General features: G+C 39.7%; 2 protein-coding genes and 1 long non-coding RNA gene across 3 annotated transcripts; 1 reads left to right on the forward strand and 2 right to left on the reverse strand.

Moving 5' to 3' along the window:
* Nucleotides 1-856: 856 nt before the first annotated feature.
* On the reverse strand, nt 857-62,093 carry mbtd1 (mbt domain containing 1). Its single transcript, XM_072373769.1, has 17 exons — nt 61,917-62,093; nt 60,715-60,919; nt 60,503-60,636; nt 59,137-59,251; nt 58,968-59,050; nt 58,765-58,882; nt 44,202-44,336; nt 44,040-44,128; nt 43,585-43,819; nt 20,100-20,155; nt 11,828-11,932; nt 11,541-11,688; nt 11,326-11,408; nt 10,881-11,115; nt 4,395-4,466; nt 2,690-2,845; nt 857-2,303 (listed from the first exon to the last, which is right to left on the reverse strand). Exons 1-17 carry the CDS (start codon nt 61,935-61,937, stop codon nt 2,185-2,187), a joined length of 2,109 nt encoding a protein of 702 aa, XP_072229870.1. The 5' UTR covers nt 61,938-62,093; the 3' UTR covers nt 857-2,184.
* Nucleotides 62,094-62,407: 314 nt separating this feature from the next.
* tdrkh (tudor and KH domain containing) lies at nt 62,408-97,562 on the reverse strand. The gene is made up of 13 exons (XM_072373587.1): nt 97,478-97,562; nt 96,280-96,521; nt 96,051-96,142; nt 91,359-91,560; nt 89,145-89,284; nt 88,741-89,056; nt 88,458-88,624; nt 87,549-87,724; nt 86,607-86,671; nt 86,283-86,434; nt 86,086-86,196; nt 85,248-85,302; nt 62,408-62,987 (listed from the first exon to the last, which is right to left on the reverse strand). Exons 2-13 carry the CDS (start codon nt 96,407-96,409, stop codon nt 62,932-62,934), a joined length of 1,662 nt encoding a protein of 553 aa, XP_072229688.1. The 5' UTR covers nt 96,410-96,521; nt 97,478-97,562; the 3' UTR covers nt 62,408-62,931.
* Nucleotides 97,563-97,641: 79 nt separating this feature from the next.
* Nucleotides 97,642-101,465, forward strand: LOC140278553 (uncharacterized). The gene is made up of 3 exons (XR_011909203.1): nt 97,642-98,004; nt 99,288-99,444; nt 100,405-101,465. It is a non-coding gene; the product is annotated as an uncharacterized lncRNA (long non-coding RNA).
* Nucleotides 101,466-111,318: the final 9,853 nt, after the last annotated feature.

Here is a 111,318-nt window from a genome sequence, read left to right on the forward strand (position 1 = left end):
TAGATACGAATACAGCAGCGATGATCTAAAACGCCCTTCTGAATCATATCCACCTTTGACACTGCTTGAGTGATGCCTTCTCAACATGAGTATGATTGTATGGTGATGACACGGTGATCAGTTGTGCCATCTGATTATGATTAGAATTAAGTTCATCCCTGATAGCAGCTTTATCCAAAGTGTACAGGTCAAAGCATGTACTTTGAGGTTAGAATACTTGTCTGAATGTACCCTATCATACCAGTAAGGTTTTTTTTTTTGTTTGTTTTGTTTTTGCAACACATACCCTGCAATTAGCCACACTTTGCTAACTTGTTTCATATATTTCTATTAAATTAAAGTAACATTTTCTTTTATTTCAATAAAGAGTTTTCATTTCCACAGCTACATTATTACAGCTCAACATCACAGCACAAACTACAGTTTCTTTTTTAATACAGGAAACAAATGCATTTCTCCTGGACTCACCAATACTGCAGAATCCATGAAACAGAAGTACAGTTAGTGGTAGTTTGGCCTTATTCAATTTCTTCAATAGTTCCCTGAAGCTCCACCGTAAGTTTTTTTTAGCACTCAACACTGTCACTTTGTTGCAGTGTAGCTGTGTACTCTATAGATTAAGCTTATTTTGGCTATTGTACTCTTTAGTAACCTGACGGGAGGATTACTAGCTGGACCATGAAGGAAAGCTTCAGTGAAAGCTGTTTCAAAACAGGTTAAAAAAGAAACACAACAAAACAAAACAGTATTTGCAGAATCTAAATGGAATGTGAGAGAGTACTTTTGTGATATGTATATCTACAAAAGTATGTGTTACTGTTTAAAGCTGCAGCAAAAAGTGAAAAAGGTATGCATGTAAGTGAACCAAATGCAGCTTTAATGTTCAAAATAAACAATTTGTGGATTAAAGATTTAGTAAATCAACAAGTAAAATAACCATCAAATCATTTCATATTGCAGAGAAAGAATTTGGCTTAACAAAAAGAATCAGGCTAAACTTCTTTGCTGTCTTATCAAGAGAAATGTAGTTGTTTCCTGAACACAGAGTTGGGATAGCTGCTTGGACAAAGACATTTTCCTAACTTTTAAAATGATCAATCAACAAAACAACTGAACAATTAATCCACAATAAAGATAGTGTATTAGCAAAAGGTCATTTTGAGTAACTTTGTGAACTTATATTGTTATGTGTAAATCTCATTTTGGTTCTGTAATGATTGAATCGGGAATAAATGCAGCTGTGGAAACAAAATCTGTAATGCTGAGAAGCACTGTACTATACTGTAATAAGAGTCCTCTTGAAATCAGATTAAATTATATCTAAACTTTGTACTTCTATTACAATAGATCTCCATATACAATATGAATTTAATTACATAATGGAACAATGCACTTTACAATTCCAACACAGCCACAAAAAATCTAAATGCAAAAGAAGAGCATTAAGAAAAAGAAAAGAAAGGCCCCCAAATCATAACAAAATAAAATGAAAACTTCAAGTACTATTAAAGTAAAATTCACCTTGGTAATGTGTTCTAAAGAAAATAAAGAATATATACAGAACTTTGCTGCTCTCTCTACCAACTTAGGTTCTTTTTTCAGGACGTTCAGTGGCTTACTCTCTGACCTGAAAAACTGAAACAACAACAACAACAAAAAAACTCAAGACCTGGCTCAATAAATGGTCCTCACAGTTTCAACAGATCTCTATGTGTGGCCCAGATTATAGCAGAGGCAGGACAGGCTGATGTTGATAAGCAGAACCCTCCTCTCTTTGAACAAGGTTGCTTTTTTCATTCAGTTATCTCTTGTCTGGCACAAACTGTTGAGCAGAGAAAGCTGAAGATGGTAAAAAAGAGAATGCCCAAACATCTGTGGCTCAAGCCAGGATGCTTTCTAACCCTTTCATCATACAGGTTTTTTTGATTGTGTAAGTACACATAGCTAAAAGGTTAGAGAACTGCTCACAGGGACGTTCCCTTCAGGGTTTTTATTTTATTTTTTTTAAGAAGCATGACGTCAGCCTCCCCTCCTTCTCCACTGGCATGTCCTGTGCTGACTCAAGCTTGTTGTCTGCAGAAGAGGTTGGAGGCTAATTTGACTGCAAGTTCCCAATCTTTGATTGAAATTTCAAGGAGTGTGTCCTTGTCCTGGTTCCTCCTGCTTATCCTTGTCCTTGTGACATCAGGGCTCCTGTTTGATGTAGTAGCTGCCTGAGCCATTGCTCTCTTGGTCTGATGTGCCCTGTGAGAAGGTGAACTCATCCAACTCAGCTGTCTCCTCCTTCATTCTCAGGAGAGACTCTGTAAGAAAGGTGAGAGAAAAACAGCAGCTAATATGAGCCACTTGTGTTCTGACAATGAATAAAATACATGGGGAACCTTTGTCTTTGTCCTATGTGTTATGTTAAACCACCATGCATGACGAGTATCAAGATAACCTCTTTGGAAACATTTTTAATCAACTGAAAATGCTTTGAAATGAAGACAACAATACTTGGAATGCAAAAACTGGAATCCCTGTGAAAAGGACATTACAATTAAAGGCCATGTGAGAGACAATGAACGTGTTCAAAAAGGTTGGTTTAAACATCAGGACAAGCAGTGTCAGTAACCTGCAGTTTACCTGCAGTGAGCCATTATGTGTGGGAATCAGAAGACGGTCACTAGTTAAAAACGTGTGAGGTTACCTGATTTGTGGATTTGATGGAGATGGGTTCGTGGCCGGGGTCGAGTGGGCCCCTGGGCATGGTAAGGGGGTGGACTCTGTTCTTCATCCCCTGAGAAGCTGCTCCTCCTCCTGCCTGCCTGACTGAAGGGCCGTCGACCAACTGGAATCTTCCTCTCTAAACACCAAGCCAGACTCGGGTAAGCTACCAGGGGCTTATTACAAACTGGTTCAAATCATCTGAAGTGTGTTCTCAGTATTTGGGTTATGTATGAAGAAAGAAAGTTAAAAGGCTGGAGCTTAAGTTGAAACCGTTGATTTAACCTCAAACCGTTGCCACTTGCATTCATATACCCAAATGAATAAGCCCCTGGTAAGCTGTATACAGATGGCCACACTCAAATAAGCAAATGCACCATTAGCTACCAAGATGAAAGGTACAGCAACACTATCAATAGTAGATGAGTCTGTGGTTGTCAATATTCATATGAAAACATTTCAAAGCCAATTACATGAAAATTATTGAATTACTCTGCCAGAATGAGAAAAAAAAGGGGAAGTAACAAACTAACTTTTTGTGGGAAAAAACGCATAGCCTCAAGTAATTCCAATTTTTGAACAAAAGTGCTACATTCAAGAAATTCTGACGATAATAACTTTCTCCGCAGAAGATCATTGTCTATGTATTGTCTAAGCATAGACTTAGATTCACTGCACAGGCGTTGTGTCTTGAAATCACCTGAAAAGTGATTTTGTCACTGTGTATATAAAAATCAGGATTCTATTAGAGAAAAGGGACAGCCTAAAAACGCTTAAAGTGAGCGCAAGTTGACATGTAGTTTTAAAGGGCTGTTTCTCAATCACAATTTCTGATAAAAGAAATGGAAAAATTGAATGAATGGAACATTATTAGGGATTGTGCAATATTTAGAATCAGAAGACATTAATTCCGGATGTAATTTGCACATTGATATACACTTGAATGTGACCGTTTTTACAAAAAGATGGAACTTTGAAGCATGTGTGGAGCACCTCGAGCCATACAATTGTAGTAGAATATATATATGTAGTTTGATCCCCTACCGCATTATCTGGGTGTGTTAGTCCGGCCAGTTTCAGCTGAACTAATGTTTGCATAAAATATAAAAGTCTAGTTTTGCTTAGTCTCACAAGCTTAAAAAAAAAAAAAAATCAAATCAATTGTATAATTGTTCTTTTAATCAGATATTGCCTAAAACTGCCAAAATTAAAATGCTTAACAATTGGCAATAACAAAATTGTCACGCAAGTTCTGTTTGCATATTGATTACCAACCTCAAAATGAAAAGCCAATTACAATAGAAGCTATTTTATTGTTATCACGCTTACAAGTACAATAATAAATTTTTGTTAATATCTGAATTTTGTTGCATTATATGTACATACAATACAATACAATATATCTAAATCTTAGTAATTATTTAAAAATCCTATTAAAAGCTATATAAAGTGTTCAGAGTGAAAAATAAATCAAAACATCAATTACTCTTCTGCTCATAAATCTTTGTAATGTGTAGGTCCCATAAATGTGTTTCAGAGTCTGAATCTGTGATGGATTCAGGAAGCAGCAGAGTTTCCAGATAAGGTGTAGCCAAGTGAGGAGCAGAAGCAGAGGAAAAGGAGATGAAGGAATGAAGGAAGGAGCAAAAGGTAAGTAACAAAATAGTAGAGCAGGAGGGACAACTCACTTTTCTTGTGGCCTTTATATTGCTGGGCCTTTTTCTTCTGCTTGGGCACAGACTGGGACATTTCTCTGTTACCTGAAAAAACAACAACAACATAGGACATAAAACCACAAGACACTTATGAATAATAAGGACAAAGTAAAATGAACACATGGGATTACAAATTCAACATATGGATAGACACCGCTCCAGTGTATGGCATCTGTCTCTATGAGTGTGAGACCCTGTGCATGTGCATGTCAACAGATGCCGACCTGGATGGGTTAAAAGCGGAGGACAAATTTCATTTGTATGCATGTATGCATGACAACAAATCTGATCTTAATCTTAAAAAAATTGGACCTCTTACAACTCATATGATTGTCATCAACACTTATTCCAGCTTTATGATCAGTCCTAGTATAGTCATGTAATTATAAACAATGACTCTATGGTTTAGAGTGGTCAGACAGTCAAATACTGTAAGCATTTCACAATACACTGTTATTTAACATTACAAATCCAGTATAGCGTTCGATTGAAGCTCAAGCCACTTCAATAATACAGTCCAAATCAAGCCAATTGGAGTTTAATTAATTGTAATCATAATCCAATCAAATCCAATTAATTAAATTCAAAACTATTAAAATTCATACATACAGAGCCAATTCAAAAACAATTTTCTAGTTAAGGAAACCAACAGATTGAACCAAAACTTGTCTTCGGTCCAATCTCCCGTCCTGAGCATGCATGAGGCGACTGTGGAGAGGAACAACTCCCTTTTAATGGGAAGAAACCTCTGGCAGAACCAGGCTCAGGAAGGGTGGTCATCTGCCTCGACCAGCTGGGGTTTGAGAGGATCTGAAGAAGGATCCTGAAGGAGGGAGACAACAAACACCATTCAAAGGATACCTGCTGAGACAGGGAAACACAGGTTAATGACAATAATAATGCCAAATGTACATGTCATATGAGAAATTAAATGGGGAGAGGAGCAAAGTCAGGAAAGGTGTGGCATAAGAGGCCCCCCAGCAGTCTAGGCATATAGCAGCTTAACTATGGGATGTTTCAGTGTCAGCCATCCCTAACTATTAAGCCTAATCTGAAAGGAGAACAATTATCCTCTTTTTCCTTCAGTTCACACAGGTCCCAGGCACCTTAATGACATGTCTGTGAAATCATTTGGTTAAATTCCTCACGGAATTATGGCTGAGCTTTATTGCCCAAAACCCAGACCTCACGCCTAGTACGTTGAAGAACTGGGAAGCACCTTGGTGTGAGTGGGGAACAAATAATGCAGTCTCTTGAATGCTTTGTTTATTGGACAGGGGTCTAGACACACTCAAAGCCTCCCTGTTTTTGGCCTTTCGACCACAAGGAAGGCATTTACCCACTTAGTACGTCCTTTAATCATTTGGATTATGTCCATTTTTACCATTTAATTTAGTTCGTCTTTGAGACGGCTTTGCGAGGCATATAGGATGAGGCAGAGTGGACATAGCACTAATGTTATGGAGAGTTTGAGACAAAGAGTATACTTCCCAGGAAACGATCTGATGCATCGGAACATGTCGTCAAACTTCTCTCTAAAGCTAGTGCTTGGCTGTGCATTTACCTTGAGTGCTAACTTAACCACGTTCAAGTGTGGGCATTGTGGCAGGGCCAAAAGAAGGGGTGCATTCTTTGTGCATACAATGTTAAAGTCTAGCATGGCTATTTTTTCATTGTATCTGCAAATGAGCTTCCAGAAGCCATCCATAATGAGTCTCTGACTGCCATATCGTGAAATGGTAGGCTGGTGGGCTCAGCACTATATTTCCAAAAAACTTGTGGAATGTTTCAGCTAGTTTTATGTTGGCCTTTGGCCCGTGTCCAATTTGAATGTCTCCCTTTTCCTAATTCTATCTCTACAAATTCCTGTTCTCTGGTTGTGTTTGCTTCATGATAATGTCAATAAAAAGTTAATTTGGTGTCTGTTCCACTGTCTCTGCGACAGCATGCACTTTGTTAAACTTGTATTTTGTCTTTGTTGTGTTTGTAGAATGGACTTCTTACATTTGTTGCATTGGCATCCTTTTTCTAGACATCCCCCACATGCTCCATATTTCTTTGTTACATGCAGAAATTTTGCTGTCAGTCCCACTTAATGTTGCACATTCATGGTGTGTACACTTGTGTACTCACTTGGCTTGAGTGGTTTTTTGTTAACTGTTGGAGCAGACTCACTAGCTGATTAGCTCATCTTCAGCTGTTGTTGAGACAGCTTGTATTGTCCATGCTACATCAATTGCATGTCGTAACATTAAGTCTGGACCAGGACATGGCAGCTTCTCACTCACTTTCGGGGAGTATTTGCCAAAGACAACTGTCTCTAAACATTACATCACCGTTTTGGAAAATTTCACTCTTTTATAAGCAATTTCAGCAAACTTGAGATTTCCCCCTGTATTTTTGGTAGAATTTGTATTGCGCAAAAATTAGGTTTGCTTTGAGTTTACCATGCACTTCAAACTTGTTGGAGTGCTTTTCCATGACATTTCTTTCTTTCTTTCATCTGCCAAGTGTCCATGTGCTAAAGGCATAACTGCCCTTGTCAGTAATACAGAGTAGCAGATACCTGAACCTTTCTTCCTCCTCGCGTGGCCTCCATAAAGACAGCTACAAAGCCACAGCACTGTCGGCTTTATGGAAAAGCATACCACGCCACCATCTTCCTCATGCTGGAATATAAACAGAAGCTAAGGGTGGTTGCTCTATTTATGAGGGAGGTCAGACATTGGTCTGCCCAATCAGAGGCCATTGCTGTAGGACGCGCTGAGTGATGTGGACTGGGACATGTTCAAGGAGAGCTCCAGGGATGACGTCAGTCTGTTTACGTAAGTGGTTATGGACTTTATTGCTAAACTGATAGATGATATCATCCTCGCGGCAACTGTGAAGATCTTCCCAAATCAGAAACCGTGGGTTGATAGAAACATCTGCAAGGCTCTGAAGGCTTGAACCACTGCCTGCAATGAAGGACTCATCTCCGGTGATATGGTCCCATACAAAGCAGCGTCTTACGAGCTCCGGCGGAAGGTGAGAGGCTAAAAGGCTGTATAAAGACAAAGTGGAGGCTTCACTGAATCAATGGGACAGCAGGCATATGTGGCAGGGACTTCGGACTATCACAGACTAAACCGGCTGCTGCGGATCCTTCGTTAATGGAGGAGTTGAAGTCCTTCGTACGTTATGACACTGCTAGCCCGAATGAGCCCAGCAGCCAGCGAGTCCTTACATCCTCTATAGTCTGCGATAGTCCGAAGTCCCTGCCACATGCGTGTCTGTCTCAGAACACGAAATGAGGAGAGCTCTGAGGCGTGTGACCAACAGGAAGGCTGCTGGTCCTGATGGCATCCCTGGGCGTGTTCTGAAATCATGTGCAGAGCAGCTGGTCCCTGTGTTCACGTCCATCTTCAACCTGTCCCTGGCTCACTCCATTGTCCCTGCCTGCTTTAAGCGGTCCATCATCGTCCCTGTCCCAAAAAAGCTCAGCCCTGCCTGCAACAATGATTACCGCCCCGTAGCACTCACCTCGGTAGTAATAAAGGGCTTTGAAAGACTGATTAAAGACTTCATCTGCACTTCACTGTCCACCTCATTTTACCCCCTTCAGTCCGCCTACCGCCTGAATAGGAAGAGTGTATTGCCAGGGTGCCTGCCGCCCGAATAGGAGCACCGACGATGCTGTGATGTCCTCCATTCCACCCTCACCCACTTGGACAGCGGCAAAGGGAACTACGTGCGGCTGTTGTTTATTGATTACAGGTCCGCATTCAAGACCATAGTTCCCCACAGATTGGTCATTAAGCTTAGGGACCTGGGGTTAAACTCCTCACTGCTCATGGGTCCAGAGCTTCTTGACTGGTAGAACAAAGGTGGTGAGGATAGGAAGCCACACTTCCAGCCCACGCACCCTCAACATCAGCGCCCCCCAAGGCTGCATCCTGAGTCCTCTGCTCTACTCCCTCTACACTCATGACTGCAAAGCCACTCATCCTTCCTACATGATTGTTAAGTTTGCTGACGACACAGGGGTGGTAGGCCTGATCTCCAACAACTTTTTTAAATTCAATTAAATTCAATTTTATTTATATAGCGCCAGATTACAACAATTGTCATCTCAAGGCACTTAAGTAATATAGTCCAATTCAGTATTCTGTCCTGGCAGTTGTGTTCACTACAAAGCACTGACAGATAGGTAACGAAAATAAAATGAAGAATGGGACTTCCATGAAACTTTACTTGAACTGATTTCACTTCTTTTCAATCTCTCATTGTCATTCCATTCAGATTCGTAAAACTACAAGACATAAAAATACAGAAAGTTACTAAGTAACATAGATATTAAATTACATAATTATAATCCACTGTTTAAGATATAAAAGATTGATGACAAATTAAGATAACAGATTTAACAATCTCATACATTACATTACTTGGTTGCTAGGCAACCAGTTAGTGATAGACAAAGTCACGAGACATGTCATACTAACACGCAAGTATTTTTACTTTAAAACGAACATTTGTTAACTTATTATCTTTAGAAATGTTACGCTCACTGTTTCATAACTATCAGTATCTCATTCATTGAACACTTACGGATTTATATACTTCAAGGATCAGAGCGAGGAAACAACAAACAAACTCAACAAACTGACCAATAACTGACAGACAACGGCTAGTGAAGGGAACGGCAACAGCAAGGGAAAGGAACGCTAACGATAACGGCATACATGCAGTTTGAGAACTCGTTTTTGAAGGACTCCGTTGACACACCCACTGCGCTGCTTTCATAACATAACAACATAAAAAACAACCACACGTGAGTCAGAACACAGGGAGACGGCCATTCTGGAAGAGGTGGATGCACTATCGTCATGGTGCCTGGACCTGAACGTCTCCAAAACCAAGGAGATGATCGTGGACTTCAGGAGGGAGAAGCAGAGGAGCCATAACACCCCTCCCTGGATCTATGGGACCCCGGTAGATAGTCAGCAGCTACAGGTACCTCGGCGTCCACATTTCTAAGGACCTGACATGGACCACCCACATCTCCACCCTGGTGAAGAAGTCTAGGCAGCAACTGTATCACCTCAGACAGTTGAGGAAATCTAAAATCTCCACAGCGCTGCAGATTACTTTCTACACTGTGCAGTCGAGTCTGTGCTCAACGAGAGCGTCACCACCTGTTATGGCAGCTGTATGGCTCCGGACAGGAAAGCTCTTCATAGAGTTATCCGCTGTGCTGAGCGTACCACCAGGTCAGTATTGCCCACCATGCAGAAAATCTACACCAGACGGTGTACTGCCAGAGCCGGAAAATTTTCAAAGACAATTACAACCCTAACAATAAAGTCTTCCATTGGCTACCATCTGGCAAAAGACTCCGTTCCTGTATGGCCAAAACGGAGAGGCTGAGGAAAACCTTCAACCCCCCCCCCCCACCATCTAATGTTTTCTAGTTTATCTACATTAAATTGTCTAGATAAACAGAAATGCAGACTTGATTTTACTGGCGCTGCAGTTTTTAATGAACTTTTTTTTAATTCATGTTTTCACACTGAGGTGTGCTTAGTTTACCTCTCAAATAGAACATTCTGAGGATATCACAAAAACATGAGACCCTCATGAAGGCAACACCAGCATCATGCATAAACTACATTGGTGACCTGCAACGGGTCTGTCAGCATTACATTTGAATTAACACATACTTAACAAAACTCAACTAGCCAACTATAAAAGAATGTTCCTACGAAATAGCAGCGAGAATGCTGTTAAACTGAATGGGGATAGCTGACCATGCTAAAAAAGTTGAAAATAGTGAAAATTTAGCAGAAGTCAAGTGAGTAAAAGTTAAAATGGCTGCAGTGTAATATGTAGCAGAGTAGTGGAAGAGAGATGTCCTCACAGTTATAGGAATGTGTGTAAGGAGCTGCAGTTTAACAAGCTCACTCCCAGCAAAAGGAACATAAAATGGCCGAAGGGATACTATGACCTCCTGTGAGAAAACTATAAGAGCGAGGAAAATAATTTGAAGACCTTCATCACCAGAAGGGTTAGAGGAACACGGTAATGTAGTTTTTATTTCAATGGAGTGAAAGATTTTTTTTAAAACGGCAGCGAATTGAACACACTTGAAGCTGTCTGCTGTGTCAGACCAAACTTTTTCATTGGAGTTACTGAGAGAATTTGAAAGATTTCTCTCGCTTCAAGGCTCATAGTTGAAATTCTCTAAATGTGAGCTCTTTAGTAATTACATTGGCTAAAAGAGGACAACTTTTTCCTTTTTAAAATAGAATTTGTTTCTGTAAGTTGAAATAAATAAAGAGAAAGAGATACAGGAAAACAATAGGGAGAATGCTTAATCAGCATTGATTTGATTTGATTTGAAATCTCATTTTCAAAGCTGACAAATGCTTTTGCTTCAAAGATCCTCATAAAGGGAACTAAAATCTAATATATTCTTACCTTGTGAGGCTGGGGGTTGGAGCTGGTAGCCTGTTAGTTGACACCAACCTACAGGATAGAGGTCAGGTGATTCGCAATCAACCCACTGGTCATACTCCTCTTCCCAGCCGTCAAAGTGGATCCTCAGTAGCCGATGCACAATCCTCGTCACCGTGGCAACACACACAAGCCGTGGTTCCATCAAATCAACAGCTTCCAGCTTCATGCCTTGCTGGAAACCATGATTGGGAACCTCCTAGATGTCAAATGACCGGTCAGAGAAAAAACAAGTATTTACTTATGAATAAAGACACAACAAAAGTAACATAAGTTAAAGGGGAATGTATCCTCTGGCAAATACTGAACCATTTGTCATAGTAACCAATACAGACATTTTTAAAACAGTGAAGACCAAAAAACATCCAATCTTACAGACTAGTAAGAAGTGACAACACAAACAGCCTACCTTGTTAAAGAGCCTGACAGGGGCAGCTACTGAGCACGTTTCTTTGAGGTAGTCAAACCATTTAAATGGTAGTTTAGTGTACCCTGGGGAAAAGGAGTCGTTAAAACTGGACATAGGCAACCCCCAGCCAACAATTAACTTAAGTTCTGTAATCCTCTCGTGACTAACGCTTTGTTACATGTCACAGCAACATCAAATATTAAAGTGTACAGTACCTCTAGGAGGTGTGAGTTCAATGTTGTTGATTTCACAGAAGCCAACAGGGAAGATGGAGGGGGAGGTGCCATGGTAGCAAAACCAGTCTGATCCATCCATAGCCTCTGAGCCATCTATTCCAATCATGAGGTACCCATCTGCCAACACCTATAAAACAGAATATTTCAAGTTAGTCTGGAGCATTTTGAACAGATTTATATTCTTGCAAAATTCTTTATTCTGCATTTCCTTCAGGACACACCACATCTCATCATATACCATTAATATGGAGTGATCAGCACATTACCTTTCTTACAGTGGCTACACATATGGCTGACAGGTTGAGGGGATCAATTGCTTCCATTTTCATCCCATCTCTGAACCAATGCCCTGTTTGGTCCACATCTTTCACCTGAAATAGAAATGCAAGTTACAATTAGGTACATCAGTGCAGCTTTAAAATATGCCCTTTGATTAAAATCTTTTATATCTTGTGATATATGTTAAAAGGAGAGAGATTTTGTGTGTATGGGCGAGCGTGAGTCTGTCTTATATGAGCTGTACTGGAAAGTTAATGATTTGAACATGCATCTGCAACCTCTGTAATACAGTCAAACAAATTGCTGAAAAAAAAAATTAGGACTCTCCAGTGCACCTGTTTTCTTAGCTTTCAGGGGGACTGTACATCTGTCAGCCTTCAGGAAGAAAGACAGGGAGTTATTGAGGACTGTCCAAAAACAGTTAAAAAGGAAAGTGCAAGGAGATGTAAAGAAAAAAGCTGGAAAGAAGGCTCCAGCAAAGCAAAGTGAGATTTGTGTGGTCAGGGATGAAAAATATCACAGGCATTTATTATTATAACCTTTATTTAACCAGATAAAAACCCAGTGAGATCAAGACCTCTTTCAAAGGGTGAGCTGGCAAAGAAAGGCAAAAACGGTCAAAAACAGACAAACAACAATAACACCAGACAGTAAAAAAACCCAAAACATTTTAAATCTTAAAAAGCAAGAAAATAAGAAAAAAAATAAAGTGCAGAAGTTGTAGATACAGCAGCAATTTAAGAACATAAATGGTAAATGGACTTGTACTTGTATAGCGCTTTTCTATACAAGTATAGAAGCGCTATACAAGTACAAGTTCATTTACCATTCTAGTCTAACTGACCACTCAAAGCGCTTCACTACGTGCCGCATTCACCCCACTCACACACATTCATACAGCACGTCTTAAGATTCATAACTACGTGCTTTTTCTAATCATTCATACACATTGATACACTGGGAGGCAACGTGGGGTTCAGTGTCTTGCCCAAGGACTCTTCGACATGTGAAGTCAGGGAAGCCAGAGTTGAACCACCGACCTTCCGATTGGTGGGTGACTGCTCTTCCTCCTGAGTTACACTAGGCACTGTTTAAAAGATTTCCAGTCTTTTTTCTTTTTTTTTTTTTTTTTTTTTTTTTAATAAATAGAGCAGAATGCTTCCAGAGGAACAAGTTCTGCAATTTTAAGTTGTGATTGGCATTCCAAAAAGACAGGGCAGAGAACCTGAATGCTTTTTTTCCTGATTCAGTTCGGACTCGGGGAGCAGAAAGATGCAGAATGTCATTTGAGCGTAGTGCATAATGGCTTTCGGTTCTCCAAAGAAAAGTGCATAAAAAAGTGGGAACAAGGCCAGATACACCAGAGTCATCCAGTGTGTGTAGCGTCTTGTATCCAAGGAAGGCTTGCCAGCTTTTGTGTATAGTTCACAGTGGTGGGTGAGGTGGCTACAACCAGTGATGAACCTCAGAGCACTGTGATACATTGGAGTCAGGGAAAGGAGGCAGCTGGTTAATGCTGACATATAAACAACATCGCCATAGTCGAGTACAGGCAAGAAAGTGGCTGACATCAGAAACTTCTGAGTTCTGAGAGAAAAACAAGCTTTCTATCATAAAAACCAAGATTCACCCATAATTTTGATATCAAATTTTTTGACATGAAGTTTAAATGAAAGCTCCTCATCAATAATGAAACCCAGGTACTTCTAGCTGGTGACTAGTTCTAGAGTTTCACCCTAGGTAGTTCTGATTGAAGGTATATTCTCCAAGGGAACAGATGAATTTAAAAAAAAATATATATCAATTTAATTAATATGACAAATGGAAGCTTGGGTAGAACCAATGAGCTGAACTTATACTGAACTTGTTCCACCCCACCCCCCCACAACCCTGAGCTGGATTAAGCAGATATAGAAAATGGATGGATAACACCAAATCGCAACAAATGCCATCTCAAGGCACTTAAGAGACAGAGCCAATTACAAACATTCAACAATCTTATTCCAATTCATACGATGCCAATAAAAATAAATAAATTGCCTAGTTAAGGAAACCAACAGTCAGCAGCTGCCGCTTGATGATTGGCTGATGCTGATGCTTTGTGGTAAGACGTATTGTATCTTATCACTTACTGTTACCTTGATTGTGTTCTGTGTAATTTCTTGCTCCTCTTAAGACTATTAAAAATCACTTAATTTCTTCTTTTGAGTTACATATTTTTGCATAGTTAACTCTATCGCATACTTGTTCCATTCCAACACTCACTCCTACAGATCTTTGGTGTTTATTTTCATTTTTGTAGCGGTGTGTCTAGTTCCCTTGCTTAGCATGGCTACAAGTTCTGTCCCCCTATCTCCTTCTTTCACTTGCTCTGTGTGTCAGATGTTTAGTTACTCCTCTGTGTCCCTTAGCGATAATTACATGTAACAAATGTAGTCTTTTTGTAACCTTCCAGAAGGGCATTTGTGAGGTCAGACACCGATGTTGGACAAGAAGGTCTCTGCTCTATTCATCCCAAAGGTGTTGGAACAGGAAGGGGCCAACTGTTTCCACAAAGTTGGGCGCATTATATTGTCCAAAATCTCTTGGTATGCTGAAGCATGAAGAGTTTATTTTACTGGAACTAAGGGGCCAAGCCCAACTCCTGAAAAATAACTCCACACCATAATCCCCCCTCCACCAAACTTAACACTTGGCACAGTCAGACAAGCACCTTTCTCCCAGCAACCGTCAAACCCAAACTCGTCCATCAGACTGCCAGATTGAAAAGTGTGATTCGTCACCACCAGAGTCCAGTGGCGACATGCTTTACACCACTGCATCCAATGCTTTGCATTGCACTTGGTGATGTATGGCTTTGATGCAGCAGCTCGGCCATGGAAATCCGTTCTATGAGGCTCTCTACACCGTTCTTGAGCTAATCTGAAAGTCACGTGAAGTTTGGAGGTCAGTAGCAATCGACTCTGCAGAAAGTTGTCAACCTCAGCGCACTATGCGCCTCAGCATCCACTAACCCCGCTCTGTCATTTTAAGTGGCCTACCACTTCGTGGCTGTTCCCAATTGCTTCCACTTTGTTGTAATACTACTGACAGTTGACTGTGGAATATTTAGTAGCGAGGAAAGTTCAAAACTGGACTTGTTGCACAGGTGGCATCCTATCATGGACCACACTAGAATTCACTGAGCTCCTGAGAGCGATCCATTCTTTGAGAAATGTTTGTAGAAGCAGTCTGCATGCCTAGGTGCTTGGATTTCTAAATTTGTGGCCATAAAATAATTGGAATACCTGAAATTAAACATTTGGATGGGTGAGTGAATATGTTTGGCAATATAGTGTATCTTTAGAACCTTATTTGCATTTAGACATTTTCTGTCCAGTCTCTTCTAAACTATCAACTTGTATGTTAGACCCAATCCCAACCAGACTGCTCAAGGAGGTTTTCCCCTTAATTGACACTTCTGTATTGGATTTGATCAATCTGTCTTTGTTGATAGGATATGTACCTCAGACTTTTAAGGTTGCTGTAATTAAACCTTTACTTAAGAAAATCTATTCTCGATTCAGAAGTGTTCAGATAATTATCGACCTATATCCAATCTCCCTCTTTTGTCTAAAGTTTCAGTCTAAACTTTGTTATCATTTACGCGGATATAATCTGAACAGTTTCAGTCAGGATTCAGAGTGCATCATAGGACAGAAACAGCACTGGTGAAAGTTACCAATGATCTCCTGTTAGCTTCTGATAGCGGACTTGTTTCTGTGCTTGTCCTGTTGGATCTCAGTGCTGCATTTGATACGATCGATCACAGCATTCTGTTACAGAGACTTGAACATGTTATTGGGATTAAAGAATTGCATTACGCTGGTTTAAGACATATTTATCTGATAGACATGAGTAATATTTTACTGACTAATTCAGTTTGAACTTAATTTAATTAAGACGTTTGCAAATAATAGTGAATTTTTGCAAGTGCAGCCAAGTACCCAAGCGGCTATTTAAAAAAAAAAAAAAAAAGATTTTAAAAGGAAAAACGTTGCCATTTCAAGTGCAGCTTAGTATCAAAGGGCGTAGCCTTTAAGTAAAGTCTGTATAGTTGTGTTGGACTAACCCATGATAAGTAACATAAAACCAGTCAAGTAAAAGTGAGTGAGTCCATAGTCTGTATGAGAAGACTACAGGAATAAATAACTCCGCACCGCGTGTTATAAGTTGAATCTTTCTTAAGAGAGTTTGCGATGGGAGAGCGCAATAAGTAAATCCATCTTTGTTTTTTTCTTTGCTGCAGCGTTGTTGTTATGTTTGCTGTGCATGTATAAAGTGTGAAACAGCTGTTGATAATGTGTTGATGTTTCTGGTAACGATGGGTGTAATGTTTCACTGACTAGTTCAGATTGAGTTGAACTGGTGATGAAACAGCAAACATTGGAGACTTGTTTCCGTACTGTTGTTGCTGTAGTAGTGTTTCATTGACTAGTTACTCAGATTAACTTCACTGAAAATTGATTAGCTGCAGGAGGGAAAATATGGGGAATACTCGTTTTAAAGCTAACAGGGAGTTAAGTGGGAGTGCTAAAATCATGTTTCAAAAAACCCCAGATAATATTAAATACTTAGACAGATGAGAAAAGAAATTTAGTTTTGAGGGAGATTTGAACATTGTAACATTGCCCAATCCTAGAGAAGGGGAAGACAAAAGTAATGTACAAAGTAAATCTAGTTAAAAACACAAGGTTTAAAACTAGACATTAGTACAAGTTTGTGAATTAAGATTTAACAGCTCTCTGAAAGAGTTAAAGTTCAGAAGATCTCAGATAAACAAACAGAGCGTTTCAAATCTTTATTCCTTTACAGGAAAAACTGTCTGAGCAAAAGATGTTTTACAACCTGAGATTTTTATAATTTCCATAGCAAACCTGCCATTCTTAGGCAAAGCCCTTGAAAAAGTTGTATACCAAGCAGTTGTTATATGATCCTGCTTGAACCATGCAGGTAAGCCCAAATAAACACCTGTCCATTTTAATGAAATAAACTACTGTCACATGTGTAATCCAAAAATGAATGAACATTAGGTAGTACTTCTAAGGGCAATTAAATTGGAAATCAATTGCACTGAAATTTAAATGTCCAGCGAAGTTTATTTTTCAAACGTATCCACCTCTGCAGGTATGTGACTGAGCTGTTGGGTGGTGAGGCCTACGTCTCTTGCTCTGTAGTGCTGCCTGCTTTTCGCCATCTGGACCGTGTCATGGACATCACTGATGATGATCCAGCCTATGTGGTAAAGTTCAAGAATGCCTTCCAGAGGGACCTGGCAGCACGGCGGGCTGTTGCCAACGAGACATGGTTCAAGGTGGCCACAGCACTGGATCCACGTTTCAAGGATTTGAAATGTCTTCCAAGAGAAAAGAGGGAACAAGTAAAGACTATAAGGATAAGCTGGACTATTGAGTCCAATTTTATCAAATCAAATTCTATTTACATAGCACTTTTCACAAATAAGAAAGGCAACACAAAGTGCTTCCCAAAATAAACTAAATCTACCTGTCCATCTATGTATTCATTCATTCATTCAGGTGTGGATCAGTCTGGAGAACATGCTCCAAGCAGCAGAGCCTAGAAGAGCAGCTGCTCTCCAGCCCTCCACAGAGGATGATGAACCAGCTCAGAAGAAGAGGAGGAGCGCTCTTCTGTTGGGGTCCGACTCTGACTCAGAAGAAGATGGAATGGAGTCCGGAGAGCTGCAGCGCTACAGAGCAGAGCCCAGCATCAGTATTGAGGACTGTCCCCTGCAGTGGTGGTATGCTCACTCAGGAGCCTATGAAAAGCTGTCAGTCGTGGCACGCAAGTACCTGGCCTCCCCGGCAACCTCCGTACCTTGTGAGAGACTGTTTAGCCTCGCAGGCCACATAGTACAAAAGAAAAGGGCAGCCTTGCTCCCAGAAAATGTGACCAAGCTGGTCTGTCTCAGCGACTGGCTGAAGAAGAAGAAATAAAAAGCATGAGGTCAGCATAGCTGCCATGTCATCTGTACCCCAATTAGAAGTGATTGCTTGATGTTATTTCAGCACTTTATTTTGTGATGATGAACAATGTTATTTTTGATGTGCTAACAGCACTGTGATTGCTGGTTCTGTTTTATTTATTTTATATTATCTGAAGCAGAGGAAAAGCAACAAGTTCAGTGTCCAGTACTTCTATTGATCTGAAAAGTGTTGTTACTGTTTTTTGATGTGTTAACTTACAGCACTTTATATGGATCTGATGTTTTATTTTATTTTTATTTTCTAATTATTTGGAGATTGAAAAAAGGTCGAAACTAAAGGTTGCAGGCAGTGCTTGGGACTAGTCTCAAATACAGTGGCATGTAAATGGCTCGTACAGCATCTGTTCAAATCTGTTAAAAACAATAAATGATTTCATAAAGCTGCTTTTTTGTTATTTATCAATCTTTTGATTTGCTGCAATAATGTAATGAATTTAAATGGAAATACCTCAAGTTGAAGGCTTTTCTCAGCATGTTTTTTTTAGGTGAGATTAAAAACGATTAATTAGATCAATTAATTACAGATCATAATTAATTAATCTCTCTCTTTTCTTAATCTCTTGACAGCACTAGTTATGAGAAGAGTTGCAAGAATAAAGTTTCATGTGATTGGGGGAGGCTTCCTCCTATCTTTTGGTTCTCATAACACTGTGTCACAAGCAAAATTGTTTTTGACTGTCTGAACTCGTTTTCCCATAACATTGAATGGCTAGTAATGTTAGTTATACTATTCTGTGGCCAGTAAACATTAATAATATAAATAGCAATAGTACCATTTTGTGAGTCAGACAACTCTGAGCCAGCTTCCTGACAGCTTGTGCAGACATGTCTCTTTCTTGCAAGAAATAAATGTTTTGTGTTAATCGTATCCAGCGACTCCGAGCCTAATTTTGAGAGAATTTTTCTGACAGTTTATAATTTGACGCACATATAAAATAGGTTTTCTTGGACTGCTTTCTTTCACCTTCATAATATTGCTCAAATTAGAAACACCCTATGTAAGAATGATGCAGAAAAACTAGTTCATGCATTTGTTACTTCAAGATTGGACAACTGTAATTCTTTGTCATTGAGCTGTCCCAAAAAATTCTCTGAAAAGCCTCCAGCTGATCTAAAATGCTGCAGCCAGAGTTCTGATGAGATCTAACAGGAGAAATCATTTTTCTCCAGTTTTGGCTTCTCTTCATTGGCTCCCTCTTAAATTCAGAATAGAATTTAAAATTCTTCTCCTCACATATAAAGCTCTTCATGACCAAGCTCCATCATATCTTAAAGATCTCATTGTGAGATATTTTCCCCTTTGTTCTCGAACAGCAGGTTTACTTGAGGTTCCCAGAGTTTCTAAAAGTAGAATGGGAAGCAGAGCCTTCGGTTATCAGGCCCCTCTCTTGTAGAACCAGCTGCCAAGTATATATATATATTTTTTATAACCCAACCCTGACTTGTATTTCTCAACAACTTTGTCCCCAACTTGTTTTGAGAGCTCCCTGGTGTGATGCCTCTTGCTCAGTGGTGTTTCAGCCTCTGGGGCCTTTCAGAAAAGGTGTGTTTAGACTGACAGATCATGTGACACTTAGAATTTGCACACAAGTGGACTTCATTTCACTAATTATGTGACTTGAAGGTAATTGGTTGCACCAGATAATGATGAAGGCACCAGATTTGCTTGATAGCAAAGAGGGTGGATACATATGCACATGTCAATTTTCAATAATTTTTTTTTTTAATATATATTTTTTCACATTTCATTTCACCAACTTAAACTATTTTGTGCAGATCCATCATATAAAATAAGATTTAAAAACATTTAAATTACATGTTGGAACAAAATAGGTAAAAAGCCAAGGGAGGTGAATACTTTTGCAAGGCATTTGTATTATGTATACTTGTAGTATACTTGTAGTATGTACACTGGATCCAAGAGGTATATACTTGTTTTCTTCAAAGGACACGAAGGGGTAACAGTTACAGCACCACCAGACCATTAGGCCAGTGTTTCTCAATTTCCATGAATGTTTTCGATGTTTGCCTCCTCCACCACACCTGAGCTGCCAAAATAAACTTTGGCTTAAAGTCTGGTTCTCGCTGGTGTGATGTTAAATCTACATTTTGGATAACGAACAGGTCTATTACCACAACAAGTCAAATCAAAGATGCAGAACTTTTTTCTTTCTAGAAAAGTTTAGAAAGTAAAAACATGTATTTAGCTTTACCTTCTGGAAGAGCTGTGCAGGAGCATCAATCTGACCCTCAGTTTTCTTCGTGACATCTGAAAAGCAAATTGATATGTACAGTTGACTTCTTGTGCCTAAGGTAAGAGGTAAAGATGATACATCAGTTTATACTGTAACCTGAGGAGGGAAAAAAGTTTGATCACCATAACTTCATCCGAGCAGCGAAGCTGCGAAGGCACCCATTGTTATTGTAGCTTTTCTTATTATTGGGGGCCGAGCAGCGTCATGCCCAGACGCACAAAAAAGCCTATGGACACCATGGTGCAGGGTCCACAGGAAGTCGGCCATTTTGAGTGGAACATTTTTTCTCATTTCTACACCTCACATATGATCGAACTCCTCCAACAGATTTCATGCTACAGGCTTCAAACTTGGCCAGCTTACGCTTCAGTCATGGTGGACTAAAAGTTGTACAAAACTTTCTCAAACCTTAAAGGGCGTCGCGAAACCTCAAAGTTCTCTCGATTATGGAATTCCCACTAAAATGTTTCTAGCTATTCTGTCATTTCTGTTGCATACCTTGTAAATTTCATATAAAGAGGTTGATGGAAGTCTAATTTAGAGGACAACTTATTTATTAATTACTCCATTTATTACCCTTATTATTTCTGCAATCGAACTTTTGTCATCTTTTATTAACAGATGTATTAATTTAAATCTCGTTTCCCCTTTGATTTTTCTCCCCCTTTTCATCTTACATGTTTATAGTCTCTTCTTTTACATTTCTGTATGCAGTTCAGCATTATTATGCAAATGAGGAGGGCTGTGGTGCCATAGACAAAGATTTCGGTCAACCCATGCATGAGACAAGGGCTGGGCAATATGCAAATACAACATTCTACTTTTATCTCGATATAGTTATATATATATTATAGTATGTATAACTATATCATATAGTGATATAGTTTTATATATAATATATAAAATATAGTTAGTATACTAATAATTAACTGCAACAAAAGTTTAGAGTTTATTAGCCAAAGTTAAGGGACACCATGTAAACACTGAACTGTGCAAACATACTTGGAAACAAACTTTTTTTTTTTTCTTTTGAGACTTCTACTGCAAGAACTGGTGCACCAAGTCGCATTGGCCCGCATTTTAACGCTTTCTAATCGCAGGGATGGTACCTTTTCAGGTTATTAAACAAATTAGGCATGTTTCCTGTTTTGGCATTTACCATTGTATAATCTGTTAATTTTTAATTAATCCAAAACCCTTAAATATCACTTAAATGACACTGACACTGACATGGACCTTTGTCAACTACTTCGAGAGGTTGAAAAGATAATGAGAGTTCAGTTTCAGTCTCAGCCCGCTTCCGTAGCTCTGTTCGGCTTCAATCATATTTTCTTTCTTCTTTTTTTTTTGCATTTTAAGAAAAAAAAATTAAAACAAAACAAAAAAAAAAGTGGAACATTTAAATTCAGTGTTGCCAGACCAATTTCTTAATGCTAACTTTGTGGTTTGTCTAAACTTTTTTCATCAGAAGTCAACAGTCACGCAATAATTACACAGAAAGATGTGATTACTGAATTGTAAAATTATAATAAACATTTTTTCAAAATATGGTTTTAGTTATTCCTTCAGATTCAGAAACACAGGACTCAAATATTTGAAAAACTTTCAATTTTCCAGAAATACAAAAATTAGGGGTCTAGCAGTGTAGCTGCAGACACCTATTGTTTTAGCTGGTTTTCCTATTATTATTAGGGGTCTAGCAGCGTAGCTGCAGACACCTATTGTTTTAGCTGGTTTTCCTATTATTATTGATCTACTTTCCGCTGCAATTGAAGTCTATGGCAGCCCCATTAACGCAATGGTAAAAAGTTGTGAAATTTGGCCCATTAGCAAACTCAACAATTTTGGTGCCCAAATTCTAAACTCTCTAGCGCCACCAACATGTCAAAGTTTGAAGCACATGCAGCTAAATAACTTTTGACTCGTGTGTCCGAATTTCAAAAACAAGGTGTCGTTGGAATCCTTGGATCATGACGAGTCTGACATCTTGGATTTTGTTGAAAACTTTCAAAAGGATTCTTCGGTCACACATTTTGACCGATTCTCATGAAAATTGGCACAGAGTATCTTTGGACCAATCCGCACAAAAACTAGGAAGCGGATTTTTCAATTTCGACTTTGTTCACCCATTATAACCAATCAAAGTTGGCGGCGACAACGCCAAAATAGACGTGAGGCCATATCTCAGCAACCGGTTGGTCTTTTGACATCAAACGTGTAACACAGACTCAAGACTTGTTATCTAAGAGGCCCAAGAATTTTGGTGACGTTTAACCCATAGGGGGCGCTATATTTAGCAAAAATGCATTTTTTCTCATATCTTTTGATCCGTTTGTCCAAATTTCACAAATGAGGTACCGTTGGAATCCCTGGATATGTACGAGGTCAACACACCCTATGACGTCATTCGCGGCATCTTGGATTTTCCGCCATTTTGAATTATATCAAAAACCTTCAAAACGCATTACAGGTCACCCAGATTGTCTGATTTCCACGGGACTTGACATATAGAATCTTCAGACCAAGCCTCACAAGAGCTATCATGTGGAATTTTTTAATTCGCTTCCGTTTGCCCGTAGCAGCCAATCAAACTCAGCGCTGATGCGCCAAACAGGACGTGAGGCCATATCTCAAAAACCATTTGATCTTTTGACATCAAACTTATAACACAGACTCATGACCAAGTCTTTAAGAGGCCCAAGAAGTCTGCTGAACTTCCACCCAGAGGGGGCGCTATAAGTAGCAAAACTGCATTTTGCTCATAACTTTGGAGCCGTTGGTTCAAATTGGACAAATGAGGTACCGTTGGAATCCCTGGATGAAGACGAGTTCATCTCAAACACCAAACGTGGTCTATGGACTCATGATGCCTTCCTGAGAAGCCGCAGGCTTACCTGCTATTCTACTAGACCCCGCCATCGCTGCTTGCAACTATATCTGTTAATGTTTTCTTTGTTAAAATACTCATTAAATGTATAATTTGCTAAAGTATAATACATGCAACTGAAATTAACAAACAAAAACAATTCTGTCATCTTTGACATTGTAAAATAAAAAATAAAAAAAGAAATTAGAATACAATTATTCCATGCCTAACCAATACATTTGTTATTTAGGTTTCAGAACTAATAAGTACTTTAAGTACTATAAGAACTATAAGTACTCAACAGTTGTCTTCCTGAAAATTGTACGAGAGCATTTCTTTGCTTCCACAGCTTTTTATGATAAATGAAATAACGAAGACGTTAAGTGTCTCAAACTCTGCTTGCTTTTGAAATGTTATAATAAATTTGACTGACAAAAAGAAAAATAAGCTTCCTGAGAACTGAATCCTAAACCTTACTGGTAGAAAGAGAAAGACTGGACCTTTTACCGTCACTGAAAGTTAAAAGTCTGCTCTGAATTTCAATGTGGCCTTTGACCATTCAGTGAATATTTACTATAACTTTCAGATGAGAAGACTACCTCACGTGAAAAAGAAATCTCCTTTCGGTGTCTAGTAAAACATTGCAAAGTAACATGAATGTAAAACATTCAGTTTAACATTCATGTAACACTCGTAAAATCTGGGGAGGATTACACCACATGTAAATTACAACAACTTCATGGCAAGAGATCCAAATTCACCATACATCCAAATTCGCCATGCCATGCAGCATGTTTTCACAGTTTTCACTAAAGGCAATTTAATACCTCCACAGAGGCCTCTATCTGTGGAGACCAAGAGCGACCATTTCTTTTTCCCCCAAAGATGAGACATGTATTCCTCCAAAAAGCTAGACACACAGGTTCCGGAGATGATGCTACATGTTGATCATAAGTTCACAAACACATCCTGTTTCACAATGACAGTTTCTGAGATAACCAAGTGGTATAGTGACCTTTTGGCAATACTGCTATGAAATTCTGCTGTGATTACACGCGTACAGTTTGGTGCCTATTGGACCTAGTACATGTAGTTGCAACAGTTTTGTTTTTCATGCCAAATCATTAAATTCTCTCCAAGCCTGCACATTTGAAGGAAAGATGAAAACTAAAATCCTTCAGAATTCAACATACTTTGAACATAACAATTGTGATATTGATCCCATTAAATCTCGAAATGACTTTGTTAAATCACCTTTCGAAAGTAATTCAAAACTGTTGACTGGCCTTTGTAAATTGTAGCACTATTTAACCATTTTTCCCTGCCTATGCAGAAGACTCCAAAAAACTTTAAACTTTTTTAAAATCATAATGAAACCTTAAAAAAAAAGCATAATAATAATCATAATAACAATACTAACTAAAATTTCAAAATTAGCACCATTAACCAGTCCTCACAATGAATGTTAGATCAGTCAGTCATCACAATACGGTAATGATGAGAGACTGTGTGTGCATATGTATCTGTAGGACATAAAAAAAAAATATATATATATTTTTTAAAATAACAATAATTACACCATTGTTAAATACTGTTAGATTTTGTTTGTCATTTGTTGATTACCTTCTGTACATATATCTCAGTTGTTTTCAGTTGTGCTGTCTCAAATACTCATCATTGTTTCTGCAACTTTTGCTGTCTACTAAGTACTGAATTCTCTTGTTTTTCTTTTTGTGTTATTTAGTTATGTGGGTGGATAGTTGTGTTTTGTATGTGTGGGCATGTTATTTCAGATATTGTAGCTGAGCACATCTAGTGTTGAGGCAGGAGGTGGTGGGCCTAGAGCAGGGTTTTTCAACTCTGGTCCTCGGGACCCACTGCCTAACATGTTTTCTATGTTTCCGTCCTCCACCACACCTGATTGAAATGATCAGCTCATCATCAAGCTCTGCAGTGGCCTGATAAGGAGCCATTCATTTGAATTAGGTGTGTTGGAGGAGGGAAACGTCGAAAACATGCAGGGCAGTGGGTCCTGAGGACCAGGGCTGAAAAAACACTGGCCTCGAGTGAAGCCTGTGGCAGCGACCTCATTCTGTACCTGCCTCTAAAAGGTAGCCGCCTGTCTGTTGCAGCCTGATTTAGACACATTAATGTAAGAAGAAAGTGATGTAGAAACTGTGGCATATAAAAGAAATACCGCCAGAATGTAGAGATTATAATTCAGTGCCTGGGAGGACTAGCCTGATATGAAAAAATTTGATTGGCCTCATCTGAATATTTTCTGAATCCTTAAAACTTTTGTATTTGGGTCCAGATGAATACTTTATCAGATTAAATATGTTTATCACAAAATGCGTATTATATAAAAGTATGAAATATTACTGTGGGTAGACGCACTGTCTGATCTGCAACCAAACTTGAAACATTTTACAAGAACTGTCAAGAAAACTTATTTGACATAAAAAACATTTTTTTTTGTTCATAAGTCACACTTACTTTGTCCAATCATAACTAAAATGCATTAATTGCCTCATGAACGTCTACTTCACGTGGGCCCAACACTCGCTGGGAGGAAAGTCGAGGTCGGTTACAGTGTGAGCTGGGTGACAGGCGAAGGTGGGGACCTGGGTGTACCAATCCCCAGCGATGCAAACTGGCTCTAGGAACAAATATGATGGTCTGGCAGGGCAGCTACCTTTTTTTAAATTACATTATTATTTTTTTAATATATATATATATATATATATATATATATATATATATATATATATATATATATATATATATATATATATTTATTATGGCATGCCGTTCAGGAAATTAATCTTTGAATATATGGAATGAAACTTTGAATATATTGAATGAACCTTGAATATATGGAATGAAACCTTGAATATATGGAATGAAACTCTGAATATATTGAATGAACCTTGAATATATTGAATGAAACTCTGAATATATTGAATGAACCTTGAATATATTGAATGAAACTCTGAATATATTGAATGAACCTTGAATATATTGAATGAACCTTTGAATATATTGAATGAAACTTGACTGACGTCAGACTTCACGGAAGTGCCTGCGGCCATCTTGTCTAAGGTGTGGATACTGTGGCGAAAAGCGAATGACAATGAGTCAGTCCGCTCGGAATTTCTTAGGAGGAATATTAAAGTATGAGGACATAATTAACACACTGGCGAATGCATGTGCGGGTCAAAATCCTCCCGATAACCCTGCCCGTTCTTCTAACGAAGAAGTCGTGGCAGACTTACGACAACAGGCCAGGCAGCTGTTTATCAGGCCAACCTCAGCATGCCTTCAACCTCTCAGGACTACCCCCAAAACAGTCCCTGTGTGCAATCTCCACCCGTAAACAAGAAAGGGCCCAAGAAACAAGATGTTGGAATAGCTAGGCTTTATTTAAAACAACACGAGGGCCCTGATGTAATATAGACAATACCTCACTGCAGCCATGGTGAGCCCTGGTAACACAGCTTCTCCTTAAAAAAACAAAAGCAGAACTACTAACAGAACAGTCTGTTGTGTGTATAGGTCTGTATGTACGTCTGTGTAGTTAGCTTGATAAAGTTTTCAGTTGATTTAATAAAGGTGAAACACAGTGAATGGCCGTGCGTAATGACACTGCGCTCTGACGCGGCACTGGAGAAGCTGCTGCGGCTACAGGGATTTCGTGAACTGAAAGAGAAGCTCTTAATATATTGTTTAGATACAATAAGAATCACCCACATTCATAGACCAATGTAGGCTGAATATTTAGTTTAGTATTGAACGTATTTGATGATCCGCGACACAGCTTTGTTCACGTTACTCACAGCAGATTGCGGACAGACAAATGCATCGTGCCCAAAGTGGACATTGTGTCACAGATCATCATATACGTTCATCACTTAACTAAATATTCAGCCTGCATTGCCGTTTTGGGGCACTCCTGAGAGGTTGAAGGCATGCTGAGGTTGGCCTGATAAACAGCTGCCTGGCCTGTTGTCGTAAGTCTGCCACGACTTCTTCGTTAGAAGAACGGGCAGGGTTATCGGGAGGATTTTGGCCCGTACATGCATTCGCCAGTGTGTTAATGATGTCCTCATACTTTAATATTCCTCCTACGAAATTCCGAGCGGACTGACTCATTGTCATTCGCTTTTCGCCACAGTATCCACACCTTAGACAAGATGGCCGCAGGCACTTCCGTGAAGTCTGACGTCAGTCAAGTTTCATTCAATATATTCAAAGGTTCATTCAATATATTCAAGGTTCATTCAATATATTCAGAGTTTCATTCAATATATTCAGTTTCATTCAATATATTCAAGGTTCATTCAATATATTCAGAGTTGCATTCAATATATTCAAGGTTCATTCAATATATTCAGAGTTTCATTCAATATATTCAAGGTTCATTCAATATATTCAGAGTTTCATTCAATATATTCAAGGTTCATTCAATATATTCAGAGTTTCATTCCATATATTCAAGGTTCATTCAATATATTCAGAGTTTCATTCAATATTTTCAAGGTTCATTCAATATATTCAGAGTTTCATTCCATATATTCAAGGTTTCATTCCATATATTCAAAGATTAATTTCCTGAACGGCATGCCATAATATATATATATATATATGTGTATTTAAAAAATATTTCTTTCTGCGCTGGTATATGTGGCCAAAATAACTCAAGATTAATACAAAAGGCTTAATTTGGAATACAAAATACATGCTATCAAATGACGTTGGACTGCTAGGTTGTGTGAAATGACGTGTTTCACCTCTAGTGAGGGGCCCTTCTGGAGGAGGATCTCCCTTCTGCCTACCAACGGGGACTCAGGGTGTCGAAGAATCATCCTAACTTGGGAGTCAAATGTTTTCTTTTTGTCTTTTTCAGTTAGCACATGTTGTCCAGATGTTCAGGTCTGTGCAGTTTTAAGTTGTCTGGAGGCTAAAAAATGTAACACGGGATTAGACCATTTAAATGTCATACAATAATATAAAACTGGTGTCACTTAATGTAACGGGATAAATAATCCAGTTAAGAGGAGCAAGGTCCTGGCTAAATTGAAAAAAGAAAAGGCTCAAGTATTATTTTTGCAGGAAACTCACCTGCCTCAACAAGAAAGTTCAAACGCTTTGGTTTTAGGAATACATTTTATAGTAGCTACAGATCCAGCTAGAAGAGCAGAGTGGCTATCCTTATCACAAATGCAGTTAAATTTGAATGTCTTAAACAAGTTAAGGACAATGAAGGGAGATTTGTGTTAATTAAAGGAAAGCTAGAAAACAATGGTGACAATGATCAACGTCTACGCCTCCCCAGATAGTATTAAATATTTTAGTACAATAGTTTGACACTATTGCTATGGAAAGTGAAGGCATTTTGATAAATTTTTGATTTTGATTGTACAATCAATTGTAAAATCGGGGTGGCAGATATATCAGATCATAGTGGGATCAGCTTGACAATACACCTAAATAATAGGAAAATAAATACTGCATGGAGGCTAAATGTGGGCATCTTGAACAATAGGGCAAATGTGGAACAGATAAAAGAAGAAATAAAAAGGTATATAGAAGAAAACAATAACGGGGAAGTGAACCCTGCGATTCTATGGCATGGTATGAAGGCAGTCATTTGGGGAAATGAATCGCCTTGACAGCATCACAAAAAAAGGCTTGGCTCGCTATATATAAACACAAAGTGGAAAAACTACAAGAACTGGAAAAGAAACATAAGAACACAGAAAATCCGTCTATTACAACAAATAAAAAAAAGTATGGCAAGAGATAAATGAGATACTCAGGAAAGATATAGAAAAGAGGGCAAGATTTGTAAAGCAGACATACTATGAATCAGGCCCAAAAGCGACAAGGCTCTTTGGTAGACAGCTGCGGAAACAGCAGGCCATCAACACAATTCATAAAATAATGAACCCTCAAACCAAGCAACTATCACACGAACCAGATCAAATTTAAAGAATATTTGAAGAATACTACAAGAAACTCTATTCTAAACCTTTATCAGCTGATGAAGAAACAATAAGAAGTTTTCTTGACACTCTAGACCTGCCATCTGTTGGTGAGACACAGAATGACACTATTACGTCACAATACACAGTTATGGAGCTAGAAGCTGCTAGACTAGCAAATCTCCAGGTAGCGATGGGTACCCTTCGGAATGGCACAAGGCCTTTCAGAAGGAGCTAACACCTTTGCTTCTGTCCTGTTTTGACTGGACCCTTAATGAGGCCCCTCCATCGTGGAAGGAAGCAATTATTACAGTTCTACCTAAAGACGTCAAAGATGGGGTGGTTGGTGGCTTAGTGGGTTAAACAGACGTCCCATATACAGAGGCTAGTCCTCGATGTGTTGGCCCCTGTTCGAGTCCCGAACCGGATGGCCATTTTGCTGCATGTCATTCCCTCTCTCTGCCCTGTTTCCTGTCTCTCTCCACTGTACTATCAATAAAGGCACTGAAAAGCCCAAAAAAAAATACTTTTAAAAAAAAAGAAAGAAAAGAAGGCAAAGATAAAGAAGACTGCAAAAACTATACACCGATTTCACTTTTGAATGTAGACTACAAATTATTTACATCAATTATTTGCAAAAGACTTGAGGCCCACATACCAGATGTGATTGATGAAGATCAAACTGGTTTTATTAAAGGTCGCCAAACATACGATAATATTAGAAGAACCCTCCATATTCTAGACAACGCCCAAAAAAGTGGTACAAGTACAATTCTGGTTAGTTTGGATGCCAAAAAGGCATTTGATAGTGTTAGTTGGTTATTCTTATATGAGGTACTAAAGAGATTTGGCTTCAATAAAAAGGTAATCCAATGTACTAAAACTATGTCTCAAGAGGCCACAACTAAGATTAGAGTAAATGGGAGCCTGTCCAACTCTATTCAGCTGGAGAGGGGGTAAAGGCAAGGTTGTTGTCCGTCTCCCACTCTTTTTGTTTTGTATGTCGAGCCTTTAGCGCAGGCGATAAGGCTGAGTTGGGACCTGCAGGGTGTCACTGCAGGGTGTCACTGTAGGGGGGAACTGAACATATCATTGGCCTTTTTGCAGATGATGTCATTATTTTTCTTGAACAACCAGATGTGTTTCCCACACCCAATGTCTCTTCTGGAAAAGTATGAATACTATTCAGGGTATAAACTGAATATATCAAAAGCACAAATTTGTTAAATTATTCTCCATTCTGACAAATAAGAGATGGATATAATTTGAAATGGAACTCTAAAACAATGAAGTATCTTGGGTGTAACTAAGTAAAACACTTCATGACACGTTTGAAAACAATTATAGTGAAATTGAAAAAAAAAAAAAAAAAAAACATCCAAAAAGATATTGAAAGGTGGTCTATCCTACCATTAGACTTCAGTGCTAGGGATGGATTTGCCTAACCTTACAGAAAATTTTTATGCAGGTCAACTTAAACATCTGGCCTGTTGGTGTAGACCTGACTAGGAGTCTAAATGGAAAGGGAAGTACAGGGCTTTCAAACCCAGATACTGGTGGGGGACAAACATCTGATAGATACTTTGAGACGTGCTATGAACCCAATAGTAGCATTCACATTTGAAATATGGAGCACTGTAGTAAGAAAATACAAACTTAAGAAGGATATAAGCACTCTGAGGTGGTTTGCGTATAATTTAAAGTTTAAGCCAGGGACGTATGATCCAACATTCAAAGAATGGGCACAAAATGACGCAAAAGTAATATGTACAGTATCAGAAGGCGGCCAATTTCTAAGTTTCCAAGATCTAAAGACAAAGTATAGCCTTGAAAACAAAGACTTCTTTAGATACTTGCAGTTCAGAGATTATTTCACAAAAGAGATAAGGTCAAATGAAACTATAAATAAAGTGATTGGTGTTATTATCGATTCATACAAACAGAAGGGGTCTTGGCCCATTTCTGCTTTCTATCAAGCTTTGGGTGAGAGCAGGAAGGAATCAACACTTTATATAAAAGAGAAATGGGAAGCAGAACTAAAAATCCAAATGCAAGAGAAGTAGTGGTACCACATGTGTGAGACAATGTACATCAACAAAATCATTAATGTGGAGGGAGTTCTACTGGAAAAACCTAACTCGCTATTTTATAACACCAAAGATAAAATCTAGGCAACTCGCTATACGACAAGCCTGCTGGAGATTATGTGGGAGTGTGGAGGCAGATCATCCACACTTCTTCTGGAATTGTATTAAAATGAGGATATACTGGCAAAATGTTAACTCAGTTGTAAAAAAAAATGTCTTGGGATATGAAATCGTAAATACCAGTGATGTATCTAGGTAATATTGAGAAGGTTGTGATGAAAGAAGATTTGTACTTGACCAAAATATTACTCGCAGCAAGTAAGAAAGTGGTCACAAGAAACTGGCTCAATGTGAACACTCCAAAACAGGAGCAGTGGTTGGAAATTGTCCAAGAAATCCTTGTTATGGAAAAACTGACATACCTGTTGAGACTCAAAGAAAATGTATTTGAAAAAAACTGGGAAAAATGGAACATATATATGAGACATGTGGACTGAATAATAGTATCTCCAGACAGTTTGTAAGTGTAAGTTTGTAAACTTGTACCCTGTTTGTTGTTTTGGTTTTGCCTACATATATGTGAAAACTCAATAAAAATTTAAGTTATAATAAATTAAAAAATTTTTTTTTTAAAAACAGTCCTGTAAATAACTCTTTATTAAGCCTCTAACGAAGTAAGATTTTGGAGAAAAATTTGGGGGTAAGAAATTGATGGCAATAGGTGTTAGTAAAGTTGAGAGCTTATATATATACAAAAATTTTTTTCTTTAAGCAGTGATTCAAAATCTCCCCTTTCAGTTACTATTTATGGCTTAGAATCTAGATTTAACATCTGCTGAATAGACGATGGTGTAATTAAAATCAGCAATATTCAGAGACCCCGATGATATAAGGATTTGTGCAATGTACAGTCTGGGAGCTAGAGAGCAAAATGCGTTGGATGGGTTCATTGGTTTAAAGTAATCTTAAATCATGCTCAAGATTATCAATTGGGTTGAGGTCTGGGCTTTGACTACTAAGCCATTCCAATAATCCCCTTAAATCCCTCAAGTCTTGCTTTAGCAGTATGGTATCATTGTCTTGCTGGAAGTTGAACCACTGTCTAAAATCTCTGGAAAACTGAAACAAATTTTCCTTCATTTTTTTTCTCTAAGCAATATCCATCAATCCTACAATTCTTAACTGCTTCCCAGTCCCTGCCAGTGAACAATATCCCCACAGCATGATGCTGCCACCACCATCATAGTGTTCTGGGGGTGATGAGAGGTGTTGGGTTTGCATTAGACGTAGAATTTTTCTTGAATGTCCAAAAGGTTTAGACAGCCTAACAGTGGATCTCCAGTATCTCCTTTCTACACATACTTAATCAGTCAGCGAATCAGTGGATTTCTATAATAACATTATGGGCAGCATCCTATCAAAGTCAGGACTATCCATTTCTGCTGCTCAGAGCCCTGGTTCATCAGCAAGCTGCGGAGACTGAAAGTAGCTGGACATGGCTTTGAATGGCAGTACAAAACATCTGGACTCACTGTTCAAACTAGTCTATCTGGACCATCAAAGGGCCTACTCCAAGTCGCTCAAGGAGGCATTATCCCAATTCTCCTCCTACATCATCCAAAAAAAGTCCTGGCAATTCCAAGCAGCTTCTCACAATCCATCCATCCAAACTTCAGACTTCCCACTCACAGGGATCTCAAAGCTGCTATGCTCTTTCCCAGAGATGTCATATCAGGAGGTCGATGACATTATCCAGAGGATGAAACCCTTCACTTGTCCCCTTGACCCTTTTTCTATAGCTTTGATGAAAGCACACTAAGTCCCCTGATCATCCCAACAATAAACCAGTCACTTGATTCGAGTCGCTACTTTCCACTTGCTTTAAAAATTGCTATGATCAGACCACTTATCTCCATTAATCCTGAAATCCCAGCAAACTTCAGGCCCATATCCAATCTCCCATTCCTCTCCAAGGTCCTCCAAGGTAGTTGGTTGCTGTCCACCTTGACGACCACCTCAACCACCACCTTTGTTAAATTTCACTCTGGTTTCCGTTCCATCCACAGAACAAAAACAGCCCTGATCGCCAAAGACCTGCTAAAAGTAGCTGTTTTAGGCTCACCTTCACTCCTCATCCACCTTGACTTGTCTGCATCATTCACAACACTATTGACCCCCACACAAGTGAGAATTTCAAGACGGCGCAAGTGTGTGTGGCCTGCCGTATGTCGCTCCCAATGCTGTGTGCATTTGTGCCATTTGTGTTACTTAACTCTTAATGTTAACTCTCTGCTGGTGTACAAACACCAGTCACTTCTAGATCTTAGATTTTAAGCAAAAGATTTAGCAAAGTCAAATTATGATGGACATAAAACTCCCATTCCTATCGGGAATCCCAGCTCACCTGTGCCCCACCCCAGCTCCACCTCCTCTGCATAATGGGACCTGCTGCCGGGCAGCAGTCGGCTGGTGAGGCTGAAGGCCTGTCTGGCGCAGTTTGCTTCGGCTCCAAAGAGTTTGGAACTGTGCCTTGCCTCTCTAGCTCACGGTGTTCGACCAAGCTGCACCTCCCTACGGACGCTTGTGTGATACCTGTCGTCAGCCAAGACCAGATGTTTCTGTCCCGCGGACGCTGCTCTCCTCATCCGACCTGGCGCAGAGTGAATCCCCGCAATCTACAGCCTGTATGTCGGGCTCCCGGGACAGCCAATATCATGGACCTGCCAATTCCTGCCAGGATTGGCCTGGTAAATGCTAGATCACTAGCGAACAAAACATTCATCTTAAAGGATTTCTTCACATCCTGAGGACTGGATTTTCTCTGTGTGACTGAGACGTGGTTGAGTGTTGGCAAGTCCAGTGCTTTCACAGAACTTTCACCCCACGATTGCTGCTACTTTAGCTCCCCGTGGACGTCATGCTGAGGAGGAGGAATTAAGAGTCGTTTTAAGTGTCAGCAGCTTTCACGATCAGCCTTGTTCACCAGCTTTGAGCTGAGTTAATTTGAGCTCGGTCGCCCTCACATGGTGCTGTGGTCCATAGGACTCCCAAATACAATAATTACTTAAACCACTTATCAGATTTCCCGGCTGAAATCATGCCTAAATATGACCATGACCATTGTCGGCGATTTCAATGTTCACGTGTGTTGTCCTGATAAGCAGATGGTTAAGGACTTCCTGGACCTCATTGACTCTTTTAATCATGTGCAGTCTGTGTCTGGACCCACGAAAAAACATGGGCACACACTTGATGTCATTTTATCACATGGTTTGCCTGTTTTCAACCTTGAGATTTTTGGTGCAGTTTTTTCTGACCACATGCCTGTTTTATTTGAGGTTGCTCTTGACTGTAACACAGTTAAATCTGGCGCTGTTGCTGCTCGTCGCTGTCGCATCATTAAACCTTCCACTGCTGTTCATTTCTCAGCTGCTTTTAATCAGAACTGTGTTTTCCCAGAGTCTGTGTGCAGTACAGAGGAGCTTAGCTCGTGGATTCATTCCACTTGCCACACTGTGGCTCCATAAAAAAGCCAGGCAGCCTAAAACTAAACTTGAACCCTGGCTAAGGCTAAGTTCACACTGCAGGTCTTAATGCACAATTCCGATTTACTGCTCAAATCCGATTTTTTCTTTTGGCTCTTAAATGTGGCCTGTCTATGGATTGCTGTGTGAACAGCTCACATTTCTGAAGTGACCCGCATGCGCAGTTGATCTTTCATGACATCACGCCCATTGACCATGGCAACGGCAACCGGTACAGCAGTACTGTATGGCTTAATGCTCTCACGCACACATGCCACACATGGTATTTCTCACACTGAAAACAAAAAGTATAACACAAATTTCTCTGGTGCGCCGCTATTGCTACGTAAATGACAGAAAACAAGCACGTCTCACATGAGTCTGAGCAGACCAACACGAACAACAACACTAATAACAATCTAAGTTATAGAGCCCTGCTAAAAATAGTGTGTGGCGACAGCCAGCAAATCTGTGAGATCACAAAGGAGGAGAAGAGGAACAAAATTCAGAGGTTAATGATGGCTCTATGCAGACCAATAACCGCAACATCCGCACAGAGAAGTATTTGATGTTGCGTCGGAGCCAGGAGTGGTGGGATCAGGTTGTGGCTGGTCACACGGAGCAGGAATTCTTCCAGAACTGTAGAGAGTTGAGGAATACCTTTCATCACATTCGTCCGCCCCTCCCCCCGAGACATTCAAGAGGAGACACATCATTCAGGAGATCCATCTCCTTGAGAAAGCGAGTGGGAGTGGGGCTACATTGGGTAGCAACGGGGGCGGGTTACCCCACCTTGGCCAACAAAGTCCTCCGTTTGCGCTATTGTGCATGACTTCTGCAAAGCTGTGCACCAGGTCCTCATGCCTGACTATATTAAACTACCCCAGGGAGACAATCTCTAGGAGGTGCTGCAAGGCTTCTTCAGGCAGAGGTGGGGTTTCCCCCAGTGTGCTGGGGCGATTGACTGGAGCAGTGCAGCGCGGGTCAGAATGATGTCAAAGTCGCATTAAATGCAACTTGGCTGTTCAAACTGCGGTCACATTGAAGGGAAAAAAAATTAAAAATCAGATACGTATCCGATTCAGTACCACATTTTAAAGTGGCCGATTTGAAAATGTCAAATTCAATGCGACTTGCGGTGTTCACACTGCCAAAAGCAAATCGGATATGGGTCACATATGAGGGGAAAAAAAATAATCAAAATTCAGGTCACTTGTAACTGCAGTGTAACTGTAGCGTTAATGACACAACTCATACTGTCAGACACAAGTGCATTGGAGCTGAGTGCAAGTGGAAGAAGGACAAACTGCAGGTGTTTTTTTCAAACTCTAAGAGACTGTTGGAGTCATTATCAGCCAACACTGAAAGATGCTAAATGAAAACATTTCTCTGACATTGTCTTGTCAAACTGTCACAAGCCTGTTTAAGACCATAAACTCGGTTCTTAATGCCCCGCAGACTGTCTGTATGGAGCCCTCCATTACTTTCTTTTATTAGAGCCAGGGGTGGAGTGGGACACAATTCTGACTGCACCGGCCCACAACGCGCCCATAAGTGGCCCAATCCATCCCCTCAACCTCCCACATATCAACTACACAAACAACATGTAAGGACTTAAGTCAAATATGACTAAGAACTCAGCTCAAATGTTATGCTATGTAATTCGCATCAATATGTCCTGTCAACTCACCTGCATTACTAGTTGACGCCTGGTTGTTTCGGAATAAATCCGAAATTTTTGACCATTTTGATGCACTCTCCTCCAGCATCCGCTTCTTCTTCATTCTGGCCTTTTCGGTCCCTCTTTTCTCCTCTTTCCCTCCATCAGGTGTAACTCAGAGCAAAACAAACACGCAAATCTGATTCCTCTTCGACTGTAAGAAAATTTGCTACTTCAACCTTGCCAGCTTTCTCTCTCCGACAGCCGCTCATGCATCTCCCTACGTTCATTGGATAAATGCAGAGCGATAAGCAGGACCCATTTCCCATTTTACATCAATTTATGAACAAAAAAAAAAAAAAATAATCAAATCGCTGGCCAATTTATATTTGTGGTCATGAAAGTTATGTAACGTCAGAATAAAAAGAATTAGATCAAGATAGGAGGCTAAACAAAAATCAGTTGACTGGATTAATGACAGTGAGTTTGACACTCCAGCAACCATGAGTGAGATGTAGAAAAGTGTTTTTTTTTATATATGACTACTTTCTGGAGATCTTGGAGATTTTCATGTGAACATGCTTGATTGATAGCAGTTTTAACTCAACGGGCCACTCATTAACTTTACTTTTGCAGGCTGGTTCTCTTGAGCTCAATGGCCAGCAGGTTGACCGGGAAATCTCCTGCCCGTCCCAGTGGCCACTCCGCCCCTGACTAGAGCTCTTATCTCACCTCCTGCCTACGACCCCTCAATCTCTGTTCCCTGCTCTGCTGTTTTTAACCAGTTTGAGCCAGTCAGTGCAGTTACATGCGGGCAATCGGATCGGATTAATGGCTAAATTACAATAAGATTGAGTTACTCAGCTCATGTAACAAGTTTAATCCGAGATAACTCAATCCGATCGCCCACTTAACGTGCATGGAGATGACAGTGGATAGGATCGAGCGTTATGCGCATGCTCGAGATTTTTTCCCGCGATCATCACCTGGAAGTCAAAAGGAGACGATATTACTGTTGTTGTTGCTGCCGTCAGAAAGAAACAAACAACGCGATGGAGAATGCGCCGTTGTGCATCGCGTTTGTGCCATAACCATGTTCATCACAAATGTAGAGGAACATAGCTTCATCTCGCTCTTCGTTCGCCATCTTTCTCGAATGTCTGAGTTTGTTGTTGTTGGTGGTGGTGGTGAAGACGTCAACCGGAAGTGGCTCTATTAGTAATAGTTTAAATGGGTACAGCGCCACATATCTACTGTGGTATTGCATGCTTTGTGTCAGTGATTCAATTCATTCACCGCCAGGTAACAAAGGATATAATTACCCTTGCTCAGATAAGGAGCATAATCCAACTATAGCTATAATCGAGTTAATTTCATGTAAACCCACTGAGTGACTCTACCCTTTTTACAGGAGATTGTTGGTCGTTTTAAAACCTCAGGTTCTCCAGATGATGCTGTCCCTCCTCGACTATTTAAAGAGGTTTTCCCCACTATAGGGCCATCTTTCACTACTGTCATAAATAGCAGTCTGTCCTCAGGTGTAGTTACTGAAAATGGTATGCATGCGTAGTTCAACCACTGATTAAAACATCTGTGGCCGTATTCACAACGCTTTTTATCGTACTGCTAGGAGTGCTGCAAACTCGCGCTAAAACCATTACGTAGGAGTTTTTCCTTAAAAGTAATTCACAAAACCGCTGAGACCTACTCATACAAAGGATAAATCACTAAGAGTTAACTAAGAGTGACGACGACATTGCTATGGATTACGTTGATTCTCGTGCACGACTGAGAAGCGCTCAGTACAGTGATTGGTTGTTTGAGAGCATGCAGTCTCGGCGAAACACAAACGAGCCCACTAAATCAACGAAAAACGAGGAAATAGCCTAGGCTACAAATTAACTCCTATCAAATAGTTATGGACAGTGCAGTTAGCAGAATACACGCATGATGACAAGTTTGTGCAGACTATGATAATGTCGTTATGCACGTTAAAGAGAGAGAGAAAGCAAACAATTGAATATCAGCTGTTCAGGTCCATTCTGTTCCACACGGCCGAATTCAGCATCATGGTCATCGCCATAATCATCATCATGGTCATCTTCATCCTCATCATCATCATCTGGCTGTGGATTGTTCCTCTGCTTGCAAAGGTTGTGGAGAAGTGCACATACAGTGATGACTGTACTTGCCCTCTCTGGGCTGAGGCGTATTTCGCCGTGCAGGACATGAAAATGACGTTTCATCTGACAAATTTCTCTCTCCACAACACTTCGTGTATTTTTGTGTGCTCCAACATATATGGGCAGGGATGCTTCGAATATTCGGTAACCGAATATATTCGACCAAATATTGCAAAAAAAGCCACATTTGGTATTCAATAGAATGAGTGAAAAACCAGGCAGAATATATATATATATGTATATTTTAACTTTATAGCAAGCCCGAATAGACTATTAGCAGTGCGCTTTAATGACACAAGCAAACAACGTGCAGTGACGTGGCAAACATAAAAAACGATGTCAGCAGTGTGGAGATATTTTAAAGTGTCAGAGACAGAGCATGTGAACGGAGCTGAGCGGTAAGAATAGGCTTAATTCAATTCAGTTCAATTCAGTTTTATTTATATAGCGCCAAATTACAACAATTGTCATCTCAAGGCACTTAAGTAATATAGTCCAATTCAAGCCAATTGGAATTCAATTCATTGTAATCATAATCTAATGAAATCCAATTAATTAATTTCAAAATAATCCAATGAATTCATATAGAGCCAATTCAAAAAACAAACTCACTCCATGCTCCGACTATATTTTGCACGTTCAGCTCCTTGCTCGCAACCCACTCAGCTCCGTTCACATGCTGTGGTCGGAGAGTGAGAAAATAATTGCGTTTTGCAACAAGTGTTTAACCAAAGTATCTAGAGGGGGTTCCTCAGCAAGCACACACTTACTAGGATTTACCTGAGCCTTCAGTTTACATTATTAGCCTACTTTAACTAAGTAGACTTGTGCCAAAAGGACAATAATTCATTTGTTGTGGGTTATCCACTTTTATGCACTTTAGTTTTTTTTGGGAAAGCACTTCTAAAGTAGGTTTTGTTTTAAGGTCTACAGAGTAGATATTTCTGAACTCAGTTATATAAGGCTAATATAAATGTGAAACTACTAATATTATATTACTAATATTCAAATGTCAGAATATTAAATAAACATTTACTTTATTTGAAAATCATGTCTAAAAAAGTATTTTAATTTATGCAATATTTAAAAAGAATAAATAAAAAGAAAAACCACCACATTCGGTATTCGGACAAACGTTTGATTTTTATTCGGCTTCAGCTACAAATTGTCTATTCGGTGCATCCCTAATAAGGAGGTAAACAGTAAACTATAATAAATATGGATTCAAATAAAATAGAAGGTGATAACGAGCCAATGCAATGTTTTTACGCATTGGGATTAGCGTAATCTACGTAATCACTTACATGTTATATTTCAACTGCGCTCCCGGTTGTGGATTGAGATAGGGTATCAAGAGCCACGTCTTGCAGGAATAGCCACTGTCACCAAGCAAGTGATATCCAACTGGTACATGCTGCCTCTCAAAAAGCTGCCTCAGACCACTCTCCATTAAAATACGCAAATCATGGATAGATCCAGGCCACTTTGCAACAACATCGAGAATGTTAAAATTTGCATGTTGATGGAGTGGACTTTCTTTCGATTGTCAAACACGTCTTCATCTACTGATGGTGCAATTATTTTCATATGCATCCCGTCAATAGCACCGACCACACCAGGCATACCTGCAATTGCCATAAATTTGGCTTGGATCCTGTGTAGTTGCTGATTGTCCAAAGGAAACTGGATAAACTGCTGTATGATATGTGGTTTAGAGAGCGTGTTGATGGTTTGGTTTATAGCACTGCTGACAGATGGTTACGATATTCCTAAATCGTAGGCATTGCAAAGTTGCATTTTTCCTTTTGCTAAATATCGTAGTGTTGCCAAACATTTTGTCTCCAGACTGATCAGGTTATTTCTGTTAGTCGGGGACGTTATTGCTTCACGCACTAATTCTACCACAAGTTTAATACCCTCACTATTTAGACAATATCTATCTCAACAATTCTCCAAAACATTTTGTCTCGCTGCAGCCATTTTCTGATTCTTTGTAAATAGGTTTTACCGAGTTACGAGTCATCTCGAGGACTTTTAAACTCTCCTAGAGTAAGACGCTACTTAGAGGCCTAAAATCCTTTGTGAATTGCTCTTAGTGAAAAAAAATTAGGAGTCCTAAATTTAAGACTGACACACCCATTATTTTTAGGAGTTTCTCCTAAATTGGCCAGTTAGGAGATACTTTTAGCCCTTAGATCCTTTGTGAATACGGCCACTGGTCTAGATCATGCAGTTCTTGTCAATTTCAGGCCAATCTCCAAACTACCTTTTATTTAAAAAATCCTCAAAAAGGTAGTCCACTGTCAACTAATGGCCTTTCTCGAAGAGCATAGCATTCTAAAGGTTTTCCAATCTGGTTTTAAAATTTTGCACAGCACCGAATCAACACTTTTAAGTGTTTTTAATGACATCTTTTTTAGCTACAAACTCTGGTGACTGTGTTGTTCTTGTGCTTTAGATTTAACTGTTGCTTTCAACACAGTGGACCATGACATTTTAATATCATGTTTGGAGCAGTGGGTGGGCATCGGGGTGTTAACACTGGAGTGATACAGATACTTGGAATACAGGTACTTCGCAGATTGTACTTTCTGTGTCAGCCTTGGTAACTCTATCCTCCTCGGCTCCTCTCACATGTGGTGTCCCACAGGGCTTAGTTCTAGGCCCCCTCTCTTCTCTCTACTTGCTTTCGCTTGGCTCCATACTTAGGAAGTATGGCAATTTCATTCCACTGTTGCGGATGCGGATGACTGACAGATTTATGTGCCTCTTAAAAAGAACGACACACACTCTTTTACAATCCTACTGAAGTGTCTTAATGACATAAAGGCCTTAATGGCTCTGAACTTTTTAAACTTTATTGCTAAAAAGACAAAAGTGGAAGTTTTTGTAAAGAATTGAAAATGGTCATTTGTTGAATTTGCAGCTTTAGGAGATCATATTAACTGACCTCAAAAGCTATTTCAGTCAAAAACATCTTAAAAGGTCAAGATACATTTTAACATAGGACCCCTTATTTGACAGCAGCTTCACAACTCTTGCATCCACTGAACTTATGAGTTTTTGGAGAGTTTCTGCTTGAATTTCTTTGCAGGATGTCAAAATACCCTTCCAGAGCTGCTGTTTGGATGTGAACTGCCTCCCACCCTCATAAGTCTTTTGCTTGAGGATGCTCCAAAGGTCCTCAATCGGGTTGAGGTCAGGGAGGATGGGGGCCACACCATGAGTTTCTCTCCTCTTGCACCCATAGCAGCCAATGATACAGAGGTATTCCTTGCAGCATGAAGATTATTTTGGTACGGAAAGCACGGTTCTTCTTTTTGTACCATGGAATAAAGTGGTCAGTCAGAAACTACCCCAAAGGATCCTACCTCTCCCCATAATTCCAGCCCAAAACATGACTCCACCACCTCCTTGCTGACATCGCAGCCTTGTTCAGACATGGTGACTGTCCACCAACCCTCCACTACTCCATCCATCTGGACCATCCAGGGTTGCACAGCATTCATCAGTGAACAAGACTGTTTGAAAATTCTTCATATATTTCTGGGCCCACTGCAGCCCTTTCTGCTTGTGAATATTGGTTAGGGGTGGCCGAATAGAAAGTTTATGCAAAACTGTAAACCTGGAGGATCCTGCGCCTTGATGGTCACGGGACTCCAGAGACACCAGCAGCTTCAAATACCTGTTTGCTGCTTTAAAATGGCATTTTAGCAGCTGCTCTCTTAATCCAATGTATTCATCTGGCAGAAACCTTCCTCATTGTGCCTTTATCTGCACAAACCCGTGTGTGCTCTGAATCAGCCACAAATCTCTTAACAGTACAATGATCATGCTAAACTTTTCGTGAAATATCGAAAGTTTTCATACCTTTCCAAGGCATTCAACTATTTCACGTTTCTCAGCAGCAGAAAGATCCTTTTTCTTTCCCATATTGCTTGAAAATGGTGGCCTATTTAATAATGTGGAACGTAATGTGGCAAACTAATTATCATAGGTGTCCGATATTGATTTCAGTGATCCAAAGAGCCCTGAGACACAATACCATCCACAAGTACAGTGTTAATGGAAAACAAAAAAATTCAATCTTTATGACGCTTTAATACAATTTTCATAATAATTTGGAACCCGGCGTACATAAGGGTATCTTTGAAGATTTTTTTGTTTGTTTGTTTTACAAGGGTAATATAAAATGCTTTTCAGTGTCCTTTTTACTACAATCTAGGGCTGGGCAATAAAGCAATCACCAAATTACATCTCGATTAAAATGACGTCAATCTCAGTGACCTTTTCGGTCGACCTATCTATAGAGCCAGTTTTATTAACACTCCAGTCCACTAGTTGGCAGTAATATACCTCTGAGCTGACTGGTAGCCACCAAGAAAAGCCAAAAGGAAAACAAAACATACAATGAGCAAGCAGTGGACTGAGGAAGGAAACTGTAGCTGAAGAGAGGGTTGAGGCTGAAACTGAACTCCCGTTATGTTCCCCGAATGCCGAAGTAGTTGATAACAATTTTTTTTTTTTTTTTAAAAAGGTCCCACTAAGTCCATAATATGGTTTGGATTCAGCAAAAATGATGAATTACAGATTTGAAAATGTCGTCATCAGTTAGTCAACGCCAAAACAGGAAACAACTAATTTGTTTAATCACTTGAAAAGTCACCCCAGCAACTACACAGAAAGCACGAGATTTGGTGTAGCAATTCTTGCAGTGCAAGCTTCAAACAGAAATCCATTCAAAATTAAGCAAAGCAATTACAACCATAGTTCCGTATTTCCGAGCAAAACATATGATTTAAATGTACAAAAGTCTTGTAATTCACATTTTTATCTAGAACTTGAGATTACATTTATAGATTTAGGTTTTACAGTAATAGTTTTTAATTAAAAGGGAAAAAAAACTTGAATTGTTTATAAGTATGTTAGCGTAGTTGAGTGTTTCAATAGCATCACTTAACTTTGGTTAATAAATTCTGTTGTTTAACTGTATATATTTATTTGTTGTGGTCATTATTAGTTCACTATATTGGAATCAAGATCAATCAATATAGAAAATATTATCAAAATATGTTTTTCCATATCACCCAGCCCTACAAAAATCCTCAGGATTTGGAAACAGAATTTAGATAAACTCACCTGATCGTTTGAAGCGGTGCCCTATACTTCGTGACCAGCCTATACTGTGGATGAGGGGGCTGTACATGTGGCACCAGAAGTCATCTGAGCTGTCTTGGTTTTCCTCATAGACCAGCTTGAGGCGACCACCAATCACTTGCTCCACCAGTGCCACCCGTGTCCGGCACAGGTAGTTCTTGTCTACCACCTCTACACGCATCAACTTCTTAAAGGGGAACTGCATGTTCTCATGTACCTAAAGTAAAAAGTGATACGTGTGAAATGGAATACCACGCTTTCCAAAGCAACTTACACTCAGGAAGGCAGGTAGTGTCTTGCCTAAGGACCCCTACTGGAGGTAGTATCTTTCAGACAGGAGGGTCAGGATTTGAACCCTAGTCACCCACATGAAAGGTGCAAATCTTACCACTACACTATCACTAAACACTACATGAAAGTAGTTCATTGTTTCTCACCTTGGCATTGAAGTCAGGTGGCAGTGTTTTTGCTCCAGTGAGACGCTTCACAAGAAAAGCTTTCCAGTTTGAGTATTTCTGCTGTATGCCTGAAAGAGAGACCACAGATATAAATACAGTTACGACAAACTTCCAAGAAGCAAATTTTGTTATCACACTCACTTTTTGGAGGTACAAGAGGTTTGCCATTGGAAGCACACCATCCCACTGGGTGCACCTCAGGGGCACAAAGATTACACCAGTAATCCTTACTGGTATCACTGTCAAAGCCCTCATACCGCAGGAGTGCCTTGAACCCTGGAAAGCATAAAAAAAATGTTTTTAAAAACACTGCTCAGGTGACTGCTCACTGCTGTTCATGCAATTGCCCAATGAAAGAACACCAAGATAAATTATGTAATTCCTCTTTTGTCTGATCCAACCTTTTGAAAGATACTAAAAGTAAAATGTTACTTTGTTTGCCTTAATTTGTTTACATTTTGGAAATGTAAATATACCAAAATTACATACATACATACAAACAGATACACACATATACACACACACATGTATACTGTATGCAGTGTATATATATATATATATATATATATATATATATACATACATACACATACATATACACACACACACACACAAACACATGCATATATACATGGTAAACAGTGTCAGAACACTAAGAAAGTAAGTCAAAGATAATGTTTTTATTTTTTAGAGGCACTAAGCTATATCAAAGCACGAACCATATTTTGTGTTATTTGCAACTTCCAACGATTTACCATAAAGCATCCTCATGATATGAAAAAGATGTTGGCTGTACATTTGATGATGAATCATAGGAAAACATTATTTCCAAAAGCAGAAAATTTGTCAGGGAAGTAAAGGGTAAAATTTATACAATATAAAATAACCAATAAGTATTACTATACCCTTTTCAGATTACATAAAATGGGTTGAATCAAAGAAAAAATAAGCTGGAAAAATAATATGCTGGAAAAATAAGACAGAAAGAGGCAATGTGTATGCAGTATAAAAATGTTTAAAAGCTTTTCCTTTTTGGACAGATGTTTTGGACTGTATGTGCCAGGTGTGATTTATCCAGATCAACAAGACTATGTCTCCTTGGGGACAGCATTGTTCTACCACAGTTGAATACATTTGTAAATAGTATTGATAAAGTATTGATAGTTGGTTTTGTGACTTGTGCCAGACTAAGTAAGTTTTGGAAAGAGATATATCCAATGACAAAATGACAGCATAACTTGATATGAACCGGATAGTGTGTATTGGACAAGACTTGGCAAGTGCAAATTACCCAGTAACCTATTGCACAAATGGTGTTATATACTTCACCCCATATTACTTCAAACTGCCCTGTTCTGTCTGGATGTTTTGTGTACTTAATTCAATAAAAACTCTGAATTATAGAAAATAAAAAACCGCTGTGTGTAAATAGTCCATCTATTTTCTATACCGTCAATCCGTTAAGTGGGTAGCGGGTGGGCTGGAGCCTATCCCAGCAGTCATCGGGCAAAAGGCGGGTACACCCTGGACAGGTCGCCAGTCCATCACAGGGTCACACAGAGACAAACGAGACACACTCATTCCTAAGGACAATTTAGAGTCACCAATTAACCTGACATGCATGTTTTTGGATGGTGGGAGGAAGCCAGAGTACCTGGAGAGAACCCACGCATACACAGGGAGAACATGCAAACTCCACACAGAAAGGCCCCAGGCAGGGATCGAACCTGGAACCCTCTTGCTGTGAGGTGACAGTGCTAACCACCACACCACCGTGCAGAGCCTGTGTGTAAACAGTATTGTATATAAATATACAATATATGTAGTATGAATGTCTTTAGAACCCATGAATGTATTTCCCAATAATAACACTTAATTTTTTTTTTTTAAATAAATAAAGCTTACAAGAAAAGCTCTATAAAGTTTATAAAAAACTATATAAAGCTCTTCTTGGTAAACTTGGCTTCCTCAAAAAAGGGAGTAAGGCTTTCAACTGGTTTCCTTGCATAAATAACGGCTATGAATGAAAGCCTTACAGATATTACAAATTGCAGGCTTTGGGTCATCCTAACCCAAACTGAATAACTTCCACACGAACATGCTTTTGAGCGACTTACATGACCAGTTTTCAGACAGATAGACAATAGTCAAACTGAAAAATTTGAAAAATAACAGTAACTGTTTTTCAAATTTTGTCACTAAAACAGCCAAAGCAAACTATTAGTTTCCGCTGACCTTCAGATTACAATTTTTACAGAATAGTTCGTTCTTCATTGAACTCTGCCCAGGTGGTTACTCCTTCATTGGCCAACCTCGGACATCTAGTTAAGGTCTTGCTATGCTCTCTGGGAGTTGGTTAGGCAAATGTCCGTCACTTTTCATCGTTTGAACTACAGCTGCTTAAAGTCGAGAATAAAAAAACCTTTTCACTGTGCTGTGGTTATATCGTCCGCCTGACCCAAACCGTCTGTTTTTAAAGGAAACCATGAAGCTGGTCAATCAGCATGTAGTTGGTGATTTTAATATAGATGTTGATGACTACTCTGACCTCTTTGCTCAGTTTTTAAATCAATGTCATGGATTCTTTTAATTTTACTGAAGGTTAAAGGTAACACACAGGACCTTGCTTTTACTTGAGGTTTAAATATTGACTGTATTTAGTCTTTGGACATTTTTATTTCTGAACATCACTGTATTATTTTTAACTTTTTTTTTTTTTTGTGCCACTCTCTCCTGTTTGCCATAAGGTCAGTTCTCGCTGCTGGTGTGTTTAAAGTCTGTTCTGTTAAAACAAGACTAATTGCTGTTTTAAAGTAATTCCCATGGGTAAATGACAGTATTCACTTTCTAAAACATTCTTGTAAGAAAGTTGAGCGCTTATGGAGAAAAACTGGCTTGGATGTTCATTTGCTCCACCTAAAGGATCTTTTAGTTTCTTTTAACAATACAGTTAAAGATGCGAGGGCTGCATATTTCTCAAACCTGGTTTCCAAGAGGAGAGATAATCCTACGGTGCTATTCAAAACCGTTAGTGATATTGTTACTCCTACTCCTCCTGCTGTCCCAATTATCTCTAATGAGGATTGGGAAAAAAATGTTCCCATTGAAAAAGTCTATTCTGAGAAGCAATATTTCTCCCTCAGCTTCTTCGAAGTCTGTTCCCAGTCGAGCTCGGCCTGCAACTCTGTTTTTTACCCAGCTCTTTATCTGAGCTGGTCAGATTAATTGATTCAGTGAAAGCATTATTCTGTTCTCTTGATATGTTAGCTACATTCCTTTTCAAAGATGTCTTTCATATGTGCTCACTATAATGAACTATTCCCTGGTGTCTGATCAAGTCCCTGTTTATTTCAAGAATGCTGTAATCCACTCACTCTTAAAAACAACTAAGCTTGATCCTTCTCTTTTTAGCAGCTACAGACCCATTTCAAAATGACCATTTATTGCTAAGTTTTTAGAAAAATTTGTGGCTAAGCAACTTACAGCCACTTTAGGATAAAACAGCATTCTCGATCATTCTCAGTCTGCTAACAAAATGTTCAAAATATCTAATTTCACTCAATTGCTAACTCAGCTGCACTGGCTTCCCATCCACTACAGAGTACATTACAAAATGTCAGTACATCCCAACATGTAACCTGTCTGTTTATCTGTGTGGTATCATTAGCTTGTCTCCAATTATAAATTAACACAGCAAGTTCTTCAGTTTACACTACTCACATTGCCTCGTATTTTACCGGACGCTTTTGTCCAAAGCGGCTTACACTTGTAGGAAGTCAGACTTGCCTAAGGACCTCTACTGGTGGTAGTACCTTTCATGCAGGGGATTTGAAGGATGTCGACACTTACAATACCGTTGCTCCTCACTGCGCTCTGTTTGCTAAATTTAGGTAACATTAGTAGAATTCTTTACAGGACCCAAGACTCCAGCGCAGTCTGTCCAATGCAATTTACTGTAAGGACAGTTTGCAATGTACTGTCATATCATCTTAATCTGTGACCAAACAGTATACTTTGCTGCTACTGAAGCTTAATCTCTCAAGAACTATTCTCTCACCGTTGCTGGCTATTACTGGCCACCATCTGCCCCTGTCTGTGCCTTGCCTGCTCTAACAAACTCATTGCTGCATGCACTTCCTCTGAAATTTTGTTATTCTGTGATTTAAACTGGAATATGCTCAACCCTCCCTCTTCTGTACAGCTCTCCCTGATTGCACAGGCTCCTGCCAGATTACTAAATCTATAGAAAATGGAACACTAATTGATGTCATTCTCACCAAACACACAAACAAAGTAAACATCTGTAGTTTTTTGCCAAAGCCTTAGTTACCACTGCAGTATTGCTCGTGTTCGCAATGGTACAAACAATATCAAACTTTGGTCTGGCGCTCCAGAACAAAGATTCAGATACAGGGTAAACAATGGAGGACCAGCTGCTGAGGATGTACTGTATTTTCCCCGAGTATAAGTTTTTTTTCATAGTTTGGCTGGTCCTGTGACTTATAGTCTGGTGCGACAAAATATTTATAATTTAACATGTTTTTAAATGTAAAATTCATAGTGACTGACATGAACCAAGGAGTAAACATTGCTATCTACAGCCGCGAGAGGACACTCTAGGCTTGTGACAACTATGTGCTAACAAAGAAAGCTAATCACGGGCTGAAAGCAATATGGACAGAGCTGGATGAACGAGTTCACAGGTGGGTGCTTGAACAACGTACTGCCAGGAGAGGCTTGTTAAAAGGCAGTTACATTTCCACGCCGTTACTTGCCAAGGAGATGAATATAAATTACTTTGCATGCGGGCCTTTTTAGGATTACCGCTTCATGCAATGCACCAGCCTCTATCAGAGCCAGGAGACTTCCAAGCCAAGGTCGACAGTTTCTGTGAGAAGCAGGTAACTGCAACGATTATATTATCAACATGGACGAGATCTGATCTTGGATTTTGGGAAAAAAATTGCTAAATAGGTTCGACTTATATATGTTTTTTTCCTCTTCATGACGCATTTTTTGACTGATGCGACTTATACTTCGGAGCTACTAATAGTCCGGAAAATAAAGTCATAGCAATAGGTGTGGCTCAGTGGTTAGAGTGGGTCGTCCAGTAATCGGAAGGTTGGTGGTTCAAATTCCCACTCGCCACTCAAAAAAAGCTGGTGAACCTGGAGGGGCAGTCCACCTGCCAGAGGTCCCCTTGAGCAAGGTACCATACCGTCATGCTCTCCGGGCACTGTGATTGGTTGCCCACTACTCCACTGTATGGCATCTGTCTCTATGAGTGTGTGACCGTGTGTGTCCAACAGTTGCCAACCTGGATGGGTTAAAAGGACAGGGTAAACAATGGAGGAGCAGCTGCTGATGATATACTGTATTTAAGTATAAGTCACACTTTTTTTCATTTCATGCATGACAAGAAATCTGATCTCTAGCTTTCTTAAGGTGGGAGATGCAGTCTCACATACTGAGCTGTCCCACTGCACAACAAGAAAACTTCAGGAGTTTAGAAAATAAAGAAACTTTTTCGAGAAATAGAGGTAAAATTAGAGAAGTTGCATTCCTAGATGTTAAATGTTACATCTTATTTTAATGGATTCCGCTGTAATAGTAAGAGGATGTGTATGTCATGAAAGGCCCATATAACTTTTCCACTTAATATCTGTTAGAGTTTTTAGTTGTTATCTCATGATATACCCTGTGTTACAATTATATTCCTGTGCTTTAATTGCACTCATATGCTATACCATAAAAATCCTATGTGCCAGGTATGGATCATATGCTGCATTAGTTCCAATCATGTGATGATGAAATGTGTGTGCGTATGAACAAAGGGAAATGCTTAAGGACAGAGTCTTCCAGTGGTCAACTGAGTTTAACTGAGTTCAAACTACAACACACAATGCCTGATTCAAACTAGTTTGTAGATGTATCTCTTTGAATGATTATCGTCAAAGTCTCACACTCTGAATTTGCAGATGTGTCTCCATGTCTAAACATTAGAGTCACACGCTCTGAACTTTCTATGCAACCTGTTCAAGGAGGTTTTCCCCTTAATTGACACTTCCATATTGGATTTGATCAATTGGTCTTTGTTGATAGGATATGTACCTCAGACTTTTAAGGTTGCTGTAATTAAACCTTTACTTAAAAAACCTACTCTTGATTCAGAAGTGTTGGCTAATTATCGACCTATATCCAATCTCCATTTTTTGTCTAAAGTTCTTGAAAAAATAGTTGCCGTTCAACTTTGTGATCATTTACATAGAAATAATCTGTTTGAAGAGTTTCAGTCAGGATTCAGAGTGCATCATAGCACAGAAACAGCACTGGTGAAAGTTACCAATGATCTCCTGTTAGCTTCTGATAGCGGACTTGTTTCTGTGCTTGTCCTGTTGGATCTCAGTGCTGCATTTGATACGATTGATCACAGCATTCTGTTACAGAGACTTGAACATGTTATTGGGATTAAAGGAACTGCATTAGGCTGGTTTAAGTCATATTTGTCTGATAGATTCCAGTTTGTTCTTGTAAATGAAGAATCTTCCTCACACGTTGGAGTAAGTCATGGAGTTCCTCAGGGTTCTGTGCTTGGACCGATTCTTTTTACTTTATACATGCTTCCATTAGTTAACATTATCAGACAGCATGGCATAAATTTCCATTGTTATGCTGATGATACTCAGCTGTACTTATCTATGAAACCAGATGAAACCAACAGGTTGGTCAGACTACAAGCCTGTCTCAAAGACATAAAGACCTGGATGACTCAGAACTGTCTGCTTTTAAATTCAGACAAAACTGAAGTTGTTCTCTTTGGACCTGAGCGCTTCAGGGAGAAATTGTCTAGTTATATAGTTACTCTAGATGGTATTTCCTTGGCTTCTAGTTCTACAGTGAGGAACCTTGGAGTTATTTTTGACCAGAATTTATAATTTGACGCACATGTAAAACTGGTTTCTAGGACTGCCTTCTTTCACCTTCGTAATATTGCTAAAATCAGGAACATCCTGTCTCAGGGTGATGCAGAGAAACTAGTTCATGCATTTGTTACTTCAAGACTGGACTACTGTAATTCCTTATTATTGGGCTGTCCCACATATTCTCTGAAAAGCCTCCAGCTGATCCAAAATGCTGCAGCCAGAGTTCTGATGAGAACTAACAGGAGAGATCATGTTTCTCCAGTTTTAGCTTCTCTTCATTGGCTCCCTGTTAAATTCAGAATAGAATTTAAGATTCTTCTCCTCACATATAAAGTTCTTAATGACCGAGCTCCATCATATCTTAAAGATTTAATTGTAAGGTATTTTCCTAATAGAGCACTTCGTTCCCAAACTGCAGGTTTACTTGTTGTTCCCAGAGTTTCTAAAAGTAGAATGGGAGGTAGAGCCTTCAGTTATCAGGCCCCTCTCGTGGAATAAGCTGCCAGTAAATGTCCGGGAAGCAGACACCCTTTCCACTTTTAAGATTAGGCTTAAAACTTTCCTTTTCGATAAAGCTTATAGTTAGGGATGGCTCAGGTAATCCTGAAACATCCCATAGTTAAGCTGCTATAGGCTTAGACTGCTGGGGGACCTCATCTGTCACACCTTTCCTCACTTTGCTCTCTTTTTCCCCCTGTTTAATTTCACAATTGATTTTATGTACATGTGACATTATTGTGGTTATTAACGTATGTTTCCCTGTTCCAACAGATATCCTTTGAATGGCGTTATGGTGTTTTTACCCCCTCTTTTCCCTCTTTTCTGTCTTCTCAAACCCCAGCTGGTCGAGGCGGATGGCCACCCTTCCTGAGTCTGGTTCTGCCAGAGGTTTCTTCCTGTTAAAAGGGAGTCGTTCCTTTCCACAGTCGCCATAGGCACGCTCAGGACGGGAGATTGGACTGAAGACAAGTTTCGGTGCAATCTGTTGGTTTCCTTAGCTAGGATATTAATTTTTTGAATTGGCTCTATATAAATTAATTGGATTATGATTACAATGAATTGAATTGGACTGTATTACTTAAGTGCCTTGAGATGACAATTGTTGTAATCTAGCGCTATATAAATAAAATTGAATTGAATTGAACCTTTTGTTTTGTAAAGCTCTTCCCCATTTCTTATCTTTGAATAAAACCAGGCTGCTGCAGGGAGGGAGTCGGAGATTGCTGGAGGTTGCTTAGACACATACACCTGTGGCTGAAGCAGCGACGGCTCCCCCCTTTTGCAAAAGTTGAACTAGATATTGATCTCTTGTGTGGTTCTTTCTGTTTAAGGTGGGACTTTGTTAATAAGGAAAAAAAAAACATCAATATCTTATTATTCCCGATTGATTTAATTTCAGTCGTTATTGTTACTAATCCTTACATAACTTAACTCCTACCATATTGTCTCTCTTAAGATGTAAACAAGCTGGTGAAGGGTAAACAAGGGACTAGACTAGCAGGCAATGGTACAAAATTTTCAAAAGAGAGTTAACTCCCATATTAAAGGCCTCTTTCAATGAGACAAAGAGCAGGCAAAATCCCTTCTTCGAGGAAGCAGGCTAAAATCACTGTAATCCCCAAAAAGGAAAAAACAAAGAAGTCTGTGAAAATTATAGTCCAATTTCAATATTGAATTGCGAATACAAAATCTACACATCCATCATCAATAGACCAAGAATAAAACCAGGAATAAAATACACCATAAAGGGGGGATGGCTTTACAAAATCTTCAAGAATACTACTCTGTCGCTTAAATTCAACCCCTGATATACTGGTGTGACTCAAGTTAAAGTGCAAAATAGAAAGCAACTGAGAAAGGAACGGAAGGATGCCACATCCAAAGTATGATTTCAAATAAGGACTTATACAAGGTAAGCACAAACTTACTTGACCGAATAACTAAGTTCACATTAGAAATCTGGTACACAGTGGTCAAAAAATGGTAAACGACCCTCCATTAAAACCAGGGATCCTAGATAACAAATTTAAACAATGGACAAACATAGAAATAACAACATGACCAACATTACTCGACAGAGGAACAATCAAAAGCTTCCAAAAGTTAAAAGAAGAACTTGGTTTGGAGAACCAGGATCTATTTTGATATCTGCAAGTCAAATATTGCAGATAGTCTGGTCTAAAGGAATCCTCCGGGTTAACTTTAATACTGAACAAAGCCTATAAAAATAACACAGACAATGTTATCAGCCGGATATTGTCGAGGATATATCTGACCTTAGAAGACACACATTTGTAAGGATTAAAAAAAAAAAAATCTAACTATGTTGAAAAATAGACTACATGGACTGCTTACAAATTACAAATCCCTTCACGGAGATGCCTGCGGAGTAAGAATGGCTTTCGTTGCAAAGACAGTCTGTTGAGGGACCTTGGTGCTGTTTCATGTTTCTCTTTCTGTTTTTTGTTTTGTTCTGATTTGCCCAGCTCTGTTGTTTCAAGCGCTTACTAACTTTTAAAAGAAATATTAGCGAATCTGGGAAACGCTGCCCTTAACAGTTCACTCTCCTTTGACATCAACATCAATAGATTATTCTCCATAGTCAAATAGAGAATCGGCTTCCTGTATGGCAACAAATCCTCCTTCACTCATTCCGCAAAACACTCTCTGGTGAAAATGAAAATCCTTCCCATTCTAGATTATGGTGATATGAATCTTATGAATCTACAGGAGTGCCTCCAAAAACCTCAAAAAACAAGATGTCATCTATCATAGGGCAATCGGGTGTTGTTACTGGGCTCCCTTTCAACACTCATTGCAATCTGTACTCAATTGTTAACTGGCCATCAATCCATTCCTGCAGGTTGTTGCATTGGTACCAGGTAATTGACAAAACCATCACTGACAAAACCCCTATACACCTTTCCTACTACTCAACATTTCCAATGTTGATTTGCTCTTGGGATTTCCATGTTGAATGTAATATATTTATTCTGCGAGTATGGTCATGATGGTTTTAATTGTTTTTTTTTGCCCTTTTTCTTCTTATCTGTATTAGAATAGAAAGAAAATAGAAATAGAAAAATTCTTCAAATTAGTAGAGTAGCTAAAAAAAAAAAAATATTTACAATGATTTCATATTAAACAGCAACAATAATAATCAATGACGAAATAAATAAAATAAATATAAGAAGAACATGTCAGCAGTCACTGTTAAAAAGCCTTATGGCTGTGGGGACAAAGGACCTCCTGAACCTCTCAGTCCTGCAGTGAGATGAGCCTCTCACTGCAGCTGCTCCTCTGACCTGCCAGGATGCTGTGGAGAGGATGTCTATTATTATCCAAAACAGAATATAATTTCCTCCTCATCTGTTACTCCAAAGTACTGGTCCAGTCTTCTGTCTACAACAGAACTGGCCGTTTTTTTTTTTTTAAAACCAGTTTGTCCAGGCGCCTACAGTTTTTGTCTGTAGCGCAACTCCCTCAGCAGACAATAGCAAAGAATAGTGCACTCTGAATGATAGTTTCATAAAACATGCATATCATAGCACTACAGACATTGAAGGACCTGAGCAGTCTCAGGAAGAAGAGACAGCTCTGGCCCCGCCTGTACACTGCTTCTATGTTGGCGGACCACTCCAGTTTATTATCCAGGTCTGAACAGACTCCATATCCCCTCCATCAATGCAGACTAACTGGTATGGAGTTTTAGATCTCCTGAAGTCTACCACCAGCTCTTTGGTTTTGGTAGTGTTCGGGAGCAAAAGGTTATTTTTGGTCCAGCCATAGAAGGACTCCACAAGGTCCCTGTACTCCTTCTCCTGTCTACCGCACACACATGCCACAGCAGCCGTATCATCAGAATTCTTCTGTATGTGGCAGGACTCTGAGTTGTACCTGAAGTCTGATGTGTACAGGGTGAAAAGAAAAGGAGCCAAAACAGTACCCTGAGGAGCCCCAGTACTGCATGCTCGTGTTCCAGAAACACATCTCCTCATCCTGACATACTGTGGTCTGGCAGTCATGTAGTCTATAATCCACAATGTCAGGGAGGGGGCCAAACCCATACCTAGAATCTTGTCTTTCAGTATGGGAGGCCGTATGGTGTTGACCATGAGTCTCACATATGAACCCGGCACATCCAGATAAGCATATGCCTGATGCAGCATGTACAGAATCGCGTCTTCCACTCCTATGTGTTTCTGGTAGGCAAACTGGAGAGGGACAAGATCCTCAGCAACCTGCAATCTCATGCGACGAACAAGGAATCTCTCCAAGGTCTTCATGATATAAGATGCAAAAGCCACCGGTCTATAGTCACAGGCCACAGGTTGCCCTAATTTGGGCACCAGTATGAGTCGAGAAGTTGACCCTCCTGTCCATGTCAATGTCCATTTCTTCTTCCTCCAGCAGTACAGCCCAGTCTGTGACATCAAAGCAGTCTCTCAATGCATCACGGGCCTCTGGTGACCACTTCCTGAAAGATCTGGTAGTAACAGGAAGTCTTTGTAAACAAGGTCCGAATGTGGGTTGTAGATAGACCACGCTGTGATCAGATCTGCCAAGTGGTGGAAGAGACACTGCCCTGTAAGCCTCCTTCACATTAGCATAAACCAGATGTAATGTCTTTTCTCCACGTGTTGGACAGTCCACATACTGTACAAAGCCAGTCAGGCAGGAGGATAGAGAGATGTGGTTGAAATCCCCTGTGATTGCAATGAATGCCTCAGGATGCTGGGTCTGTATCCTAGCAACGGTATCATCTCTGATTAAAAAACAGCTGATTAAGAAACAGCCTTTCCGCTTACCGCTCGTACTCCGGTCATGATCCGCTTGTACGGCTGTGAAACCGGGTATGTCCACACACACGCACACACACGAGTCTGGTGTGTTGTCATTCAGCCAGGACTCAGACAGACAGATTAACCTGCTCTCCTTATACAGCCGTTGGTTAGGCACAAGCGCTACTAGCTCATCACACTTGTTAGGTAGCGAGTTAGCGTTTCCCATAATCACAGAGGGCTGAGAAGGCTTGTACCTCCCCTCTTTGCCTTTCGTTTTGCTCCAGCTCTGCATCCACGGTACAGCTTTTTTAGCTCAGTCAGAATTGGATGTTTAATTCTAAGATCAATCCTTGACGGTGCGAACAGTTCTTCTCTTGTGTACACTGCTCTAGTACTGGTAGCAGTGCACATTGTCAAATAATAATAAATAAAACGAAATGTAAGTAAAAAGGAGATCACTAAAAAATGTTTAGATAAAAAATAAAAAAATACATATAAATATGTAAACGACGAACAAAATTGAGAGCCACACAGACTTGCTGCCGATAAGGCTGGTGCATAGCAACCGCGAGAGACTTTATGAGTTAAAATTTTTTTTATGTTGTTTGTATAATTTGCTCTTTTCTGCCGCCTCTTGGTCAGGACATCACTGCAATTGAGAATAGGTTCTTAACCAACTAGTTTTCAAAAAGTATAGTTTATGAGCCGGAAATACCTGATAAACACAGGGAGAGGGGTGAGAACATAAATACACAGCTCCATTTTCCCATGCCAGCAAGTAGTTGTTTACTGCTACTAAGGTTTGAAATATTGTAAACTGAAACTATTACAGGGTCTGAAATTCAGTACGGAATGCAGCACAGAGTGTATGAAGAATAAAGAGAAACACTGCAAGACGGACTGACTTCTGTCCTGGAAAGCATATTTATAGCTAGCTAGCAGACAAGTAATTTTGTGCACCACAACTGCCATTATACCGAGAACTGCATGTCCACCATGGGAATGTGCACAGCTTAATAAACGGAATCTCCTGGTCATTGTCACTCATTGCAATGATTTATGAGGCGTATTATAGGTCAAAATAAATGCACCATTCTTTGTTGGTTTCATTATGGATAAATGTTATCAGGAGTCTGTAGTTTATAAACATATAGAGCAATTCCAATGAGAGAAACATTCTTTACGTGCTTCATCTGGACATTTCTAAAGTTTTTCTGGCACAGCATTTAACACACTCACTATGCCAGGCACATATCTAAGTGTTAAACCAAAATAATACAAAAATAGAAATAGAATAGAAAAATAATAATACACCCGCCTTCCTGATTGTCATATTGATTTTTTTTCTTCAATTCTGATATTGCATTATGTTGAACATAATGCTGTTTGAGTGGAAATGCTGGCCTGCTGTTCCTGCGCCAGATCTTACAGCAGTTTTATTTTAGAATATTTTACAGGTGACCACTGACTACAAAAGTTGTGTGGCAGAGTGCATGTTCCACTGTTAAAATGGATTTGATATCTATTACAACCTAAAAACTACAGACATTAACTTAAGCAACCAAGATACAGTAAAATTAGCTAAGATTTCATGTTAATGAAGTATATGCCCCCACATTATACATTTCCCCATGCGCACTGCAGATATGTAAACAACAATTAGTTAAATAAACTACAACTATTCAAAGAGAATAGCTCAAAAAAGATAACTAAAAAATATGTCATTTTAAATCTAAATCAGCGTGCAAACTTAAACAGAAGTTAAGCCAACAAAACAGAAATCATGAAAAATAAGACTTTTTCAAGGCACACTGTTAGGATGTTCAAATACATGTTTAAGTCTAACAAGCAGCGCAACACTAAATTCAATCTGAGTACAAGTTACAATTCTAAGTGTCATTGAACATTGTATTGGCACACTATAAAACATGTTTCTCATGATGAGAAATTCTGAAGTTATAGTGATAGTGTGTTCATGATATACAGCTGATCTGTGACAGAAGGCCACGCACGATTTTTCACTTAGTAGTTGAAGAAAAAGTGAGTTTCTCTCCACAGCTCACCTCTCTGGAGGTTAGAAACATCAAGTAAGCATTAGAGTCCAAGCCAAGTTTTCACCAAATTCTGATTAGATTTCCGAGCAGACCATAGTTTCTTCATCATCTACAATTTGTTATTGTATTGTAACTGTTTGATATTTTCCTCTTCCAGGTTTTGCAAGAAATGGGGCCACGAGGCCCAAGCTTCTGGCCCTGTTTCTTGCTCTTTCATAAGTCTCTCTCAAATATACCTTTTTAAGGAATGATGCATCTTCATTGTGCACTGAGTGATGTGATAAAAGTACAGAGGCAGAATAGGGGGTCGAAGTTTATCTGCCAGTAAGGTCAATTGTAACAGAGGTGAAATGGGTAAGCCTCGTTGCTCACGCATTCCAAGCCGGCATCTCGGAACATGTGACTCTAACCAACAGAGCTCTTGTAACTCACCTGAATCCACAACATCAGCTTAATAAAAGGACACAGCGATGTAGGGCTGAGCTTCCTCTGTTTGGCATGTGTGAATTACTAAAGGGAACAGCGGTGGATTAACAAGGAAGTCTTTTTTTTTTTTTTTTTTCAAACTGATAAGGCACAACCGAAGTGGGAAAAAGGCTTTCACACACTGTAATTGAGAACCGCCATCTGAAGCAATGATTTGCCACTGTTGTGGGCCTGCAACTTGAAAATATAACTAAGCGTGAGCTAAGTTTAAGAGAGGAGAGGAAAAGTGGTAACAATTTATAACACTCTATATAGTTAAGAGAAATGCTTAAGTTGGAGAAATGCAACAAACAAAATGTGATCTGAAGTATGTATTGGACAGCAAATAGACCTGCAGCTGAGATCACAGATGATACCCCACCTGTGAAGCAGGTATGGGGAATATTCCCCCTATTTTGACAACTGAATATCAGGCCCTATATAAGAGTTGATTTGTCATTTTTTGTTGTAGGCATACCTGCTAGCTTTATAATTTCTGCTATCCAGTACACCTTAGTGGAGAGGTTGGTATCAGAGTTGGGCACTTCAATCCTCACTCCTTCTTCTATGTCTCCCCAGGATGTCCCCATAGGGGCCTGATCCACAAAGGAAGCACTGACGTTATTCAACCATAAGAGCATAAAATAACTAGTCACCATCTGAAGTCCAGCTTTTACTTACATGCTTAAAACAGCTGACAGGAGCTCCAACCGTGTTATTGCTACAGATATACCTTCCCCAGTCAAAGCTCTCTGTGGAGACGACTAATAGAAACGAGAGAGTGTAGAGCTGGAGAAAATCTGAAATCTGTTAGACCATTCAATTTCATGACTGATTTTTGATTACTCACTGGCTTTTAACTTGGCCTGGTTCTGTTGACTTGCCTGGTACTGGGCGTAAGCCGCCAACTTTGCCATCAGAGGCTGTTTTTGTAAGACTTTTGCCTTTTTTGTTGGAGGTTTGCCCTTGTAAGAATCAAAGCAGAAATCATTATTTGTGCAATCAGATACTGATCTTACATAAACTGGTATACTAAGATAAGCTATCTACATATCTATATCTCTAACTATTTATCTATGTAGATATATATATCTATGTAGTTACAGTGGTGTGAAAAAGCGTTTCCTCCCCTTCCTGATTTCCTATTTTTTGTATGTTTGACAGACCTAAATGTTTCATATCATCAAACAAATGCAGTTTCTAAATGAAGGTGTTTATTATTAAGGGGGAAAAAATACAAACCTTCATGGCCCAGTGTGAAAAAGTGACCCTCCATTGTAGTATATAAAGTAAAGGTAACTACATTGCTATAACCAAATACTATAAACAGGGTAAAGAAAGCACTTAAAGTGCTACACTTGATTGCAGTTGTTGCTGCTAAGGGTGGCCCAACCAGTTATTAGGTTTAGGGGGTCAATCACTTTTTCACACAAGGCCATGTTGGTTTGGATTTTTTTTCCCTTTAATAATAAACACCTTCATTTACAAAACTGGATTTTGTGTTTAATTGTGTCATCTTTGTCTAATATTTAATTAGTTTGATCTGAAGCATTTAAGTGTGACAAACGTACAAAAAATAAAAAAAAAAGGGTACAAACCCTTTCCCACCACTGTATATATAGATATATACACATATCTACCGTAAATTCCGGACTATAAGACACTACTTTTTTCCCAGGCTTTGAGCACCGTGGCTTATAATACGGTGCGGCTAATATGTTTTTTTTTCTTTCTTTTTTTTTTTCATGCCACCAAAAACATTTTGCCTCGTAACATTAGATCAATAAAATTAACGAATAGTAGTGGTCCAATGAAATTGTATGATTAAAAAAATAAATAAATAAATAAAACATCGGTGTTACAGGCACTGTTCGGGAAAAAAACATTTAATTAAAAGTTTAAAAATCCATGTAACAACATCATAACCACATTTCTGTATAAATATCTCATATTACAATGTGGACACCCAGGGCTTATAATCCGGTGCGGCCTATACATGAACAAAATGGATTTTCTTTTTAAACTTAAGAGGGTGCCGCTTATATTCAGGTGCGCCCGATAGCCCAGAATTTACGGCATATATATGTATTCTGCATACATACGTGTGTGTGTGTGTGTGTGTGTGTGTGTGTGTGTGTGTGTGTGTGTGTGTGTGTGTGTGTGTGTGTGTGTGTGTGTGTGTGTGTGTGTGTGTGTGTGTGTGTAGGCGTGCGCACCTGGAGTCTTGCCAAGATGCTCGCTTTCTTAGAATTTGAGGAATAACTTCTGGAACAAGATACACTGCAGAAGCGTTTAGTTTTGGAGTAAAAAGCATCTCGTACTCCGACCATTCCACACATCTCACAGGTGGCTGTGAAAACCAAACAGTTCTCACTAACAAAATTAAATCTCAGTGGTACATACAAATAAACACATTTCCATTACTGACCCATTCCAGCTTTGCCATCAGGGTAAGTGTAGACCTGACCATTGTTCTTGATGATGGGCAGGCTGGCAGGAATGGAGGGCACCACCTCATCCTCACTGTCCTCCGAGCTGGAGCTGCTAGTTGACTCCTCACTGCAGCTGTCATAGCCATCAAACATCCCAAACGAGTCTCTCCTCTTCCGCTCTGAACGTGGGGTGCGTTCAGCCTTCACAAGACAACAAAATAGAGGCTGAATGCATGTTAAAAGTTATGTTCAACCGCTAGTCCAAAGATCAAACATTTATGATCATATTCATTTCTACTACGCAGAAACTCTCGGTAAAAAAAATGTTGTTCTCACAAACATTAGTTGCATAATGTTTGATTTATTAATGACTAATAAAATAATAAATCATTCTCACTTGATGGGCATTCGGTCTGGAACACTTTCAAACAACGACTTCCACTTTCCAGTTCAGGATTCTATATTTTAAATTATTCTCAATTTTAAAATATCTTCTCTCCATTTGGTCATCTGCTTTGTTATTTTGGACCTGAAATGTTGGCTGTTAAACCTATAAGAAATTCTTAATTAAATTGTTTTACATAAATTTAATTTAACCACAGCTATGGTCGTGAATATCAGCGTCGTTTTGCTCTGTAGATATAAAGTATCCGAAGAGTGTTAAAATATTCCGTTCACAGTCGGTTTACTTCCTCTTCTCATAATCACAGGTGAAATTTGAAATGGTTGCGCTAGCATTTAGAGTGTAACGAATGAAAGTTCCAAGAGGAAAATAATGCAGACATTCGAGGCAGATAATTAATATACACGATAGCAAAATGGACTAAAAAATAAAAGTAAGTCAGAGATGGTCTTATTTGAAATAGCTAGACCTGCTGTGCGTGCTAACTAGCACTAGCACAATGAGCGAGGGGAACCCTGTTTTTCCTGTCTTCACAAAAGAAACAAAAGCAGTGGGGATTTTCACATACGTATTAAATAAGCATATATTCATCTTAAGTTAACACAGATGTTTGCTTGTTGTACTTCTTTTACTGTTTTTTTGTTTGTTTTTGTTTTTTAGAGCTTTTGGAAAAATTAACACTGGCTAAAGCACAACCTCGCGACCGAAAGCAGTTAACAACAAAGGAGCAGCGCTAGCTTAAAAATCCTCTGGAGCCGGAGGCTCGCGGCCCGAAATTGTTTTAAACTCACTCACCAAATCTCTTGTGTCTTCCATCAGCTCTTCATATAGATGACGTTTCAGCTGGCACAGTTTTCCAATGCAAATAAAACTCCCACACTGGGGATTAGTTTAGCTACGACACACTGGAGTCCAAAATAACACTGCCAAGCAGGATATCAACAAATTACTTCAGAGCTTTTGCGCATGAGCATGCGTAACCTACTTTCGTGTGATTGGTCAATCACGAATGGGCTCATAGACTGATATAAAAGCAAAACGGAGGACTGCTGAATAAATGAATGAAATTCCTCTTCAGTTCATGAGGAAGAGGAACAAATTTTTCAGTAAAAGCGGTGTAGCTTTGTAGTCAATTTCATATTCTGACATTTCGCTCTTCATTATTTATAATATTTTTGTCTTTAAATATGCATTATCAATATGGAAAAAATAAAGAGTAAAAGACAAACTATTTTACTTGTGAAATAAAAACAAATTCTTTATTGCAAATACAGAGCAATCCTACATACAACTAAAAAAACATTTTATGGCCTAAGCTTATGATACATTAAATGCCATATTTCCATACTAAACACAACTGAATAATCGCATTCAATTATACCATTTGTTTTTAATTCTTACATTCAAAACAATCAACTTAGTCTCATCAATTTAAACAAAGATACAATTACAGAGACAAAATGAGAAACATTAGCAACCAACGATATTCCCTCTGTTACCACTGACATATCAGTTTTGTCACGGTTTTACAATAACACTCTCTTTCTTGAACATAAACTATAGTAGCATTACAATTCAGCCAAGCAGCACAAGAGAACAGCATAAAGAGTGTGAAAAAAAGTGAACATGGCTGTAAAGAGTGTAGCAGATAAGAGCCCACAATTAGGATTTATGCATATGAAAACTATTCAGCTCATGTGGTGCAATGGTTAGTCCTTGCACATAAGAGGAGGCAAGATTTTTTGCAAAACACAACTGTGATAGATTCATTTTGTCGCACTTGTGACAGGAAATACCTCTGTTGGCTTTCTCAGAGTGGCTCATCCTCTATGACATCATCGATGCTTCCTGAGATTGAGGCAACCTCTGGGGTACAAAAAATAAACATTCATGTTAGCAATCATACTAGCAGCTGGAACTATGACACTTTCAATCCACCACAGCACAAAAGCTTGACAGACAATCTAAAGTTTTCTTCACACAAGAGAAAGTAGCATTAAAGGCTTTAATCTTATTAAAGTAATAATATTTCAGTCATTTGCACGTTGATAACTTTTCTGTTAATGTTCCTTAACCTTCATTAGGATATACCCATCTCTGCACTTTATCTTTCTGTACTTTCCTCTATGCATGCACTCTATCTCTACTCTGTCACCTCTGACAGAGTCTGACTAGTGGGTTCCTTCTATGTAGTTTGTTAGCTTTTTATATAGCTTGTTATATCTTCATTTGTAAGTCGCTTTGGATAAAGGCGTCTGCTAAATGCATAAACCTAACCATAAACCTAAACCTATGAAAGTGACAGAGCATGAGCAATATTTTCTGTAAATGTAGAGCAGTGGCTTAAAGGCTTTTTTCATACTTTACTGACAATGATGTGTCACCAGTAACTAATAATATAGAACCAAGCACGCAGTTTTTGTGTACAACAAACAAGCAGTGAATGAATGCAGCAAAACAACACTTTCCTACATATTTCAGCTTACCGAATTCTCAGTGTTATGTTTATGAGAGTTAAATTGCACTACAGCAGCAGCATAGCTGTTATCAACTCTAGAAAACCATGCTGTTTATTTGAGCACTCTGTCTCTGTATTGTCAGTGGGTTGTAAGAAGATCAGAATCAGAAACAGTTTTATTGCCAAGTAGGTTTACACATACAAGGAATTTGTTGTGGTGTGCTGGTGCTTTGTTTTCTGGATAATTAAATAAAAACAATAAATAAGAACAGAAAGTAAAAAGTGAAACAATGGAACAAGTATGTACAGGTATTGTGTAGACAGACATAAATGTATTGTGTAGAGGGTTGTGGGGGTGAGGGGTCAGTGTTAGTGGGGGTCAGCTGCAATCTTGCCTGCACGCCTCAGGGTCCTGGAAGAGTACAAATCCTGGAGACTTGTGAGTTTGAGGTAGGTGAGGATGGACTCGATGGCAGAGTAGAAGTGCACCATCATCGCCTTTGGCAGGTTGAATTTCTTCAACTGCCTCAGGAACTACATCCTCTGCTGGGTTTTTTTGATGAGGGAGCTGATGTTCAGCACCTAATCATCACCCAGGACCACCAGGATCACCTGAAGTGGGAGCTGATGTTCAGCTCCCACTTCAGGTGATGATGGAACGCAGGAAGCAGAAGGACTCCACAATGTTTACTGGGGATTCACATAGGGTGATGGGGGCAGGTGGGGTTACGTTCTTCCTAAAATCTACAACCATCTCCACTGTCTTGACAGTGGTGAGCAGTAGGTTGTTCTTCTTGCACCAGAGGGGTGTTCCACGAACGTAGCTAAAGAAAGCCAGGCTGTATCGGGAAAGCCTTGCTTAGACTAACACCATCTCCCAATTAAGCCTCAAGTCGTTCAACAAAGACATTTCAGCTGCATCTAATCGAGGCTGATTCATGCATAGTGAGGCTTACAAAGCTTGCGTGAGTGCCCGAGGAACGTAAGAAGCCCTGACTAGTGAATGGTGGAAAAAAGAGATGTGAGACAAGGAGAGCAAGACAAGAGCTGTAATTTTCTCAGCAGCTGAACAAAAAGCTGCTGAGAAAATTATGAGAAAATTAATGCTGATGGAGCTGTATGATGGTTAAAAGTGTGATCACCAGGAAAGGTAATACAGCTGCGATAAATAGTATGAGATGTACTGCACAAATATACCAGCCCTGCTCAGTTTATTAATAACCCAATAATCAACACGCATCCTCATACTTTGTGACTGTATTATCGTGAGTGTGTGACCCACATATTAATTCTTCACTGTTACATCTCAACATGAACAATCTTAACAGCCAAAAGTGTACCTGGCAGCAGGCGAAAGTAAAGTACAAGAACATATTTCAGAGTAGCCTTTAAAGAAATGTGTTTGTCCAAAAAAAAGTGTTGAGCTGTAAATATGTTGCACTGTAGCTACCAAAAAAAAGCCAGAGGCCTCTGCCACTGGTGGGGGTCCTCTACCTGAAAATCTCACACCAGCAGAGGAACTTGCTCTAACCAGCAATCGAGGGCAATCACTGGTAGAAGTAATAGAGGGATGGGACCTCCTCGGGATATGTTCACAAGAGTGTATGGGATCAGTGTGTAGAAGGTATTGATCACTTTCCCTCAAATTGTCAGCCTTTTAATGATAATGATGGTGAGCCTATATCTGTCAGTGGTGGGACACACCATCTGCCTGCTTCATCCCCAGACCACAGAGGACATCCCTAAACCATGTGTGAGTAGTTGTATTCAATTTAATTTTCTTTCGATGGAAATACTAATCATCTCATGCATCCTGTGATCGCCTACTTCAACAACTGCAGTGTTTCTCTGTTTGCAGTTTGATGGCCCCAGCACATCTCGGGCATTCAATGATGAAACAGTCTGTAGACACATAAATGCCTCAGGTAGACTATTTATTATTAAAAATGGGAAACGGTTTGGATGTGTCTGCAGTCTACACATTCTATACCAATAGGCCTAATTATCACCAATACACTTTACTGTAGGTTGCAACAGAAACACAATTCCAGCAGCAAAGAGTGAAGTAAGTAACTCTTCACATTACTATCACTACCTACACACTTCGTTGCTCACAGGCACGTTCACAGTGGGGTGCCATGACCCCACTGTGAACAAGGAAATATGTGTCCCTGTATAGGTCCCTCACTGTGTCAGGAGAAACTCTGAGTCCTTTCAGGCACTGGAACCTGCTCTGTCCCAAAGCAGGACACCATTGAACTCTCCTGCAGAATAAAATAAATGTTGGCTGGATATATGTGTGTTAAGACTTGGATATTTAATGCAATATGTGCCTTATATGGCTATCTACAATAAAGTAGGACGAGCACTTTAAATTCCTTAAGATGACCTCTACACCTGACCTCATTAGATTACCAAAATTATGCCCATGCTATATACATCTTACTTGAAAAGTACGCTCCTTCGGGTAAGTAAAATTCTTGCGCCTTGAGCAAACCTGTGCCAGTGAGGATGCTCGGAAGATCCTAGAATCATGAACTGATCCCGGCCATTAATCCACAATGTTGGAACTTAAATTACCTCCATCACAGATCATCTGTATGAATGGAGGATAGGAGTCAATGATGAGGTGCTTGGTTTGACAGGGCATTAATGTAACAACGCTCAACATTAATCAAACGGGTTGATGTGGTGTTTTTCGAAATGAAATCCAGTTCAGAGTCTATGGACAATTATCCCCAATATGTACCTGTACATTTAGGCTATGGAAAAAATTTTCATTTACGTAGTCAGCCTCCACTACATAGTCCAGCAGGGGCCTGGATGCGTACATGGGTACAGTCTAGTGCACAGATAACATTGGGGAAGCCTGACGGAGTTGATGAACTTAACGCAAATACGTCAGCCATTAGGTTGTTTTACATTACCGGCCATTGTGGAGCAGCAGCCTGAAAGGACCTGTCCCCCATTTTTCTGAGTCTGGGTGTAGGTCGGGTATTTGTGAAATGTGGGACGGAGATGTAAGAAGGTATCAATTAGTTTAAATGAATATCATGTTCTCTTTCATTTAATTTCATGTTCAGTACTTGTATAGTTGTATTTCTTTAGTTGCACTGGCACTGACTGATTGATTCATTGATTTTTCGAGACAGTAAAAGTGATGATATGATCACAATTTTTTTTTTGTTTGTTTTTTAAACAAGACCTGAGTTGCAGGAGCGTGGAATTCTAACAGGTGGAACTTTCTTTCAGGAGTCTGTTTCACCCGGTCGGACATTCTTTGAGACGCTGCTGAGCTAAGCTTGAATATAAGCCTGCCCAGGAGCAGGCTAGTTCAGCGGCACAAACTACCATGGTAACTCAGCGGGCATTCAAATAAGCTACATTGGTGGAACGGAACTCTCTCTTACATGAGCCAGACTTATCGAGATCAGCGAGGCTATCATTTTATCCAGGTTCGTGGAACACCCCTCAGGTTTCCAGATAATCAGTCTCCCACCTGTAGGCAGACTTGTCGATACCAGAGAGGAGTCTGATGAGGGTTGTGTCATCTGCAAACTTCAAGAACTTGACAGACCAGTTTCATGTGTTGCATCCTGTCGGACAGGAAGTATGTGATTCACCTGCAGGTGCAGTCAGGTACACTCAGCTGGCAGAGCTTGTTCTGAAGAAGACCCGGACTGATGTTGTTGAAGGCAGAGCTGAAATCATAAACAGGATCCTGGCGTGGGTTCCTGCAGAGTCAAGATGCTGTGGAGGGCCAAGTTGATGGCGTCGTCTACAGATCTGTTGGCTCTGTTGGCAAACTGCAGGGGTCCAGGAGTGGATCTGTGATGGATTTGAGGTGTGATAGGACAAGGCGTTCAAAGGACTTCATGACAACAGAGGTCAGGGCAACAGGTCTGTAGTCATTAAGTCCTGTGATCCTTGGGTTTTTTAGGGATGGGGATAATGGTGGAGGTCTTGAAGAAGGCTGGCATGTGGCAAGTCTCCAGTGAGCTGTTGAAAATAGGCGCATTCCCACTGTCGAAACCTTCTGCAGTTCCTGTTAACCTTCTCAGGAATAGGGACGTTTTTTTTGCGCATTTGGACATACAGGAACTAGGGACCATGGCCCTCAGTTCCTATAACCATTTTAGCTCCTTCTTCGAGGCAGGGTCTGGGTTCCATAGGAACACATGTAGGTGATGTAGGTGTTTGGTGGTTGGTGGCTAAGCCACTCGTCTGAAATGTTTACTCATACGACGCAGACACAACTGGCGCATGTCTAGTCTGCGGGGCTCTGCTCTCCTTCTTTCCTTCATGAAACAAAGAAGTATCACCTGCTGCTCAACTCTTCATCTCCTGACTCTCATTGTGCGCTCTTCCAGCCTCGATCTTAGACACCTGATGTGATCATCCGTGATTAATATTACCATCATGCAGATCATTAACACGGTGGCCTCCTCGCTCTCCATATTAGCTTCTTGGTAGTGTCGTTTTCTTCTCCCCTTACTTTTCGAGGGTTTTGTTTGGTTGTTGAGTGTGACACTAAAGTATAACACATCACTATTGCATCACATCAGTCCCTGTCAAGGTCCCTGACTCATGTGCGAATGCAAAATGAAACAGTTCCCCTGGGGAAGGGCAGTTCATAGAACGAAATTTGAGGTGGACAGTTCTTAGAACTGCATTCTTAGAACGTCTCTGTCCGAATGCGGCTATTGTCTGTGAACACTGGAGACAGCTGATCAGCACAGTGCTTCAAGGTGGATGGGGAGAGTCAGGTCCTGCTGCCTTGTTGTGCCATGTTCCTGGGATGTGGCTGGTGAGAGGTGTCATGGAGGATAGTGTCAGGTCTACTCCATTGTCTTTCAAAGCGACAGTAGAACTCATTAAGCTGGTTGGCCAGTCGCAGGTTGTTTGTGGAGAGGGGGGCTGTAGGTCTATAGTTCGTTATCGGTCTGAGCCCTCTCTGGACAGAAGCAAAGTCGTTAGCTGATAAATGGTTTTGTAGCTTCTCAGAGTGCTGTAGTTTAGCATCTCTTATCGCCTTGCTAAAGTTGTACTTACTCTTTGAACTTGTCCCTGTCCCCACTCCTGAGACTAAGACTTTTGTGAGCTCATACAGCTTAAGTACTTTTAACTTACTGTTTACTGCCACAATAATTCTCATAAAGCTAACAAACGTGGAGCATTGTTCTGAGCAAAACAGAAGTGGATAGGAGCAAGAGCAAATACTGATATATGGTCAGACAGAGTAAAAGCTTCAACTAAAGTATCAAAACACTTCTCTTTCATTCATTTACAAGAACTGTGCTGTATTTACTGCATTACTGAACAGCTGATCATATGTTAAATAAACTCACCACTACTGTGCTTCTGTATTTTAGTCTCTTTTTTTCTAAGAGACAGTAAAAGTGGTTATATGATAATCACAATTTTTTTTTGTTGTTTTTTTATACAAGACCTGAGTTGCGGGAGCGTGGAATTCTAACAGGTGGAACTTTCTTTCAGGAGTCTGTTTCACCCGGTCGGACATTCTTTGAGACGCAGCTGAGCTAAGCTTGAATATGCACCAGATAATTTCAGCTGTCACCAGATTAACTGAAAGCAATATGAAAGGGGCCTAAGTGTAAAAATACAAAGTCTCTTAGGTTTCACTGAAACTTTAAAAGTGACATATTGCTTCATAAAGACTGCATTCATGAGTTTACAATCATTACTTGCTCCATGTCATCTGGCCAAAAAGTGCCACTATCAAATCCCACATAATCAAAGACTGCATGGTGCAAAGACTTTGCTTGGAGAACTTTGAATATGGCAACAAATCTGGTAGATTCTTACCCATTCACTTAAAAATAAACAATCATTCAACACACAATATTTTAGAATATCAACAGCTCAAGTCGATAATAAGTAAGATGACTGTCCGACAAGAAACAAAAGGACAATTGACCTGCTGTATGTTAATGTGCAGAAGTCATACAGAGTCACATCCTTCTCACCACTAGGGAAATCTGACCACAACCTGGTTCAAAGGCAGTCTGCAACAACTTGCTCCATTAGGAGTAGGGCTGTAGCGATACACTAAGCTCACGATACGATACACGGCATTCAGCCAACGATTCAATAAGATTTAAATGGAAAATTCAAATTCAAATGGAAACAAACAAACATGTCACAACCGTAACCAAGATGCCAGAAAGATTAGACTTTGAACATCTTTATTATATTTAATCCTGACTCCCCAGGAGATCAGTATATTTCCTTTGCATGCTCACCTGTTCGTTCCACACGGTCTACTCCTAAAATCGAACAATTGTTCATGTCTGAATCTTACCACAAAGTCACCTCAGTTAAGGTTATTGTGTTTTGATTTCAAATGAAGGATGGATTGAGCAGAGTCTGAAGTCTTTAAGGCTGAATAAACTTCTTTAGGAAACCTACTTTTTAAACTCAGGCCTTGTTTGCTGGTTAACAGCTTAACTACAATCGGACATTAAATCGGGTTCAGGTCCAATATTTTGGAATGTTGCAATATCAACATTATTTTTTGTAAATCAGGAATATGTGTGAACTGGCTTATTGAAGCTTTGAAGAGCAGAGTTTAATGTTATCCACTTTCACCTTTGACTTATCACACTAAACATGTTTGTACAGTGCAGCATTACATTGCACCGCTTCAGAGTAACTCATCAGAAAGTTGGCTTATTTTCTAGAGTTCCTGGTTGGACAATTGCATTGCACCCCTAAAAGGCTTTGTGGAAAGATAGCTCTCGACTACATTGCAGCGTGCGCGCTGCAGTCTTTTGCTGCTGAGAAAATTTACTCCACATTTGAGTTAACAGCTCACCAGTAACAGCAAATGCAGGACATCTTACACATCTAACTATTTGTTACACAAATCTAATGTAAATGTTTAACTGGAAATTAATGAGATCTCAAACAGAAAGATGGAATCAAACATTCGTAGTTCTCAGGGTGACAGCTGAGAACCTGACCCTGCTAAAGAAGTGACCTACCATTATCTCCAGATAAGTTTTTCTAAGCCTGTAGTTGCTAAATCACTTGGGTGTACCCTGTTCTCATGAGAACATACTGACTTTGTCACTAAACTGCAAATTCATGCAGGTGATGGTGATCATTTTCCAGCGGTGGAAATTTTTTCTAAGTTTATTAAATGCTGACTTTAATTTAATCATCTTATTACAGAGAAATATTTGTCTCTTGACACTTCTGAACACTTTGGAGGTAACTCGGTGTTCACGTGCTGCATAAGTTTTGTTGCTTTAGGAACATGTTGGACTCCGTTTGAACATGGTTTTCATGATGTTAGGAGGTTTTTAAACCTTTTTTTTTTCTTTTTTTTTTAGCTTAAATAATTATTAATATCAACTCTAAACAACCCAAGTAGAAGTAGCCTATGTGGAGTAGGCTGAAAAATCTGTCTGGTTTAGTATCAGATGAAGTTTCCTTGAAATATTATGATTTCTGTAGGGTGAAATGATCGCATTGTTCTGTCAGATCAGTATTACTATGTTCGTTCCTTATCTCATATGAAGTAATATCTCATAATTAGCTGGATGTTAAAAAATTCAAACGAAAAAGAAAAGTAGGCGTACTCTCAGTGTTTTATTCAACTGAATGTTTCTATATTGTTTGGTATGTTTACAAAAGTTCTTTCCCTCCTGTGGTTGTCTTGTCTCTTAGACCATGGGATGCCTGCAGGTCCACAGGGCTATATCATTTATGTAAATTAAAAATAGGACTGGGGCTAAGATTGAGCCCTGTGGGACACCTTTTAAAATAGACAGGGGTTGTGACGAGATGCAGTCATATTTCACAAATTGGGAGCGTCCCGTGAGATAGCTATCGAACCAGGCTAACGAACTGTTTGAAACACAGATGGAGTTTAGATGAACTAGAAGTTGTTTGTGAACTATGTTGTCAAAAGCCTTAGCCAGGGACTTCCGGTCGGCTTGATGGAGTAGGCAGCAGGCGACATATTAACACTTATTAATTAGGTTTAAGCCTCCAAAAAAAACAAAAAAAAGGGCGTTACCTCAATTTCAACCACCTTGAAACAAAACTCCTGATATGAGGAAGAACTCGCGCAGAGGGAAACACCAAGGACATCACGTACAGAAAACGATAATTCCATTCACACGAGGCTGCGCAAAAATGGCCGACAGCGCAGCGATGAATACACCTGCGAAAACACCTGATACCACGCTTTCCCTGCGGATGCTTCGAGAGGAGCTACAGACATCCAGAGAAGCAGTGTTGGCTCAGATAAAAGCTGAGATCGCGACATCATTTAAAAGAAATTAAGATAGACATTGTTGCTCTCCGCGAAGAGGCAAAAGCTGACATACGAGCCATAAGAGACAAACTCTCCAGTTAGTTAGCAAGACTCGCTCGTCTTAACTGCGCTGGAGAAGTCACAACAACTAGTCAGTAACGAATGTCAGGATCTAGAGAATAGAAGCAGGAGAGAAAATCTACGACTGGTCGGTATTACAGAGGGAGCCGAAGGAGGCAACCTGATCAGGTTCCTTGCGGATTTCTTCACCGCTGTGCTCGGAGCCGACAGCTTCAGCTCCCTGGTGGTTATAGACCGGGCACATCGCACACTTGCCCCTCGGCCGACCAGCGGAGAGAGACCGTGGGCCATTCGCGTCCGCCTCCACTATTACGTGAATAAGCAGAAGATACTGGATGTGAGCAAAACTAAAGGGCGACTGAAATACAAGGGAGACCAGGTGTACATCTTTCCAGACATGAGCCCGGAGGTCAGCAAACAACATGCCGCCTTCAATTCAGTGAAGAGGAAACTCCGGGAGGCCAACGTCATGTACAGCCTGTTCTACCGAGCCAGGCTCGCCATCAATGTGGACGGCATTAGACACTCCTTTGTTTCCCCGAAAGCTGCTGAGGATTTCTACGACTAGAAGATCGCCAAAGTGGACTGACCCCCATGAACGCGAGTAATAGTAGTGATTTGAGCTTGATATCCTGCGTTTTAAATTTTGGGGTATCAATAACTACTGTGGATGACTTAGGACTTATGTGGAAATAGTCGATATAACAGGTTTTGCATTTGATTTCTTCCCTTTTATTTATCTCTCTCACCAACACTGTGCATCCCTCTGTGTCAGTTCTCTGCTAAGGCTTTGGATGTGTACATTCTTAAAACCTATAATATAATCTTAAGGAGATAGACAACCATGGACACAAGTTATTTGGTCATTATAGTATTTAAGAGATGAATGAATCACTTAATTTACAGATCCACTTTTGTTGCTATTGTTATTTGCTACTCTTTTGTGTGAAGTATAAGTGTGAAGAGTTTGGAGGTTTAAAACGTAAATGGAGCTTAGAGACCAAGTCTGTTGCTTTTGCTTTGTTTTTCTACTCTTTTCTTGATACCCTTTTCTCCCTCTTTTGAGGGGTGTTAAATGGCCTTTGGATTTTGATAGGCTATTTTTTCCCCCCACCACTTGTTTGGGAAGGGTCGGGGGGAGGGGGGGTAATATTCAAAGTGTTAGAAGTTATGACATATACGTCTTGTGGTTTTTCGTTTGTCTGCTTTTGTCCTTTTCTGTTTTTTTTCCTTTCCTCTGTATGGATGCAGGACCATCCCCATTGCTATCATTATCTTTTTCAGAGTAGACCATGGATAGGAACCCAGAGAGATCCTTCATGAACGATGAGGAAGGTGTGGTGAAATTTATTACCTGGAACTGCAAAGAGTTGAATGGAGCTGTGAAGCGTGGTAATGTACTAGCTCATCTGCAGATATTGGGGGCCAATGTAGCCTTCTTACAAGAAACGCATCTCAAAATAACACAAACAATTGCATAAGAATTAGGTGGGACATGTGTTTCATTCTAGCTTGAAAGACCATCGAACAAGCAACACTCCTTGTCTAAATCAGCGAAACTCAAGGCAAGGCAAGTTTATTTGTATAGCACAATTCAACAACAAGGTGATTCAAAGTGCTTTACAGAGACATTAAAACAGAAGAAATAAAAAGCATGATTTAAAATTTAAACAAAAGAAAGAAATAAGAATAGATAAAATCAGAAAGAAATTATATATATGAAAGATAAAATCAATAGTTAAAACATGATTCCGTTTTGAAACTCAAGCTTATTCAAATGCAGCTGAAAATAGATGTGTCTTCAACCTGGACTTAAATACACAGTATTTCAGCTGATCTGAGGCTTTCTGGGAGTTTGTTCCAGACATGTGGAGCATAGAAGCTGAATGCAGCTTCTCCATGTCTGGTTTTGACTCTGGGAACTGATAAAAAACCGGATCCAGATGACCTGAGGGGTCTGGAAGGTTCATAGTGGGTCAGCAGGTCACTGATGTATTTTGGTCCTTGACCATTCAGAGCTTTATAGACCAGCATCAGAACTTTAAAGTCTATCCTCTGATGGACAGGCAGCCAATGTAAAGACTTCAGAGCTGGACTGATGTGCTCCACTTTTTTGGTCTTAGTGAGGACTCGAGCAGCTGAGTTCTGGATGAGCTGCAGTTGTCTAACTGACTTTTTAGGCAGACCTGTAAAGATGCTGTTACATTAATCAAGCCTACTAAAGATGAATGCATGGACTAGTTTTTCCAGGTCCTGCTGAGACATCAGATCTTTTAGCCTTGATATATTCTTAAGGTGATAGTAGGCTGACTTTGTTATTGCCTTAATGTGTTTGTCCAAATTTAGGTCTGAGTCCATCACTACACCCAGATTTCTGGCCTGGTTGGTAGTTTTTAGATTTATAGATTGAAGCTCTGTGGTGACTTTCAATCGTTTATCTTTGGCTCCAAAGACAATTACCTCAGTTTTGTTTTTGTTTAGCTGGAGGAAATTGTGGCACATCCAGTCATTAATCTCCTCAATGCATTTTCCAAGGGCCTGTACAGGCCCTCGGTCTCCTGGTGACATTGTTATATACATCTGTGTGTCATCTGCATAGCTATGGTAGTTTATTTGGTTGTTTGTTATAATCTGTTCCAGTGGGAGCATGTAGATGTTTAACAGAAGAGGTCCCAGGATGGAACCTTGGGGAACTCCACATGTGATTCTTGTCTGCTCAGATGTAAAGTTACCTATTGACACAAAGTACTCCCTGTTCTCCAAGTATGTTTTAAACCAGTTTAGTATAGTTCCGGAAAGACCAGCCCAGTTCTCCAGTCGTTTGAGTAATATATTGTGGTCAACTGTATCAAAGGCAGCACTGAGATCCAGTAAAACTAAGACTGACATTTTTCCACTGTCTGTATTCAGACATATGTCATTAAACACTTTGGTCAGAGCAGTCTCAGTGCTGTGGTGCTGTCTAAAGCCTGACTGGAAGGTATCATAGCAGTTATTTTGTGTTAAAAAGTAATTAAGCTGTTGAAAAACATCTTTTTCAATGATCTTACTTAAAAATGGGAGATTTGAGATGGGCCTGTAGTTGTTAATTTGCGTCTTGTCAGGATTGTCCTTTTTCAGCAGAGGTTTAATTACAGCTGTTTTTAGTGGCTCTGGAAACACACCTGACGTTAAGGACAAGTTCACAATCAGTAATAGGTCTGACTCCAAAGTCTTTGAGACCCTTTTGAAAAAACCTGTTGGCAGGATGTCTAAACAGCAAGAGGAGGACTTGGTGGACACAGTACATATGCTGAACCTGCTGCTGATGTACCAACTGCTTGTCTAATATTTTGGACTTTGTCTATGAAGAATTTGGCAAAGTCATTACAGGCCATGGTGGAATGAAGTTCAGTTGCCACTGACACAGGAGGGTTTGTTAGCCTGTCAACTGTAGCAAATAAGGCCCGAGCATTATGACTGTTTTTGGTGATGATGTCAGAGAAGTAGGATTTCCTTGCATTCCTCAGTTGTAAATTATAAGAGTGAAGTTTCTCTTTATAGATGTCATAGTGAACCTGGAGATTTGTTTTTCTCCATCTGCGCTCAGCTTTCCGACACTCTCTTTTCCCATTTTTCACCAGTGTGGAATTTCGCCATGGAGACTTCTTCCTTCCAGAGATAACCTTCACCTTAATGGGAGCAATAGTATCCATAACATTTAACATTTTAGTATTGAAACTACTGACAAGCTCACTGACTGAACCCCTGGACAGGGCAGGTGTTAAAGAGAAGACCTGGTTAAAGATCTCACTACTGTTTTCAGTTATACACCGTTTTGAGATCACTGCTGTTGAGACATTTGTATGCACTGAAATCATACTCTCAAAGAAAACACAGGAATGGTCAGATAGGCCCACATCAGACACAGTAATCTTTGAAATGCTTAGACCCTTAGAGATCACTAAGTCTAGAGTGTGCCCCCTGTTGTGTGTGGGCTCTGTTACATGCTGAGTCAGCCCAAAGTTTTCCAGAGTGTTACTCAGGTCTTTAGTCCCTTTGTCCTGAGGGTTGTCCATATGGATGTTAAAATCACCAACAATAATTATACAGTCAAAATCAACACATAAAGTCTGTTAATGTAATAGAGATAAGGAGATATATGAACCAGAACAAACGAAAATATTGATATTTCTCTCAGCCACATAAATCCGTCTCCAGGATTGACTACTTCTTCATAGACTCTAAACTACTTTCAGCAGTAAAATAGATAATTATGAAGCCATTGTTTTATCAGACCATGCCCCACTAAGATTGCAACTTAACTTTCCCTGTAGACATTCAACCAAAACATGGCGTATGGATAACGGTTTACTAACTAACGAAACCTATGTGGAGTTTATCAGATCCCAGATAGCCCTATATATGCAAACCAACGAGACTCCAGAGGTCTCTAAAAGTATTTTATGGGAGGCCCTAAAGGCATATATTCGAGTACAGATTATTTCCTACTCCGCTCAGTTAGTTAAAAACACAAAATCAGGGAAGAAAAAATATAACAGAACAAATTGTTGAATTGGATAAACAATATGTAGTGTCTCCTACTCCTGACCTGCTTGATAAGAGGACAAGTCTGCAAACTGAGTTCAATCTCCTATCCACAGCTGAGACAACCAAATTAATAAATCGTTCCAGGCATAAATACTATGAGCATGGGGAGAAGATAGGGAGGCAACTGGCTCATCAGATAAGGATATCTGAGGCATCCAGGTTTATAAATTAAATTTGCACCGGTTCTGGAAGTACAACAAAAGACCAACCAGAAATAAATCAGGAATTCAAACAATTTTATTCTAAACTATGTACAACAGAAACAGCAGCTAATTCTGGAACTATACAAGAGTTCTTTGATGACTTGAACACTCCTTCCATATGTCAGGAGAATAGGGATTTGTTAGAGGAACCTATAACTCTGGAGGAGGTTACCTTAGCAATTTGCAAAACTTGAAAGCATCAGGCCCGGATGGGTATTCACCTGAATTTTATGAAAGACTTTTGCTATAGAGGTAGCACCTCTTCTTTTGAAAGTTTTTAATGAGTCATCTGAAATAGGGTTTCTTCCAACAACATTTTAACAGGCAACAATTACTCTAATACATAAAAAGGGAAAAGACCCACTGGATGCAGCACCTTACAGACCGGTGAGTCTATTGAATATAGACACCAAAATTCTAGCTAAAATTTTGGCAATTAGACTAGAAAATGTACTCCCAACAATAATTCACAACGATCAAAAAGGTTTTATCAAAAATAGACAAATGACCCGTAACATCCGCAGGTTATTTAATATAGGATTTATACATCCAACTCCAACTCACTCTCTGAAATATCATTATCATTATCACTGGACACGGAAAAGGCCTTTGAGAGGGTCGAGTGGGATTACCTCTTCTCGGTCCTGTCAAGGTTTGGTTTTGGCTCAAAGTATATTTCATGGATCAAGCCCCTTTATGCAATCCCTGCAATAATCTAAATTTTGAACAAATTTGGACAAATATCAGGATATAAAATGAATATGAGCAAAAGTATATTATTTCCAATAAAGGCCATAAACGACCAACAACTCTTAGACGAATTGCCCTTTAGGATCTCAGAGTTTAAATATTTACGTATTAACATTACCAGAACTTTTGCAGATCTATACAAGGAGAATTTTAAAAAATTACTAGACATTATAACGGAAGACCTGCAGAGATGGTCCCATTTTCCCATTACATTAGCAGGCCGGATCAACATAATTAAAATGACCATGCTCCCAAAATTTCCTTTTTTATATCAGTGCATTCCAATTTATATCAAAAAGGGTTTTTATCAAAACATAGATAGAATAATCATAGAATTCATTTGGAACAGGAAAAACCTAGATTAAGGATGATCTTCCTACAGAGACCAAAATCAGTAAGAGGTATGGGGTTACCAAACTTTAAACTTTGTTATTGGGCGAGTAACATTAAAATGATGACCTACTGGCTGCAAAAAAGCCTCCGCTATGGTTAAGCATACAAAATGCCTGTTGTTATTCCTGTTCTCTTCCGACCATGTTGCTCTCAGCTTTGCCCACTGTAGATCCTGACTCACAAACTAATCCGGTTGTCTCCCATTCACTCAAGATTGGGTCCCAAATTCGAAAATGTTATGATTGGCAGTCTTGTTCGCTTCAAAGCCCTCTTATAGAAAACTACGCCTTCGCACCTTCATTTACTAATACGGTATTTAAGGATTGGTGAGAAAAAGGAATTCATTCCTTCCTAGATATATTCATAGATCAAGTCTTTCCAACATTTGAACAGTTACAGAACAAATACAATATTCCGAGGTCACAGTTTTATAAATATTTACAGATAAAGGAGTTTTGTTATTCAGATTAATCAATCATACCCAAATTCTCCCAACCAATCCTCAATGGATTTGATACTTATGCAGGATCATGATAAAAAGGGAGGAATATCAAAAATATACGAAAATCTGCCAAACCTGTCAGATAAACCTACTATGGATTATCTGAGTTTGGCCTGGCAGGACGACCTAGGCAGGGGGATCACAGAAGAACAATGGCAGACGGCTTTAGCACAGACTCATAGGTCTTCAATATGTGCAAGACATGGTCTCCTGCGATTTAAAATAATGCACCGTTTACACTGGTCAAAACAAAAGCTTCATAGAATATTTCCCTCAGTGGATCCTTCCTGTGACCGATGTGGACTCGGACCTGCAACACTGGGTCAATGTTCTGGAGTTGCCCAAAACTATCACATTACTGGGACATTATTTAAAACACTCTAGGAAATATTTTACATAGACCTATTAATAAAGACCCATTGGTGGCGGTTATATAGGAATTATTGATTCAAGTATGACGGAAAGCAATATGGAACATAGTATGGTCTCGTTTGTTAGTCTACTTGCATGAAGATTGATACTACTTAATTGGAAACAAAAGACAGTCCCAACTTATTAAAATCTTATGACAGACATTATGAGACATTTAGAGCTGGAGAAAATCAGATTCTTAATGAAAAATCTAGAAAGAAAGTTCCATAGAATTTGGCAGCCGTTTATTGATTATTTTAACCACAATACAATAGTCTGATGGCAAGTTTTAGAGGTGCTCTTAACCCTCAATAGAAGGAAAGGACTTTCATTTATTTATATTTTATTCATTTATTTGTTATTCCTGTTTGTTTGTTTTTTAAATGTATATGTTTGTATGCACATACGTATAATCTTGTCTTTTAAGTTGGTCTCCCACATCTGTCTATTTCTCTGAGATATACAAGTTAATAGAACTTAAATTTCTTTCATATATAAATGTGTATGTGTAAATGTGTATGATGTCTGTATGACTGTTATGGCTTATGTTCAAAAATTAATAAAGAGAGTTGAAGGAAAAAAAAAAGCCTTAGCCAGGTTGATGAAGATGGCTACACAGTGATGCTATGAGTCCAGAGCACTGATGATGTAATTCAGAACTTTGAGAGTTGCAGTCTCACAGCTGTGGCCTGCACGAAACCCAGATTGAAAAACAGATAAAATGTTGTTCGTGTTTAGGAAACACCAGCTGTTTACAGACCAGCCTCTCCAGAACTTGTGCTATGCATGGTAGAATAGAGATAGGACGATAGCAGTTGGGGTCAGTTTGATCTCCCCCTTTAAATAAGGGGCGTACTGACGTCATCCTCCAGGCAGATGGTAGTTCAGCCGTGTGTATGGATAAGTTGCAAAGGAGGGCAATGGGTTCTGCAATGGGAGCTGCAACTTTAAGAAAAAAAGGGGTCCAGGCCATCCGGTCCAAGTGGTTTTTTAGGTTCAAGCTTGCTCAGGAATTCAAAGACCTCCCTCACAGAGACATCCTGCAGAGAGAATCTATGGGCGGGGACTCTGTCAGGAGTGTTCAGGGGAGAGAGGTTGAGGGCGGGGTCATGAGAAGTTATGGCAATAGGTGAATTGGAAATTTGAACAAAATGCTGGTTGAAAAGGTCAACCATACGTTTGTTATCAGAGACAATGTTTCCGTCCCAGATGAGAGAAGAAGGTAGTTTGGATGGTGCAGCTTTACCCTCCATGTCATTAACTGTCTTCCATAACTTTCATGGGTTAGTGCCACATAGTCTTGAAAGTAGTCAATTTCAAGACCTACTCAGTCTCTTAATCTTGTGCTGACTTATGGCATTGAGAATGAACATTTAACAGTATTTCCTCATAACCCTGTCTTATGTGACCTTTTTATATAATTTTGAGTTTACATTACTTGACTACACAGCATCTTAGAAGAAATTTATTTATAGTAGATAAATAAAGCGTGTTGTAACCAACTTTATTTTATTTTTATTTAACCTTTATTTTGACAGGGAGGGTCCATTGAGAGCTCTCTTTTTCAAGGACGCCATGTAGCAAACAAAAACAAAAATTTGACAGTAATACCATACAGTGAATACGACAAGATAAAAACAAAATAAAAATATAGAGACATGATGGGAAACAGACTAATTAAAACAGAAACAGGTCTGAACACCCAATACTGTGGTATGAAGTTTACTTTTATAAGCACTAAGTGAGATGAGTCAATTTTCAGTGAATCCTGTAATTTATTCCATCGGTATGGGGCATAAAAGGAGAAGGCTGTTTTACCTAATTCTGTATTTGTGCAAGGAAGGTGGAGTCTGATATGGGACTGAGAGCGGGTGAGGAGACCTGTATTGCAGAGGTTAAAAGTGAAGTCAGATATGGAGGTAGTGTTCTAAGTAGTGTTTTATAAATGAATATTAGACAGTTCTGTTCTCTGCGGGCGGTGAGGGATGGCCAACCTACTTTGCTGTATAAAGTGCAGTGATGTGTTGAATATGGATACCCGGTGATAAAACGTAAGACACTATGGAAAATGGCATCTAGTGTTTTCAGTATTGAGGCTGAAACATGCATATAAATTACATCACTGAAATCAAGAACAGACATTACAGAGGCATGTGCAATGGTCTTCTTGTTAAAAGTTGAAAGGCAAGACTTGTTTCTATAAAAAAAAAAAAAAAAACAATTCTAGGCCTGAGTTTCTTGATGAGATGATCAACATGAGTACAAAAAGAGAGCTTGGAGTCCAGCCAAATGACCAAGTATTTGTAAGTAATGACAGTTTCAATGAGTTGTCCATGTAAGGTGTCAATGCTAAGACATGAGTTATTTTCGTTGGACCTTGTGAACAACAAACGTTTAGTCTTTCCAGAGTTCGATACAAGTTTATGTGCAATAAGAGACAATTGGAAATGGTTGAAGGCAGATTGTAAGTTATCAGCAGCTGATTTAAAATAGTATCATCAGCATAATAATGAATGTTGCAGGTTAGGAGGGGACAATGTTATTAACGTAAAGAGAAAATTGTGGAACACCCTTGTGCAATACAAGAGAGTTGGATCTAACTCCGTCTCCAGAAACTACTTGCGTTCTCCCAGTGAGATAGTTGGAGAACCAGTTGAGAGAGGGGCTGTCGAGGCCAATGGACGAGAGCTTGTATACTAGAATGTTGTGGTCCACAGTGTCGAAGGCTTTTGACAGGTCAATGAAAAGAGCTGCACAGTGCTGGTGAGAGTTCAATCCATTTCTGATGTTATTAACATCATGTGCAGTAGCTGTAGTAGTATTATGACCCAGTCTGAAACCTGACTTCTGATTGAAGAATGCTGTTTGATTCCAAGAAGGCCCGCAGTTGAAGATTTACAAGGTGTTCTAAAATTTTGGCCAAACAACATAGCTTTGATATTGGTCGAAAATTATCTAAGGTATTGGTATCACCGCCTTTAAATAAATGAACAACCTGAGCAGTTTTCCACACAGGTGGGATTTTACCCAATGAGAATGTCAGATTAAAAATTAATGTAAGGGGAGCAACAATTGAGCGAGCACTCAGGTGCAGGAGATATGGGTCAAGGTCATCTTCGCCTTTGGACTTCTTAGGGTCAAGGTGACTAAGTGCTTTCAGTACCTCAGGTTGGCTTAGAGGTCTCAACTCCTGGGGAATTGGATGTATTTCTGACTACTGGATCTGGAGCGGAAACAACTGGGACCATGTTATCATCAAACAAGTGACCAGAGGTAATGAAGTCGTGGTTAAAGGCATTGCACATATCCGATTTATTTGAGATGCAAGTATTACCATTAATTATTTGTGAGGGGAGAGAAGAGCTAAGTGTAGATTTTAGAGGGTTAGGCTTAATGGCTTCATTTGAATCTGACACTTTTCCAGAGAGCCAAGACTCAGTGACGACTAGGATGTCTAGGTCTGAGTCGGTAATTAGTACATTAATAAAATCAAGTTTAGGCAATAGACTCCTTATGTTTAGATGAAGAAACTTTATCCCATTACATGACTTTCTTGTAATGGGCTAAAGCTTCTGGTCATGTAATGACATGAGTTCACTGAGCTGGGGTGGATGTAATACCGCAGCAGAGCTAGGGACTGGAGGGGTGATGGCTGAAGTTATAAAATGAGAAGAAAGTCTAATTGGAATCAAGTTGAATATGGGTTTCTGTAATTAGTAGATGGAGCAAATGACCTGTTACTATTACAGGGATGTTGTTGGGTGTAGTGATGCTACTGCACAGGTAGGGGGAGCTATACTTTTAAAAAAAATACATCCCATTATCCTTTTTTTCTGTGCCATCTGCTAATACAATAGAGGGCAGCTACCTAATCTTTACTCCTACACAACATGATGATCTTGTTGACTGAGTTACAGATTCAATAAGTACAACATTGGACAATGTTGCCCCTTTGAAAAAGAAGGTACCGTATTTTGCGCACTATAAGGCTCACCTGATTATAAAGCGCACCCTCAATTATGGGGTCTATTTCTGTACTTAACTCATACATAAGACGCACCTGATTACAAGGCGTACATATTATGTAATGTTCTCTGATTGGTTTATGGCTGCCAGCACACGTAGGGTATGTATTACGTCCCTCTGTCAACGGGAAATGGTCCGACGGTCAAGGACAACAGCGGCCGTTTTTACACTTATGAACTGCACATCGGTCTGCATCACCCATCTCAGACTGAAGAATAGGCACACATGGGCAACAGCATTAATGATGACACGATTCAATCGCTAAGTACGAGCTCGATACAATCTTCACCCCATTCAGAGTGAATGGCTGGGATCCGCCTAACCCTGGATTCACACTGAACGCAAAGCGAGCGACGGAAGTGGCCAGTTGCCATTCATTTCCAATGTACAAGAGCGAAGAGGCGCGGCAAAAGTGAATGTGGAGGTGAGCGTCGTGAAGGGAGAGCAGTGAGTGATGCGGAGGGGGCTTAATGGCCCAATGAATGTTCGGTGCTCCCCGAGGTAAATTCAAAATGGCGGTATCCGTGACAGAGTTTGGAATCCAGTGCACACATAAGTGCACCGGATTATATGGCACACGGCCGATTTTTGTGAAAATTTAAGGCTTTTAGGTGCGCCTTATAGTGCGGAAAATACGGTAATTAGTAAAAGAAGGCTGGCTCTTTAGTTGAATTCAAAGCTGTGTGCTCTGAAGCTCTAAACCATTAACATGTATTTCAGAACCCATCCCAACCAAATAGTTCAAGAAGTTTTTCCCTTAAACACTTTTAATTGAATTTGATCAATTAATCCGTGCTGACAGGCTATGTACCACCAATCTTTAAGGTTGCTGCAATTAAACATAGTCTTTAAAAAAAATCTACTCTTGATCCAAGACTGATGGATATATATATATATATATATATATATATATATCCAATTCAAATCTCCCTTTATGTCTGCAGTTCTTGAAAAATTGTTGCAGCCTAACGTTGTGATGATGTTCACAGAAACAATCTGTTTAAGGAGTTTCAGTCAGGGTTCAAAGCATATCCTAGCACAGAAACAGCACTTTTTAGGTTCTGATGGTGGACTTGTGTATATTCTAAACTTGGAGTGTTATTTTTTTTTATACCAAGATCTGTCCTTTGACTCGCATATAAAAACAGGACTGCCCTCTTTCACCTTCAAAATATTGTCAAAATTAGGAACATCCAGTCTCAGAGTGATGCAGAAAAACTAGTGCATGCATTTTTTACTTCAAGATTGAACAACTGTGATCCTTTATTTTTGGGCTGTCCCAAAAATTCTTCTTCTCACATATAAAGCTCTTTACTGACCGAGCTCCATCATATCTTAAAGATCTCATGGTTCTATATTTTCCTATCAGAGCACTTTGGTCTCGACTTCAGACTTACTTGTGGTTTTTGAGTTTCTAAAAGTAAAATGGTAGGCAGAACCTTCAGTTATCAGGCCCCTAACTACTTTTAAGATTAGGATTAAAACATTGGTTATGCTGCTGTGGGCCTAGACTGCTGCGTGGCCTCCCATGATGCACCTTTTATCATTTTTCTCTTTACTCTCCATGTGCATATGACATTATTGTTCCGTAACTTGTCATATACTTATTGCCCCCTCTGTCCTATCCTCTCAACCCTCATCTGGTCAAGTCAGCCACGCTTCCTGAGTCTGATTCTGCTGGAGGTTTCTTCCAGTTAAAAGGAATCTTTTTTCTTTTCACCTCACCCTCATACATGCTGACAACTGGTGATTTGCATTTGGGGATCTGTTGGTTTCCTTGGCTAGACACATTTTTTGAATAGCCAATATATGAACTGGACTAATTTGGATTTGATTTTTTTTTTTATTTGATTGGACAACAATTAATTTGATTATTATTGGCTTGAATTGCAATGTATCTTTGAAGTGCCTTAAGATGACATTTGTTGTGATCTGACGCTATATAAATAAGATCACTTGATGTTGAAGCAACACCTCTGCAGAGTGTGGGTTAATATAATAGTCAGTGCGGTTACATGCGCGCCATCGGATCAGATTAATGGCTAATTTACAATAAGATTGACTTATTCAGTTCATGTAGACACCTTTATCTGACAAGAAATCGAATCAGATCGGGTTACTTGCGATCGAATTAAGACCCTGAGATAACTCGATCCAAATGCCCACTGAACGTGCATGTAGACGACAGTGGATCGGATAGAGCGCAATATATCCAAGGATAATTACCCCCTGCTCAGATAAGGAGCATAACCCAACTATAGCTATAATAGAGTTAATCTCATCATGTAGACCCGCTGAGTGTCCTGCTTTCCCTCACATGACTCTAGTTTGTATATTCCGATTCTTAAAAAGGCGACGGAGCACAGATCCATGTCCATGTAACCACTGACTGACCAACTTTATGGTAGATCTGATTGTCTTAACTCACCTGATAAACTGATGCATGAGAGACTAAGCTCTGATGACGCTCCTATTACATCATCCTGCAAAAACACAAAATAAAACCAATCAACAATATTTTTAATGGTTCGGTCAAGGATTAAATTATCACAGGAAGCCTGTGTATCGCTTAGGATCTATATGATGTCATCAGTTTGATCAAACAACACCATATTCAAGTATTCAAGTACTAGCTTTTTCAACTACATTTTAACTGGTAAAGGGTCATTATTAGGGACATCTGTCTTCAAATTTTAGATTTTTTCTGAGAAAAACTATTTATGAAGTATGAAATAAGTTAAACTGGTCTACAGAGCCAAGAAAAGTCTTTGTGAACAAAACTTTTACACATAAGAAAACAGATATTTCGTTGTTCCTGTGTTTTTCTAGTTTGTCTTTGTGGAAATGTGGAAATGTACAAATCTAGTCTTAATATATTTTTACTCGTCATACCAAGTGTTTTCTCCAGTCAGAAAGATTACACAAATTGTAGGTGCAGATGAACAAAGTGAGATCCAACTGAAATCTAAAAGATAAACTAGTGAGTGGAGCTTGAGTTAAGATTTGTCTATCAAACTAAAATCTGCACTTCTAAAAGCCCCAATGGTGGGATTTAATTTGACTACACAGTTCTTGCATATTTGGTTCCTATATCATTGTGTGTAAGATCTCATGTCAGTGAAGATGTGGCTGTTTTCACTTGGACAACAATAGCTTCCATAATCATCTACATTTCTACAAAGAAAACCGTCATCACAACCTACTGTACTATGATAAAACTGGTGACATTTAAAAAAAAAAAAAAAAACTCCAACTCAGTGACTCACCAGCATCTTTTGAAGACTGCCAAGTTTGTCTTGCTCAGTCCTCCCATTCAACACTTCCTGAAAGCCGACCGCATGACCCAACCTTATGAGCTCCTCACCGATATCCACAAACTATAGTGGACAAATTTGTGGGTTTTATGCAACAATATTTGTGTACAAACACAGACATGTAGATAAATAAGAAAAATCTTTCTTACCTTTCCCTCATTGCTGTCGTAAAGCTTGACACAGGGCCATGAGGAGATATCAGAGTGGGAGTAACTGCAGAGTTTGGCCTGCAGGGGCCTCCAAGAGGCACAGTATGTCAGACGTTCAAACTCATCCAGGGCATCCTCAGTCCACATCTCTCCTGAAATGACAGAAAGACAGGTCAAATCAAAACATAAATACTGGAAAAGAGGCTAAATTAAAGGCTAATCAACTAAGATGTCACAGTAACAGAGGAAAATGTTTGAAACCTTAACCTTATTCTCAGTCAGGTGTTTGTGTGATGAAAATGATCAAGATGACAAAGCCTTTACCTTTTGGACTCACTCCAGCTAAGTTGCACTCAATAGCTTGGAATGGTAAGCTGAGGAAGTCACTCCTGAAATTTTAATGCAGCAGCTGTTAATACTTAGCTTTGTTGTTTTCAAACTCAAACTATATTCAAAAAAATTCACCCTGTCGTGGGATTATAGCATGGCAGAGAGCCTAATTCACTGTTTTGAAACATCTATTTATGCAACCATCCATTCATCTTCTAACACTTATTTGTTATCGGGTTGTGGGGGCAATAATGTAAGCAGACGTTCATTGACCTACTGCTCCCCAGGTCTTCCAGAGAAACACAAAGATATTTCCAAGCCAGCCAAGATATATTCTGTCTAGTGGGTTCTTGATCTGCTCCGAAGCCTCTTTCAAGTATGACATGTCTGAAATGCCTTTCCTGGAAGCAATTCAGAAGTAATCCTGACCAGATACTACTTCAATTGGCTCCTCTGAATGACTAGGAGCAGCGGTGCTACTCTGAGCCCCTTGCAAATGATTCAGCTCCACACTCTACCCATAAGGGTCATTTAAGCCACTTGTATTTACAATCTCATTCTTTTGGTCGACATGAACTCAAACTGCATTGTCTTTTACCCAAATGCATTCAGAATGTTTCTTATGTTTTTAACCTAACAATCAAGTGCTTTCTGCCATGCCATTTCAATATCCTGTCTATGTGAGCTTGTGCTGCCCGTCTATGTTTTTTTTTCCCCTGCAGATTGATAAGAAGGGCTAACTAAAGGAGCAGGTGTATTCTTAACTTGTTTTAGATGCTTTGCTTTGCTTTCTCCTACATGTTAGTCGGACCTCTGGTTGCAGCTCATCACCATATAGTTTTACAAATGCCATTTATATATGCTATATGTGATTAAAGAAAAAGCAGCAGATGTCTGACAATGACAGTGTTTTCCCTCCATTGTGACATGCCTTACCTCATGCAGCGGAGGCTGTCCCTGGGGAGCTCCCCATTGTCACCAAAGTCTTCATAATAAAGATCTACTAGTCCAGAGGCAAGGACTCCCAGCACCCTAGCCCTGTTCCACATGCCATGGTCTCGGTACGGAGCTGCCACAATATCTCCTACTACAATGGTCTCAACCCGCTGATCCTATAGACCCACAACATCAGCTGTAAATCACCCATTTTCAACGCAGGGGAGAGTGTTGCTGAAATAGAAGAACTGTTGATGGAGTCAAATATAATCTTTTTATGTGTGTGATGTGATAGGAGTGCAAATCTGACAAAATTTTAATGAACAATGTAGCTACTATTAAGGGGCCTTAATTTCCTCTGTGAGTCTACTATAGTGAGCAGCTGTTGTGGAGTCAGACTACAATAAGTACAATATCTCCCTGTGTTGGTTATATTGGCATACAGCAGTTCTCAGCAGTTCTCACATCAATATATCTTTGAACCACACAGTCCTAAAACCACAGGCAGAGGAGGAGGAGTGGCAGCAATCTTCAAATCAGGATTAATCAGCCATAGACCCAAGAGTAGTTTTAGCTTGGTTTTGTTGACAGGCTATGTACCACAGGTTTTTAAGGTTAGTATAATTAAACCTATATCTAAAAAAGAGAATAAAAAAAAGACTCTTGCTTGCTTATTATGGACTTATGTCAAAATTCCATTTTCTATCAACAGTTCTTGAAAAATTGTTGTAGCTCAACTTCAAGATAATTCACATGAAAATAATCTGATGAGTTTCAGGATTATTGATTTATAAACTGATTTATTACTGAATAGAATTGAATCTAAACCTCACTTTTCTCCTGCCACTCAGTACTGTCATAGACACTCTAGTGCAACACAAGCACTAAAGCATCAGGAAATGTTCTTACTGTGGTGTTTCCACTGGTGTAGAAGGAGTTCATTTCTTCTATTAGCTTGTCCAGCTGAAGTGAACGAACTCCTAAAATTTGGATCCAGAAGTGATTTGGATTTTCTGATGCAGAAACATAAACCTCCAAATGTTCATCAGGCTGGAAGCTCAGGTCTGGGCTGGGAACTGGGACACACAAAAGAAGACAATAATAATCTTTGTGTTAAATGACTGGGCTAAAAAATACCTCACAGGAAACCTGCAGTTTGTCTTAAACATGCTATTTACTAAAAGTGACTAACTTTCAAACTTGCAAACTTCAGAGGGTGAGCCTGTCGAAAGACTCTTCTCCTCCGCCTTGCCTTCCATGACTTTCAGTTCTTCCATCTTGTCAAAAATACTGTGCAGTGTGCTAGTGGTTACATTAGCATGGATAAGTCCATTCATCTCTGTCTGAAAGATGGGACCATTGTTGTTAAGCCCTAGTGATGATCTAGTCTCCACGCAGTCTGGCCTTTGACCCACAACAGTATGACCACGTTTCTGGCGAAGCGCTGATGACTCTGAAATCTTTGTCCTAACCATCAAGTCCTCTCTGACTTTTTCTAAAATCATCCCCTGCAAACACATCACAAAAGTAGAAGTCACACTTAATCTGAGAAGGAAAGCGTCACAGAGATAATCTGTACGAGACAGCCTACTTCACCTTGGCCTGCTTTACTTCCCATCTGGCCCCTGTAATAGTCACTTTGCCTTTTGCTTCCAGGCTCTGCGTCTTTTCTTTGCAACAGGCCACTTTGGCTCCTGTGGTCCTGATGATCAGCTTCAAACTCTCACCACCTCGGCCTGCAACAACACATGCACACACACATCCATACACACAGAAGTATGGATAAATGTCCTCCTTCATAAACTATTTATGAGACATTAAATGACATAAAACTGATGCTGTCTGTTTTTGTTCAAAGACAGTCCAACATAAAGTACTGTTCATTTGTAAGTCGCTTTGGATAAAAGTGTCTGCTAAATGCATAAACATACCGTGTCCTTCTCCATTGTTGTCCAGAACCAGTTAGAAACGCACTGATTAGCTACATTGTTCAAGTGTGTCATGTGTTCATATACTACCATGAACAATTACCCTAATTTGACTCAATCGGACATGCACTGTTCTATTAGCAGAAAGACACGCTTGAAATATAAAATCCTATTAATGTGTGTAAAAAAAAAGAAAGAAAAAAAAAAGTCCACAGCTAATTATATGAGAAAAAATATCAGCGATTTAAGATGAACTTCAATTAAAGAAGTTCATTTATGAAACACATGTTGGGGAGACTTTCAAACTTACCAGTAACCTTAAAATAACACTAAGAAATAAATGAATGGATTGCACTTCTATAGCACTTTTTCTTGTATATCTGACCATTCAAAGCGCTTTCACACTACATGCCACATTCACCCACACATACAGCACGCTACAGAGTGCTTTGTTCTGAGCATCGGTAGGCAAATAGAGTTTCAGTGTCTTGCCCGAGGACACTTCAACACGTGGCCCAGTGAAGCCACGAGTTGAACCACGACCTCTGGAGTGGTAGGAGACTGCTCTTCCTCCTGAGCTACAGCCGCCTCAACAATGGGAAGAAAAAAAAAAAAAAGAAAAGAAAAAAAATGTACGACCGGACAACAATTACAACACAGTTTTGTTTTGCTTTGTATTAGAAAAAAACAAACAAACTTTTTTTTAATAAATTAAAAGTTCAGCCAACATCTTTTCCAGACAGATGTATTTCCAATAGTGTTTTTCAACAAGTGAAATACAGTACAAACTCTTCCAGGTAAAGCTAGCAAAGCTAGCCTGCAAATAGTTTGCCACGACTATGCTTTTGTCATTTGAGAGTGCAGCACCCTACAAACATTTTTTTTAACCAATGTGTGAAACATTTTGCGCTTCATGTAAATTATAGCACTGCATTATGAACGAAAGTGATAGCAAAGAAACATGCATTAGCGGTTTTGTTTGCGTGTTTGTGTACATGCATGAGTCACAGGGTTATTATTAATCTTAAAAAGATAGTATAATTATATTGAATTTTTATGGAATAGTATATTTATATGAAATTCGCATCTCTATGCTAAATAAATAGGAAGACAAAGGGGGATAGTGACAAGCAACAAATGGCTCAAAATTGAAATCAAACCCTGGGCCTACCGCAGAATGGACTTTTTTCAGTCAACGGCTTATCCAGTTATCTTGTCTGTTGCAACAGGTTTTGCGCAGCATAAAGCTGTATTACATTTACTAAGGACAGACAACAAGTTATTGTTGTTGTCAACCCCTTGGTAACTTTCTCCAGAGAAGATTAAAATAAGTACATTCAAATCCAAACCCTCCAGCAGCCCAACGAATGACCAAACAGATCACACAATACATTCCTTGTTCAACATGTATAAGAAAAAAAAACAAAGTTATCCTACAACTTTAGCTTGATATCTGTTAAAAAGTCTACATCTTGCTTTATGCTTTGATATCAAAATCAAATCTCAACATCAGTTACATAGTACACTTGAGAAAAAGGATTTTACACAAAAATATGATTTTGTTTGCCTGTGCACAGCTGTTACTTAGTATTTCCAAAATTCTTACAAAATGTTGTAACATTGTAATGTAATCACTAGTCAAATATTTTTGGTATATTTCGATTTGGTGTGTGATCTGAGCTCTCACTGTATAATCCGTTTTAAAGATATAACTTAAAAGAAGAAAAGGAGTTGCTGTAGTGTGTGTCATTTTGACAAAAGCATGGCCCAGACAGTTCATTAAGACCTTATACAATTTTGTGACCTTGTGATTAAAAAAACAATATATGCTTCTTTTAAAAGCAAAAAGGTCCTGAAGAAAAGGGTTTATCAATCAGTATACCTATAATGCGTCCAAAAGAGGTCTGAGGAACCTCCAAAATCTCAGACACTGGTTCACAGTCGGTGACCAGGTTCTCCAAGACACAACGGGCCATCAGGACTTGCTCCTTTGAGCCCTGCAGCAGGAAACAAATGGCCGCCTTAGATCCAGGCTCCCCTGAATCAGACAAAACCCTCACATGAGCTCCAGACTTCTGGGTCACCTAAACCAAAGAGACACAGACTTTCTGTTTGTTGGGAGACTCAAGACTAACTGGATTTATCAACAAGTGCCATGATTCACACTGTCATCAACTTAATGCACTCAACTATGTTGGAAAAACACTGCAAAAGTGCAAAATGAAACTGCAGAAAAATATGATGCACAAAACCATATAGACAACATCAGATGTCTATGATGATAAAATCAGACTGAATTCTAAAATGCAAAAAATAGAATTTAGTTAAAAATATAAAAATAAAAGAATTTTTACAAAAAAAAATTTAAAAAAAAGCACAGGAGATTCTATGTAAAAATCAAATATCACATGTCCCCTGCATCACAAGTCAATAGAATTTCCAAAACTGTCTTAAAAGCAACTGAACAGGAACTTAGACCCTGAAATTATATGTCTGATGTGCTACCATGTAAGCTACTCAGGCTCATAAGGAACTGGGTCACGGGGGCAAATGTCTAAAAAGAGATTCCCAGACCTCTCTCTTTAGCTGCCTCCACTAGGTCCCCTGAATGGACACAGTCAGCTGAGAGAGATAATCTCTCTACAAGGTCCTGGTTCTGCCGAGAGGCCTCCTCCCAGTTAGAAATGTTCAAAACATCTCCCCCAGTGAGATGTTGGAGAAGCCTCCTGAAAAGACACTCAAACCATGTCAGCTGGCTCCTTTTGATGTGGTGGAGCAGTAACTTTACTCAGAGCACCTCCCTGATAACTGAGCTTTTCACCCTATCATTAAGGCCAGATTCATACATACAACTTTTAGTTGTATGTATGAACAGTTTTGCTTCTTACTGACTTTGAACAGGGTGACATCCCACTTTGCCAAACTGAGTTCTAGGTCTACTGTTTTGCGAGTTGTAATTCAACTTTTTCCAAACGGCAGTGGAAGAACCAGCCAGTCAATTTAACAGACTTATCCTCCTCCGTCTGATCTTGTGACTGATTATTGCAACAACTGCAAATGCCAGGCCCACCCATCGTAAAACGGTGATGCATCCAGCTGCTTTACACAAAAGTTTGACCAATGGAACCGACAAGTTTAACAGTACATATTTATACTGTTGAGGACTTATTAAAAGCAGTTTAGTTAATATGTCTGTTTACTACAGCAGCTTCAAGTTGGTTGATTCAGAATTATTTTTGAAACTTTGTTATAAATGAGAGTAGCTAAATGGTTGAAACTGGCAGCAGGTTGCTCCGCATGATTTTGCTATTAGGCTCAAGTGGCTGCATACAGCTGCAACAGGTAGCTGGTGCTTCACAGTGCAACAACACTGCAGCAGTAATGTGTTCATCTGTGTAGTGTTAAGTTATAACATTAGTGTCCGTGCTTCATATTAGATGCTTCAATTAGGTTCCTTAGTTCTATTTCAGACTAACATGAGAATAAGTCTACCTCTCAAGTAAAAATATTTGGTCATTTTTAGCTTATTTCGAGTCCAAGTTTTTTTTAACTTTAAAGCCTTTCAAAACTTTCTCTACTATCTTGCATGGCACTGAAAAATATGAGACATGCATTACATTGCATTTTTGATTTCCCATATTGATGTCATACATATTTCATACAGATCCATCAAAATGTAAATCTGAAAAAGTAAACTGTATTTCAGATAAACGGGTCAGTTTATTTTTTCTTCGCCACATATCAATACCAAAGCTGTCAATTAATTCAAATATTTAATAGTGCTTAATCACATAGTTAAATTGTGATTTATCGCAAAATAATCACTTTTAATATAAGTTTTTAAATAAGTTTTAAATACTCTAATCAACAAAGGAGCAGACAAATATGCTCTCTGTATGAAAATGTAGATTATATTCATACCTGCAACAATCCAAAACAAATTGTCCTGACAAATACTGTCTAGAACATTCTTCAGTATTCCAAAAGAAATATGTTAAAAGTTTATCATTGCAAACTCAAGCTCAACAAGAACAACAGAATGGCATATTGACCTGAATTCTTTCACGTGTAGCATTCACTGTAACCTTGTCACAAGAAGAGTTGTCCTTTGCATACTACTCAACTCCTGGTTTGCCTTTGGCATCAGCCACATTTAATAATATTTAAGACTCTCCGTACTCCAGTGATAATGCAATTCACATCAACAGTAACAGATAACTTTGGTTTTGTCAGGAGAACCAATAAGAATTTTCGTTCACTCATTATTAATGGGTAATTTTGACAACCCAAGACCTAACAAATAAAAATATTCTTGTTAAGTCCTGTAACAGTACCCTGCCTTATTTCTTGACATATTAGATGGCTTGTTTTAGATATTCTTTTTTTGTCCACTTCTAAAAAAGAACAACAATTCAAAATATAGTAGAAGGAGGCTAAAACGTCTTTTGGATGAGAAATTTAAAGTGGTGTGAAGAAATGGCTCTGTGTTAGCTCTGTAGCTGTTGGAACATTTTTAAAAAAAGTCAAATCAGTTGATGGGTGGTTCTTAAAACCATCTTCGAGCAGGTTCTTGAATCTGCCATGAACCTGCATGAACAACTGCTATTGTCAAAAAGGGGTATGGCAGAGGAACCTGTAGTATACCTGTGGTACCTGTGAAGGTATGTGGTATACAATGTTTTTATCCATGTTGATATTAGTGACTTTAACTGCTTTCACTATAAGAAAATCTAGCTTTTTGAACATTTACTACATGATGTCAGTGATCTCTGCTACCAGCATTGACTGCATTTAAGCTTTAAATACAGTCAATGCTGGTGAGGTGAGGACAAAATGATTTGCACCCCAATGAAGTTTTTGTCAAAATGTTCCAGTTGTAAGAGATATTCAACATAGCATTTCTAAACATAATAATTATGATAGAAAGTATCAATTATTTCTATTAGCATAATAACAGAATTATTTCAGGAAAATAATTAAATATTACAATGGTCAATATTAAAGTGACAAACTGAAAAACTAACCTTTTTATTGAGCCATAACACAAACCACTGCTGTGTAATGGTGTGCTTTAAAGTAGAGAACAAATCTGGCAGATCTAGAAAGCAAAATATTTTAAGGACTCTGGAAAGAAAACTAATGAGAGATGTGTCTAAATACCCCAGAACAACTGCCAAGACGCTAGTGAATGACTAAACCAAGACAGGAATTGTAGTCTCAAAGACGACAAATCATTACAATCCCTTCACAGGAATGGACTGCAAGGTTGCAGACCAAGAAAAACTCCACTTCTGCAGAAAAGACACCTTCGAGGCAAACCAAAGTACGCAGAACAACCTGAAGAAAGATTATTAAGTCAAACTGAGAGTTTGCTCTCATGTATTTAAAAAGTAGATCAAAATAAGTAATTCAAAATCATAAATAGATGCCTAAATTTCAAAGTTAATACTATTTTCAATTGCTAAATTAAATTCTGTTCATTCGAATGGTTCATTTAATCTTAATTGTAAATCATTTAGAATGACATGACGTCACCAGCCAGTTTTTCCCAACACAACAAAGGCAGGCACCAAGGATAGGATAAGCAATCTGCCCACACAAAACTTCAATCTCTGCAAAACCCAAACAGACAGCCAGTAAGACTTAATTACTTTATTTGGACCTTAACACTGTTTATTGTTTAGCGTACAGTTTAGATGCTGTACATTTGCTTGATTTACTCTGTGTGTGTGTCCGCGTGTGAAATTAAATGATGGTTATGCGCGTTGTTACATTTGTGATTAATAAATAAAAAAATTTATCCATCGGTAATTTAAAAATGGATAACACTCAAAATAATCCATTTGGTCAAAGTTATTTATTTAGTAATTATTTAGATAAAATACACATTTATTGCACTAATAAATAAAATTAACTTAATACTAAAATTTTAGAAGTAAAAAATTAGTTGATTACAAAAGTCTTAGATCTGATGTTGTGGAGGTGCAACTGGACAATTCTGCATTTTGGAAACATGTCCTTTGGTCAGATATGACGAAACTAAAGTGAAGTGATAGGCTTAAAACTCAAAGAACACCATTCCCACAATGAAGGAATCATGAAGAAAGAAGGATGTGTGAAGAGATGATATGTTTAGCCACAAGTTCAACCACTGGGTGTCTAGGCAGTGTCCAGCAAACAACATTGGCTACATACGTAAGTGGCCATCTTTCAAGTGAAAACCAAGTCTGATTAGGAGAGACATCCATCCCACTATCTTGAATAGAATAGAAAAATACTTTATTCATCCGCAGTGGGGGAAATTCAAAATCTAGAAATATGGCCATAGTAGTCCAAAAACATGACAACCCAGGGTTAAGACCGGACACAGAGATGTAGTCTGATAAACTTTTCTGCAGCTTCCCATCTGCTGCTACCATCTGCTTTTTTTTTTTTTCAAATTAGCCTGATTTTATGAAAAATTTATATAATTATCCGTAACTATGACCAATAGAGACATTCTATTTTCATCATGCAGTTATGTCAGTGAGTGGCCAGTCTGTTCACAATTGTAGAGAAGGAACGATCTACTCACCATATCCAAAAACTTAGCTTGGCATCTGGATATGTTCCTGTAGACTTCTATGGGAAGAGTCATTTTGGATACCTCAATGCTGAGTGCATGACCTGTAGAGGAAATCATTCAACAACCTACTACTACTACCACTATGAATAACAATAATAACAACAACAGTAATAATAATAACAACAATTAATTAAACACATTTGCTTGTTACTATAACTGATGAACAGCAAGTACTTACGACTGCTGGTGTTGCTTATATGGCGATAGATGATGTAGCCCATTGTGGCCCCAACAGAGAGCCCAGCAACCAAAGCCACCATTTTGCCTGAACTAAGGCTGCTCTTATGACCCTCCTTCACTGCATCCATGATGAACCGTATACCCAGTATGATCCACCACCTAAATGCAGATGTTAGTCTTCTTCCAGTACTGGTATTAGGGCTGTGACAATTATCTCCTTTTCAGCTCCAATTAAAAAACCTGTTTGTAACAAAACCGCAGAAGTTCAGAGATGTCCTTCCTTTTGCAAATTATAAAAATGGCAAAGGTATAAGCTGGTGTGAAGTTCAGTCCTCAGCAATTTTATTTCCATGTAGAGCAGAGCTGCAGTTATGTAGCACAGAAGTTAAAACAGTGAAATCTAACATGAGGGTTCTCAAACATGCTCGTAATACAAACTTCTCAACAAAAATATATTTGTAATGCACTAAATTCTTGACACTGGAAAGAGTAGCAACTCACAATGTAAAATGTTTACATTCTGCTATCAACCACATGTTACAGAGAAAAAACAAAATAATGTAGTAGTATTTAGCTGCATCCATCTTCTATACCGTCAATCGGGTTGCATTGTTTTCTTGTTTTTTTTTTTTTTTTTTAAATTAAACTATATGACAGGTAGGGTTGGTAGTGCACTGTTCACTTTGGAACAGGTGCTGGATAATTGTGAATTTAGTTGCCGTTCTAATGTTTAAGTCAAATTACATCATCTCTATCTGCTGTCATGGAATTAAAGATATCCATGTTGTTTCCGTGATTTATTTTGGAAAAAGCAGCTGAAAAACTATTTCCTAAAAAATAAACTCCTCAGGAAGAACAGCTGCTAAATGCATATCGATAAGATTAGATTTCAAATAGATTTCATATTCACTGTTCTGTAATGGACTACACACACACACACTATAACCTTGGTTTCCGGGACATTTTACATTGCAACATATCGGTGTTAACAGCATCCAGTTCGCCGATTAATGCTCAGAGAATGTCTCAAACAAGCTAACTTCTTGGCTAACAGCTGCTAGTCGCTGGTTCAGGCATACAGATCAGTCATTCCGAAAAGGTAAAGGAAAATACACCCGCAATATACCATTGGATGTTTATAATATGTCACGTAATTTAAAATGAGCAGTAATGACATGCTACAATTAAGGACATACCAAGATACTCTGGCTCCTCTAGTCGACCCTGCTCGGTTGTCAAGCTAGCCAGGCAAAGAGCTAACAGACAGTTGTGACATCGAATAATGACCATTGTTTTCTGTGACTCTGGAAGGCGCTGTTGCCTCTTACCAGTTTATCTCAGGGTCCGATAGAATAGGAAAAAACGATGGGAGATAATTGTTTTTGTCTAAACTCTTTCCTTAACCTCGATGGAAAACTTAGTTAAATTAAGAAGAGGTGGTGAGATACGGAAGCGTATTGCATTCACTTTTAATTACATTTATTAGTAATTTATTTTTTGGTTTGTTTTTTGGGGGTAATTATTTCTGTTCTTCTGAGCAATTTTCCCTGTTTTTCTGACTATTTTTTTCCTGTTATTCTAAGTAATTTTTTTCTGAATTTGAGATACATCGAAATCCTACGAGAACATCCAACCTGCAAGTGACTCCTGTAGATCTATGGTGACTCCTGCCCTGTACATACATGACACATCTTCAACTTTCTACCGTAGTGGGTCAATATAGGTAAGGCATGTAGTTAGTTACACACTGGATATGATAGTCAGAAAGCAATAACTTACTTTGCTGTAAGACACTGTTTGTTATCAGTCTATGATGAAAATGTTTGGACATTAAAAATACATTTGTTATATTTTCACTGTTAAATCATAATAGAATTTGAATGTCTATGTGAATCTGCTCCTTACATAAAAATAATTTTTTTTTTTTAAAACAAATAGAATCACAGGTTGCCGTCTTATTTTGGATTTGCTATGAACCTGGCTTTTTTGGATGGTTTCTAGGGATGTTGCCAACACTTACCAAAACTGTCTGGATATCAACTTTAAAAACATCCCCATGGATGCCGCTAATCACCCGACGTGCTATAGCAGATATACGGACAAAAATCCAATCTCAAAGGCAGGCAGAAGGCTTGCCCAGGAGGCTGAGAGGAGAGATGTGACGAGTGCATCCCAGAGTGAAGTTCTCCCGTCGACAAACCCCAGTCCAACCAAAAAAATTTGCTCCAGGTCCAGTCTGCCTGTTCAAAGTTCTGGCTCTGTGCTTCCTGCGATCTGCATAATTTGCAAGAAAGCTGACAAGTACCTCACCAAAGAGGGCAAACAGCAGAAGGTCAATCGAACAAAAGCTGAAACTCTAACAGCTGGTCGAAGGCATTACTCAGCTGTGTGTTTGCACGTGGTGGGGGTGGGGGATGGTAATGAGATTAAAACAGAGTTGTGGTGTTTTGTCGCATCATCTCCTAAACTTTCATAAACTGAACATACCTGCTGTAAGGCCATGTGTTATAATGTTTTTGTGCAAAGACTTTAGATAAGTATTATCATGAAAGTTTATCAAAATTCGGCTCACTTCAGACAGACAAATTACTCTTCATCTATCAACACAGTGTGATTGCTCAACATAAAACATAGCCATATCAAGTTGAATAGAACATAGAAGAACTATGCATCACATCACTGAAGCCCCTTTGTTATTTCAAGGCAAGTTGCACGACGCTGCCAAATTGAAAGAGGATCATAGCATCCTACTGCATATTAAGGATTGTGTTGCTCTCGAGGTGCAGTACCACCATTGCTGTTACCAGAAGTACACCTGCTTTTTGACTCAACCTGCAAGACGAGAGTCACGAGACACAGAACGGCAAATTAATTTTTATTCTATTTTGAATAGGGCACACAATGAATGAAGCATTCTATACTTTCCTCCTCTGTTATATGAATTAACATTACACAACAGTGCATATAAACCATAACCATATTGTCTTGTCTTATTTGTGTTTTCAGAAATGAGCCAACATATGTCTCAAGTTATCAGTTGATTTGCGAGAAGGTCATCCATCAAAGACTTATGATCAACCAAGAGGTGCTTCGAATGATCAATCTGAGGAAGGCCTTCATAGAGACGGTGAAGTCGAATGAGGGCCTTGATGCCAAATTACAGGTAACTGCAATGTCGATGTATCAAGTTATAGCATTTGTGTTGTGCAAAGCCAGTGAGTATGATAAGCTTTTACTTAGTATGTATCAATTTACTTATTTATTTTGATTTTGCTTTAATATATTTGATTTTTCATTACTAACAATACTTTTTGTCTTGCCTCTTTTTAATCTTTACTGTTTTACTACTTTTTATGCATTTCATCATTCTTGTGTACTTTCCAGTGTTCCTGGAGCTCAGCCACACGTTAATCTGAATGGATGTGTGCGTGTATGTACTTGTGGTGCTGAAGATGTGATGTTGGAGACGGGGGTGGGGTGTATGGTGTGATGGGGGGGTTGATGGGCTATTCTTTTTAAAATCTGTAAAACACTTTGTGCTACTGTTATGGAAGTTTTCAATCGCTTCCTTCCTAATACCTCTGATGAGCAATGAAATAGAGAAACTTACTTTTTCTGCCGGCCGGCTAAGTTTTTTTATTCTTCGTTGCAAGGAAAAAGATCAGTCCACACCATTCAGCGGCAATGGTATGAAAAGATACAAACAAAAGAAATACAGAGCATTTATACCTTTAGATGTGTAACAACATCTCCAGAGGGGGGCAGGATGCAGTCTTGATGATAATTAAGAAACAGGAGGTTAAAACAATTATCTTGTCTGAGTGTTAATTAAGAGGTAAATAGTTTAAAACAATTAGCGTGTCTGGGTGATACAAATGGTTAATGTGGATTGGAGAGTCTGTCAGTCCTGAGACATAAAATTTACCATCACACTACATTTTATTGTATGAAAAGAGCTTGATAAAAAAAGTTTGATTTGATTTTGATATGATTTGTTATGTGTCCTGTGAGGCTCTAGTAATGTGTTGCTTAATTACTTTCAGTGTGTATTTATGGAAGTGATTATAGCCTGTAGCAAGGCAGTTCAGTAATGTCTAACTTCTTTTTTTATTGTGTGTTTTAGGCAGGATTTACTGAAGCGGCGTCTGCGTCAGGACTTCCCCCAGCTTGTTTTCTACCCTCCCACTAAAAGGAACATCAGTGAGATGGTGTTTGCTGAAACAATGTCCACTGACAAGCTTGTAGACATGCTGCCATGCCCATCAGGTGCCGAAACCACCCAGTCCAGTGAGCTGAGTCAGACGGAAAGCGAGCCTGACAAGATACCTACAACAGCTGAGAGTGTCAACACACCAGGCGACGTAAGGACATTGTATGCAGCAGCATTGTTTTTGAAAAAAAATTATTGACTGTCCTGGCATTGTCCTGTCCTGTCTTGTCTATGGCCCACCACTTCAGAAGATTTAGATATCAATGAAGCACAGAATGCTGTTCTGCTCGAACTATATAATCTTATGAGCTGGGTTGTAGGGGCCACTGAGGAGCCAACATTGGATCTATGTGACTGTTGCTGAGGACTTACTTTTAAAAGTGTTGTCCATTAGTCAGGACATTGTGTATCTTGCTTCCAACAGCCGCAAGCTGCCATACTGAGATCCTCACTCAAGCCAAAAATGTGTGCTCCATCACTAGGTGGACATGGGTGGCACTGTGATGACAAAGCTTTAAATGTCACATGGATGACACAAAACCCTGCCCCAGACAGTGTTTTACATGCCACCCACTGTTCCAAATGCAAGAATGTGAGAGAGCTGGAGAGAGATGATGATGATGACTGTCCAGACACAGACAGTGAGGATTAGGCTTCCATCATGGAACTGTGTGTGTGTTTGTACATTTGTAAATATACTTTTGGTTTAAATACTCTTTCTTTTTCTTTTTTAGTATATCGTACTATTTTTTGCAAATTTTATATATTTTTTTTACTGTTGTATATTTAACTTTTTTTGATGACGAAACTTTAAATGTCACATGGATGACACAAAACCCTGCCCCAGACAGTGTTTTACATGGCACCCACTGTGGCTGTAAGGAAAGTGCCTGTGAGACTGCCAGGTGCTCCTGTTTCTCAGCACAGATGTATGACAATGTACCACATGCAAGAATGTGAGAGAGCTAGGCCTCCATCAGGGAACTGTGTGTGTTTGTACATTTGTAAATATACTTTTGTTTTTTTAAAATACTGTTTTTCTTTTTTAACATATCATACTATTTTTTGTAAATTTTATATATTTTTTTTACTATTGTATATATATATTTTTTTTTTTGCGCGGTACACTTTGATAAGTTATCTTCATTATTGTTAACAAGCAAAGTCTGTACACAATCACAATTTCATTGGGCATAAATTCATGTTAAAGGAGGGTGGGGGTTACATTTCTGCATACATCTAAAGGCAGTACAAATTTTAAAAGAGCCAATTAAATACACCCAAATGACATTAGCACTGGCATTGATAAGGAAGCCCATTTCATATTAAGTTAATTCTATGTAAATTAGACTGCAGATAACAAAGATAACTCAATTGGAATAACTGGGTTATTATTATAGTTATGTACCTGAGATGCAGCGATCACATTTTTAGTTGTCTGCACCATAATACTGAAATCTGTAAAAACTGGAACCGGTTGACACTTACATGGCCATCTGATGATGTCAGAAGAGATTTTCTTTTATTTAAAATGATATTTTTATCTACATTATATGTAATGAAATATTCATAATATACAAAAAAAATATTATATGGAAAAATTATAATTTGTTGGTTGCTCCTAACACCCAAATAGCTAGAAGAAATCTAAAATTCAAGCCAAACTAAGACTAGGGTCTCAGGAGAATAATGTGTCATGCTATAAGACGTTTTTCATCACTAAACCCCATTTTTCTTGATTATTGATACTTTATCATCATTACAATGTATGTAGCCCTGATTAAGCTCGAGACGAGTCAATTTTGAGAACTTCTAGGGTGGCCTTCCTCATTAACGTAAGGTTGAACGAGGTCAGGAACGCTTTCAGCTGTCTGTTTACTAAAAGAAAGCACCGGATTGGTCTAAAATGACGTGTGACTGCGCGGCAAGGCTCACGGGCCATATTTAACTGCGCAGTAACCAAAATATCACTGCGATTTCCGAAAAATAGTACCAGATAATCAGCGTGATTACAGGACTCTTGTAGGATTTAAAGCGCCGAACAAAACGGATTTAAAGAAGTAAGAGTAGGTACTTTATCATTGAAAGATCCTGTAGATCGCATTTAGTGGAACGGGATGAAACGAAAACAGTGTTCACCTTACAGCCTATAGGGGACTGATGAGGGATTGAGATCAAGAAGGGAGAACACCTTGCCCATAAGCTGACAAGTCTTCTTTCCAAGAATAACCACAGCACCATACTTGGATATGAAATCTAAACCAAGCAATATTTCTTCTGAACGCATCAAAAACTCAGCAATAAGGGCAAGAGAATCAAAATGGCACACGGTTTGCTAGCACCCCCAAATATACATATCAGTACCATTAACAGTCGTAGCATGACCAGCATAAGTTGTTAAAGCACATTCCCCTCTAGTGACTGGAAGCCACAAGCATTTAGCAACAACAGAATGAGAGGCTCTAGTATCTATTAATAAACAACACTCAAACCCACCTATTTTAGATTTTAAGTAACGGAAACCACTGTAGATATAGGAGAGGGGATAAACATTTGAAAGCCCACTATAAACCTCACAATCTCTGCCAGAAAAAAGAAGGCTCATACCAATTATTAACACTGGCGGACATTTCATATTGCTTGGCCCAATCTGGCCATTCTTTTCCTGAAACAGAAAAGGTCTCAGGCATAAAAATGGGCAGAAGAGTTGCAGCTACAGACCTGGCTGGCAACAGCAAATTCTGGCTCATGCCAGGCTCTGATAGAAGAAGTAGATTGTCCTTTTTTCTTTTTTTTTGGCTCTGACATTTTTGTCTACGCTGCTACCACTGTAATAAATCTTTGGGGTTTCAATACAGGCAAAAATAATTGCCCTCCAAGTTAGAGCAAACAGAAACTAGGATCTTTATCAAATACATAGACATCTCATTAAAACTCAGGAGGGATCATACCGGGGAAAACCCTTCTTTCCCCCAGGACAGTAAATGCTTCTGACAGCTATCACCACTCCAGCTCCATGCTAAACACCACTGGGGCATAACAATTTACTGTAAAACCCTCTTCAAGAGGCACTACCAAACAGACATGTGAAAATAAGGGAAGTCATAAAACTATCCTGCAATCTAAGTGTTGTGGGGCTCTTGAACATAGCCCTGGCCTGCCCCTGCCCCTAATGAATGCCAGCCAGTATTGAGCCCTGCTTGGGCTAGCCTCTTTCCTCACTTCCTGTCCTGCCCCTGCTGTAGCCCAATTGTGGCCTCCTGGTAGGTAGCTGCCTTATCTTGCATGCTAAGGCTTTTCCTTCTTTCTAGTTTTTTCGCTGAGCATCCTCCTTTCCCTTTTGAAGGTATTGATATTGCAAGCGCCTTGATCCTGAGCTCAGGCTTCCAAGGTGGTGATGAGTGGTATGAGCCCTTATTTCTTAAGCTTAGATCTTCCCACAAATGCTCCCATCCATAGACAATTAAAACCCACAGAGCTTTCTTCTTCTTCTTCTTCTTCTTCTTCTTCTTCTTCTTCTTCGTGTGAGAGGTGTGGAAGTGGAGCTGAGAGAAAGGCTTGGAGTGAAAGAGATTTTCTTACCTTTTATCTCTATCTTTGTCTTAATTTGTTTGTTTCATTAGTTGTGTTGGTTTTGAGTCTTTTGTGTAGTGGGTTGAAAGTTTAATTTCGTTTTTTTGTTGTTTTGTTTGGTGTGCCTCCCAGCCTTGCTGGGAAGCCAAAATGGCGTCCGGTGGCTTCTCCATGCTGTCACGGAAGCACGGCATCAGGGTTGGTGCCGGCTCTCCGTGCAGCGTGGAAGAAGTGGCGCTGGCCGTAGGGCAGGTGATCGGGCACGGCGCAGTTAAGTCTGCTGCCCGCATGAACAAGGCGGTGGTATTGTTTGTGGAGAAGGTGGAACAGGTGAAAAGGTTGGTGGAGACAGGCATCACTGTAAATGGGATGTTTGAGCCGGTGCTGCCGTTAACGCAGCCGGCCACGAAAGTCACCTTATCAAACGTCCCCCCTTTCATCAGTGATGAGTTTCTGATAAAGGAACTATCAAGACACGGGAAGGTAGTGTCACCACTCAGGAAGGTTCTGTCGGGCTGCAAGTCTCCCCTGCTGAGACACGTGGTGTCTCACCGCAGGCAGCTGTACATGATCCTCAATAACAAGGAGGAGGTGTTTGATTATCATGTCCGTGTAGATGATTTCGAATATATTCTATTCGCGACATCATCGTTTGTAAAGTGTTTTGGGTGTGGTGAGGAGGGACATTTGATCAGGGCCTGTCCCGGCCGCGGTGCTCCGGTCCGGCGGTGCGGCATGCGGCCGAGGCCGATACCGGGGGGGTCTGTGCTGCGGAAGAAACTGCAGGAACTGCAGAGAAACAGCAGGCTGAGGAGACCCAGAGCCAGGCTGGAGGGAGCACAGAGGTGAATGGTGAAGTTGGGGGGGGTGAAACGGGTGAGGTGACAGGTGATAAGGTAGGTGAAGGAGAGGGTGAATTGATCACAGAGGTGGGTAAAACGGTTGAGGGGAGTGAGATGGGTAAAGTTGGTTGTGAAGTGGATGGGGGACATCCAATAATAAGTGTGTTGGAAGGGGCAGGTGAGGATGTAGGTGTGTTGGAAGAGGTAGGGAATGTAACCGGAGGACTGTGTGAGGAGTCCGAAGTCGCAGACCAACAGTGTGAAATAAGTAAAAAACTGGAGACACAAGACACTGAAATACAAGAAAACGAGTTGTGCGAGGAGGGTGCAGTAGCTGACGCTGAGGAGATGGAGGCTGGAGAGAGTCCTGCTCCTCAGAAGAAGCGCACCAAAAGAAAGAATGTGGTGATTGTGATGGCCAGCGGTAAGGCTGGACGGCTGGCAGGCACACCGGGTGCTGCAGAAAGCAGGCCTGCCTGTCTGTCTGACAGCAGCGACAGCGAGGGGTGCGTGTCTGACAGCAGCAGCGTGCTGTCTCACACCCAGCAGACTGCTGTTCAGATGTATCCTCCTGCCATGCTGAAAGGTTTCCTACAGAAGACCAAAGGCATGAAAGGTCTCATAATAGAACAGCACTTCCCTGACTTGCAGGGGTTTTATAATTCAGCCAGAATCGCGATAAAACAAAGAGCTGAATCAGACCTGACTGAGCAGGAAATATACAGGCTCAGGAAGCAAATGATCAAAGTCAGGAAACAGCTCGGTCTTTAATGTTAAATAAACCACGGATCTTATTTCTATTTATTTCACTGTTTGTGTTCACTGTGCATTTTAAGAAGAGAATGGGAAGGGGAGTTGATCTTAAGCCATCATACCAACCTCAGTGGAGGTGTGGGCTTCCTATTCTCCCGAGAATTTGCTCCAACCTCTGTGGAGGTTCGGCACGTTGTGGAGGGGAGGTGCCTTTTAGTCAAAGCCCATTTTGAGCTTTTTAACGTGGTTTTTATCAATATTTATGCCCCCAACAACGGTACAGAGAGGAAACGCTTCCTGGAGAACTTGAATGATGTTTTAAACAGCTGCAGCTCGGAGGATTTTTTATTCATGGGCGGGGATTTTAACTGTACCGATAATGACGTTTTAGACCGCAACCACGCAGAGCCTCATCCAGCATCCCAGCATGCCTTGAGGCAGCTGGTCTCCTCCCATGGCCTGGTGGACGTGTGGAGAAGGATGCACGCAAGCTGCAGACAATACACATGGTCCCACGTTAGCGAAAACAGAATCTCCTCGGCCAGACTTGATCGCTTTTATGCTTTTAAACGCAGAGTCAGTGTCGTCAGAACGTGTAAGATTTTACCGGTTGGTTTTACTGATCACTCTCTGGTTTTATGTAGCGCTTTTATTAGGAATATTTTACCCAAAAGCGCATATTGGCATTTTAACTCTGTTTTAACTGTTGATAAATCTTTCAGGGAGGTTTTAAACTTTTACTGGAATGATTTTAGACAGAGGAAAAGTGAATATGTCAGTCTGAGGCAGTGGTGGGACCATGGCAAGGTGCAGATTAGACTTCTTTGTCAACAGCACACGCTCAATGTCACACGTGACATTCACAGATCTATCAAAGATCTGGAGACTGACATTGTGGATCTCGAGTGTGAGAGCGAGTCCACAGGAGATCGAGGATATATTGAAATCCTCAAGTCAAAAAAGACGGCGTTGGCCGACCTGCTGGACACTAGAGTACAGGGTGCACTGGTCCGGTCCCGGGTACAAGACATCAGGGAGATGGATGCTCCGTCGAGCTACTACTTCGCACTGGAGAGGAGACGAGGGCAGAAGAGACAGATCCACTCTCTGCTCTCGGAGACAGGTCAGGAGCTGACAGAGCCGGGTCTTATAAGGAAAAGAGCTGTCGAGTTCTCCACCTTGCTGTTCAAGAGTGAGCACAAGGAGGACGAGGAGCTGATGGAGGAAGTCTGTGGTGGGCTTCCTCAGCTGTCTGAGGAGGTTAACTCGCAGCTCGACAAACCACTGACCCCACAGGAGCTGCACGCTGCGCTGCAGAGCATGCAGGGGCAAAGGGCTCCGGGCATAGACGGACTCACTGTGGAGTTTTATAAGGCTTTCTGGGACATCATGGCCCAAGACATCCTGGATGTCTTTGAGGAAAGCCTGGTGTCTGGGTCACTGCCGCTGTCCTGCCAGAGAGCGATAGTCACCCTCTTACCGAAAACCGGCTGCCTACAAGACATCAAAAACTGGCGTCCTGTCTCTCTCCTCTGTACAGATTATAAGATTCTGTCCAAAGTCTTAGCCAACAGGCTGAGAGGAGCCATGGAGCAGGCTCTCCACCGGGACCAGACGTACTGTGTACCCGGCAGGTCTATGGTGGATAATATCTACCTTATTCGGGATGTTTTGGAGGTCTCCAGTTCATTAGGCATAAACACTGGATTGATCTCATTAGATCAAGAAAAGGCTTTTGACCGCGTTGAACACAGCTTCCTCTGGAAGGTCATGGAGAGGTTTGGGTTCGGCGCAGGTCTTATAGCCAAGATCAAAGTGTTGTACAGTGACAATGAGAGTGTGCTGAAGTTTAATGGTGGCTTGTGTGCTCCTTTTAGGGTGCATAGAGGCGTCCGGCAGGGCTGTGCACTGTCTGGGATGCTCTATGCACTCTCCCTGGAACCCCTCCTACAAAAGATAAGATCATCTGTTCAAGGCCTGCTTTTACCTGGTTTTAACAGCCGTGTTGTTTTATCTGCTTATGCCGACGATGTTGTTGTTTTTATCAAGGACCAACAGGATGTGAACATTTTAAACTCTGTTGTTGGGAAATTTTCTGTTGTGTCAGCTGCGAGGGTAAACTGGAGGAAGAGCGAGGCCCTGGCTGTTGGCGAGTGGCGTGAAGGCCTCCCAGTTCTCCCTCAAAGCCTAACATGGAAAAAAGAAGGTTTAAAATACCTTGGTATTTATCTGGGCAACCATGATTTCACAAAGAAAAACTGGGACAACATCAACACAACGGTCGACAGCAAACTGGCCAAGTGGAAATGGCTCCACGGTAAAATGTCCTTTAGAGGCAGGGTGTTGGTCCTGAACAACCTGGTGGCCTCTTTATTGTGGCACAGGTTGACATGCCTGGACCCTCCGTCGGGCCTCGTTGCGGAGATCCAGGCAAAGATGGTTAGTTTCTTTTGGGATAAGTTTCATTGGGTACCACAGTGTGTGTTGTTTTTATCCAGAGATGAGGGGGGCCAGGGCCTGGTCCACCTGGCTAGCAGGACAGCCACCTTCAGGCTCCAGTTCATTCAGAGATATCCTCTGGTGTGGCGGGATGTGGCCAGCTGCATACTCAGGCGTGTCAACAACCTGGGGCTGGATGCTGCTCTGTTTTTCACTGATTTTAATTCTCTAAGAGTAAGTGGGTTGCCTCCTTTTTATCAGAGTAGTTTTAAATCATGGGCGATGTTTAAACATAACGTGAGCGGGAAGCGTGACTCTCTGTACTGGTTGTTAAAAGAGCCTTTGATATGTGGTGCCAGACTTGATGTGTGTTGCAGCACCGTGCCTGGGCTGGCGGGGGCACTGTGCAGGTCAAAGGTCGTCTGTCTGGAGCAACTGGTGGATGCGGCAGGACCTGCACTGACTGGCAGCCGGGCGCTGGGCTCAACTCTGGGGGTGCGCTCTGTCCGCCTGATAGAGAGGAGCCTAGAGTTATGGAGGAAGAGGCTGACAGAGACAGAGAGAGACCTTCTCCTCAGGTACGGCAGAGGAGAGGCCGAACCCGACACCACAGACCCGTACCCGGAGATAGACCTGGGACCAACTTTCACAGAGCTCAGCGGCCCAATGCTGAAAGTCTGCGGAGAGGACAAGCTAAGCCTACACAAGGCTGATAAAAGGACGCTGTACATGAACTGTGTGAAGAACTTCCACAGGAGGACTAAACTGATCAATAGAGCTGAGAGTGTGTGGACGGAAAGGCTGAGTGGACTGAGCCCACAGTAGAGAACTCTATACAAACCTCCAATAAAAAAGAGAACTGGAGATCTCCAGTGGAGGATTTTACATGGTGCCATAACCACGAATGCCTATTTATCTGTTTTTACTCACAGTGTTTTAAACGAGTGCCCTTTCTGTGGTTTAGCCGAAAACATTTTTCATGTTTTTACTGAGTGCAATAGGTTAACAGAGTTTTTTCTCGTTTAAACTCGTGTTTTTAACCTGTTTGGTGCTACTTTTACTGTCCCTGGTTTTATTTGTGGTGTCAGATATAGAAAAGCTGAGAAACAAAAATGTCAACTTTTAAATTTTCTCGTAGGCGAAGCCAAACTGTCCATTTATCTGACCCGCAGGGACAAACTGCAGGGAGGATCGACCCTGGATGCTGTGACTCTGTGGAGGTACAACGTTAAAGCCAGGCTGAGGCTGGAGTTTTGCTTCCACAGAGTCACCGGCAACATTGCAGAATTTGCACATCACTGGGCTCATGAGGGGATTTTAAGCCAGGTGGCTGAAGAAGAACTGCAATTTGCACATTTTCTAAACTAATTGATTGATCCTTTTATTGTTGAGTAAGTTGTGAAATGTGTTTTGATACACAGTGTAAATAAAGTGCTGTTAAAAGTAAAAAAAAGTCTTCTTCTTCTTCTTCTTTGATGTTTAATGGCAGCTGGCATCCTTGGTGTTGCATATGCCGCCATCTACTGGACTAAATTTCTCTTTTTTTTTTCCTTCATATTTCTTCTTTTCTATATTCTTTTAATTATTCCAGTATTTACCAAGAATCTTATTGTTATTCTCCTCCCTTCCTTAAACTTAGCAGATTCTACTATGTTTTTCAAATTATATTCTGTTATTCCTGCCCTCTGCAGCCCTATCTTCATTATTTCCCTCTCCCTTCCATATCTGGGACATGCTATCAACACATGTTCCACTGTTTCCTTCTCCCCAAAGCTACACTGCCCAGTTGGATGTTTCCCCATTATCTTAAGTGTATTATTCAGTTTACAATGACCTATTCTTATCCTGCTAATAATTGCTTGTTCTGTTCTGTTCTGTCCACAACACCCTGCCTCTCCTGCTACACTTTGTAATTTATATAAATGTCTTCCTTTTTCCTGATTCTTCCAATATTGATTCCACTGATTGTTTATTTCTTTCCATACTAAACTTTTCCCTTCTGTTTTTGATAATTTTACTTTCATTTCCACCACCTCTTTCTTTACTGCATCCTTAGCAGCTTTGTCTGCTTTTTCATTTCCTTTTATTCCTACATGAGCTGGTACCCACATGAACACTATTTCCCTCCCCTGTTGCATTAACCTGGATGTTTTTAACTGTATTTCATATAAAATTTCCTGATGTGTTTTTGCTGTTCCGCTTTTAATACTTAAGAGTGATGAAAATTAATCGCTACATATAACTATTCTCCTATCCCTCACCCCCTCCATCCATTCAATTGCTATCAATATTGCACATAATTCTACTGCATATATACTTAAATGATCTGATGTTCTTCTTGATATTGTTCTATTATAAATGGGAACCACCATTGCTGCTGCTGTTACTCCTGTTGCCTGTTCTTTGGACCCATCTTTATATATATACACATATTCTCCATATTTTTCCTCCACATAGTTATAAAATTCCTGCACTAGATCTGCTGTTTTATTTCTTTCCTTGATGTTCCACATGTTTAAGTCTACATTTGTTTCTTGTAGCATCCATTTTGGTATTGTTGTCCAAAGAACTGTTGGGCTGAATTCCACATGTTGTATTTTTAGTTGTTCTGCTAAACCCTCACTGACCCACCCAAAACTCGTTTTTTCCTCCTTCCCCTTTTCCCAGCACATCTCCAGAACTCTCTTTGCTGGATGTTCTTCTTTGTGTCCTTTTAAATTTATCCAGTAGTTGGCTATTAGCTGTTTTCTTCTGAGCCCTAATGGCATTTCTCCTGCTTCAACCTGTAGTGAACATATTGGTGCTGTTTTTATTGTTCCGAGACAAGTTCTTAATGCTCTGGCTTGAATTATATCTATTTGCGAGAGTACTGATTTTGCTGCCGATCCATATCCCACACAACCGTAATCTATTCTAGACCTTATTAATGCTATTATATTTTAATGCTGTAAAATCCGCACCCCACTCTAACCCAGCCAAACACCTCATAATATTCAATACTTTCTTACTTCTCTCTACAATTCCCTTCACATGCTCCCTCCATGTTAATCTAGAATCCATTATCATTCCTAAGAATCGAAAGCTGCTTACTCTCTCTAAGTTCTTTCTGTACAAGTTTAACTTTTTATTTTCACTAATTTTCTTTTTTGAGAAGAACATTACTTTACTTTTCTCCACTGAAAATTTAAAACCCCACTCTTCTCCCTATTTCTCCACTTTA

Source organism: Leuresthes tenuis, unplaced genomic scaffold, assembly GCF_036924035.1.
Source record: "Leuresthes tenuis unplaced genomic scaffold, fLeuTen1.0.hap1 SCAF_20, whole genome shotgun sequence".
Lineage (NCBI taxonomy): Eukaryota > Metazoa > Chordata > Actinopteri > Atheriniformes > Atherinopsidae > Leuresthes > Leuresthes tenuis.

Coding starts and splice junctions, on each gene's coding strand:
- mbtd1 (XM_072373769.1), bottom strand. CDS start 61,937: ATGGAAGACACAAGAGATTTG. Junction 59,252..60,502: donor GCATCTTGGCAAGACTCCAG/GTGCGCACGCCT, acceptor GATTCTTACAAG/GGCAAACCTCCAACAAAAAA. Junction 44,337..58,764: donor AGAAATTATAAAGCTAGCAG/GTATGCCTACAA, acceptor TATGCTTTCCAG/GGTTCAAGGCACTCCTGCGG.
- tdrkh (XM_072373587.1), bottom strand. CDS start 96,409: ATGGATGCAGTGAAGGAGGGTCATAAGAGCAGCCTTAGTTCAGGCAAA. Junction 88,625..88,740: donor TGAAGTTTGCAAGTTTGAAA/GTTAGTCACTTT, acceptor TGTGTGTCCCAG/TTCCCAGCCCAGACCTGAGC. Junction 87,725..88,457: donor ACACCAGTGGAAACACCACA/GTAAGAACATTT, acceptor GTGGGTCTATAG/GATCAGCGGGTTGAGACCAT.